At 45.3% G+C, this 143,383-nt stretch overlaps 3 protein-coding genes across 4 annotated transcripts; all 3 read left to right on the top strand.

Annotated features, from left to right (window-relative positions):
• The first annotated feature begins 32,308 nt into the window (after positions 1-32,308).
• On the top strand, positions 32,309-71,911 carry LOC133351930 (leptin receptor-like). Of its 2 annotated transcripts, XR_009756237.1 has the most exons (17): positions 32,309-32,514; positions 34,635-34,896; positions 36,556-36,915; positions 37,803-37,926; positions 40,090-40,310; positions 42,172-42,335; positions 43,884-44,037; positions 44,753-44,835; positions 50,174-50,387; positions 51,811-52,008; positions 52,856-52,957; positions 53,088-53,246; positions 57,655-57,807; positions 59,332-59,431; positions 62,562-62,637; positions 63,207-66,781; positions 71,305-71,911. XR_009756237.1 is itself a non-coding variant. In XM_061567544.1 (16 exons), exons 2-16 carry the CDS (start codon positions 34,851-34,853, stop codon positions 63,429-63,431), a joined length of 2,379 nt encoding a protein of 792 aa, XP_061423528.1. In that variant the 5' UTR covers positions 32,309-32,514; positions 34,635-34,850; the 3' UTR covers positions 63,432-66,788. The 2 variants fall into 2 exon arrangements, 1 of the variants encoding a protein (XP_061423528.1); XM_061567544.1 differs by lacking the exon at positions 71,305-71,911 and having other exon boundaries at positions 63,207-66,788.
• Positions 71,912-74,196: 2,285 nt separating this feature from the next.
• On the top strand, positions 74,197-76,670 carry LOC133351970 (uncharacterized). The gene is made up of 3 exons (XM_061567613.1): positions 74,197-74,335; positions 75,133-75,444; positions 75,968-76,670. Exons 1-3 carry the CDS (start codon positions 74,215-74,217, stop codon positions 76,402-76,404), a joined length of 870 nt encoding a protein of 289 aa, XP_061423597.1. The 5' UTR covers positions 74,197-74,214; the 3' UTR covers positions 76,405-76,670.
• A 14,138-nt stretch (positions 76,671-90,808) lies between these two features.
• On the top strand, positions 90,809-114,802 carry LOC133352045 (beta-1,4-galactosyltransferase 2-like). The gene is made up of 5 exons (XM_061567762.1): positions 90,809-91,083; positions 96,540-96,775; positions 110,469-110,656; positions 113,216-113,338; positions 114,694-114,802. Exons 1-5 carry the CDS (start codon positions 90,849-90,851, stop codon positions 114,800-114,802), a joined length of 891 nt encoding a protein of 296 aa, XP_061423746.1. The 5' UTR covers positions 90,809-90,848.
• Positions 114,803-143,383: the final 28,581 nt, after the last annotated feature.

Below are 143,383 nucleotides of genomic sequence, written 5' to 3'. Positions count from 1 at the left end.
GAGATGATACAGATGTTCAGCGCAAAGAGTAATCATTCTGTCACTCAGACTAACATTTTGGCCGGGTCTTAAATTTATGCCACAAGCTGATCACCAGGCACTCGTCTCAGGGGCGATGGGAGACTTGGCTGTTGCAACGAATCCCCAAACTATCGCCAACCACACCTTGCAAGGGAATTTGGAACACTCGTGCAAGATTGCTAGACCTGCCTAAATTGGTGTTGGGGTCAGGGTCATTGCTTGTTTTGGGTCTACTTTGGGTCTGATTATTTGCTATAGTTAAGTGTCCCAACTTCCACAATGTTAGGATGGCTGCTTTAACCTTTGTTGGAACACAGTCTCGGTTGTAAAAAAAGACTGCTTTTAGACCTCCCCACCAGACACAAAACATATCCTATTTTAAATGTCACAGTTGTGCGTTTGATCATCCAAGTAGCCCCATAATGTGTACCATACTATACGTTTCCAAGCCCTTAACCAAGTTTTCAACTTTCTGATTTTCTTTTGTCGTCAAGAGAGTTAACCCAGGTTTGTACAATGCACGTACAACTTGCATACGATGTATTTCTCCATTACACATTTGACCTATGAAATTTAAAAAAGAGAGTCAAATTATATGACGGTGGGATATGTGTTTTTTGCTTATTTCTAACTGCTATGGATACAACATGAAAATCGTCTACAACCCCTTGATTCACATGAAAATGTAGCCTCTAGCTTGTCTCCCTTTCAGCTACTTGTGAAAGAGAACGTGGAGGTATTTGGCGCGTTTGTCAGCTCGTGGTGAATTCCCATTGCATATTGCCCCCAAAGGGAATGTAAAGTTATTCAAAGCATTCTGTCGCGATATGTTTGTTTAAAGGGATTTAATTGGCATACATATGCCATTAAAAAATCTTAAGACTGCATGCCTGGATGGATGTCACAAAATGTTTCATTTTTGGCGGTTTTTTTTAACAATGTGTAATGATCATCGTTTATATCTATATATATAAAATCGTGAATCTGTCTGTCTGTCTGTGTGTGTGTCTGTGTGTCGCCGGACCATACGCACTTTCATTGGACGGCGGTTGCCCCTGGCAACGGGTAGCGACGCCTTCGCCGCTTTCATTGGACGGCGGTTGCCCCTGGCAACGGGTAGCGACGCCTTCGCCGCGGGGTGGACGCCATTTTTTATTCCCGTTAAAAATAGGCGCACGCATTAACACAAAGTTTCACGTCCTCTTCACTCCCCCCCCACCACAATGTGTGCAATTACTATTATAGGGTCGGTCGATTATTAAATTATAGCGATTAGACAGTATTATTGTAGCGCGGGGGGGGGGGGGGGGGACCGCACCCGTACCCAGCCTCAACCGGGTGGGAAAATCAGGCGAGGCCGGAGGCTCTGCACGGTGCTAGGCCTCGACACCCACCACGCGACTCTGAGGTAAATTCATCAAAGTTACACGTCCTCTTCACTCCCCCGCCACCCCAATGTGTGCAATTACTATTATAGGCTCGGTAAATCATAAAATTATAGCGATTACACAGTATTATTGTATCGCGGGGGATCGGCGCGCATCACTAAAACCCTACAACGGATCGGCGCGCCTCACTAAAACCCTACAACGGATCGGCGCGCCTCACTAAAACCCTACAATGGATCGGCGCGCCTCACTCAAACCCTACAGCGGATCGGCGCGCCTCACACAAATCCTACAACGGAAGCGTAACGCATTGTAGTGTCGTGGTTAGCGCGCCACGCTACGAACCCGGCGACCCGAGTTCCATTCCCGCTCACGGCCACCACCGGTCACGATTATTTGAACCAGTCCTGGGCCTCCCCTAGGTCGACTCAGCCTCAAAACGAGTAACTGGTGTGGCGTATGAACATCGCCACTGGGGAGACAAAGGCGGCCTGGCGTCGTGGATCCAAGACCCGGGCGAAGCCGGGTAGTACAGCTAGTATACGTATAATAGAGGTGACAGTGAGTAGGCAGTTTTCATCCATCTCCCACATCAGTGACGAATGATGCCTGAGGTCATCTGGAGCCCCGTCCCCCACTTCTCCTACTGACGCTGAGCAGCTAGGGATGAAGTATGGCCGAACATCCAAACATGACGACACAGCTTAGAGAAGGCTTCACCCACCATTGCATAGCCCAAAGAATGAAAATATTATTTTCACATTGCCTTTCATTATGTATACATGCTTTCTCTTCCCCCCCCCCCCATTACACATCTCCCCCCCCCCCCCTACATTCTATTATTCTTAGTGATCACAGAAGGATCGGCACGTTAATAATAATTTGCTGGGGTTTTATTAATGTTTGCAAGGCTGCATCATGCGCGGATAGAACGGTATGGCTGTCGGTCTGATCACAGTCTGCACGGTTCTCGTTTAAAAATCCGTGTGGCGGTGGGTTGAACGACACATTTATATTTACGCAATCTACCCTAAAAAAAACCTCGATTATGGGTCATAAACATTTTATGTAGATGCTGTTTCAATCTAATTTTTGTATTGACGCTTTGGCTGGAAAGAGACAGTGAGGGTAAGTCAGATATGCGGGGTGTTCTTCATTGCTTCTTCATCTAAGCTACAGCCATGGCCATGGCTAGAGGGTAGAGGCCACCGGCAGTGTCGGTGGATTCCGGACCCCTGTAATCTCCCTTCTTCCTGTGCCAAGCCTGTGGCCTGGGACCTGCAACAACATTCAGTATCGGCTGGCATACGCGATTGCGACCACACCAAGCGGAACGTTGATGCGGACTATCAGGACTACATTGAGTAAATGCAAACCAGGGGCTATCTCTGGCGGCAAAAACAATCGACGTGTTTAAATTAAACAGTTGTACGTGGTCCCAAAATGAAATGTTGCAGGCCTTTTGCTTATTGGTGCTTATTTACATTTCGTCGTGAACGTCATGTCTGTCGCGTGGCCTCGATGCGAAATGGAATTTTTCTTCGTGCTTTTTTTTCAATTGGTGAGTCACTGCAAGCTATTTGCTTTACCGATGCGTCTTCTAAATGGAATATTCCGTCAAACATTTCACGCTTCCAGTGACCGCCGCTTGTTCATTGTTAATTGCTGAAATTCAAACACTGCCAGTGGCCTGTCATTCATTATTAATTTCTGGAATTTGAACGATGCACCAGCGGCAGGGATGATGGTGTTTGGAGACACTATGTCCCAAGATGAAAAACGAATGAGCGTGTGTCATACAAAAAAAAACGGTTTGTTGTTAAATAAGCATGAATTCCTGCAAGGCTTCATCTGTGACGTCTGTGGCAGCAGTGAGTAAATGACAAGTCAAATGCTATCGGTGGGCGAATAAGACATTGAACAATCACCGACTGTATATTGGTTTCTAAAGTTAGGTTTTATGGCTTAATTGTCTTGGAATATTAGGAGGGACACAAGAACGTATTTTCAAATCAATGTTTTTCCATTGCGTCTTATTTCACGATAGCTGTAGAGTATCATTATTTATGCATACCTCTCAACCCCTTATCAGTGCCTACATTATTACAGACCATATCAGACCTTATTGGTCACCCCTTGCCATTATAAATCTCAACGTTCATTCTACAAAGTCCCATCACAAGGGAGAAATACAAACAAAGAGGCAGAAAATAAAATTCCCGTATTGAAACGGCTGTACGCCGTATGGACCTGAAAACGAAATTTGCCTGTACAAGAATACGGGTAAACTGTATGGGTTGACGGGTATGTGTATGTGCTGCTACTATTGGCATTGCTGTTCGAAGAGGCAACCCTGACACGTGCAGTACCAATTAAAGCTTCAAAGGAGAACAAACATTCGGGGAAAAAACGATGATGTTGCCTAGAAATAGACGTTAATTACACTTAAAATTGCATTTCTACTTCCAGCACTTTGCACGAATGCGTAAGAAATACAAGAGTAGGAATGAGTCCATTTGTTGCGTATGCAGTGCTGTACTTGATTATGTTCACTCGAGGCTTTTGTTATGAAGTCATTACTACAAATTGTACAGGTATAATTTTCTGGTAATGAACATCACACATCTTAATTGCAAGGAGTCATCTATGCATGTGAATAAAACGTGGTTTACTTCCCAAAAAATCACCCAATCTGATCTGACATTACTTATTATATAGGGTTTGTATTGAAAATTGGGCTGTGTCTGCTCTGACTAAGAATTTGAATGGATAATTATCATACGATTGAAAGCCCGATGTTCAACTGAACTGTATAGCCCATTAACTTTACACATATTCTACACAATATATTTAAAGGGTGTTAATAACACGTTACAGTCAGATGTCGCGTAGTAGCAGGTAATGGTGCAGCCCTGCAATTTCTTCCAAATGCCACTGCTCGGAGAAGGGCTTCCAAGAGAGGGAGCACTTAAATAGCCCCATTCATAACGTATTTTGGCCTAATTGAAATAGGTGAGAGTCTGAAATGAGGTAGGAGTTCCCATACTTTAGTGCATCATACGCGACTTTACCGAGTGATTAAATGTGATATTCCGGTTTATACTGCTGGGTGGACAGAGGTTGGAGAAGTTCTGAAAAAATATCCATTATTCAACTGAAGTGCCAGGATATTGAACCCACCGATCTCTTGGGTTGCTAGTGTGCGAGCCATTACACGATGGCAGCATCCTTATACATGTTGCAATTGAATGTTTTCATGTTTTATTTTAAATACGATTACTTATGAGCGTGGAATAATATTGCATCAGCCCTTATCTTGTCATTTCTTCCGTCGCTGTCAAGTTTAATTCCGCAAGCTAAATCACTTATTGTCAATCACAAATGTACATTTTCTGGACAGTCACAATTCTCGATGCTATTAGCGATTATCCCGGGTGTGGCTCGGTGAGGCTGGTAATATTATGTGCTCCATGTGTGACACAATCAATGCTATCATGATGTGTGAAATGAGTTATGGTTTTATCATTGAAATTTTTCGTTTTAGGATTATTTTCGCACAATTAATAATAGGAGTGTTTTCGAATAAAACTGCTGTTCTCACTTTTTCATTAAAATATGTTATCACCTGAGATCTCTGTACCACAGACGTTTTTTTTAATTGTTTTCATCCATGGTCTGTCTTCTAAAGAAACTTTCAATGGACTCTCACCTTGTAAATACATTTACATCCCTACGTTAATATTAATTTAGGTGCATGTGTAAGGTGCCTTCCACTAATGTCTCAACGCGCCTAATATATGCGAATCTCTTTGTATTCACCGCTCTGTGCGTGTTCATCAGTAGGGAATGGGTTGAGCAGAGCTAGTCCATCGGAAGATCCCCGTGTGGTGGGTTAAATAGTGGGTACTCCCGACCCCTTCCAAGACGTCTGACCATTGGTAGTCTGTGCTCCAATTGAGGAACAGCAACACCACACACAGTTTCTCCTCAAGCGCTAACTTGGCTAGCAGACCTCGACATTTAGCTCCTGAACATATTCGCCATAAGCAAAAATCGTGAAGCGTAGAAGAGTAGGCCAATATCCTCTTAGAGTGGCACTCTAGAGCTTCCTCTCGTAAAAAAAGCCCATCTGCCAGCGGTGGCATTGAGCAAGTACTTGCAGGGTTGCACCTTAACCTTTTTACTGTTCGTAGGGAAATAATTTTACACCCTCTGAAATACAGGGTGTTTTAAAAGATTGACCCGATTTGAAATCGCTATATCTCTCTTGTGGGGATACGTCAAAGACCGTGTTTTTGTGCCACCATTAGCGACTAATCTGGATGACCTAAAAAACATAATCACGGCAGCGGTGACTTCAGTGGAAGAAGACACTTTGAGAGGCGTTTGGGACGAATTCAACTATCGTCTCGATGTTGTCCGTACAGAAGGTGGAGGGCACATAGAGCATTTATAAAATGGTTAGTAAAACTTGATAACTCATTAAACCGTTTGTAACTTTTTGTGTAGGTGTAACATGTTGCCATCGTGAAATATACTGCTTTGAAATTGGGTCTATCCTTTGAAAACACCCTGTATGTATCTGGGTGCCCTACTGTTACGCAATCCACCCAGACATCGTCGAGTTTGACCAACCAAAATACATATCGGTACAGTTTTCAAGTTTAAAGTTTGTTTCAATGACCCGGATGATAACGCAAAAGACGAGGATCGTCTAATTTAGTGAGGGCCTCCGTGGTTACCAAGTTGATGAAACCAATAGCATGCAAACAAAGTATAACAAGCGGATAGAAATGAGGACAACTGCAGCTAAAACGTCTGTTTCACGCAGTCAGGTACATATGTGTAAGTAAAGCATGTATTTTGTCAATTAAAGTCAACGTTCTTGACGGGCCTGTTACGTGGAGACAACCTCTCTTGGTTTGTTTGTGTTTTTGCATTTTGCAGGGAAAATATGTTCAAAGTGGACCTTATTGGTTCCACGAAACCACGCAAGAACATTGACTCACGGGATCAATAGCGTTTGGCACTTATCTCTTGTGGCCGCTGCATTTCTCTCTGACTTACACAAAGCAAGCAAGTGCCTCTCTCGTGCAGCTGCAGCTTGAACTGAAATCCGTTACCATGGTTATAAGTTTGCCAAGCCTCGCTGAATGAAGCGCACCTCCGGAAGGGCATCATTGTCTATATCGTCACCTCGCATAGTTGTAATCCATCTTGGGGCCCACGTGCACGATGCCCTGATTTTGTTGTTGCGTTTCTCCTTGGACGTACCGCCGCTCGACCCCCTTTCATATAAACCTGTACACGGGACACAATGCCCCCCCCACCTCAATTTTCTTCCTAGTCAAGGGCTCATCTTGAAACAGAAAAGGCTGCCGCACATGGCGTTAATAATTAATCAGCCCCAAGAGCGAGTGGTTCTGTTGCCATCTCTTGGCTGGTAGAAAAGGTGTGAAGTGTCAGGAAAATTGTGAAACATTTAATTTGCTTCATTGTGAAAATTAAGCAAATTTAAAGTACATTTGTCGACTACTGAGTGTAAAATATCGTTTGTATGCTATTTATGGAGGTGGTACAAATGTTGAAATGTGTTTTCATACACCGGTGAGTTATTCTTGCTTTTGTTGTCGGCTTTTAATTTCCCACTGCTAGACAATTGCCTCCCCAATTTTATTCCATGCAGATATTTTCTTAGTCGCTCCTGCACAGTAGCAGCCTCTGAACGCTTTAATGGCATCTCAATGCCACATCTTCCGCTATCTTCCTCTACTTCTCTTGTCTTCCCTCCGTAGTACGGTAGTTCATGTTGTCTCTCATCTCTCGTCAGTTGTACTCACTAACCCTCCTGCCCATTTACGTGTGATTGCTTTAAGAATCGCATCGGTGACTTCCTGCTCTTTTTGTAAGGTTAAAATTCCCAAGCCTACCTCTTCGACTTGCTCCGAATATACTTCTCTCCAGAGATCACACAGCTGAGTCGCGATGGGAAAATTACAAATGTCAAAGGGCAGGCATACAAGCCATCATTCTTCGTGACTCAATCTTACGGACTCACTCATAGGTGAGATAGATTGTGTATGTTTGCTCATTTGTTGGTGTGGAAAATGTAGAAAACGAATAGAATCGGAAGCTCTAATGCATTTATCTCCAAAGGAACGCTGGTGATTTATTGGAGGTGTTTGTTCAATTTTAGAATATCTGATTATAGCATAGCTGTGGTATTGATTTTTACCATCACTTTTACCATTATATGTGTTATATCCTATATGCTTGAAAGAAATAAAAGGCACGCACAAAAAGACAACGTGTCAATGTTACTGCGCAGGTTTTCATGGTTGTGCTGCATAGCTCTCTATAAAGTAGAATTTAGTTCCCGAAGAAGCTCGCAGCACATGGAGCGAAACATCGGGAATCATGCAGAACAACGTGAAGTGTAAACCATACGATGCATTAATGTTGTAGAAGTGTCAAAGCTAAAATGGTAATGGTCATAAATGAGCCATTGGTGCATATTTCGTTAAAAATGTTGCAGAGGGAGAAAAATATTATTACAGCAACATACCACATGTTAAATTACAACAAATACAAACGATTACAAATTGAAACTCTTTTATCGAATTCGAGTTTTTTAGCCATAGACCTGCTTTGCAAATGACGAAATGTGCAGTGGACACCTTCGGACTATCCGCAGATGGATCGTGATAACGACAATGATGAGATCTGCTTTGCAAATTGTAAAAAATTCCGACAACACATTAATTGGGAAATACAAATAAATAAATAATTCTAATCCAGCAGTGTAATATCCCTGGTAAGAGAGCCATATCATCTTGTTAGTCTGGGGTGGTGACACGGCCGAGCATTGGCACGATCGCTTGTTGTTGCAGAGGTTCACGGTTCAATTTCAGCGGCCTCCCTGATTATTACTGCGGGTGTAATCACCATCATGTGTACCGTCCGCTTCCCAGTGGACATTACAGATCCCCCGATGTCATTAATAAGAGTAAGTCATTGTGTGCTAGCATCAGGGTCCAAATTCGAAAATTACCAGCAAATTACTCAATCGGGATTATATACTGTGGAGCAATCATCACCCCCTACTGGCAGACGAATGCCCACTTACAGGCCAGATGCTGTGTCACCTTGTGCTCACAGGGACAGCTGCCACCGGGGATGCCATGTCAAACGTGTGAGATGAGATGGAAATTACTCTGAGACACCCCAGTGTAGAGGATGGTGCTATGTCAAAAACAAATCATCTTATCCAGAAAAAAACACACACAGGCCATCTTTGCACATAGGCAGAACCTCTTCCGAAACATCTAGCCAGTGTGCAGGAGTTGGCCAAATACTCTATATAGAGGGCTCTCTATAGCTCCCTGTAGGGGAGGGTGGCCCTTCCGCAAATAGTGGCACAAGGAAGCAACTGCAGGGCTTCACCTTTACCTTCACGCCCTCAATGTATTCAAATATATTGCGCATTCACTTCTGCATGTGTAGTGAATGTCACTGTGTGGTGCCGGGCTTGCGAGGCCACGGCGGATAATATGTTGCCATTATGTGCAGCGCGGTTACTGGGCGTAGTACCAGCCCGAGCGGGGCTTGGGTGAGAGCTGGTTAGCGTGGAAGCACCACGTACAGTGTGGGGTGCGGGCTCCCGGTGAGGAAGCGAGAAAGAGTGTCAGCCAGTCAGGGTTACGTTGGGGCATGTTACGCTGGTTGACCTGCCGACACATGACCGGATTATATTGGAGGGGGGCCACCGGTGGACGGGGGCCGCTGGGCGGTCACATGATATAAAGGAGCTCTCGGGAGCCTTCGGGAAAGAGCTCAAGACATCTAGAAGGTGGGCGGGGCGAGGAGCGGAGCCATCCCCAGCCCAGGCCGATATAACGGGGCCCCGTGAGGGTCTCGGGGTTCTTCGGGTTGTTGGTGAAGAAGATCCACGTCGGGTTGAAGAAGCCTCGAACCACGCGGTCCGGGACCCAGCTCGTGGTCCGGACCGGGATAGCGGAACCGTGTCTAGTTCTGCCGTAGCGTGGTTAGATGGGCGTTCAACACCCAAGTGTAGGTTACGTTATGTTGTGTTGAGTTGATGTAATAAATAGTGTTGCTCCCAAGACAACATATGCGACTCAGTTGGACTCACTACACATGCACTCAGCAGACTTGATCTCATAGGCAGTCTCAACGTTTTAACTGAATGGATTATACGATGTTTACATAAAAAATAAATACATCAATCATACCTTGAAACCTGTATCTGCTTCACTAAGAACGCGTGCAAATTAGACCAAGGCTACCCGCGGATAACATTGTAGACTGAGTGGGGGGCACGAACATAAGTATGTTCTTAAAGTGTGCGCATTATACTATATACAATGACGTAGTTGTATAACACGCTATTCAAAGACAACAGTTTGTTCCCCATATTTGTGCTTTTATAGTTTACTGTTATATAGGAATTAAATTGTATAAACTACAGGGCATTTGAAATTTGACCTTGCCTTGCCTTCCTGAAATAAATTTTGCATGCCGAATTTGCATCTCTTCACGGCTGTAAAAGGCCATTTTCACGGTTATTCCCGAAATAGTAAAAATGCTACCAGCCACATTCCCATGATGTGATTTTTTTAAACCAACTCATGCAAATGTGTAAAATTGCTCAGTGAAAACTGAAAACTGTCCTATTTGTGGCTGTAGAAAGTATACCGGGATTTAATGTAATGTTGAAATTGTTAAACGGCTTTTGGGGCTTTAAAATATCGTATATCTATATCAATTTTAACATTGTTATTATTTATGGGGAGAAAAATGTTGAGTTTAAGTGACGTCATGTATTACTTATAGTTCATATTCTTTGGTTTATGACAAATGAGGAGGGGTTAATTTATAATGCATATGATTGTTCCGACCATAAACAGATTTTTTTTACATTTCTGAAATGACAAAACGAAATCTGTGTGTGTATAGAAAAGAATGTGTTCCCTGTTGAGCACAGCTGTGATTTCAAACAATCACAGAATCAGTATCAGACTCTTTATTTAGAATTGAGGAAGCTGATGAGCTATCAAGCGCTTTTTCGCAGATGTTCAGTACATAGGGGCGGGTCTGCAGGTTTACAGCAACAAACAGTACATAAACATTATAGGAGTGCAAACTAGAGAAAGGCTAAGCTAGTCACGATAAAAATACATACACATAATTAAAGTATATAAGCACAAAGAGCATAAGCACATATACATGTGCTTATATACATGTGTTTATGCTATATACATGTGCTTATTTGCAGGTTTTTCAACACAAAATGCAAGCTTGAGAAAGGCAGCAAAAACAACATTCCCAGACCACACCAAGACAACAACAAACATTTACATTTAACTATGGATACACAGGAAAGCATCAAAGTTACAAATCACATTTTCAAATGGCACCGGAGCGTATTATATTCAGCCTGTGGCCTCAGTGGTACAGTAAAGCGGTTCACAATCAGAAAGTTGTGCGTTAAAATGCTGGTGGGGTGGGGAGAGGTTGACTCAGCCCATCATCCTTACAGGGTCGATAAAGAAAGTACCACTTTGTGAAGAAGTCAAAAGTGGTTGCCCTATGGATAAACTCGTCCCCTTCATACGAATGTGTAATTTCCACCGCTCGCTCAGGGGTGTAAGAAGGAGCTGAGCACTGTCTTAATGCTCATTTGAGCAGAGAATCATTTAACTTGTATAAGAAACTAAAATAATGGAATGGAATGTATGCATTTTTCCTCTGAACTAATGTGAGTCGAATTTGTTCGTAGGCTACTCAAAAAATGTTTGCAAACACATTACTTGTTAGCTTCAGAATTGGCACAAAGAGCATACATTAATCAATACATTATGTTTTTACTAACCGTGGTACGTCGATAAAGGGACAGTGCCATATTTGAGGCAACTACCGTGAGCGCTTCAATATTCAGCATGAAGGGTTTTGGGTGGTTTACATTTTTTGTTCAAACAGCCCGAATCATTCCACGCTGACTGTAGCCGCATCAGGATGAACAACAGTGACCCCTTGTGGCTGTTGGGAGCACTGACAGCATGACGAGAACTGGAGGGGCCAAGTGCTGTTAGCGAGCACCTCCGAAGGCTGCCAAGGCACGGCACACGAAGGGGTCGGTGGCCAGCACCGCCCTCGTAGGGGCAAACTTGACACACCGCACTAGGTACTCATTTGAGGCTGAGTCTACCTAGAGGAGACCCAGGACCGGTTCAGATAATCGTACCGCTCCAATCACCCGCTCACGTAAACACGTGTGTGCAGGCATGTGAGGCGCGCACAGGTACCGCCACACGTACCCATGGACCGTACATACGGCACAATACAACAAAAATAGAATATGAGATCAGCTGATTGCCTGGCAAGTCTTATTTGCTTCGCTTCATGGCGATAACTGCCGATCAATTTTCCCGAGCGAATTCCAAACACGTGAGAAATAATTAATTAACCTGCAATCGACCTCGGGGAGGCCCAGGACCGGTTCAGATAATCGTCATTGATGTTGGCCGTGAGCAGGAATCGAACTTGCGTCGCCGTGTTCGTTGCGCAGGGCGGTAACACGCTTCACGACCGCTCCCCATGACGATGGGTACACACTTGGGCTGAACGATTAATTGATTATAAATCGAAATTTGAAACAATGCGATTAACAAATCGCAAAGGCTGCGATTTTTTGCGATTTGAAAAGTCCTATTACTTTCTTATTGGAATAGTTTAATTTGTTATTGTTATTATAACTTTATTTATTTAACTTAACAATTGTTCTATGTTTGATTGTTCTATTTCAATAAAATTTTTAAATAAATACATGTTGGAAGCAATTCATATCTTTTAAGTTCTCATCCTTGCGTTAGAATATATAGAGCAGTTCATATATTTGATGGTATCATGTGGTAATGCTCCATCGCATGTTTTAAATCTATTACACAGTGAATATTGAACTGAAGCTTGATTTTAAAAATTAATCTCAAATAAAATCGAAATATCTGTCAGAAAAATCGCAATTAAATATTTTCCCCAAATCGTTCAGCCCGAGTACACACACACCCACCCCACGTGTGTATTCCTCATGCTCCGTCAAGGTGCATTGATGGTTTCATTCCGGAAAAAACAGTCCACACTCATCGATAGATGCGTGCTTGCAATGTGTGTGGACCAAATTCTTATAAGGGATTGCATTGGCGGTAGTGATAAACGTAGAACTGTACGTATGTATGTTGAACTTAGGTCGCACTGTACGTAGTAGTCAACCGTACCAAATGGAGATGCGGGGGAATGACAGTATTAAAACTCTAATAACAACAAAATCATTATATTTATGGTACTTTTTAATAACAACATTGGAAATATATTATGTCGTGGTTTTAGTAATGGTATCTCCTCAGCCAATTACTAAATTACTCGTAATGGGCCCAATCTCGTAAAATCGTGGAAGGTAACCTGGTTTGAGCCTGGATGCCTCGGCCACTCAATCTTCCATCTCATCGCAACCACTTGAATGGGGACCTCCTCAGTGGAATATGTATTATGTAAGCGCACTAATCGGAGGTTCTTGTGCAGAACACGGTGACTCAGCACGTGGCCTGTGTTTGGGCATTATTCTGCTCGTAGTCAGCGATAATTGCTATGTGGAATCCCAATTCAGTAACTTGCAGGTCATTTTTTAAATGTATTTGGCAGATGTGGACCATCACGCAGACACACGATGGCATCACTGAATCTTATATATCCATTGCCAAGCGAACAGCGGCAAATCTTATGGTTAATAAAGTCCAGTATTAAGCAGAACAGCCTGCCAGGTTTTAACTACGAACACTCTGCAATGAGCGGCAAGCATGCTAGCTCTACGGCAGTGTATGTGTTTCGTACAGCACCTTATGACCTCCGGGTGAAAGGCGCTTTAGGAGTGTAAATTATTATTATAGACAATATAGCAACGGGAGTTAATATTCGGTGTTACAAAAAGAGCAAGTTGACAATAAGTCTCCTTCGAATACTTATTTTTCCACATAAAAAAACTAAAATATTTTTCTGCATAGCCATTTGGCCATGCGGAATTCTAGAAATGCCGGGGTTTTTTCAGCGTTTTGGGCCAGTACAAGCAAACTCCGAATCAAATTCAACATTCGCTATCTAATCAGCAGTCAGACTTGTTTAAAACTGCAACAATGCTCCTGGAAACAAAATACTTAAGTTGTTTTGTTATGTGGAAAGACAAATATGGGAAGAAGGCGGTACTGTATTGTCTTAAATGATATGTTGTGTAATAGCAATAACGAGCAGTAGAGGGCAGTGCAGCAATTTCCTTTGGTCTGCCATCCCCCCACCTTTACCAATCAGCACTGACCAATCGTGAAGGACAGGCGCGTCTCGCTTAACGAGCGAGGTACGTTCCGCAAAAAATTCTCGTTAAGCGAAAATCCGTAAGACGATCATCGTTTTTCCATTGACTCCTCTCGTGATAAAAGCTGAGTTGTTTCAGCCTCAACACTTTTCACTCTAGAACACATTTTTTTAATTGATAAATACAAATGATCATTTTAAAATAAAGTATTAAAACATCAAATGTAACACTTACCACACACACATACGAAGAACCACAGTGCTTGCAGATGCCTGTCTTCACCGTCTACAATTAATTAGCCCCCCTCCCTTCCCCCACCCATTACAGAGCAACCACGATCCCCCCTCCCCCACACGGCGAATCACGTGCACGTACGCGGCACAGCACAGATGGTAAACAAACAGCCGTGGGTCGCAGTGCGCCCCCTGCCGCCATGGAACGCATTCGATTGACCAGTCTCCTGCTCGTTACGCGAACATTTGCTCGTTTTGCGAACCAATTGGTCTAAATTCAAATTGCTTGTGATAGCGAATTCTCGTAGAAAGAGCACTTGTTAGGCGACACACGCCTGTGTTGTCAAATATCACACGGAGCCTGTAAGACATGGGAAGCCCCACATGGACTAACAAAACAGACTTTATTTGTCCACGTTTTCAGAGAGGTGAACCAACCAATACCTTTACATTCAGCAGAGGGCACAATATAGAAGAGGTATTTATGTCGTGACAATTCAACTAGATGTGATTGTGCATTGGCATTTGCTGTTCCCGTCCAAGTATTCCGTCCTCTCGCTAATCATTGCGAACATCAGAGCATGACTTTTAATCTCGTCCACAGCACATTTACATTTGGCTCATTGCCCCAATCACCGAATCTATGAAGAGCCCTTGACGCGTCACTGTGCAACTGACAGTGTGGTTGGGTCTAGAGATGAACCACTGTTTTTTTAAACCTTAGCAATAACCCTATCAAGAATGGTCTTTATATCCAGATTATAGGGCAACGTCGGAAAGTAAGATGCACCTCTCTCTCACACGTGTGTGCCCGATGTAAAGTTATACGAAACTGGTCTCACGCGCACACATAACTACTCGATTCTAAGACGCAACCCCAACTTTTTCTTTACAATACAGCAAAAAGAGCGTGTCATTATCCAGATAAAACCCAATGCTACAATGTAAACTAAAACGACTGCTACTCGTGGACAACATACTGGCACATTCGCTTTACTGTAACTTGATATTTGCTTGATATTTCGCATTTTGGTAGCAGTGGGAGCTGAGCTTGTTTAGATTCTGTGCCAGCAGACCACCAGATGTGTGACTGTGTCATCAGGCCCAGCATGCTGGCAGTGCACAAATTCCCTCTCCGTGGCTCATACTCGGGCATTTGTTCAGCATTGCCATCAGAGGTGGCGCTAGACATAAGCAAAACAACAACATGCAGCTCCAGTGACCACAGATTTACAAAAATAATATCGGGGTGCATTAATTATGAGGTCAAATTCAAATTATAATTAACGTAACAAGCTAATTAACAGAAGACATCTCTGTCTACATTTCTCTCATCTGACTGAGTATACATCTCTTGTCTATATCTACGGTATTGTCATCGGAAATAGTCGCTTTATAAATTGATAGGGCGGAGCGTCCCAAAAAAACTCATCCATTTAGAGCCCCCAATTTTTATTTATTTATCGAATGCTATTTCACGCAATGTCCCACAGTCAAAAGACCAGATACATTTGTAATGACTACTTGACACACTTTATTGAAGACACGTTCATTTGATACAGGCAGAGACCCCACTGCAACAGCCCTGAGTCTCCCGCGCATCTCCGTTATATACCAACCGAGGCCACGCCCCCCTTCTCGAACCTTTCGCTGACTCCACCGTCTTCTTACGTCACCTGACCACGCTCCCTTCTTGATCATTCCTGAAGCCACCAGTCCCTTCGTACTCACAACTGACTCCCCTGTCATTACCTCCCGTGGCCAATAGTTCACTCACACCGTATGTAGACTCTACTGTCATTACACATTTACAATATATATAGAAAAATAAATGATATTTGAGTGGACGTCAGCCCACATCGCCACAGATCCACTTTGCAGCCTCTTCCTCCGGCACGTGCAGGGCAACCAGTCCGCTCGGTGTGCCCTGACGCATGTTATAGCCGAATACTATGTGCGCCATGGTCTCCTACTTTCTGCATTCACATAGTGGGCTGTCACGTAGGCCCCATCGATGTTCAGAAGCAGCAACACATTCACAAAAGGTGAGCATCACCACTGTACGTCAAACACACTCGGGCAGCACCCAAAAATAAAACACAGCAAGAACCACTGAAGGCATCGTCTCAGCAGAAGTTAATCTTCAAATACGCAACAGCTTTGGGTCTGTGTCGTTTCCCAGTCTCAGGAAACTCCTGGAAATCCCCTCTCGGGATGAGCTGTCAGACAGCAGCAGCAGTGGCATGGCAGTGTCCTCCACCTCTCCACACCACTGGCTACCGAGTTCCAACGGTGCAAATTCATAGTACACGACCCACATGAGGCATGGCTTATTTGGGCAGCGCAAGATCCGTCGTGATATGCCATGGATTTCCTCATCACGCCTGTTACATCCAATTACATTTAAATATGCAGGATAATGTGGGCATAGCAAAATGCATTGAATGCAACATGAACATTGACGACGAATATATGTAGCAAAAACGGAAAAGTTCACAAACAAGCGTGAAGAGATGCGTGCTGGGAATTGTGTGGTGCCGTGGGAGGCGTCGCCGATCAACAGGCACCCGGCCCGACGACATCACCTCGGGACTGTGACATCCACCCAGCAAAACCCCCACCTCTCCCACCCTTTTTCCATTATCCAATTGTGGCACACTAGGAATGGACCGACCACTCTTTTAATTATTTGCTCGTGCAGCAAGGAAGTAAAGTGTGGTTTTGTGAAAGTCCTTATGTGCTGTGCAGTACATCAATGCACGTGTGTACACCAGCATGCGATAACCGAGTTGGGCCTGTGGGTGGCTGGCAGGGTTATTGATTAACCGGACTTGTATACCAGTCACGTGGTTAATGGCGACTCGGTTGAGGATTGCTGTGTGTGACACATGTGCTGTTGCATTTTACAGACCGACCACAATAAATGTGTTTGCCCTCGATTTGAAGCACCTGCCCACGTCCTTCATTTCGAGTGTGCAACATATTATGGCGAGCCTGGCAGGAGAGTTTCCCAGAGTTCACTGACGGGGATCAACTCTTCCAACGAGATGGACCAAGCAAGTGTACAGGCAGCATATGTAAAGACAGTCGTGGAAGGATCTGAACGGTCTTCACATCATGGCACTGGAACAGCTGCAGAACAAGGCCAATACTGCTTAGAATCAGCTGCAGAGAGCCCAGCTCATGGAAAGATGCAGATATTTGAAGTGTTTCCATGATGATGAGACTGGTGAAGATAAATGCAGATGGGCTTTGATTCGTATGGGAGAAAGAGTACATGATGGAGTTGAAGACCAAGAAGAAGATGATGAGGCCTGTGCATATGTTGAAAACCTGCTGTCTTTCATTGAAACAATACAGCAGAAAGACAAAGACAGCCAGGGAACAGGTCAAACACTGCCACCATCAAAACTATCTCAAGATATGGATGTTGAAATGCAAGCGTCACATGAAGAATACAGAAAAACCTTTGAGGAAAAGAAAACCTCAAGTGAAGGTGGAACAAAAACCACAGCAGCATTGGATCCCGTACGAATGGCCAGACTAAGAAATGTGTTGGAAGTCACAATACGGAGAGAATTCAGGATCTGTGGGCAGATTGGTGAAAGAGGACAGAAAGACAAAATATCGTACACCAATCTGATGCACCAGATCGACACAGGAGCCCATAAGGGCCATGCTGAGTCTGACATCATTGAGGCAATAGTCAGAGCAATCAGCCCTGGTTTAAATTTAAGGGACATGCTAGAAATAGAATCTGATTTGACTATTTATGAGTTAAAACCCATTGTGAAGGGACACTAGAGAGAAGAAAGCACATCTGATCTCTATCAGAAGTTCATGCACATCTCTCAGGAGCCAAAATAAACTGAACAAAACTTTTTGTTCTGAGCTATCGAATTAAAGGACAGACTAGTATTTGCATCTAAAGAAAAAGGAGCTGATGACCAGTACAATCCAGATTTGGTACGCAGGAAGTTCCTGAGTTCCATTGTCACAGGATTGCTCAGTGACCCTATTAAATTACGAATAAAACCCTATCTGGATGACATCATTGTCACTGATGAGATGCTGATTGAAAAAGTCAATGAAGCAGCCAGCCTGGAACTTGAGAGACAAAACAAGCTCAAACATAACTTTGCTCCCAAAATAACTCGGATGACTGAACTGCAAGCTGATTTGAAGGGTAGTAGGGAAGGCTGTCAGCAGGACTCACATGGACCATTTAAGGTGGTTCCATCACCAAATCAACCATCCAACAACGGAAATGCCAGGACCAAAACAGAATCAGCAACTGAAAGGTCATCTCGAGATGGGATTTAAAAAATGGTAAGCGAGTTAAGGGCTGAAGTTGCAGAGATCAGGAGGAGGTGCCAGGATGATGTCACCCCAGCCACCAAGCGAGGACACTGGAAAAAAAACAGCCCAAGACAGAGCAATGCGACCAAGAGGCTGTAGGATAGACCAAAAGAGTGGAGTAGGTGGTACATGTAACCATTGCGGCCAGCCGGGACACCTGACCCATGGATGTCGAGCCTCTCGACAGCAGCAGGGAAACTGGCGAGGGTTGCTGCAAGGGGACCAGCAGTAACCTACACGCCAAAGTCCCAAGGGTGTCAGTACTGTTTGTGTGAAGAGAATGATGTTGAAAGACTGCAGAAGTGCCAGGGTTATCATGCAGTACAGTACTGCTCGAATACCTGCCAAAACAACACTGGCAAGAACACAAGGTACTCTGCAGAGCAATCTGTAATGGTTTGACAGAGGTGCACACACTCATATGGAGGCAACACTATTTATTTAACACAACTGCAATGCAAATGGAACACACACTATATATATAAGGTGGTGACCACCATCCTAATCTCGCTACACTCGAAAACTCGGGTACTACTCAACGTGGCCAAACCAGGAGGGCTTCTGCTTGGCCACGACGACTTCAGTCTTCATGAGGAGTCTTCATCCCGGACACGAACTGCCCCGCTCTGCGTGCGGAGCCCGCTTATATTCGCCTCGGCGTGGCCGGCCACACCCAGGCCACGCCCACTTTCTCGAACCCCCAAGAAGGCTCTGCTCCCCGACCACGTGACTCCCAAGGTCCCCTTGGGGCCCCTGGCCACCACCTTGATCCAGTCACGTATCCGGTCGGGTTCACTCAGAGTGCCACGGCCAGACACGACCCGCGTGGCACTCATCAACAGCCTCCACACTGCCCGACCTTGCAGTGACGTCATTTGTACCGACCCGACATAGCAGTGACATCATGCGAACAGACCTGACATAGCAGTGAGGTCATGTATGTGTAGTGGGTTCAAATTAGGTGCACACACACGCAGCTTGGAGGCAACACTATTTATTAAACGGTAATTAATATAACACGGTACATGAGGTGGTGACCACCTTCCTCAACTCACTAACACTCTGGAATGTGACACAGACTGGACCAGGCAGGCAACAGCCTGCCTGGCCCAGGACGACGACTCGGGACTTGACGACCGATGGTGTCTTCACTCTTCGGAGTACAGTACAACAGCCCTGCTCTGCGTTCACACCACGCTTATATCTCGTCTCTGGCGTGGCCGGCTCCGCCCAGGCCACGCCTCCCTTCCCAGGCCACGCCTCACTTCCCAGGCCACGCCTCCCTTCCCCCACCTCTGGGAAGGTCCGGATCCTTCCACCACGTGACCCCCCAGGCACCCCCTTTGGGGCCCCCAGCCCTCGTACGGGCCGACACAGTAGTGACCGTTCTATGTCACTACATCACCCCCCCCCTGTATAAACACACAGCCGTCCCCGGCTGTAACACAACTGTGAAACATCGAAAAGGTGTGCCTCCGAACCAGCAACATCAATAAATGACCGGCGACCGATAAGAAATACAATCACGTAATATATACAGAATCGACGAGGGTTAAAGGGAACCGCATAGAAAACGGGGAATTAACAACAAATATACAGGAAAACTGGCTAACCCACTTACGCTCCAGCACAGCCCCCCCCCCCCCCGTTAGAATCACGCATGCAATGACAGTCACCCGTTAGCACCCCCCCGCCTTTCCGACGTGGCGTCACAACCAGTAGCACGCGTCGGCCATATCGGGGGGGGAATTTCCATGTTACCACCCCACCGCCTTTCCGACGCGGCGTCACAACCAGTAGCACACGTCGGCCATATCGGGGGGGGGAATTTCCATGTTACCACCCCACCGCCTTTCCGACGCGGCGTCACAACCAGTAGCACGCGTCGGCCATATCGGGGGGGAATTCCCATGTTACCACCCCACCGCCTTTCCGACGCGGCATCACAACCAGTAGCACACGTCGGCCATATCGGGGGGGGAATTTCCATGTTACCACCCCACCGCCTTTCCGACGTGGCGTCACAACCAGTAGCACACGTCGGCCATATCGGGGGGGGAATTTCCATGTTACCACCCCACCGCCTTTCCGACACGGCATCACAACCAGTAGCACGCGTCGGCCATATCGGGGGGGGAATTTCCATGTTACCACCCCACCGCCTTTCCGACGCGGCATCACAACCAGCAGCACACGTCGGCCATATCGGTGGGATTTTAACCCAGTCTCTCTCCAAGACTCGCATCGCAGCATATAGCTGTACCGACCGAGCTGAGACGACCCATCGTTCACTCACTGCACAACATGCACCCTAACAACTGAGGGAAACAGTCTCAACGTAACAGGACAACTCCACCTGAACCTTACGAATCTCCAGCCCACTGTTTCAACGCGCCTCAGAGGGTCTCAACCTCCGAGCCGTCAGGTCAAGCTGTCAGCCATAGCATGACGGGACCACCCTCCCTGAGCCATGTGAGCGCACAGCCCACAAGGCTAGACAAGCCACAGAGTGTCTCGATCTCCGGGCTGTCAGGTCAAGCCGTCAGACACAGCATGACGGGACCACACTCCCTGAGCCATGTGAGCGCACAGCCCACAAGGCTAGACAAGCCACAGAGTGTCTCGATCTCCGGGCTGTCAGGTCAAGCCGTCAGCCATTGCATGACGGGACCACACTCTCCGAGCCATGTGAGCACACAGCCCACTAGGCTAGACAAGCCACGGAGTGTCTCGATCTCCGGGCTGTCAGGTCAAGCCGTCAGCCATTGCATGACGGGACCACACTCTCCGAGCCATGTGAGCACACAGCCCACTAGGCTAGACATGCCACGGAGTGTTCCAATCTCCGGGCTGTCAGGTCAAGCCGTCAGCCATTCCATGACGGGACCACAACGTTCATGTTAGACACGCAACACTCACTGGGCCATCCTGGTCAGGATCTGCGCCCCAAGATAAGTGACAGCCAGCACCACAATTCCAAATCCCTGGCAGCATGTCACCATCGCAATTTAACACCATCACAACACATACAATTTGAATTATGATCCCCCACAGAACTGATCCAATGCCGAACAGGTACGCACAATTTGTGACGATCCAGAATATTCAATGGTCACAACAATACACCTCACATCCCGTATCCGTACACATCATCTCCGAGACTCGCATTGCAGCATGCAGCTGTACCAACCGAGTGGAGAGAGCAACGCAATTTGACGGCAATTAACGGAAACGCACCCCCGATCCATGTAGAACACAAGGAGCATTCCTGCACAAAAGACATCATCTCTGCAACAACGGACAGGAACCAACCAGTGAGTTTGAAACAAACCGAACCTGTCATTTCAAAATCCCCTTCAACATTAACCATGGGACTCAGGGCATTCGAATTTTTGAGCACAAAAAAAACTATACACAAACCCCAAGAATCGCCGAATTGATTAATACAGTATATGCAGTATACGAAGTTCGTACAGTCAATCATTTGGCGCAATGTTCCATCCAGTCCCCACATGGCAACACACACAATCAATACTCCAGACAATCCGTACATAGTAATAATCACAAGCAAGTACCCAACATTCCATACACTGTTAACAATTCCAAGCAAAGCTCCATACGGTCTGTACCTTGGCAACAATGACGATCAAAGTTTCTTACAGTTACACGTGACAATCACGAGCGAAACTCCATACAGTATACACAATAACAATGGCGATTTCGCAACACAACGATGTAACAACACGAGTCATTAACACGGCAACCTACAGGATATCAAAGGAGCTCGGGACACCCAACAACGAATTAATCATTAACTACACCCTGAAGATAACGATCTCGACGCCGTAATTAACAACAACCATTGTTACAAGCAGACACCCTGCAAGGACGCCGCGTCAATTTATCACGCACACAACCGGACGAACACGCTCCGCAACCCAGCGAGTTAAAAAAAACACACACGATCGCAACCCGGCACACGCAAGATGGGTGAAGATTATTATTATTTTTCTTGGGGCCGGGTGCTTGTCATGTCACGACTCGCCTTGAAAACTGTGCATAGCGGAGGGCGGCAAGGTGGAGCACTGGGACGGCCCGAAGAATCTTTCATGGTGAACACGGCCTGCTCTTGCGAACCCATCCACCTCTCGCGCTCGAGCAGAAGGCTGGAACTCCCCCTCTGCAGGCGTTGATGTCGGCGGGAGCGGCATTTCGGCAGCAGGAGCGGCGTTTTGGCGGGAACAGCGCACCGACCCGCCGCCGAAATGGCGGGAACGGCGTTTTGGCGGGAACAGCACCCCGACCAGCCGCCGAAATGGCGGGAACGGCGTTTTGGCGGGAACAGCGCCCCGACCAGCCGCCGAAATGGCGGGAACGGCGTTTTGGCGGGAACAGCGCCCCGACCAGCCGCCGAAATGGCGGGAACGGCGTTTTGGCGGGAACAGCGCCCCGACCAGCCGTCGAAATGGCGGAAACGGCGTTTTGGCGGGAACAGCGCCCCGACCAGCCGCCGAAATGGCTGGCCCACCGCGTGGCCCGCATGCCCGGGCCTCCCCCGCCAGCCCCCGCAGCGACGATGGTGTCCTCTCGCCGCGGCTCCGTCGCTCCGTTCCTGATAGCGGCGAAACAGCAGTGTGATGCAAGTCCCGCTGCTCCGCGTGCAGCGCCATCTCTCTCTCTCTCTGTCACCGGGGCTGCCATCCCCGGGGCTGTCCGAAGGACGGTCGTACGAAGACGTCCAGATGAGTTTTGTATTTGTTTTTCGTGTGCCCATTTTACTTCCCTAGGATAACACCTAGCAATATTTATTTTTCCACAACTTCTGACGCCAAATGTAGTGGGTTCAAATTAGGTGCACACACACGCAGCTTGGAGGCAACACTATTTATTAAACGGTAATTAATATAACACGGTACAAGAGGTGGTGACCACCTTCCTCAACTCACTAACACTCTGGAACGTGACACAGACTGGACCAGGCAGGCAACAGCCTGCCTGGCCCAGGACGACGACTCGGGACTTGACGACCGATGGTGTCTTCACTCTTCGGAGAACAGTACAACAGCCCTGCTCTGCGTTCACACCACGCTTATATCTCGTCTCTGGCGTGGCCGGCTCTGCCCAGGCCACGCCTCCCTTCCCAGGCCACGCCTCACTTCCCAGGCCAAGCCTCCCTTCCCCCACCTCTGGGAAGGTCCGGATCCTTCCACCACGTGACCCCCAGGCACCCCCTTTGGGGCCCCCAGCCCTCGTACGGGCCGACACAGTAGTGACCGTTCTATGTCACTACATATGTACAGACTCAACACGGCAGTGACGTCATATGTCACTACAAATCAACACATTACAGAAGGAAATAGAATGTGAAAAGACACCAGAGTGGAGGAACCCAAACATCGGCAAGGTTATCTTTCGGGGGCCTAAATGCAACAGCAGACTGTTAAAGTTAATTGGGAAAAGATGCATGGTGAAGTGTTTATTGGACCCCACGTATTAACATCTGCCCTTTCGGGACACAGGAGCTCAAGACAGTGTTATAAATTAAGCATGGCGAAATGAGCATCTACCTAAGTCAAGAGTGAGACCAGTTGGAGAGCTCTTGGCGACTGGTACAATTACTGAAATGGCAGTTAACCAAACAGAACTACCATTCACAGGCTAGATAGAGGTGGCATTCAGATTGAACAGTAATATGGGGACCAGTCAGTGCTTTCTCATTCCAATACTGGTGTAATGCTCAGACCAACACGACAGCTTCTTGTCTTTCCTCGGTTCTTTATTTAATTATATAGTTTCACATTTCTCCCGTCAACACCGCTCAATGTTCCTCCGTAAACTCCAACCCACAACTCTCTGTCAACATCACTCAATGTTCCTCCGCTCGCTGCACTCCTCCGTCGACTCTCCTCTCCGTTCTCTCTCTCCAGCTCGGCTGCTCTTTATTAACTCCGTCGTCTAACTCCGTCGTAACTCTCCGTCATCTCACTCCGCCGTAACTCTCCGTCGTCTCTCTCTCCACTGATGCTTCCGTTACTCCGCTGCTACCCTACGCTGTACTCACTCTACCAACTGCTACCCTATGCTGTACTCTGTCTATCCACTGTTACCCTATGCTGTACTCACTCTATCCACTGCTCCGTCTCTCCATCCGTTTGGCTCTTGTCCCAGGCACCAACTCCCGTTTCACTCCACCATCTCACCCTTTATCCCCGAACCAATTACCCCTAATTAATTAGGTCATCCCCCACGACGCCACTCGCCCCCAGCCCCCAGCCCCCGGTGCCACGTGGCGTTGTTATTCCAGACACGCCGGCGCCAATCTCAGACAACAGTCCCTCTCGTCCAATCAATGCCCTGCTTCCTCAATTACCCCCGGCCACCTGCGGCCCCCTTAACTATCACGCTACCTTAATTTGTACAACAACAACAGCTAGCCAATCAGCGCCCTGTGTCCTCGTTCGCCCTCACTGTCCGCCACGTGCGCGCATATCGACCCAGCACGTGACGCTTGTCTCAAGCACTACATCGGTATCCAGGGACCCCAAGGTTGCAGAAGATTGCATTATTGTTTTTAATGTCATCGAGGAAGTCATCAATGGGTTGGTGGAAGGAGGAGAGCCAATTGTGGACCCCATTAAAGTGGGGGTTGTGGCTGCGGCTTTCTCCATCACTCCGGGAGACACAAACGTCCTCTTCCACCTGTTGTCTTCTGGCAACCGGGACAGTGATGGTGGGGCAGTCAAGATAGGCAAACAGAGTGGTGCTACCACCAGCTCAAGCCACAATAATTCGAAGTCGTCCTCATTTGGAACAGCTGGAGGGAGATTAAGTGATGTTGTTTGTCCCTGAAGAGAAGCCCCAATGGCCAAAGGGTTTACACATCATTGAGGTCCTGGTGACACTGAGTAGAGACAACGCATCCTGCATACCAATCTCAGTGATCAACACAACCATACACAGCATCATACTTGATCACCCTAGGACACTTACAGCCGGTTAAATCTGTGTATCCAGCAGCAGGTGATGAAAATCACACGAATATTTCGGTATAAAAAAAATGTCAGCATTGAAGTGGCGTGTTTTTCAACAACACAGTTCAACGCTGATGTACAGCTCCGATTCTTTAACAATGGGTGATGGAGGGGAACATGAGAGGTGGTGGTGGCTGCTTGGGGTTAGTCCTTCAATCTGGGAGTGTATTGACTATGGCTGACGATGATGATCGATTTGAACTCCTTGCAACAGAGGCGAATTCATAAATTTCCAGAGTTGGGGTGGGGGGAACAGTCCTGAAATTTCAAGTTTTTCAAACAGGGTCCTTCCTTGATGATTAAAAAAACAATGTACAGTCAGTTCTGTCAATTGGATATAACGCAATGAATATATTAAAGAAGACGTTTTTATTTTTTTACAACGCGGATGCCAATTGGATGTAACGCGACTGAGTGAATGGAACTACGTCGCGCGAGTAGGAATAAGCGGTCGTACGGCTGCCTCGACGTAGCGTCACACGAGGCATTGGGATGCTGCTGGATACTCCTAGATGCTCTACCCACCACGCGCCTCGGTCTTTGTTCAGCCTCCATACGCATCTCGCGTGTCATCGCGGACTTTGCTTTACCCTATATTATAACGCAATTTTTCCTTAACGCGGTGTTCTTTGGCAACGCAACTACTGCGTTATAGGAGAACGGACTGTAAATATAATAAAAATGTCGGGTGGGTGAGTGGGGGGGCATTGTGTGGGGGTCGCTAGCCCCCGAGATCCCTCCCTCGATAATGCTAACGGCCGGGCTAACATCATCAATCGCCCCCCCCGCTGCTAAGCGAACCGCTGCTAGGTTCCCCACCCATGGTGTGGGAGCCGTCGCCCGAGGATTCCCCTCCACCGCGGGTCCGCGTAGCAGGCATGGTTAATTACATACGCGCACACCCACACACAGCTCTGCACGGCACTCACCCAACACTGACCACTCACGTTAGGGTCGCGCACCTGTATTACACACGTCGTGGACGTGCGCGCACACACATACAGCTCCACACGCGATACCCACTCTTGCGCCGCTCTGCGCCGCGCTGGCCGCTCACGTTACGATCGCGCACCTGGGGTACGCCGATTACGCACGCCGAGAGCTTACGCACGCCGAGAGCTTACGCATACACCGTACCACACGCGTTCACACTTATAACACGAGATCACACGAGGCCACGATCAGCTATTAATCATTTATTATCCGCTACCTGGAACTAGATGTTAAATCAGTGAGTCGACGAGGCTGGCCTACGCTGATACCTCTATACCTATTCCCGATTTATCTGCTATTATCCTACTTCACCTCCCCACTCACTGTTTGGTGCCCGCGGAGGTTCGCTGCTCTCTGCGCTAACAGCGTACCTCGATGCGTCGCACGGACGTTCGGGTTGCTGGCTGGAGCTGCTGCTGGTCCGCTGGCCTGGAGAGAAGAGAGCTATTTCCCCTCTGCGCCCCTCTATTTATCCTCCCTACCTCAAAAGGGATGCTGCGCTAAACAATGGGCTCGCGATCCTCTGGCACGCGCACGGCGGTTCTGGGCGCTGTTGATATGCTAATCAGTGTGCTGCGTGCAAGGCGTAAATCCTAATTAATCCCTTACCCTCCCTAACAATGGGGCCTGCGCGCTCAAGCGCAATTATCCCAACCCTCCATGACTATGCGCAACAGCCCCTGTGGTCCCGCTATTCATGCTGTCCCGTGCCTCCCCTGCTTGCCCCGTCGACTCGTGGGGGTGTGTGTGGGGGGAAATGCGCCTCAACCGCGGTGGCCGAATGCCCCACGCCGCGACCACACCATATTAAGGCCGGCCGCAGCGCCGCGGTGCCAGGTAGTACGGGGGAGGTCATCCAATTCCCTGATCGCCGGAAACCGTGAGAATTAATCCCGATAAGGGTCTCTCGGATAAAAACCGGTCGGCCAGGCGACCTCCCCTCGGAGCTCTATGGGGGGGGGGAAATGAGTGCGGGTGTGTTCATGTGAGGTGAGGGGGACGCGGGGTCGGCTCCGTTGCTTGGTGGTGGCGAGGTCGGGGATTTGGTGCCTGCCGAACGGCTTCGCGGCGGCGGCATCACATAGCCCCCCGAGGTGCCAGTCCCCGTCCCGGGTTGACTGGAGCACCTCGCTTGGGCCGCGCCCACGAGGAAACGTTGCGGGGTCCGGGGGATCCCTCCGGACCTGGTGGCTGGCCTCGGGGCGGGTGGTTCCGTCCTCTGTAGCTCCTGCGGCGGTCTCCTCCTCCACTCCAGCAGCTCTCCCCGTCCTCCGGCACCTGTGGGCTGGGGCACAAACTCAGCAGCGGAAGGGTTTAGCGGCCGTCGTCCGTTTGAGTTTCCCCTCTAAGGTCTGATTCATGCGCTCCACCATACCGTTCGCCTGGGGGTGGTACGCTGTGGTTCGGTCCTTCTGGATTCCGAACTCTCGGCACAGTGCCTGGAACAACTCGGCCTCGAACTCGCTACCCTGGTCGGTGAGGACTCGTTCTGGGATCCCGTGCTTAAGTACGTAGTGTTCCACAAATGCCCGGGCCACCACCAAGGCCGTTTTATCAGGGATGGCCACTGCCACGGGGTAGCGGGTGAAATACTCTACTGCGACTAGGATATATCGGTTGCCTCGATGGGATCGCGGGAATGGCCCCTGTAGGTCGATCCCGACCAGCTGATTCGTGCGGCTGACGCGGAACGGCCTTAGGGGTACCTGGTATCGTGCCGGTTTCGGCCCGCACTGCTGACAGGCACGGCAGCCCTGTACCCAGGCCGCCACGTCTTGTGCCAATTTGGGCCAGAGATACTGGCGACGCAGGGTCTCTCGAGTACGTCGTTCCCCATCGTGGCCCCCGAGTGGGTGGTCATGCACCAGCCGTAGCAGCTGGGGTCGCACCTGGGCAGGAACACAGATGCACCCCGGCTGGCCGGCCTCGGTTAACTCCCGTACCACTCCGTTCTGCACACACAACCGGGCATACAAACCGCTCCAGGGTCCTGGTAGGGCGCTCTTTTCCTCCCGCAGTGCCGCCTCCACTGCCGCCAGATCCGGATCTCGCTGCTGGGTCTGTCTCAGCTGCTCGTCGTTTAGGCCCAGGAAGGCGCAGCCGACGTCCTCCTGGATCCGTCCGATCAGGTCCCGAGCCGCGGGTCCCGCGCTTGCCGGGCGGTCGACGGGATCCTCAGTGCCACCTGTGAGGGTCTCTGTGGCGCACACTGCACTCTCTCTCGCTGGGGGGGGGTCAGTGGCCGCAGCCTCTCGGGGGTCCGTTGCCTGCCGGCAGCGTCCCCCCGTGAAACACGGGCAGGCCTCCTCCACCCTCGTCTCGGCGTACACCGTGGGTCGCCTCGACAAGGCGTCCGCGTTTGCATGCGTCCGGCCAGCCCGATACTCGATTTGCAGGTTGTACTCCTGCAACTGCGCCAACCAACGGGCCATCTGCCCCCGCGGCTCCTTGAATTTAAGAAGGAACTGAAGAGCATAATGGTCAGTGCATACGCGACATCTCCGGCCGTACAAATACGGCCGGAACTGTTTACATGCGAAAATCACAGCGTACAACTCTTGGCGGGTCACGCAATAGTTCAGCTCGGCCCCACTCAAGGTCCGGCTGGCGTACGCGATGACTCGTTCCGTCCCATCCTGTACCTGTGACAACACCGCGCCCAGCCCGCTGCTGCTGGCGTCGGTGTCCAAAATAAAATTGGTGGTAAAATCGGGGAAAGCGAGGGTGGGGGCGTGGGTGAGGTGATCTTTGAGAGTGGTGAAGGCCGTCTGGCAGGCCCCCGTCCACTGGTAGGGGTGCTTAGGGGAGGTGAGTTGGGTGAGGGGGCGTGCAATCTCGCTGAATCCCTTTACAAATCGACGATAATAGGTGGCGAGCCCAAAAATGATCTGATCTCCGTCAGATTCCTTGGCCGTGGCCACTCCACTACGGCGCGTACCTTCTCCGGATCGGTGCGCACGCCTGCCTCGCTGACGCGATGCCCGAGGTACCCCACCTCGCGTTGTGCGATGTAACACTTACGTGGCTTGAGCTTGAGATGAGCCGCTCGCAGTCGCTGGAACACCTCTCGTAGCCTGGACCAATGCTCAGACAAAGATCTACTGAACACGATCACATCGTCCAAGTAAATCAGGCACTGTTCCCATTGCAAACCCCGCATCACCAACTCCATCAGCCGCTGGAACGTCGCGGGTGCATTGGTGAGTCCGAACGGGAGTACTCGAAACTCGAATAGTCCCATCGGGGTCGTGAATGCGGTTTTCGGCCGATCCTCCTCCGCCATCTCCACCTGCCAGTACCCGGACGCGAGATCGAGGGTAGAAAAATATCGCGCTCCGGCGAGGCTGTCAAAAGTGTCGTCGATGCGGGGTATGGGGAAGGCGTCGCCGAGCGTGACTGCGTTCAGTTTACGATAATCGACGCAGAACCGGGTTGACCCATCCTTTTTCGTTACTAGTACCACCGGGGCTGACCAGGGGCTCGCCGAGGGCTGAATTATGTTATCAAGAAGCATGTCCCCAACCGCCTCTTTGATCTGGGTGCGTTCGGGTGCGCCCACTCGGTATGCAGGGAGTTTGATGGGTCGGGCTGCACCGGTGTCAATTTGGTGCTTAACAAGGTCGGTCCGACCCACGTCCGAGTCGTGTTCGTTGAACACGTCGGCATACTCCTGCAGTAACTCGCGCAGCCGATCGGCCTCTCCCTTAGGTAAGTCCGCCCATGGTACATGTAACGCGTCGAGCAGGGGAACGACCTCGGCTCGGGGAGTCGGGCCGACTCGCCAGGCCAGGACCTGCTCACCCTCAGGACGACCGGGGTCCTCAGCCCAGAGTGCGAACACCGAGTCGTTAGAGTGGCGTGCGTGCAGGGGGTGTACGGTGGCTATCGGGGTGCGCCGTCGCAGTATCGCTGGGGTTTTGTGGGGGTTAAACATCCGCATAAACAATCGGTCCCCATCTGCGTTTACCAACGTGGCGGATCCCACTATCCCATACCGTTTTGCCAACTCCGGGTGAGGAGTTAGCATTACCTCTCCTGATGGTCGGAGCGCGGGGTCGGTGGGGGATGTTGCCACCGGCACCAGCATCTCGGTGAGCGGGCCGATGGTGACTGCCGTCGCCAGGATAGCGGCCACAGGTGCGAAGCGGGGGCGCGTCGGTTCTCGTCCCAGGAACGGTATCCGCTCGCCGTTGCTCTCCATGGTGGCGCATCGCTGGCGGGGTTGCACGTTGAGTCCCAGCCGTTCTAAGAGGTCGGTACCTGCGATACACTCGTGACACAACGCACTCGACACGTAGAACTCCTGCGCCCCTCTATTTATCTTCCCTACCTCAAAAGGGATGCTGTGCTAAACAATGGGCTCGCGATCCTCTGGCACGCGCACGGCGGTTCTGGGCGCTGTTGATATGCTAATCAGTGTGTTGCGTGCAAGGCGTAAATCCTAATTAATCCCTTACCCTCCCTAACAATAGGGCCTGCGCGCTCAAGCGCAATTATCCCAACCCTCCATGACTATGCGCAACAGCCCCTGTGGTCCCGCTATTCATGCTGTCCCGTGCCTCCCCTGCTTGCCCCGTCGACTCGTGGGGGTGTGTGTGGGGGGAAATGCGCCTCAACCGCGGTGGCCGAATGCCCCACGCCGCGACCATACCATATTAAGGCCGGCCGCAGCGCCGCGGTGCCACGTAGCACGGGGGAGGTCATCCAATTCCCTGATCGCCGGAAACCGTGAGAATTAATCCCGATAAGGGTCTCTCGGATAAAAACCGGTCGGCCAGGCGACCTCCCCTCGGAGCTCTATGGGGGGGGGGAAATGAGTGCGGGTGTGTTCATGTGAGGTGAGGGGGACGCGGGGTCGGCTCCGTTGCTTGGTGGTGGCGAGGTCGGGGATTTGGTGCCTGCCGAACGGCTTCGCGGCGGCGGCATCACAATTGCCCTGTTCTTCTTCTATAAAAAGGCACAGTTACATTCAGCTCCTCGTTTGAAAAATCTGCTATAAAATCATGCCAACTCAGCCAATGTCTGCTTCGGCAACACTAGAAGTTTTACTTACTGTGAACCTTCTCATTGTCTATGCTGTTTAGTCGCTGTTGACGAACGTGTTGAGTCTTTGCTATCTGCGGCTTGTGTACAAACAGCAAAATATAATGGCTTATCGTCGTACTTAATTTCATATTATTATTTTGTTGTTGTCATTCTGCTGATGATAGTCACCCTTGAAAGTGAAACTCGTCGTTGTCTCTATGAGTTTCCACCTCTGATTATTTTCCTGAATCAAAATAAACTTGAAACGTGAAACCACTGCCAAAGCAATATGATAACTTCGTCTGCGCTCTTAAGACTGAGGCGTTGGACGAGTGGTTCCTGAGACATTGGCCCATCACGTTTGACACGACAAAGATCTCCCGTATAGCCTTAACAGACTGTTAGGGGAAGTGCAGTTAGGCCGGAACAGCTCACGGGGGGTGGATGGCCAGCACCACGCCGGGCCGCCTTTGTCCCCAGTGGCGATATTTTTAAGCATCGCACCAGTTACTCATTTGAGGCTGAGTCGACGTAGGGGACCGGTTCCGATAATTGTCACTGGTGTTGGGCGTGAGCGGGAATCGAACTCGGGTCGCTGGTTTCTTAGTACAGCGCGCTGACCACTACACTACCGCTCGGTGTGCCTCGCACACAGACACACACAGCCATACATGCAAAGTGCATACTTAGTGCAGTAGTTTTGGGTAGGCACACAGTCACCAAATTGACAATTTGTCGCGATCTACTGCTGATGTTATTTCTCATCTTAGCCCTAACACTCTCCCCCACACATTGCTTCTTCCCTTATCTGTATCATCATCTCACCCCATCCCATAATCTCCCAACCCCCCCCACCACAACATGTTTGTTTGCAGATCTGCGCTCATTACTGTCGCACACTTCGTTTGGATGTTATTACGCCAGCCCAACTGCGCCCATCGCGCATAGTGTCTCTCGACTCCTCTACACACGCACGCCTCCCAAGAAGTCAACGTATGTCACCTTACGCGCGGCGCGTGTGGCACGTGCCGTTACTGGGGCTTTCGGGCGGATGCAGAAACGTCGGACATTCGCCTTCGCAGGTGAGCCATTGCAACCCTTGCTGCTCACTTTCCCCATTTGTTACGCGTGTACGTTGAGCTTTTTTCCCACCGTGCATAGCCAACCGTGCTAATCAGAGGGGCAAATGCCTCCACGTATTCGAAGCCCCCTCTCAATCGTCTCTTTTGCCAAGTGTTTTGTAGTCATGCTCGATTCACAAAACGCATTAAGTCCTATACATGTTTACCACTTCAATGAGTGCCGCTTGTTGCTGGCCGTTGAGGGCATTTTGGACCTTTGGGTCTGTGCTCAGCAACAATGGTTCCTGTATGCCTAGCACAGTGGTTCTTATCCTTTCCTGCAGCCTGCACCCCTTTGGTTCTGAATTGTAAAAAAAGTGTTAATAAATACATAGAGGTTTGATGAAACAAGGTAGTTGTACTTACGTGCCCATGCTTAATTTGTGTGTTCGATGATTTACCTTCTAAAAAAAAAATCTGCCCATGTCTCGCACCCCAGGTTAAGAACCACTGATCTAGAATTATGACTTCTGCATTAGAAGCGTTGTTATCAACTGCATTGTCACCTATGGTGGATCACCAACTTCTTATGGTGGTGTCTCTCAATATTGTATGAAAAAAAGAGGTTTCACATTTAAGGAGGCTTTCCAGATAAGCATATTTCATTACGCCGACAGAGTATGATTACAAATGTCCGTGCAATGTTTGCGATGTTTTTGTTATCTTTCAATCGATTATCATGTTTGCGTCATAAATATTAACAAATGTGTGTGTACTGAAAGGTTGTATTACTTCAGATGCAGAGATGTTCACGTTTAAGTTCATACTGTGGGATTTAAAATGAAATGGCGATGTAGTGTAGGGCATTATATTAATCATTCTCAACTATCACCCTGGTTACACTTGGTGAAAAGGCAAATGTCGAAAAAGATCGTGTGGTTTTGTTCAAGGTGATCACAGGTGTGGAATCATGCCCACTATTCTGTCATTATCGTGAACGCAATATGTTGCTTTGCCGATGGCAGTATTACAGGTTGTCGATTTAAACGATGCTTCCATTGTCAAAACAAGTCTGTCTGCACACGCGCGTACACATACGATGTACCATTGACTTATTTGAGTAAGTGGGTAAATTAATCAGTTTAAACAAATTTTTATACGTCCAAAATTGGATTTTGGCTCAATCTTCCTTAGAAATCAGCTGCTAATTTACGTGGAATAAGTGGCAACGTCGGACATTGAAACAGATCTCTGGCGTTTCCATTATTCAAATGGTAGAGAAGGGTTTCTATGTGGAATTATGTAGTTTTTTCCCCACTCACTTGTATCCTGATTGTGCTATCAGCGTCAATTACCTGAGATGGATTATCCATTCGAATTGCCCACGGAAGTAGACAACACAGAGCTGCCACTGAGATCCATTCAAGTGACCTCTGGTCCACACATCAGGTGGCAGCACTTTTGTGCTCGCTCTGCATACGTGAGCCACGCTCGTTGCATGACAGACGAAATGAAGTGCAGAAACAAATGTTAATGTGATGGGGTTTCTTGATGCAGTGGTGACCGGGCTGAGACCCCCTTCCCCCATCAACTCATTACACTTGAGAACCTGGTTTAATCACAGATGGCTGCCTGGATTTAAACCCAGGATCCGATTCATGTGAGCAGAATCATGTTGTTTTTTTACATAAAGCAGACCGTTGTGATCACGGATAACGAGGAACGCAGCCAAACGAGGGCAAGCAGGCCTTGCTCAATCAAAGTTTCGACACACGCTCCCCTTCTTGAGCAACACACTTGTGCACACACGGGGGGGTCAGTCCTGAACTGGAGTGCATGCCCGCGCATTGTATCGTGTGCCAAATATGTGATCATTCTGCCTCTCCTTCACGCTATCTGACCGTTTCACTTGGTAAACGTTAAAGAGATAGAAAACAACAACAACAACAATGTTGCGAGCACGTGATAGAGAAGCCGTAACATGGCAAACACCACCGCTGACAATAACACGAGTCACAAATGACGTCGATCAGCCTTGAGCATGATGGTAATGGCATTATTTTTCGTTGCCTTGTTTTGCCAAATCATGCCCAACCCTTCACCAAAAAAACCTCTGCATTCTTCCCCGCTCGCCGACGTAGGCAGAGGAAACCCACGTTCAAGCGTAGCAAGCTGAGACGACAAGAAGGGAGCTGCCGATTAGCACGGTTGGCTACGTACGGTCGCGAAAAGAAGCTCAACGGACACATATACAGACGCCGCCTACCAGGCGGAGACGCGACTGATGTGACCTGGTGATCATCTCCGTTTCTGGTCAATCTTGCGTCGTCTGAGGCGCGGCGAAGGACATCTGCGACATGGAGTTCATGTGGAGGGTGATGGCCGTGGCGTGCTTGGTGTTCGGTGAGTTGCGACTCACAACCAGTGGCAAAGCCACCGCCGGGTGCTGTGGGTGTCCGGACAACCCCAACGTGTTTAGATCCGGCTAAGAAATACCCACAACAATCGTTTTTTTGAGTCTGCGTTTTGATCCCTTCAACAAGGTGACGTAAATGCTGTTATGCTGATGATGGAACCTTTAAACACACAGCGGCACACGCACAGTTTGCTGCAGTACTGAGTCAGTAGCAATTAGTTTTGTAGATTTAGTATCATTTAGTGCAGTAGAATTCCTGCGATCCGTGGGGGTGGGGGGTGGTCGAACTTCGTGGGCTACCATCTGTAATCTACCCAGTGACCACTGGGAACCGTTCACTGTGGGCCACCCCCTGACTTGGGGAACCACAGTGGCGAGATGTTAACTCCCTCGCCTGCTATACAGGAGGTCGTGAGTTAGATCCTGATCCTGAAACCTGCTCTATATTTGGAGTTTACATGTTCTCCCCCTGGTCACGTGGATTATTCTCTGGGTCATCCGGTGTTTCCCTCCACATTTAGAATCAACGTGCATTTTGGCTGCTATAAAATTATGTATAAGCCGCTTTATTGAGCTATCATTTGTGGTCAGGTCGTTTATGAAAAAGAGCTATATAGCTCAGTGGGCCTTACCTGGTAAAATGAAAAGTAAAGTTTTCATTTTAATTGATTTGGTTAATTTTTAACCTATCTTCCAATGGATGTTTTCCATCAGTCTCTTTTCAGCAAAGCTGATGCATTTAACATCAACAACTTCCACCATATATTTTTGATAACTTAAATAAGATGTTCAGAGCATGAAATAAATCAACATTTGACCAAGCATTTTGTTAACTTTTCACTCATACCCAATCAGGCTTTAGGAAGGAACCTTCAACTTGTGCTCTTGTTAATATGGTGGCTCATCTCCCAGAAGCTCTAGATGAGAGGTGTAGAATTAACAATATTCAATGTAACACGTAGGCTTTCGCGACCAATATTATCCATAATAAAAGTGTTTTTTTGACAAATTGACTGATGACGCTGGTTGTAATCGCCAGTGAAACGTCGTACTCAAATTGTAAATGTTGTGCGTTTACAATCATCATTGACGAACGTATCATCCCACCCTGATGAGAAACCTGAAAGTGCTACGATTTATAGTTTTCAACCCCAGGAATGGATACATGACTACCTGAGGGATAAATCCGAATGTGTCCAGTGGGGTGGAACCATTCGTAATATGGGATGTGTTGAAAGTGGTGTGCCTCAGGGATTTGTATTGGGCCCTCCCCTCTTTTTAAACATCTTTGTTAATAACTTAAGTTGCGGTCGTCCAGTCTTACAAATTTCATTCATATGCGGATGGCACGGTGTTATATAATTGTGGTCCAAACTTAACAGGGTGTAAGGGATGCCTTCAGAGTGACTTTTCTCTCCCCCTGCACAGCTCCCACTGAAACGGCGCTCACTCTTGTCCATGTGGCCCACGCATGTGGTACCGCTGAACCCCAACCTGCGCGTCCAGCCCGACAGTGACCTTCCCGACAACGTCCCTCTCACCCGTGACCCTTTATTTCCCATTACGAGGCATGTCACAAACGAAAGACGTCGTCGTCGTCATCGTCACTGCTGCTTCTGCTGCTGCTCTTTTCTGAACTCCAATAGAAGCGCGTGGCGGCGACGTCGACTGGGTGGCGTCGATCGACCCCAACGAGGTGCGGGTGCCCGTGGGCTCCGACGTGATGGTGCGCTGCACCCTCCTCCCCGCCGCCCCGCCCGGGATGACGGCGCACGACATAGTCTGGGTGTACGGCGCCCGCGAGCTGCCGCAGAGCCACGTGACGGTGCTCAACAACAGGACGTCGGTGGTCACTCTGCACGACCTCCAGCCGACCGAGCGTAGCAGCGCGGGGTCCCCTGGGGGCGAGCCGCTAATGGGTGGGCAGACGCTCATGTGCTTGCGACGCAAAGCGCCCGGCGACGAGAAGCACAAACTCCTGCGCAGCGCGGACATCACCGTCGGATGTGAGTGCCGATGCGGCTCTTCTTCCCGGACTGTGACATGCGGAGCCAGTTCGGTTTCACGGGCCGAGGGCATTTGAGAGGGATGCAGACATCGCCTTCCGCTCACTTTGACTCTCACCTTCCCCACGAGCCTCATCCACACGCATTCGCCGCACTGCGCAGCGACACGACACCACTGCAGTGCGCGTCTTTGGAGAATCTCAAAATCCGAGGCATCATTCTGAAGCCTCAGGAAGTGGGTTGCAACGACTAGCGTTTGAAGTCAGCTGACCAGGAGAGAATAATGTAAATATGTTTATGGCTTCAAACAGCTACCTTTGAGATACACTACCAGCCCTGCTGGTGACGGGGACTACAATCTGTAATCGAAATATGCGTCCTGTTAAACAACACGCCAGTTTGTGTGTTTTGTGTGTTTAAACCTGCCATGCAGGCTGCCCTGTGTGTATCTGTCTCTATTACATTACCCCTGATTCTTCACTATGGGGTATTCAGATGCTGCGTTGTGAACAAGCGCGTGATGCTTCCAGCGGGAGTGTAGCGATTAGCGCCCTGCGCTACGAACCCGGCGACCCGAGTTCGATTCCCTCTCACGGCCAATGCCAGTGACGAATATTTGAACTGATCCTGGGCCTCCCCTAGGTCGACTCAGCCTCAGATGAGTACCTGGTGCGGTGTGTAAACTTCGCCACTCGGGAGACAATGGTTCCCGGTCGTGGTGCTGGTCACCCACCCCCTCGTGTGCCGTGCCAGCCTTCATATGTGCTCGCTAACAGCACTCACTCCCAACAATATGTTAAGGCTATACGGGGATCTTTGTCTTCTTTGATGCTTCTAGACGGGAGTCTCTTGTCATATTGTGCCATTCGGCTATACTCTTCCTCCAGGGAAGCCCTGCCCGCCTTCCGACTTCACGTGCTACATGTTGGATCAGACCATCGTCAATTGCTCCTGGCTGCCTGGTGAATGCAGGGGAAGCCACAGGAGCAAGTACAGACTCAAGTACACAGTGTGAGTAAGGCCTGCGTGGAACCAACGGTCAAGGTGAACGTGAGAGTCCCTGCAATTGCTTTCTCACGCCACTGCTGGCAAACGGCGGACTCCACGAGCGGGGTGCTCCATTGAGCCCCGCGAGAGTGTATTTTTTGGCGTATTCTTGAACACTGGCCAGATGCCTTGGAAGAGCTGGGTGTACTCATACTTCACCCCAGCACCCAGCCATTTAGACGGCTGGGTGGACAGAGGCGTGGGGGATTTAAGAGACTTTGTTTTCTACTGCCATGCAAGGAGGTCAAACTGGCGACCCCTAGATTGCATATGCAGTGCGCTGATCATTACACCACAGCATCGTCGTGAATTTATTCAATGGAAAAATAAATAAAATATGTAAAAAATTTGTGTAGATATAAATTTAAAAAAGAATGATTGCATTACATATCGAAGCATTTGCTTAGGGGGCGGCGGTAAGTGTACGGAGAGGTGGAATGTTGTCAATTGCTGCTTCGAGTGTGAATACAATGGTGATAATATTAATGACGTTGAGTATAATAGGTATTATAAAAAACTCAACACGTTTGTCAATACGACTGTGGCCTTGAAAGCAAAAATATATAACAGGTGACACTTTGTGCAACGGCCCTTCTGCATTGTACATTGCCAAAATGTCAACTATTATATTTTTACCTTTTAAGGTGTTAAATTTTGTTGTTATTTGTGTTTGTGCATCATTACCAACGCAGTATTGCCAAATAAGTTTTTCACGTACGTGAAAGAAAAGCTTAATAAACATGAGATATACATTTGAAGGTGATACAATTGTTAGCATGCTGCACTATGAACCTGTCGACGTGAGTTCAATTCATGGCCAAGGATGAGAGTGAATTAACTTATCCAAAACCTCACCCTTTCACCAACCCACACGGACGAGCATGGGAAATGCACGATCAAACAGCCTCTCTGACTGATACAGCATGGGGAGGCCTTCATCCAGCAGTGGCTAGACAACGTACCGTGATTTATACATTTTAATTATGCTATGTGGGGGTAACTCCCATCTCTTCCAAGACAGTCTGGCCAGCCTGTATTTATAAGACCAAGCAATGACAGGACTGCACCTTTACCTCTTGCCAAGTGAACCTCCCTCAGGAATGGAATGCCAGGCCAGCAATATGCCCACGCACGTTGGGCGCAGCGCCTCGTGCTCGCGCGTGGCACGAGGATAACATACCAAACAAAACACACAAATTGGGAAAGGAAATAAGTGCAAATATGAATATATGTTTCGATGTAAAGCTTTCGTGACTGCAGGGATTCATCTTCTTGGTTTCCATTCTACGTGACTTTACCGAAAGAACCAAGAAGATGAATATATGTGTCTTTCATTGGGTAACTTCAGCTGCTCTGTGTAATGGCTGCTGCACTTGTGTACCGAAGCTTGCACAAGGCTCATAAAGCAGCGGGCGGTGTGGAAGTTGCCCGTGACCCATGGTCACACCACGCTTCCAGTTTAGTCGCAACTCTCGTAAATTGGTTCTCAGGTCAAGTTTCCCCCCACCCCTCCCATCTCAGTAATTCCCACTTTGTTTACGTATGTGAGGCGATTTGGCTAAAGCGCGTTTATTCATAGGTTTTGCAATTTACGACTAGTGAATTTCTTACTCCAGTTTTATTCACCCCATTGGCAGTGTTTGTGCCTGCCCGAACATGGATTAGGGAACATATACACGCAAGTCAGAGGCACCGTATGGACTGTTAAGAAATTGTGAGTGGGCACCGGGCATTGGGCACGACACTTCACCAGAAGGGACGATGGGTTGCCGGTGGTCGATACTAACAACGGGGTGGCAGTCAAAGGAGGGAACGTGCCCGAAAGGATGCCCAGAGCGTCGATGCAGGGATGAAATCATCTCGTGGGCAGGCACGAGAGCAAGCGTTCTTCGCTAATTTCCATAGGGGGGCCACTATCGCCAATAAGACATCATCAGTGTGAGGGCCGCCACACATTTGAAACCATTGGAGGTTTGACAGCACGATGGGGGTGTTTTCACATGTTGTGTATTGTCGGGGGCCGCACGTCAGGCGCCACACTAAAGACCACCAAGGGCCGCCAGTGGTCAGCATCAAACTCTTAAGCCGAAGTCGTTGTGCTGTGCGCTTTGCCTTTTTTGCTCGCAGCGTGAACAGATTGTGCAACGTTTCAGTGCCGTGGGAAAACCTGGCTCGGGACAACGTGAAGACGGCCGATTGCTTGCAGACCGGCGGCTCCGGCGTGTACCACTGCCAGTTCGACCAGCCTCGCGTGTCGCATGCCAACAACTACTGGATGTGGGTGGAAAGCTCCAGCGAGCTGGGCTCATCCAGCAGCAAGATGCGTTGCATGCACCTCTGGGACATCGGTGGGTGCACGTCGGTATAATACGTCGCAGCGCGCCGGGATTCGGCCCCATCGGTTAAAATGAGTAAAGATGCAGCCCTGCGATTGCTTGCCCACACGCCACTGATGGCGGAATTGTCCTCCGCGCTTTAAAGAGCTTAAACCATCATGCAAATTCTGGCCATCCTCACAGCGGCTTTTGGTTAGCCGTCGAACAAAAGCGGTCACTGCATCGCTCACTTTCAGATGCTCTTCTGCGACCGTCTGGAACGCACTTCCTTCTAATATTAGGAAGCCAATGGAGCTATGCACTTTTAAATGTAGATTGAAAACTGATTTCTTTAGAACTGCTTACCGTGTTTAGTTTGTTGTCCTTCCTCCGCACCTCTGGTTAGCACGGTTGGCTACATAGAGCGTGAAATAAGTTCAACATATTGTACATACATAGAGGGCGCTCTACTTCACTCCTTGAGGGGGTATTTATTTTGGCCCGCTCTTCCATGCTGGCCAGAGAGCACCCACGCTTTACCCCACCGCACGTGACCTGTCAATTGACAAACTTCGGTGCACCGATTTATACTGCTGGGTGAGCAGAGACGGTGGAGGGAGGTTTAAGAAACATTCACTGCATCTATCAATGTTTATTTGCTACACGGAAAATCGGGTTCAGTCAGTTGCCCCACGAGTTTACAAGGGAAATCCGCGTTGCATCATCACAGAACAAGAACAACATAAAAGCGATCCTTACAGAGGAAGAAGCAACAGTGGGACAGAACGTATCAGAGGTGCAGAAAAAATAGTGCTTAAAGAATACAAATGCACAAAAGAACACAATAATAGTTAATCATAATAATCACAGCTTCATAACTGACATGATCTGTGAAGGTGACATCTATGAAACATAGCTTCATAGGTCGTTGGATTTCTCCAGAATCAATAGAGAATCTGATACATGCATAGCACATAGCTGTGCTATGAAGATGCGTCATTGACCGACATATCACCTATTGTATACTTTTACAATATACTAGCTGTACTACCCGGCTTCGCCCGGGACTTGGATCCACCACGCTCGGCCGCCTTTGTCTCCCCAGTGGCGATGTTATACGCCACACCAGTTACTCGTTTTGAGGCTGAGTCCCTCCCTCACCACTCTCCCTCCCTCACCACTCTCCCTCCCTCACCACTCTCCCTCCCTCACCACTCTCTAGAGGACGTGAAACTTTGATGATTTTATATATATAGATTGCATTATTTGAATGCAGTGTTGTTGAGCAATGTGTTGAGATTTTGTGCCTCTTATTTGTCCTCGTGCACCACTGCCAACGCAGCATCACGAAATAATTTAAGCGTAGGAATCATCGCGTAAGCTTTCACGAACTGCTGCACGTGTTTCGCTCGTGTTTCATGGCATTAGAAAGGGGAAGGACATCTGGATTAGGCACGTCACAGCAGTGAGAGGGGAACAGCTTATTTTATGGGGTGGAGGGGGGATGTGAGAAGATTATTTGGGAAGAGAGAAAGGAAGAGAACAGCGATGCTCGATATTCAGCCAGGAAGGATGTACAGACAGATGAAGCGAGCAGCAGAAGTCCAAGGAGCATGGCGGAGAGAATGGTGCCTTGGACCGGCGTACGGACAGGACACCCGCAACAAAATTAATCACAGCATACATCACGATTTGGTATTTCAACACTAAAAGTGCCAAAGCAACTTTGTATCGGTTTTGCGCGTGTTTTTGACCTACGTGGCCACCGAGTTGCGCAATGTGCACGACACTTCTAGTTGTTTTTGCATCGCTATGGGAACGTGCGTGCGTGTGCGTTTTTTTGAAACAGCACACACATTGCACAGCGCGGTACGATGTTTTCGTGTCGTTGCAGTGAAGCCGAGCCCGCCAGAGAATGTGTTCTTCAGCGTTGGTCAAGCTCCTTCATTTGGGCTAAGCCTGATATGGCAGCCACCAGCAGCACTGCCCCACAACATCTACACCATGCAGTACGAGGTGGAATTCACGGCCAGCGACACCTCAAGTCCGCAAACTGAGGTGCATAAAGCTGTGCGAGCTACAGCGTAATGCTGATGATGGACACCTGCCACGGGGTCGGGTAGGGAATTTTTTTCACACAGTCCCGTAGTTTTGTTGAAATGAATTTCAAATGCCAGGGGTTAAACTGATGGTAGAACACATCAGCCTCATTCACCTGACCCCCTGCAACCACTAAATTTTCGTCTCCATCACCTAGTTTGAGTATCTTCAGCAACGTGAGGCTGATTCAAGCTTCCCCTGACTAGGTCATCTGGTTTAAGATTAATTATATCTCAAACAGCAATTGCGGATGGGATTGCGAGGTTGCATGAGAATAGTTTACAGGGACTCCTCTACTTACGAACAAGTTAGGTTCCAAAGGTCTGTTCATAAGTAAATTTGTCCTTAAGTACAACTTTACTCCTGTGGGTTCCAAATATGTTATATGGCATGTACACCACACTTTAGAGGTTGTATAATCTCCTGCAGATGTAGATGCCACCACCACCATCTATTGCGTGGCGGTTGAACGTATGACTCGTGGTCCGAACAGGCAACTGGACATACAAACAGGTTTGTTTGTATCTCTGAAAGTTTGTAAGTTGAATGTTCGTAAGTAGAGCAGTATTTGTATACGTAATTAAGCCCTGCCATCTTTGATATCTGGCCAGCGGGTGTTAAAGCCACAATACAGACGCAGAGCACTGTTTGTTTCCATGTGCACAAGTGGGTGGTGACGTAGGCGAGCGGTAGCACGTTTGCCTCTCATTGCCAAAGTTCGAGCCAACTGGCCACCCTGGTTAATCCTAAATAGTGCATGCTGTCTGCTTCGCAATGAACGTGAAAGATGTTATGTTTTTTGAGAAAATTGTAGTCCATTGTGTCGAATTTGATAAATTACACGCGAGGTTTGAAAATTGGGCAAAGCCACACGCCAACAGTGCCCCCTACATGAAGACTCATGCTCATTTTGCATCCCAGTGATTCGTAGACCTTGTGCCACAGATTCAATTTGAGGTTCCCCTTGACTAGACTGCTGAGGGGCATTGGAATGGTTAAGATGAGATGTGATCTCGGGCACTTTGAATTTGTGAAGCATTTCGCACCTCCAATTAGCACGGTTGGCTCGGTACGGTGCGCGAAAGAAGCTCAACAATCATACATACATGCAAATCTTGACTTAAAGCTTTTGTGACTGCAGGAATTCATATTCTTTGGGTCTTTCAGTAAAGTTACGTAGATAGGTTAAAAGAAAATAACAAGAAATCGCTCTGTAAATGCAAATCATTATCCTTTTTGTCGGTTTTCTCTGGGTACTCCAGTTTCCTCCCACATGTATAAACACTCACTTCATGGAGATAGCAAAACATTCTGAATCTAGGACCACACCAAACCATCGGCAATCGTTGGCCCCAGTTGTGGCTGCCTTCCCCCACTTGTCTGTGCTTCCACCCCCCCCGCCCCTGCGTGAAAACAAATTCTACGAATGTGTTTTTGAGACACGATATGCGTGAATGATGCGATGTCAATAATAATAATTATTGCAATTATCCTCGTTGTTTACAGGTGGTAGCAGTGGGCAACGACATGTGGTACAGGATTGACGGCGTGGAGGAGTGCTCCGTGTACACAGCGCGCGTGCGGGGACACGGATACCAGCGCGAGGGCTTCTGGAGCGAGTGGAGCTCGCCGGTGTTGCACGCGGTCGGAGAGCTGAACCGTACGTGAAGCAACAAAAAAGCGTTGAGATCATTGGGTGGCTCGGCGGTTCAGATCACCGAGTCAATTGTCAGATTGCGAGATGTTAACTACCGTCGCCTGGTATACAGAAGGTCGTGGGTTCGATCCCGACCGTGACGCCTGTTGGGCATTCGGAGTTTGCATCTTGTCCCCATGGTCAAGTGGATTTTTTTCCGGGTCCTCCGGTTTTTTTCCCTCCACTTTTAGAAACATTCGTGTAGAGTATCTGGCTGCTATAAATTTCTACATGATAAGCCACGTCGTTGAGCTATAATATGTGGCCATATATACATTCTAGTGAGCAGTGGTCATAGTCATACCACAAACAATCTTCTTGCTAAAGGTTCAAAAACAAAAATTTCAAAAAATCTCCCATGTAGCCTTTAACAGACTGATGGGTTAAATGTTGTTCATGAGCACCTAATGAAGGCCAACAGGGTACACGAGGGAGTGGGTGGCCAACACCACAGCCTTTGTCTCCGCAGCGTTGATGTTTACACATTGCACCGGGTGCTCATTTAAGTCGACCTCGGGGAGGCCCAGGACAACTCAAATATTCACCACTGTTATTTTACGAGAGAAAGAATCGAACTCGGGTTGCCAGGTTCGTAGGGCTCAGACACACGCGTTCTGTACTGGGGTGACAAGCCTGCCCATTATACGTCTATCTGATGCCGTGTATGATTTGTCCGCAGCTCCAGCGAAGGGGCCAGATATTTGGCGAGTTCTTGCTGACAACGAGACTGAGGACAACCGAGAAGTCACCGTGCTTTGGGAGGTAAGATATATATAATTATAATAACTATTGAATCAATTACATTTAGTCAGCTAACACATAATGATAACAGGGTACATTGTACATTTGCTATTCTCTTCTAGCGCAAGGCTATCGCAGAATATGATGCTAGCACACAGTGGTCTTTTGTTTCAAATAACGTCAAAGGATCTAGAGCGTCCATTGTGAATAAGACAGTGTGTCTGATACAGTCAACACGCCTGCAGCGATAACCACGGTGGCCTGCTGACTTCAAACCGCGAACCTCTGAAAGTGGCAGCGAATGGTATATTGATTGGCTATGTCACCACCTCACTGACATGACTCCCCACCACAAATACGAATGAAGGCGAGAGATGGAAGCAAGTCTGGACTGCGGCCAATATAAATAATAAAAAATAAACATCTCATACAGGATCCTACCATCGAACCTCCTGATTGCAACCTTCCACGCCGCCAATGGTCGACCATCATCCCAATCAGGACCAGGCATGGCCGATGCGGCCCGTGCGGCCACCTGATGCACAAATGTCGCATTAAAGATTACATCATAAACACCTGCAGGTGTTTACAATGAACAGACAATTGAGTGAATAACACATCTAAAATTACATATCTAATCTGCTGCTATTAATCCATACGAAAGAAAAAGTGACATGGCTTCATATAAGAAAAACATGAACTGCTTATTATTTATTTGAGTCATAATTTATAAATAACTGCCCGATAAGTGAAAAAACTGCATCACCAAACACTGAGTGATGGTGCTTCTTTACAATGGTAGTTTATGACATTTTTCGTTAATTAAGCAGTGTTTGGTCAATAAGCCACTTAGTGAGTTTGGTTTTAATGCTGCCATCATTGCAACGCAAAAGGATGCCTGTAGCATTGTGTTTTCTGCTTGTACATTCTTAAGGTTTGTTAACATCATAGGATAAATTCAAGTTACTCTGTTCTCGCTTAGTACACTGGAATATCAAATTTTACATGGTAAAACATATTTCACGGGCAAGAATTAAACAGCAAAGTTACAACCAAGCACATGCATGGCAAAACAGAAAGTATAAAGATTACGAAACGAAACTTCTTAATCTTCAAACTGATTTTGCCATGACCAATGAATGCACCAGTTTACCGATAAACTTCAATAAATCTCGATCAAACACCTTTATTTTTTACAGTGTAATTCATATCAGTAAAGGTATCTCAAATCCCTGGACATAAAATGTCATCTAAACTAATGCCCAGCACTTAAAATATATAATAAAATAAAATACATTTGGTTTAAAATTACCAAGCAATGTATCCTATGCAATATCATTTAAAGCTTATAAGTGTGACTTCAGACCGTTGCTGAAATCAAGGCGTTACACGTTCGAAGCACCTTCGATTAGCACGGTTGACTACGTATGGTGCAAAATAAGTTCAAGATTCGTACAAACAAGCAGATATGCGGATCGCTTCGATTAGATTAGAATTACACGTCGCAACATCCCCCCGCCCCCAACTCTAAAACTTGGCAGGACCCTCCTGAAAAAGATTTGAGACTCAGTGAAGCTTTACTGCATAAGCAAGCGTAGTAATAATCATATGAATACTCTATTATAGATGCACTCAAGAAGTGGTTTATTATTGTTTACATTTATCGCAACTATCAGCTTCTCCTTCTTGGTTCTTTCGGTAAAGTCACGTAGAAGGGAAGTAATAAAATAATAAAAATTAAACATAATAAAATAATTCTCACGACGTTTCGGCCACAGCGCAAGCAGCCGTCCTCAGGTGAAGAAACAGGTCTGTCGAAAAGACAGCGTCTGAAGGACACACCCCAGGCATATTTATGGGAAATGCAGATATGGGATTAGAACTACTTGTGAAGTGCGTAGGAGGTGGGAAGGGGGTTTAAAGTCATTATACCCGTGCATTATGCAGGATTAGCAGAATCAAAGGGAGGGGGTAGGAGTAGCATTAATGAAGTGAAGGAATGTTAATAGTATGTAGCTGCAGTAACTCAACCACCACGTAAACAACTAAAGTATAAACTACATAGTATCATCAGTATACTAAATATACTCTCCAATACGCTGATCTACTAACAGTAAGTTATACATTATAATTCTATGTCGCAAAATTATAATATACTTTCAGCTTAACTTTATTCTCTTACATCACACGGGTCTACCCCCTGCTATATACTGCCATAGACAAACCCAACATTAAATTATATACTGTATTACTATACACCACCACGATACTATATATTACTTTATACATTGTATTAAACATTACAATGTTATACTATTTATTATTATACAATCCGCTATACACTATACCATTGACCGTCGCGTGAAAGATACTAAGAGGAAGCAACGAAATGGTATAGTGTATAGCGGATTGTATAATAATAAATAGTATAACATTGTAATGTTTAATACAATGTATGAAGTAATATATAGTATCGTAATTGTATAGTGAATATACAGCAGTGTGATATACAGTACGGTGGGTAGAATAATACATAGTGTAATATTACAATGTATAAGGTGGTATATAGTAATACAGTATATAATTGAATGTTGGGTTTGTCTATGGCAGTATATAGCAGGGGGTAGACCCGTGTGATGTAAGAGAATAAAGTTTAGCTGAAAGCATATTATAATTTTGCGACGTATAATTATAATGTATTACTTACTGTTAGTAGATCAGCTTATTGGAGAGTATACAGTATTTAGTATACTGATGATACTATGTAGTTTATACTTTAGTTGTTTACGTGGTGGTTGAGTTAATACAGGTACATACTATTAATATTCCTTCACTTCATTAATGCTACTCATACCCCCTCCCTTTGATTCTGCTAATCCTGCATAATGCACGGGCATAATGACTTTAAACCCCCTTCCAACCTCCTACGCACTTCACAAGTAGTACTAATCCCATATCTGCATTTCCCATAAATATGCTAAATTCATATTGATATGCAAATTATTTTGTTAAGGCGCACCTTCCCGCTCCAACCTAGCTTAAATAGACACTCCAAGCCTGGGGCGTGTCATTCAGATGCTGTCTTCTCGACACACCTGTTTCTTCACCTGAGGACGGCTGCTTGTGTTGTGACCGAAACGTCGTGAGAATTATTTTATTATGTTTTATTTTTATTATTTTATTACTTCCCTTCTACGTGACTTTACCGAAAGAACCAAGAAAATGAATCCCTGCAGTCACGAAAGCTTTAAATCGAAATTTATCAGCTTCTCTTAAAATATATGTTTAACCTGTTTCACCACTATCCAGAGCCAACCTGTGCTAATCGGCTGTGCAGGGGAGAAACAACAAACAGAGCGTAAAAAAGCAGCTCTAAAGAAAGACAAAAATCTATTTCATTTTATCTGATGTTTGTGAGATGATGGTTCCATACCAGTGAAGCCGGATAGCTATAAATGACCACCCACGCCAAAGTCATGCATGGACTGGCGGTGGGTCCCGAGGACAGCCTTCACAAAAAGCTGGCCACGAGAGATTAATGCGAAAATGTTTAGCGGTGAAACAGCCACATCTGAGATAAAGCATCAACGAACGTTTTTTTGTTGAAGTGGCTGTGGTTGCTCCACACCAAATCAGAGCTCCCATCAGTTGCTACACTCCCATTACACCACGATCGCTGGTTTATTTTCACAGAACTCTTGTTATCTGTTATCTATGTTTAAAAGCATATTTTTTGTGTTTTTTTTTGCTCCTATAAACCAGCCTGTTTAATGTTCTTATTGACATTGTTTTGCACCTCCGACTAGCGCGGTTGGCTATGTACAGGGCAAAAAAAGTTCAACGTACATAGGTACGATTCTGTTGGTTTTGGCGGTTGTGCTGAATAGCTCTGATGTTTATTGTGTTGTGCCGCGAGTTGTTGGACACGTGTTCGCGAGTCGAATAAAATTCCTGGTCACGGTTAACATCAGGAGCGAGTGATGTCTGAACTGGTTCTAAGCCTATCGCTATACCAACCCACACTAGGGCAACCCACACATTCACACAGCCCCCCGAGATTGTTGCGGCATTGAAAGGCCTTCATTCAGCAGTGGATTGACAATGGGCAGTCAATTATTTTAATCGTTGCTGCTGTAAATTAATTGTTTTGCCCACAACTTTGATAAGTACTTTGAATGTAAAAATATATATACGTGAGGAAATGGAATGGCAAAGGTGTACAAATACAAACTCAAGAAAACACACTCTACTTTTGTCATTAACATGACCTTAAAACAGAAAAAAACACAATACTTGGCTATGATTTTAGCATGGATCTACTTTGTACAGGGCCATGCCAAAAACTATTCACTGTTATTGTTTTTATTTTACACGTGGAAGGAAAACTGCTGTACTGTTCAACAACTCATGCATATGAGAAACTAACCACTCCAAACTCCACAGAGATGTCAGCATTACCACTGCCTTAGGTATTTGCGGTTGTACTGTACAGCTTTCCAATGTGCTGCTGTAATTCAGTCGCACGGCGTATTGTTCGGCATGATGGCCGACGTTTCACTCCACGTGCTGTGAGCTCCTTTAGGAAACTGAATACAGTCTCTGCTCAGTTTGAAGAAGCTCCGGCACATGCACGCAACAAAACGTTGGAAATCATGCCGAACAATAAGCGTTACCGTATTTCTCCACGTTACACACGACGCTCCAGAAAGTAAGACACACCCCAAGCTTGTCCTCGGAGTCAAGAACGTCACACAGATCTGGTCATAATCCAGAGAATATGGTGCAACATGGATAAAACTAAACAAATTTTTCAAATTTTACTTGGTAAGGCCCACTGAGATATGTAATCTTTTTCAGAAGCGACCTGGCCACAAGTGATAGCTCAATGAAGTGGTTTATTGCGTGGAAATTTGTAGCAGTCAAATACTCTAAAAGCACGTTGATTCTAAATGTGGAGGGAAAAACCGGAGGGAGAAAAATCCACACGACCACGGGTAGGGAGAGACATGCAAACTTCAAATATACAGGCGAGGGAATTGACCGCGGCTGTTGTGTGGGGGGTCACCATAACAGTGAGATATTGCTAAGGAAAGTGAACTAGGGTGCACCAAAAGGGACATTTCGTGGTGGAGGGCCCACCCGAGCACACCTCGAGAGCTGACCCTGGGAACAACTCTGATTAGTACGGTAGGCTACGTACGGTGCAAAAGAAGTTCAACGTACATACACACGTACAAAAAAAACACCGCAGAGCTAGATGTCAGCAAACTTGTGGGGCATTTATTGAGATTTCCTCCCCCTCGCTTTCCACATTAAAGCTTTGCTCGTCTCCCCGTGCTCTTCCCCCCCTGACCAACAGCCCTTGTCCTGTGAAAATGGCCGCTGCTGCGTTCAAGAGTATATCCTGTCGATCAACACGAGTGGCAGGGTCAGCGAAATCTTCGTCGGCAACGTCTCGTCGTATCGACTTTCCCTGGGGCCATCGCAGCACCGTGTCACCGTGGCCGCTCGCAATTCCATCGGACGATCCAAACGGAACATGCTGCTCGTAATCCCAGCACGTTCCTACCAAGGTGCGTGTTATATGAGCATCTGTGCTGAGGAAATTCTCCCAATCGGAGATTTAGTTGCGAAATGTTAATAATAATTAAATACGTTTGGTATTTATGCCATTATTGTAGTGCTGCGCTGTGTGTCACAGACTGATATAGTAGGGAGCGATGTTGTGATGTGTTATCCAAATTGAGTAATTTGCAAGTAATTTTTCAGCATTGGTATTTTTGGCTGGTCAACAATTACTTTTTATATGATTTTTTTTTGCGATGGGGAAAAACTGTAGAACCTGGAGGAAATCCATCCAGAACAAGGAAAGAACATACAGACTCCATAATAGAGTTGGGTTAGATCGTGTAAATATATAAATGTGTCATTAAACCCGCCACCACCTGACACACATAAACAGAACATGCCAATTCGTTACTAGTACAGCACACCGATGTGTTGCAAGAGCAAAGCCACAACATTTACAATCTGAGTACGACGTTTCGCCAGTAATTGCAATTAGCTCCATCAGGTGACAGCCAGATTTGTGGAGAAATCCTCCGGAGTCAGAAATCGAACCCAGGTCCTTTTTGCTGTGAGGCCCAAATGTTACACTGTGCCATCCTGCCACCCAGATGCAATTTTCAATTGTGTCTGTATGCAACTGGCAAATATTGTTGAATAGACTTGTCTTAGCCAATGAGTGCATTCGGAGTTCCTCCAGTCTTCTACAACAAGGATTATGCCATGGTGTCATGGTTAGCACGCTGGACCTGCAATCCAGAGGTGATAAAAAAAATAATGGTACAATTTTATTCAATCTGGGTTCGGTCTACAGTGGAATCGGTGGCAACCCTGTTCCAGACGCCTCTCTGCAGACAGATGTGTGAATTAGCATTTTCTATAAGTTGACATGGGAATTGTGACACGCGATCTGGGTTAGATCGCATAAATATAATTGTGTCGTTAACCCACCACCACCCGACACAGACAATTAGTAAGGTTTGTCACGTGCCAATTAGTTACTTCTTTAGCACACCGGTGTGTTAGAAAGTAAACATTTCGAATTTGAATACGACGTTTTGCTGGTGATTACAACCAGCTTCATCGGGCCATTTGCCATAATTATGAAAAAAGGTTCCAGTTTCTTGTCTTAAATAAAATAAGGTGATGTCATCGCTATGAGCCTATCAGGTGCGAAACACATGTGGGGGGCGTTACTGTAATCATATAAATTACAATGGATTATGTTCATCTGAAAATATGCAGTACATATTACCGGTTGGGTTAGTCACGGTTAATCAATATACAATGGATTATGTTCACCCGAGATGAACATACCGTACCTGTGAGCAACGTGCTCGATTATGTTCACCTGAGATCTGAGATGAACATAATCCATTGTATCGTCTGACATGAACGTAATGAGTTATCTGTTTGAATACTTTATGACAGGGCCGGCACCCTCCCAGGTGTCGGTGCGTCCGGATGCATCGAGGTCCCTGCTGGTCACCTGGGCGGTGCCCGTGCTCACGGGGCGGCGCTTGCCCCCCCAGGGTTACCTGGTCGAGTGGGCCAACGTGTCGGCTCTGGACCTCGGCCGCATCAGGTGGCGCCGTGTGAGCTCCATCAACACGAGCGCGTTGCTCACAGGTGCGGTGCAACCCACAACAACAAACAAAAACAAGAAATCGATGTGGAAATAAATTCGAGCGAACATTGAGATGCCGAGCAGAAAGAGCGGGTATTTCTACGTTCTCGAAAGAGAGGCAGAGGAAGACGATGGTTACCTGCACCCAGCTTTCATGTTAAGTGCCTGGCACAACTGATGCTGCCACCACCACCACCACCACGGTGGACCGGACGCTGGTAAAACGGCCCCTCGGTTGGAACAACAACCGAAGGAGCTGTCAAATGAATTTCTTCGAGGCCCCATGAGAAGGCCAAAAAACAAAAAGCCCAGCATTCTGTATGCGCCACCTAAATATGGGAGGCCTCTCGCGCGGCAAAAGAAATAGTTGTGCCCAGGCTCCTGATGCCATCACGACACTGAGGTGCTGGATGCGTCCAGAAAAAAAAAAACTCACCTCAAGGATAGCGAGCATCACTGGAAGGGGTGATAGACGGTGGACAATACTGGTGGTGAATGGCATCCGAAGGCGGGAACATACCCAAGAGGACTACTGCCCCAGAGATGGGGCAATGAGAGATCAGCCCGCGGTACAGCAGTGGGGTCGATTATTGTATCGCGAGGCCACGAGCGATGGTGTCGACATGGGTAGGCTTTCATGCAGTAGCGGAGAAATCATGGTTGCTGATGACTACATGAAGAGCTTTTATGTATGACAGTACCAAATTAGATTTTTTTTCTCATGTTAGACGCAATAAAAACACACTCCCCTATAAGAGAAATGAAAATAGGATGCTACCATTTCGGGCAATTGTCCTTCCTCAGATGAAGACGTTGGTATGGGTCACATGACTTAAATTCTCTCAACAGATAACTTCCAGGACTACGTGCGGTACAAGGTCTCTGTGTACGCAAGCTACCAGCAAGGAGAGGGGAATTGCAGCAGCACCTACACCTACATGAAGCAAGGAGGTGAGACACTCTCCCACAAAAAATAGAAAACCTCTTCCATGATTAATGCCGTAGATCTGTGCGCTTCTCGCGAGAGCAAAGCATCGCGACGATGAATACCGATCAAAAAACGCTCGCTTCTGCTCGTCAGCTCCAGTGGTGGCGCCGAGGAACGTGCTGACACACAGCTGCTCCGCGAGCGTGTGCGACGTCCGCTGGGACCCCCTGGGCATCGACCACCTGCACGGCTTTCTCACCCACTACGCCATCTACTACCGACCGTCGTTTGGCGACGGACAAGCAAAACGAGGTGCGGAGTATGCATGCTCAGACTGCAGTTAAGCCTTCATTACTCTCACCACCGTCATCAATGTCGTCGCTGTCGTGATCTTCAGATGAAAATAGATAGAATGTCTAGGCTTACGTGATTGCTGAAGTGTTGATGGTCACGAGCCATGTGCAGTTCGACACCACACCTTGCGTCCTCGTCACTACGATCATCAATATCGCTCACAGCGCAGCGGCAGATGCCAACATCTGCAGAAGATTGTTTTCTTTAATCAGTAACACGGTAGTGTTTAATGTGCAATAAACACCTTATTACAATCAGAATCTCTCCTTATCTTGGAGGAATCCGAAGAGCAATGAAGCTCATTCTCACATATATCATATCAATACTTATTTTCGTCGATTTTTGTGGCAAACAAACTTCAATGTGCCTATGACTGTGGAGCAAATCACCAATGTGTGTTGGCCGCTTTGTCAAGAATGTGAACACATTGCTCCGGCGTGCATTTTGGCTGCACCGCGCGTTGTTCGGTACGATGTCCGTGGTGTTTCGCTCCGCGCGCTGGGAGCTTCGGCTGCTGGAGAGTGAAATACGTCGCGATGTTGTGTCGAACGATCGTGCGTGGCACAATCCCGAACACGCCATTGGCGAGCAATATGGCACGAGTGCAAAAGCCCACGCGGTAACGATTGAACAGGGCCTCGAGTATTTCGCTTCGGAGCATGAATACAGCCGTGGACGTTTTGCAATTTCTCTCACGTCTAAATAACACCACGAGGGACTTTGAAGGAAAACAAATGAATGAAAGCAGGCTGAATATCATTCGCTATCCTAGTTTTGAGGCTGTTTTTAGCCTAGAGTGCATATACGGATTGCAGTGATGGAGATACCCATTACAAAGGAGGTGCCTGAAGCAAATGACAAAATTAAATATCTAACCTTTGAGTGATGCACAAAATAGTATTGTGTATCCAAAACAGGCATGGTATAACAATGTGTATGAGCTGCATTGAAAAAATTCCATTTAAAATGACTGAAGATGGAGAATTATGTTTCTATATAAATTTAAATAACCAATATTTTCTAGCGTTATGATGTTATACAGTATGAGAGATGTTACTCAATTGCGTTTGCATAATAAAAGATACGACCACACCAGTACAAAATTATTCATAGATTATTTTCGTGATTTAGCCAGAAGAATTGCTATATTTCTCAGAAGTGAATTGCATTTGCACAATACAGTACAGTATTTGTATGAGCTGAAATGTTCAAGGACCAAAGTGTTTATAGCATTACGCACAAATGTTAGTCCTTCCCATAAATATGCATTGTTTGAACTGCAGTGCACTTACAATAGCGTATGTATAGTCCAAGACATGTTGGAATGCAAGCTAAATGGAATATTACTCTCCCTGATCATCTATTTGAACATGCAAAAACAATTCTGCAACACCAGAATTCTAACTTGTTTTAATTAAAATCTGTAAATTACAAGAGAAATCTATCATAACAATTAAAAGCACACAAGCACATATATATAATGCAAAAACCAACCAAACTAAATGGACCCCAGAGTGTCAGAGTGGAAACTCCATGTATATATTGTGAGCATTGGTGACTATATAACAAAGAAACCAGTCCACAGTAGTGCTACAGAGATAGATATCTCTGTAGCACTACTGCCATCAGTCAGTCACATTTTCTGAAAGAAACGTTTATGATGACCCTAAAACAAGAGGACCACAATGCACTTCTTCAGAAACGGTTGATGGGTTTTGCATAGTGCGCAGATGCGGTGTGCTTTTCACTTGTTTACATATACTGTATTGGGTGAAAATATTTACCATAATTATCATTAGTCCACAACAGTTGTAAAATATTTCAAACATGTGCTTCTACACCACTGCCAATGCAGCCCCCTGCATTTGTTGTTCAACTTTAACGTTATTTAAATTGGTTGGCTGTAACCAAGGCAATTACATCCAGAACACTTCATGACTCACTGAAGCCTGTAAATCGGCGATGCACAAACAGAACACTCCATCAGACCATTACACAAATTATAGGGAGCAATCTATCTTCTAAACGCAGACGACAAGATCCTCACTGAAGCTATCACAATTAAATTAGAGAAGCATCCTGCCATTAAATTAAAACAAGACAGGATTTTTTAAAGAGCACAATACCAGAACAGTAATATTGTCATAGGTATTGCGCAACAATATCAATCCATCGCATATGCTATCACTTTAGAAGCCAGAAAAGTATCAGAAATAGTTCCAAAAAATGTCAAAACATTTGTCAATAATGGCAGCTTGAAAGGAAAAGTCCATAATGGGCGACATTCCGGGCAATTGCCCTTCTTCGCAGCACAGAGAGAGGCCTGAGAGGTAGAGTGGATCAGAGTTTGAGACAGAAAACCCCAAATAATGTGGTTTTCTCCTTGAGAAATGTTGGTTTGTCCGCCAATTCATACAAACGTGTGAGTTACGCTATACCACCCACAAGCCTCAGTTACCACTAATGGCTTAGCATCTTATAATAATTAATCACAATAATTTAGTATATTCGGTATTCATGCCATCCTCACCGTTCAAATCCAGCAATGAATCCTGCGGGTGTATTAACCGTTTTAAAAAATACCTGCCATCTGCTTCACGGAGGACGTTTAAACATCCCGTGAGATATCTTTCGCCAAAGAATAGGCCACTCTGTGACGACTTCATGGTCCAAATTTGCTCAATTTGGACATGTAAATTAAAATGACTCCACTGGGTGTATACAGAGCAATGACCCCCCCCCACCTCCTGGCACACCAAAGAGCTTGAGTAATAATCGGCAGTGTCCGTTTCTGGCTGCCTTCCAGCCTGTTCGTGGCTTCCTGCCCCAATGAGCTAAATGGACCAAAATGGCAAAATTCCCCGTCAGCACAAGCTTACCTGGACATTAGGAACACAATAAACAAATGTGAAAAAGGCCATCTGCCACACACGACGACGTTTCTTCATACAGTGGCTGCATGAGCCAAGCCCAGAATGAGCCCATGAAACCCAGTAGAGAAACCCTCTGCAACGGAATTAGCCCAGGGGCGGTTTCTTCATTAGGGCGATTGGGCGACGCACCACCAATGTCATTCAACCACAGAGTCACGCTAGCCGTCACTGTGCCTCTGGATATAGTCCAATCAGCGTCATGCTACGTTCTGTGGAGTACCGCCTCTTTTTGGGCGATTTCACTCCGGCTGAGAATCGCCCCGAGTGGCCCCATAGACTTACATTCAAAGATGTTTTTTTTCGAACGGCGGGCGCTCCAATGCATTCTCTATGGCTTCCGGGAGGGCTCGCCCTAACGTACTTACGTCATCATACTTAAGCACGTTTCATCCAACAATATAATTTGTCGCCACTGAGTGGAATCTTTAATAAAAGAAACTTGAGTGGATTCTATTAATAGTGAGTATAGAAACAAACAAGGAGATGTATTGTAAGAGTCACTTTATTTTCATTAATATTAAAGAAGTGAAGTTGCCTTTACATGCTTAAGCTGTTAATGTATCCATTGCATGGGTTGACCTTATCCTTATCAATCATCCAGACATTTGCCCCCCCTGAGAGATTTTGCAGGAGCCGACACTGAATTAGCCCAACCCTTTTTCAGAATGTTCAACTACCGAGATAAAAATTCCTGCCTTGCACCTGTCGAGCAACGTCAGAGCACCCCATTCGTGAGAGAAGCATCGACATATGAAGGCTATTGACCAAATATATCCCCCATTTACGACAAACCCCTAACTAAACTGAAAATCAACACCAATGACAATAGCACACCCCACCCTCCACGCCCACCTCCCACCCCTTCGTAATTTCCCCTTGCCAGCCCCTGCCACCTTAGCTTTTTACTAATTGAGAATTGAAAGTTACTTTGTGTATTCAATGAATATGGAGGATAGACAAAAACGGCGGATACACAATATGATGGATAAGAGTCTAGTGTTTTCTGCATATGTGTGTGTTTATGTATTTTCCTGCACGTGTCTCTGTGTCTGTCTCTGTGTCTCTGCATGCGTGTGTGTATCTATGTCTGTGTGTGTGTCTATGTGTGTCTCGTTCTGCATGTAACTCTTTGTATCTGTCTGTCTCCCTGTATCTGTCTGCATCTGTTTTCATGTCTTTTTATAAGTGTGTGTGTGTGCTTATCTATATGTCTCTGTGTTTATGTCAGTATTCAAATAATCCTTTCTGTAGCAATTCCCATCCGCCGTGCCTCCTCCGCTCCACCTCAATCAGAATCTGTATTTATCCTGGATAAATCCGATTGGCTACGAAGCTATTTTTCAAAAATGTCCAACCATCATTGACTACCTCCCAAAACACTTCGCCTGCCCCCCACCCCTAAAATGATTTTGTTCCACTGCCTCTGTTTTCAGTGCTGGTGCCCTGCACATCACCAGTGGAGGGCACATGCATAAGCAGCCACCGCCTAGAAGGGCTGGAGCCCAACACGGAGTACGAGCTTCAGGTGGCGGCTGTGACTTCAGCCGGAGAGGGTCCACGCAGCCTCACAAGCAAGGCCGTCACAGGTAAGTGAGCACGACAGTGTTCCGGCATTGCAGGGCAGTGACCTGGGTAGTGCCCTCAGGGTATCATTTCAACAAGGGCTTTCTCTGTGACTAATTTACAGAAAATATTTAACTTTCCACCATCGGGGAGGATGACCGAGGTGCAGACGGGGTGCGGGGAGGTTTTTTGGTTGGCATTTAGAGTGCCTTGAGAATTTAAACATTGAGTGCACTCAACATCATCATCGTGATCAGTACTGTTAACCGTGAGGTCATGAGGGCCCTGAGTGGAATTGTAGGGGCACCAGTCATGCTTTTTGCAATAAACTCTATCCATCTCTTGTACTTTTTCGCGATCTGCACAATTTTGCCACTGACCTCACCGTCCTAAGTCGCTACATTCATTGTTCAGCTGCTTTGTGGCCGACCTCCATTGCTCGTCCCGTTGGCTGGACCCTGCAGGATGGTGATGGAAAGTGCCCTCTAGCCCACGACACGGCCAGCTCTCACCTTGTTCCTCTTTGCTATCGCCAACAGTGATTCCTGTCTGTACCCCAGTTATTTCAGTTACATCTGCAACTCCAGAACAGTTTGCTAGCATTGAGCTTTGCAACCATCTGGTAATTCCCATTAGACATCGACCAAAGGAAATGATGCATGAAAGTCAATGGATTTTGCTGAACAACCAAATATGGAGTTCTGCCAAACAACCAAATATAAGTCAACAGAGCTTGGGAAATTGTTGGCACCAGTTCTAGCCTCCTCCCCGCTTGATTGTGGTTCCTTCGCCTCAAAATCATTATCTCCCTCTATATATGAACACAAACTGTGTGCATTACAAATTGTTTATTTCTCACTGTCTTGTGTAAAACTGACGTGAAATAGTTTCCTCAGTGCTGAGACCTGTGTGTGACTTGTGCAGATGAATTTGGTGGTCGAATTTGTGGTTATAGCAATGATGACAATGGTGATACTTAATTATGTGATGATGTAGAATATATGTGATTGTGTGCTGTCATAGCACAGATGACGAATAACTGAGAAAAAGCATTTACATTTAATTTCACTAGTAGTAGGTCCTACATTTCTTGATGTAATCATTAAATTCTGGTCAAAGTGCCTTGAGACTCACTGTGAGTGAAGACAACATTTTTTGTAAAATGTAAAGTTACGTAGGATGCTGCCATGATGTAACATGTTTGCAATGAACTTGCAATCCAGAGGTTGCCAGTTCGATGTGCAACCACAGTGAATTGTCAGGTCGTGTGTGGTGGTGCAAAGTGTAGATAATACCACCTCTTCCAAGACATTTGATTCGCACGGTTGACTACGTATGGTGCAAAAGAAGTTCAACGTACATACATACCTTTGCCCAGCATAGAAGCGTTCTCTACAGCTCACTCTAATAGAAGCCCTTCTGTTAGCAGTGAGATGAGCAAGCAATTGTAGTGCTGCTCCTCTACCTTTAAAAGCATATCATTCTGATGATCACAGGAGTGCATTTTCACGCGCGATTTTTGCCTGTGTGTTTGTTCTATTGGGCAGGTTTCCGTGAATTCGTTTTCATCATGATGCTCATTGCCGGTCTATTGCTTCTGTCCGGTGGGATCATCACATGCATCTGCATCGTCATCGTCCCAGCCAGGTAACTCGCCAGAGCATTGGATGCGTGTGGGGTTGCCACCATTCCTGGTTTTCCGAGGAAGTCCCCTCTTTCAAAGGAAGCTTTTCTGGGAAATCTGTAAGTCTTGCCGGGACATTCATAATAATAGTTCAATTTGTAACGCGCGCAAATTTGCAGACGTAGTGGCCGCAAATAATTTGTATTTGTCGATTATGTATTGATACACCACTCCAGACAATGCATTTACACGTAGTTCTCCCCTCTTCTGGTATTGCAAGATACTCGTTTTCCCATGAAATGCCCCAATTCGTTTTACCTCGGAGGTGGCAACTCGACTCTTAGTAGTTCTTACGAAAAAAATTGCAAGAGCATGTGGCAAAGCAGAACCATTTAATGGAGTGAGTGGAAATAGGAGTTAAATTCAAGATATAAAAAATTTAATTTAGACGGCATACCCAAACCTGGCATATTTATATCACATTGTTGAGATATGCGGTTGGAACATGTCCCGAGATGCAAACACTCCTTCCACAGTGTTTATGAATTCCAGTTTAACACGTAGGCTTTCACAACCAATATCATCCATAATAGAGGTTTTTGGGTGAGATCGCGTAAATATATAAATGTGTCGTTAAAACCGGCCACCACCCGACACAGCCAACTAGTAAGGGTTGTCACGTAAACAGAACATGCCAATTCATCACTAGTACAGCACACCGGTGTGTTGGAGAGCCAAGCCACAACATTTACAATCTGAGTACGACGTTTCGCCAGTAATTACAATTAGCTTCATCTGCGCTCTTGCACAATGTGGGTGGGGGGGGGGTTACTGAGGCAACGTACATTATAACTGAAGTACTACCGTTGGTAGGGCTATTTTAATAAACACAATAGACTTGAAGGACAAGTTCAAAGAGCTCGCATAATGCACATGCATAATGTACGTTGCCTCAGTAACCCCCCCCCCCCCCACATTGTGCAAGAGCGCAGAAGGGTGGTCAACAGATTTACGCCTCTATATAAGGAACGAAACAGTTAGACTTCTCCACAAATCTGTCTGTGCCTGATTAAGCTGTGTCGGGTGGTGGCGGGTTTTAACGACACATTTATATATTTACGCGATCTCACCCAAAAACCTCTATTATTTATTAATTCCATTGGTCTCTTTGATGATTATCGGCCGTTATTAATCAACATATTTCCCATGATCCCGCTACCCTGTTGTGGGTACATTGGTCTCTTAGAGGCTCGTTTGATGTCGATAAGCACGGTTAGCTACGTACAATTGTCTACGTAAGGTGCAAAAGAAGTTCAACACGTATAGCTCATTTTACACCAGGGGTCCCACACCACTAAGCCAGAGACAGCTACCTGAGTCATTATTTCCAGAAAGACCACCTCATTATGTAGGTATATGAAAGGCTTCAGCTCACACCGTGTTCCGCAAAGGGTCACTTCATTAGATGACCCACAGTTAACATCCCCGGTCATACCGCAGGAAACACGCCACGCTTCAGCGCTCCGCACCCCAAACTCCCTTCTCTTATCTCGCTCTCAATTAGTCAATTCTTGCCCAGGGCTTTGCCCCCAAAGATGACTCACTGGCCAAGCATCTCTGAGTCGAATGCTAATATCTGCCTAGGGCTTTTGCCTAAGGTGATGATTTACTGGCCAGGCACCGCCGAGTCCCCAACACACGTATGTATGTCGAACTTAATTCTCGCTGTATGTAGCAAATCGTGCTGATTGGTGGTGCAAGGAAGGACAACAAACTCAACACAAAAAGCAGTCCTAAAGAAATTAGTTTTAAATCTAGATTTAAAAGTTTTAAATCTAGATTTATAAGAGATAGCTCCAGTGGCTTCCTAGTATCGGAAGGAAGAGCGTTCCAGACGGCCGCAGAAGCGCATCTGAAAGTGGCCAGAAGCGGCTGCGAGGATGACTTGAGTTTAAATGATGGTTTATGCTCCGTGTTGTTGTATCTCCCACGATGATAACAGAGGGTTGAAATTGCAAGAAACGAATACAATTTTTTCGCAATGAAATGAAAATTAGAGACATCACATTGTCTGTAGTGGTTCGATGTTGTCTCCCTTGACTCGTAAGCAGGATTCTATCCCCACATTGACTCGTGTATATTTGTAGTCCGCGTGTTTTCTCCCTGTGGTGGTCTTGTGGATTTTCCTCCAGTTTTTCCTCTGCAATTAAAAACATACATTTAGATTACATATTTGGCTGCCACTATAAACTCCCACGTATGATAGATAATAAGCGACTTCGATTAGCTTTCACGTGTCGCCAGATCACCTCTAAAAATAGCTATCGCACAGTGGGCTTACCCGGTAAAATAGAAAGTTTCTTGTAAATAAATGAAATAAAGTCAGTGGGTTTGGGCAGGACATTCTGCGAGAAGAAATATCGAGCAATGACTGAGCACAACGAATGAATGGCAGTCAAAGGAGAGAACATCGCCCAAGAGGAATGCCCATCTCAAAGATAGAGCGATGATGAATGCAGCTCATGCAGAGGAGATAGATGGATGATTGCATTGCAAGACTGTGGGAGATGATGACGGCTTATGGAGGCGTTCATCCAGCAGTGGATATATCACGATGGATGATGATGATAATGATGGATAATTCTCTTTCTGAAGTTCTATTTTTTTCTTCACATTTTTATCTCACAGGCATGCAATGGAATATAACTGCGTGTGGTTACTTTTTAGTATTGTTTTATGGGACAAAAATAATCCATTCCGAACTTTTTCTGGCTAGCAGTGCACCACATTGTTTTATAAAACGACCCGACACGATTCAAGTCACAGGCCAATTTCTGATGTCCCTTCGGCAGGCCTTTGCATTCACACAATAGCAGCACATATGGTTCCGTTATTGCATCATCATTATCTACGCCTCGCCTCGAATGCAGTACAACAAATGGTGTATTTTAGATAATAGCAAATTCATCACTCAGATCAATAATTGCAGAGAAAATACATTGTGGAAGAGCTCGACATTACACCAAGACGTGATAATATTACCCAAGGACAAAACAAGAGACTGATAAAGATTTTACATGGTTATTTTTGGTCACCATTTGAAAGTAAACGTTGCCTCGTTTGCCCGTGGATTTCTCATTTGTGTTTTCACAGAATGAAGCATGTATTTTTTCACAAAGTTCCGGATCCCAAAAACTGCAGCTGGGCAAGGGACATTGACTTCAGCAAGGTACTGTATTGCACAGTTCAAATTAAACGAATACAGCGCAGTTGGGTATTCTCTCAGTTTTTATAGCATGAGGCGTACATTGGCCAAGCCGCTGTGCGTCATGTTGCTATAGTTCATGCGCCGTTCCAAATGTGGGGGTTGGTCCTATACAGGCACCTGTTTGGCAAAAGTTCTCATGTGTTTGACGTTTCTTTCTAATGCTTTCCAACTAATATGGAAAGTGTCCATGCATTAGATGAGCTCTCCCTATCCATCTGCTATGGGGATCGTGGCAGGGGGGACACTTTAACTCTCGTAATATGATCCAATATGGACACATGTTTAGTATAACGTTGAGTTCCAGACCAGGAAAGTCAACAGCGGTTGTCTTATGGATATACGCACGCCTACTAGAGGAATATAGAATTTCCACCACTGGCTTCACGGCAGAGTGCTCCGAGTACTGCATCACCAATCAGCCAATGTAGTTATCATATGTATAGATAATGTGTTGACGATGTCATTATTGCATGAACAGTGTATTGTGTTGTTGTCCACCCGTTAATGTTCATCATTATTTATGCTCCCAGCCCGAGAGCCTGCAAGGATTCCTGAGAATCACTCTATCGTCATCGCCGGACGTCCGCGAGACGGAGACGTTTTCAGAAATCACGGTGGATTGCGGCTGGAAACTGCAAGGGCATTTGCTGGAGAAAGCGCTGGATTTCGACGGCGGTTACACAACCACCGTTCCCGCACATCTGCCCACAAGCCACGGGCTTGGCACCAAGGCGGAGGCGAGACGACCAAAGTGATTCCAGAGGCGCCCTTGCCTTCCCGCGCACTGCCTCTCCCTGCCAAGCTGTTGGCTCTGGAGCAGCTACGCGCATCCGCCGCCAGCGTCGCATCAACACGCACCCAACTGCCGAGCTGGGCACAGTATTCGCAGCACGATGCGATGTCTAACATCGGCGGGGTGCCGGGACCACCGGGAGGCGTGAGACTCCCGGCCTCCGCACCGCTCACTGGGGCCTGGAGACGCACGTCTACGAGAACAGCGATATCAAGGCTGCGATCAATCCCACCCAGGCCTCGAGTGGCGGTGGCGGCGACGGCGGCGGTGGCCTCGCAAGCTCACTGCCCACCAGTGCACACCCCTTCAGTCTACAGCGGAATAACAACTCGAACACGTTGCCACAGGGCCGCCCTGCGCTCGACGTTGATGACAGCGGCGGCGCGGGAGTGATGGACGGTGGCGTGAGCGGTGGTGGCCTGGAGGTGCCGGCCACCGTTTGGACTGGACGTCGTGAAACTTTGCTGCCCTGCAACGTTTTTAGTTATCAGCCACAAGACCCTGCCTATCACCTGCCCCTGAATGGCATTTACACCAACGGGCTACCTTGAGCGACGTTTTGGGGCAAAAAAACTCTGCTCGACCATGATTTGATTTTTATAACCCCTTGGACAATGCCAAAAGGGACGGCAGCATCTGGAACAATTCTGTCACCTTACTATTTTAAAAATAGATAAGACAAACTAAACGATAGCAGCTTATGGTCGTTTTTTTTACCTTCATTGACTGACCAGGTGTCTGTGTGGTCTGATGGCAGTTTCGTCTGATTTATGCGAGCAATGTTACGTTCAGGTTTCATAGTGAGCGATGTGTAAGTTGTGAAAACTGTAAATATGGATTTGAGTGCAGGACTGTCGAGTGTAAGTTCAATCACTGGGGACACTGTAATAATGTTAATATAAGTGCTCACCTTTACTCATTTCCAGCACAATTTTCTCTTTTAATAAGAGTATCAGAATTCTATACATATATGCTGTATAAAAGAGACTAGTTAATAAACAATAGTACAATTGTATATATTGTCCAAACACTTGTTGATTGCACATACTTCGAAACATCACACATACAACATAATTTGTAAATAATATTTTTGTTACTTACCTTAAGAGTTGCAGACACGATGATATGAAAAGCCAAATATGAATTATCTTTGAAATGAAGGTGCAAGTTGAAGCTTGCACCGAGTGTTGTTTTTATATATATTGTTTGAGATAATTTGTGTAATGTTTTGAGCAGAGTGGAAACATGATGCGTACATAACTACCTTGTAAATATCATTGTTTATTGTGCATTCTTGTGAGTGTGAAACTGGACTATTTAGTTACATTGTGATTCGTTTCATATCCACATATCTGTATTATTCAATTTTGCGTCCTGTACCTTCTCTTCCATTTTGGCTCGGATATAATTCGTAATATTTTAACATGTGGTCCATAAATAATTCAGACTGCTCTTATTGAACAGTTCAATCAAAATGGCAAACAGAACAAAGAAGAGCTGATGGTTAATCGGAGAACAACAATGGACATGTGCAAACATTTGTACGAACAATAGCAGAGGGGCAGTTATTTAATCTCTTGAATTGTCTGCGCCTGTCCATTTTATTCTCAAATGTTCAACTCAGTGCTTCCCCACGTGGGTTGCAACCTGTCCCTGCTTTTCCCATTGGTTCGGAACAGATGTCACATTTGTTGGTACCACCTGAGGTGGCATTACTTTAACTGGTTCAGTAAATCGTGTGATAATCGTTCGGAGCAACTGAGTTATCAAGTACGTGATTCACTTGTATTAGCCATGAAGACACATCGGTACGAGGAAAATTGTGCCACCTTTGGTGGTACCGATTTCTGCTCTGGCTCATGGAAAATATTGCTCATCCTCTTTTTGAAATGGATTTTTTTGAACACAGTTGCTGAGCCCAAAGGCCCAAAATGCGCAGCAGTCATCAACGAAAAAAAAAACAAAGCTGTTTGGGATAATAACACTCAACTAGTAATAGCACTCAACTCACACGTAGTTTTCCCATCCTCTGGAATCATGATATGTACTTCTTCCCATGATATTTTCCGTTGTGTACCTCATAGGTGGTAAGCCTACTTCCCACACACATAAATATCTTCACACCACATCTGATTATATTTATTTTACAACCCTTATGCATCAGCTTATGCTTTGTGTTAAGAGAGGGATTTTGAACGGTCTTATGTGATTACACATCACTGTTCATAACATCGTTTTGTCGGGGTTAAATCCGGTAAATAAAAATGTGTCGTTAAACCCTCCACCACCCGACACAGCCAATTAGTAAAGGTTGTCACGTAAGCAGAATATATGCCAATTCGTTACTAGTACAGGAACGAATTGTTGAAGAGCAAATCCACAATTTTTACAAGTACTCGGATTGTAAATGTTCCAAGATATCTGATCAGTGTCGAAGAGTCGGCCAAAATAAGCACGAAAGAGTTTTTTTTCTAGAATTCCCTCCAGCAAAGGCCCTTCTACCAGGAGTGGCGTGACCAAATAATTGCAAGTGCTGCACCTTTGCCCTTCTAAATTCAATTGATATACTTTTTCCGAGACAAATCACATGAAATAATCTCACAATATAAACAAGTATATTCACTACTTGCACAAATACCATTGGCTTAGAACATGAAACCATATATATAATAAGCTGTCCTTTTGTAAAATGGTTCTTTTTGTGAACAGAGAGAACAAACGTGACCAATTGACTTTCACAATGCAAATTTGGGACATTTAAAAAACAAAACATTACAGTTAAACAGTTTTTAATTGACAGGTTGAAGTGTTTTCCATTTGGAGAGGATTAGTATTAAATAAGCTCTTTTAAAATAATATGCATTGTTATATACTGTTTTAATGAACGCATTTACGTTTCAAATAAAATAACCAAAGGTCATTCAAAAGATTCAATCATGGGAAGTGTCGTACTGCCAGAGAGAACATAATTAGGTGAAATGTATGTTCTGCATTAATCCATACCCAATGTTATAATTTCAGTAAACGTAACACATCCATCGATAACACTAACCCTAAAAGGAAAACATAATAATGACCATTCTTGCCCTTTGAATGGCCATTGCCTGAAATGTCCCTGATCATAGATTTTCTTTCCATTTTTTCTGTTTGTCCTTTGCACCACTACCAACACAGTTTCTAAAAAAAAAATAGTTCTGCCATTACGGAATCCCTCACAGTCACGTGTATAATGATCTAATACATTTAAAGATGTTGGTAAGATAGCACTGCTCTCATACATTATTGTATAATGTACGCTAATGTATTCCAAATGTAATGCGGGCGTAAATGGGCGGGGCGGATATGACGATCCAAGAGGGAGGAGTCAGGGTGACGTGGGGGAGAAGTTATAGCGGGGAGACAGGAAGCTATCTGGGTCAGTCGGGGGAGTGAAGGGTGGTGAACACGTTGGGTGGTCGCCGTGCCTCAGCCTGGTGGCTGAGGGGCTCATGACGGCGCCAGCCAGCGGGGTGGAAGAGAGAGTGGAGGATTGAGGTAGGAAGTAGCGAGATAGCCACAGAGGCCACGAAGGGCTGAGGTAGGAAATGGCGAGATAGCCACAGAGGCCACGAAGGGCTGAGGTAGGAAATGGCGAGATAGCCATAGAGGCCACGAAGGGCTGACATTGGGAGGTGGCGAGATCGCCACGCACGGAGGAACAGGGAGCAGCGATGGAGCTGCTGGGGGAGCAGCCAGAGGGCTGTACCAAGAGCCTGCAGCGGAGCTGCAGGAGCGTGGAAGGCCACGGGAGCGAAGGCAGATGTGGGGCTGCCAGGGAGAGAGTCTCAGGAGGAGTGCCGTGTGGGAAGGAGAACGCGAACCCCAAATAAAGGACACGGAGTCAGAGAGAAGTGTCTGAGTCCTTTTATTACACTGGTGTCAGAAGTGAAACGGCATCTCAAAACAACTGAGAGAAAGAAAAAAGAATATTCCTGCGCCATCATCTGCTACATCATCCGACGACGACGACCTTCCTCAGACGGTGGACCTGCCTGCGATGGAAGAGGAGATCCGCTCTGGAACGAGTACGGGTCCGGGTGAGCAAGGTGTCGCCGCGTCGGTGGACCTGTCTGTGCCGGAGGACGCCAACTTACGATGGAGACAGATGACGATGCAGATGGGGACCTTGAAAATCGTGCTGGCGCGACTGTGTGAGTTCACCACGCCGAGGACGACGACGGGGAGGCCCGGTGGTGATCCGCAGGCCTCTGCCTTTCCTGCGCTGCCAGCGCCATTGCCACGTGGCACGAAGACGCCATCTTGGGCGTGGCAGGGGAGAAACGGCGGGAAGCCGCCATCTTGTCTTCACCGCGGCGGGAGGACGCCGCCATCTTCAACATCGCGGCGGAGAGGCAGCCTTGCGCTGCCATCTGGAGGTGCCGCGGGGTGAGCAGCCTGCTGTGAGCTGCTGTTTTTCGAGGGGGTGCTGCGAGGAGAAGACGCCGATGCTGCAGCTGCTGGGGCGGGAGCTTCCCGTCCTGGCTCGGGTGCGTGACAACGGAGCCGTCAAGTCGCCGAACGAGTTCTGCGAGGCGTCTCAAGTTGCCACCCTGCCGTCCTCTTCTTGCTGCAGCCCAGGGCGAGTCATAACGATACGCACCCGGCCTTAACACACACCTCACTCATCTTTCGAGGGCCGGGGGGCTATTTTGGTTTTCTCTTATGACTCGATTGTGCGGAGCGCGGTTCGGACTGTGTGTATGTGTGTGTAATAACGATGAACGCGCTATCTGCTTGTTGCTTGGTGTCAATGTAAGTGTGTGCGTGTGTTGAGAATGGACGGAGAGTCTGCTGTATTTGCTGAGTGTCAAATTGTGTGTGTGCGCTGCTGCGTGGAGTTGTTATCTTGATGGTGAAGTTAATTATTAACTTGGGAGCGTCGGGTATCTTGCGCTGTATTATTTGTGGGTTACCTTGTGCGATGGGCTTAATTGGGAAAAAAATATATATTTTTTTGGTGTATTGTGCTGCGAGGTGCTGTGTGCGATGCGATTGTTGCAAGAGAGAGAATAATTGTGTTGTTGCTGCAAAGTTACGACAGGATTAATGTTGTGTTGGTTGCCTGCAGATCTGCTTGCTATTGTGCTTAAATGTGCGCGTGTGATCGCGATATGCTGATTGCATGTGCTGTTATACCGTTCTGTATGGTTATGGGGTGCGATGCAGTGGTTGATTATTGGAATTGGGATTGTTATTATATTGTGCGTACCTGTTGGAAATTGGTAACAAATTCGAGGGGGACCCAAATAATTGGTTGTATGGTTGTTGTGCACACGAGATTGCGTGTATATTATAGAGGGGGACCCTAAAATTCGGTTGTATTGGTGTTGTGCACACGAGATTGCGTGTATATTATAGAGGGGGACCCTAAAATTCGGTTGTATTGGTGTTGTGCACACGAGATTTTGTGTATATTATGGGTAATTGCGCTTTTTGAGAGAGCGCGCTTTGAGGGTGCGTGATGACGCCGTTGTGGGTGTCTCAAAGGTTAATGCTAATGGGACCGTAAATTGGCGCCAAGTGGCGTCGCGTATTCGGTTGATCGCATGCAGCCACGAGTTGCTTGGCGAGTTGGGTTGTGTAACTAATGTGGTTGGTAAAATATTGGTTAAAAATTCCACGATATGACAGCTGTGCGCAGCAAGCTGGGGCTGTGCGTCTATCGTTGGTGGGGTTGTTATAATGTGACGGGAGATGCGTCTTGTGACCCCCAGCTAAGGGAAGCTGGGGTGCACGAATGGAGAAAACTGGCCACGTGTTCGCACGTTGGGCCGCCATTTTGCGCGCACGCGGGGTATGGTGACGATGCGCTTTGCGGAAAGGGCCGCCATTTTGAGTGCGCGCGAGAGATTGCGCGAACGCGCTGGGCGAAGGGGGACGCCATTTTGAGCGCGCGGGAAAAACCGGGGTGGGGCAAATATTCCATCTGTTATGCCTGCCATTGTTGATTGGGTGATGCACGAGTTGTGGTCACATCGGGCTATGGCTGATGGCTGACCTGACAGCCCGGAGGCGAAACCTCCGTGGTATGTCTTAAACTAATGGGCCATGTGCTCATATGGCTCGGGGAGTCGTGGTTCAGTTGTGCGGTGGCAGACTGAACCTGGTGTGCCGGGGGCTCACGGGATCTGGGTTAGGGTGTTATTGTCTCTATAAGAGAACATTGCCCCGTGGGGGGAGTACAGGGGGTCTGGCATTCCTGGGGGATGAACCTTCCCTGGGCTATAAAGCATCGGACTATACGAGGCTGGTGTGTGTCCATCTCTGATGGGATAGTAAGGGAGGAGCGTGGCCGAGTTGCTGCTCATCCCCGAAATTGCACTAGCTGAGAGTATGGTCAGTGGATGTTGCTGTGGGTTGACGACCACGGTGGGGGTTAGGGCGAGTTAAACATTACCGCTGGGGAGCGTGGCTCTCTCCACGCGAGGGTGTGCGATTAGGCGTTTTGTTGGGTTGCTGAGAGTGACCGTGGGTACATGCTGTGTACGTGCGATGTCTGTGCTGGTCCTCAAGGGAGGACTGCTGGTGGGTAAGAGCAGAAAATGTTGTTGTTGTTGTCACGTGTAAATAATATTGTTGTTAAAATGTAAATACTGGGGCATCCATTGCGTTATTTTGGGTATTTATGGGGAGTTTTTTTTTAAGCGGGCTGGATTTTAATCATCTCCACTACCCTGAGGCCGGGTGGCTGTCGTGTACGACATGCGGATGTGCGTTGTTGTGCTGTGCCTCAGGGGATTGGATTCTCCTTCTCGTCACAGATTCTTCAGCTCTCGTCGCACTGGGTGTTACCTGGTGTGCTAGCTGGATGAGGACTTGAAGGAGCAATTGAGCGCCGTTCGTCGTTCTGCTCTACCACTTGCTCTTTGACGTTGAACTTGAGCCGAGCGGATGGAACTGCAACATGGACACGCACTAAAACATCACATTTCTGGGTTGTGCGCGTTGGCCGTTCTTGCGTGTCAGTTGCCGTTTTTGTTCATTGTGCCATTCTTATTCTTGTTGATGTTGCGCGGAGGACAGGCCGGTGTTCTGTTCCAGTTCCTGATACCTCCCCTTTCGTTGCTTGTGTTGTTGTTGTTATAATCTCCGTTGTATCTGGGGGACTCCTGATTGTGATGCCTTCGCCCGCATTATTTTGTTCTGTTTCAGCCGAGGACGGCTGGGATTTTCTCTACGGGGGAGGGTAGTGTAATGCGGGCGTAAATGGGCGGGGCGGATATGACGATCCAAGAGGGAGGAGTCAGGGTGACGTGGGGGAGAAGTTATAGCGGGGAGACAGGAAGCTATCTGGGTCAGTCGGGGGAGTGAAGGGTGGTGAACACGTTGGGTGGTCGCCGTGCCTCAGCCTGGTGGCTGAGGGGCTCATGACGGCGCCAGCCAGCGGGGTGGAAGAGAGAGTGGAGGATTGAGGTAGGAAGTGGCGAGATAGCCACAGAGGCCACGAAGGGCTGAGGTAGGAAATGGCGAGATAGCCACAGAGGCCACGAAGGGCTGAGGTAGGAAATGGCGAGATAGCCATAGAGGCCACGAAGGGCTGACATTGGGAGGTGGCGAGATCGCCACGCACGGAGGAACAGGGAGCAGCGATGGAGCTGCTGGGGGAGCAGCCAGAGGGCTGTACCAAGAGCCTGCAGCGGAGCTGCAGGAGCGTGGAAGGCCACGGGAGCGAAGGCAGATGTGGGGCTGCCAGGGAGAGAGTCTCAGGAGGAGTGCCGTGTGGGAAGGAGAACGCGAACCCCAAATAAAGGACACGGAGTCAGAGAGAAGTGTCTGAGTCCTTTTATTACACAAAGAAGAGTTCAAAGGCTTGACATCTCGGGCACAAAAACGAGGACATATCATGGGAATAAAAGTCTCGCAGAGAGGAGAACTACATGCCAACGCATTGCCTTGAGTGGTGTGTTATTATTCAGCTGACAAAAAACCTGGAATTTAAGTGTACCGGGAAGACTTACAGATTTTACAAGGATACTGTTGCCTCAACAAGAGCATGATCCTGTGGAAATAAAGACGTCACAATCCTATGTTTACCACATAGAAAATATCTTATCAGGCAGTCATGTTGATTCTTTTAAAAGGATGGTGGGCGGAACATATCGCTGAAAGGGATGGAGGCCGATGGTCCAGAAGAGTGACGAGCAGCCAAGGAATGTAACTCCTTTGAGAGGGTGTCCACTGAAGACATGGCACGATGAAATCCGCTTGTGTGCAGGTGCTGGATGGATGTTTATGCTGGAGGAGAAGGTGGCGGTTTGAGGAGGCCTTCAACCAACGAATGACCATGGCAGATGATGATGAGGCCGATACTGCTTTTCATCTCCCGACCCATGAAGGGAATCATAACTTGGTTCCAGCACATGGCTTACATCTATTTGACACACAGACACACACGCGCGTGTATCTAGGTTTCTGCACTCTGTCCTGACCCATCGGAGCAGTTGCTCCCAATTCGAGTTCCTCGGAGGTGGTGGTGGGGGAGTGCGGTGTTCTCATCGATATAACAGCAGGTTCATCGTCATCGCCAGCAGTTCGGACTGGGAAGAGAGCTGGCCTTGTGGTTCGTATGTGCGAGGGACCCCACAAAGGCTGGAGCCGCAGAGGCCGTTACGCGCTGCGTAGAAGTATCACCCCCCCCCCCCCCTATTTCTGATCTCTGATCTGGACTCCGCCTCCTCCTTGCTGTTCGGCTTAATATGCCACCAGATGATGGGTGTTATCTCACACGACTTACAAATGGAGAATTGAGGAATTCAGCAGCACGAGTACGGGACGTGTGCCAAGTTGAATACAGCATTGGCTGAGACTCTAAAAACGAAACTATTTCTATTTTATCAGGTAAGACCCACTGAGCTACAGTATATATCTCTTTTTCAGAAACGACCTGGCCACATATTGTAGCTCAACGAAGTGGCTTATCATGTGGAAATTTCTAGCAGCCAAATACTCTAAACGCATGTTTCTAAATGCAGAGGGGAAAAAAACGCAGGACCCGGAGAGAACATGCAAACTCCAAATATACAGCAGGCGTCAGGGTCAGGTGATCGAACCCACAACCTCCTGTATACCAGGCGAGATAGTTAACATCTCGCCAACATGACTCAAGGTACGAGCAATGTCACAATGCGACCCAGTCTATCATCGCCAAAACCAACGAGATTATCTGGCCGAGTGTGGCTCGTGTGGTTATGAAAAAAGCAACGAAATGTTAAATTGCATTCGCACACAGCCCTTAACCTAAACCACAAACGTATTATATAGCTACGATGCGTACAATATCTTTACGAGTGAATAAGATAAATCTATTTTGTAACATTGAGCGTGCGTTTATAGCTGCGGGGAAAAGGGTGGGTTGTTGAATTACCGACGTGCGATTGATTTAACAGCCCGACGGTAGCTGGCACTTGCGAGTTAAAATCCGGGTTGCAGGTTGATTCAGCACCATTATCCCTCCAGGGTCGATAATATAGGTACCACTTTGTGTGTGGGGGTGGAGTAAACATTGGTTGTGCCTCCCCTCCATCCTCCATAGGAATGTGGAATTTCCACCACTGCCTGAAGGCTGTGAACAGGAGATGCATGAGCGTTGCCTCAACGGGACGTTTGAGCGGGAAATGACCCAACATGTTTAATTGATTTACACCTACGGTGACTTGGAGTGCTGATGAACCTCATGAGACGGGCTCGGAGGGGATCTCTAGTGCAATGTGATGCTGTTAAGAGTGATAAGACATCCGTATGTAGCTGATCGGTGTCACCGCGCTGTGTTAGAAAGGGACTCAACAATATATCGCGTGGAGTTTGACATTCTTACACGATTTAACACATTTGTATATGTATTTTAAGGACTAAAAATACATCATATACAGTATTCTGCAGTCCTTAATTAAAGGTTGTTTATTACACTCTGCGTAAACGTATTATCCATGTTTTTTTTTCCATTTGTGTGTGGCAGTAATATACATACCTGTCCACCACTTATCAGTGCCTACCTTATTACATACCAATTCAGACATTATTGGTCACCCCGTGCCCTTATAAATCTCAACGTACATCCTACAAAGTCCCATCACAAGGGAGAAACACAAACAAATCGAAACAAATGTGGATTGTATTGAAACGGCTGGACACCGTATATAGTCCTGAAAACTCAGTTTCCCTGTACAATAATACGGGGTAAACCCGTATGAGTTGACAGGTATGAATATACCATGTGGCGTGTGCGGCGTTCACAAGTGACCATACAGTACTGATAATACCAATCCCACCAATTATATAGGAATTCCACTCTTGAGTCTCAATGCTACTTTGCACTGGAGCCCTGGAGCATCGTTCAATCCGACGAGGTTTAAATGTCTCTCCGGGCCGTGTTGTTCGATGCTTGCTTGGCCACACAGAGTTGTGTTGCCGAGGCGGGGGTGGTGGGGTGGTGGCGTGGAGGGCTGACCCGGTTAGAGATATAATACATAGTGTTATCACTCCCCATTCGTGGTATGCGTGGCCGGAAAGCAGACTCGACTTTTGTCGTCGGTACAATGTCAAACAATGCACGTGCCGCTGCACATAATATATTTCAATTCCACGATTATCTTTGAATTGTTAAAACAATAACACGCACCGACTAGTTCATCCAGTGTGGCTACTACTCCAGTACATCAGGACCGAACCCCCCGCCCACCACAACTGGCCTCGCATGAGCGAGCAATATGAATGTATATCATCATCTACTGTGCCCGGGCACACATTCACAGATGGCAAAGACGCTGCTGAAAATGTACGCAGTGAGCTGTGTCCGTCTCTGGGCTGCCTTGTGTCTCCTACATACAGGTAAGCCGTCTCTTTTTTCTGTATTACTCCTGCTGTCCAGGTTTTTACCGTTGTGCTGTATAGCTCTGACGTGTGTTGGGAGCTTCTTAAGGAAGCTGAATTTTCTATAAACTAAACTGTAAACTATATGTATTTTATTAGGTAGCTCTCTTTCACAAGCTACCTGGGCATAAATGATAGCTCAAAAAAGTGGCTTATCACGTGGCATGTTTCTAAATATGGGGGGGAAACAACCAGAGGACCTGGATAAAAATGCAAGCAACAACAGGGAGAACATGCAAATTCAAAATATACTGGCATCAGGGTTGGGTTCGAACCCACGACCATTCTGTTTACCAGACGAGGTAGTTAACATCTCGCCACCACGGCGCCCATTCAAGGAGCTTCTGTGCCGCAAGTTGTTCGACATGATGTCCGACTGTTTTGCTCCACATGCCGAACAAATACGTGGAAGTACAACCCGACAAGGCAGCGAAGTGTTATGGTTTTTCTATCATCACACATTTAGTCGGGTTTTTCAAAAGTCACTCTCAGACGTATTGGTAGAGTTGTCGCAACATTATATTTCGATATTACATTTCATGATATGACAATTATCGAAATATCAGTTTCCCTCACAATTGTGCCATTTCAACTGACCAGTTCAACCTTCGGTCTAATTACAGATATGTAAATAATGATTTCTATCTTTGTGGACTCCCTGTACAGCAATGTATGTATCGCATATGTACGCACGTCCACCTTCTTTCGCACTCTAAGCTGTATGCGCTGCGCACACTGCCCACACACGCACACAGGTCCATCCCACCATACCGGGGCTTGCGCGGTGCACCCTGGCTTTCAGTCGGTGGAGGTCGGGGACAACGCGACGTTCACGAGCACCTTTCAGGATGACTCGTCGAGTGGCGACCACCTCGAGCCACTGCCACTATTCTGGAAATTCTCTGTGTCTGGCATCCAAAACAGGACCTGGCAGCGGAGATTCGAGAATGGCACCGTCGTTTCTGGGGTCACCTTGGTCAACGTGCAGCCGCCGTGCCAACAGTACATCGGAATCATACTCTTTAAAAATGGCGAAATGTGTCCAGTTGCCACTCTCAACGTAACAGGTCCTGAGTTTTTGTAATGCACCTCTCTCAAAATGATATTCACGCCTTTGTCAATGCACTGGCAAATGAAGGCACCTCTCCAGATTATAGTGGTTTGCATGACTATACTTCACCGCTTTGGTCAGTGCATCTTGTTGAAAGGATGAGAGGCCAAGACAGGTTCATTATTTGATCGTCGCTCGCATTAGCTCGGAAAAAATCGACCTTGGTTCGTATCGTAACAAAATAAATACGCAAACGATATTTCACCTTCACATATCGGTCTCTCCCCTGCTGCTGAAATTAAGTGCTCCTAAAAGGCGGTGGGGCCAGTGGGTTGTGAGTAAAAATACATTTGTTTGTCTTACGTCGAAAGACAGATATATCAACGATACATTATTGTCCGATTTTCTATTTTCGATGGATAATGGTTGGCAATCAATGACTGCAATGGATGTTCACAAATGGCACAATGCGGTCTGACGCAGTTGTTAACATTCCTGTGATGATGATGCTGACACCGTACAACTCGTGTATCTCCTAGGCACTGTTAAGATTAATAATGACGGCAAAGGCGAGGTCTTTCCCAAGGAGAAAAGCGTCCGGCAAGGAGACTCCGCAACCTTCAAGTGCAGAATACCTGCGGATAAATGCCAAACGCTGAACTTAACCTGGAAGATATTAGCCACGGGCCAGGTGATGTGGCATCAATCGACCGAGTTGCAACGGGGAGAGGGTTTTATATTTTCCTCGGTCACTTTCAAGAATGTGCATAGTCCGACCCTCGCCACCAGCTTCATCCGAGTCAACTGCTACTTGCATCGGGCACAAAATACGTCCACTTTTGTGGATACGGCTTTGCTTAAATTTGTGGATCTTAGTGCAAAAGGTGAACTCGCGTTTTACTTGTGCGCACTCGATGCATGGCATTTAGCTGACCGTTGTTGTAAAAGGAACGTCGGTGCAATGTTTGCAAATTAAAATATCCTCTTAAGCGTAGGCAACAGAACATTTGCACTTACCACATTACTGGTAACTTTGAAATTGTGCAAACTTGTCATACAAGTTGAATTGACAAACATCAATATTCAAACGTCCTTTAAAGGGGTAATTAACCTGAATATCGGTGGTACGTTAACTTAATACACAGCGTGCTGTATGTGGAATTGGACTGCCAAAAACTGTACTTCAGTTGTCTGAAAATACAATGTGGGATTATGAGTGGATTGTTTTAATTGTACAAAACGTATGGGGATATCCACGTGAGTTGTCTATAAATCCAGTGCCGGATTAAGCTACTGCGGGGCCTGTGGCATATGTTATAAAGGGGCCCTAAAAAATATATTAAAACACACATTTTTTTAAATTCTAGATTTGAAGCTTTCGTGACGGCAAGGATTAATATTCTTAGGTTTTTTCGGTAAAGTAACGTGACTTTACCGAATAAACCTAAGAACACATTTTTTACTTGCACAGTAAAGTAATTGTATTATTTCATTTTCTACACAGCCAGATAATACGACAAATCGCTAACCTTAAACACTCAGTCGTTCATAAAAGTTGTAGGAGGTATAGTACTATAGTAATAGAGCAAGTACAGAATCACTGAACCGGAATTGATAGCTTCAAAGCATTTAGCGCGGGGCCCTTGAGAGTGCGGGGCCCGTAGCATATGCTACTTTTGCTACTAGGATAATCCGGCACTGTGTAAACCTATTACTAACGTTGTTCAATTAAAAAAAGTAAACAATGTAGACCTGTATCCTGACCACAACGTGTGCAGTTTATCATAGCAGCTGTAACATTGATTGTATGATGCACTGTGAAATTCAACTGCTATTCTCTGCTAAACTCATCGTGTGAAAAACATTGGCTTTCCTCTTGCTCGTCGCAGTGGAGTGAATATGCTTACTCAGCCATCAAAAGCCATTGCATCCAAAAAGACCATCTAATGATTAATTAGCAAAACATACACTTCCTAGTAAACAAGCATTAATTTAGAAGCAACTTGATTTGAAGTTTTCGTTATTGTAGGAATTCATACTCTTTGGTTCTTTCGGTAAAGTCATGTAGGTAGAAAAATATATAATAAATTACGTTTCGATCGCAACATAAGTAACCATCATCAGGTAGAAAGATACAGCCGTAGAACTGCTCCACGCTCCCTTATGTCTCCCTTTGGCTCGGCCACGCTCCCTTTCCCGAACTCTCTTCTGTCGGATATTTTTATAGCCTCACTAACACCTCGTCGGTTCCACCCTCCCCCCGTGGTGACTCCTCACCTAGTTACCTCACTTGACCCTGTCTGTCCTCATCGCTGCAATCATTATTTGCGGCCACTAGGCCACGTGCTGTTCTTACATATGCATTGTCTTTAAAAGTGATTGGCCAATCTGTCTAATTAACGTGAATGAATCGACCATATACACTCCCGAGTTCGCTCTAGTGCTAGCAGCGGTGTGACCAAGCAGTTCCTAGGCCGTACTTTCATTTTTTTCATACAATGTACAGCCCTTTGTAAATTCATTGGTAGATCGTCTCCCATACTTCACCAAGGTCGCAAACTTAGGTATCTGGGATTCATAGCACAGTGTGCGAACGACTTCATATGAGGGTACATTTTGTGGCATGTGTGCGGCAGAGTATGTTTACCTAGGACAGCTATTGAGAACAGACCGAAGTCAATCTGATCTGAATTTTAAAGTAACATACCAATGGCAATATGAATAAACGTTTTGCTCATGCACGTGTAGTGTAGCACAAGTCAGAGACGAGGTAGTTGCAAGAGGCACCTTCTTAATGAACACTCTTTAGGTTCAACAGGTTCGCCTCGTTCCTTCACGGATGTCGTACAGCCCAGCCTAGACACAACCCTAACCGCGTTACACTGACGCATCGACCGAGACAGCAAACAACTATCCGGCCGCACAATTATCGAGTGAAGGCGGCAGCGACGAAGGCGGCGAAGACGACAGCCACGACGAGACGAGTCCACTCCCAGAACGGGCAGCCCGGAGCTCTCGCTCTCCACTGCTTTTATCCTACTCGGCGCGGCCTGGCTCTGCCCTGGCTCCGCCCTGGCCACGCCTGCCTTCTCGAACCCACTCGCGGGTTCCAGGGGCTTCCCGATGACGTCTTCTGTGACCCTTGCCCCAGTTCCTCCGCACTGCCGGCACACACAGCCATGTAGATGCTCAACGGGGTGTGCACTAACTGTCCACTGCAGTTGCCGCTACTGGACAGCAGTCGGCGTTATGTCACTACACGTGCATGTCACCTGCTATGATATAGCAAAGAAACAACAAGGTTTCTGTGCTACATATCGTGCTGGGAATTACTTTGAGAGAAAAATGAGCATGTGTATTAGCGGAGATATGCAGGTTCATGACATCCATCATTCAACCTGTTAAGAAAAGTGCATGGGTTTGGCCCAGACACGTCGCTAGAAGGGATGATGCCAGATGGTCAAGAATAATACTACTGAAGGGGGGCAGCCAAGGAATGTAATGCATTTGGGATGATGACTACCAAGCAAATTTGGCAATAAATTATTTCATGTACATGTGGTAGATTGATTACAACATTGCACGTTCCTAGCAGTTGATTCGCCGATCGATGATGATGATGTTGAATAATAATATTTTGCATTTCTGCAGAACATAATTGGAAGGAAGCTGTCATCACTTTGTCATGCTGCTTGGTGCTTGGCGTCTTCATCTACATAATTCTCATCAAATATAGGCAAATGCTCCTTTATAAATGCATATTAATACGTTGGCATACATATACACATTTATAATTATTTTCACAAGATAGCTTATTGTTAGGACTTTGATTTTGCATTGGTAATCTTGAATAACATTCACAGATTTTTACAATGTCTTTCAGATTTTATTCAAATTCACGATTTACATGATCACTGTGACCTCCATGACAAGATTTTAGCCATACCTACTGTTATTACTGTAATAATGCCATGTTAATATGATTGACACTGTCGCTTGTGTTTCAATTTTCAGATTCGTTTGGCCAGATATCCCAGACCCTAAAAACTGCAGTTGGGCCAAAGGTATTGATTTTAGCAAGGTATGACTTTGTTTTCCTTTCAAACATTGGTCGAAGAACATTCTTCACAAAATGTACCATTTTGTTCTGACACAGATATACGCAAGGACATTGTTTGAAAATGATGAAGTGATGCCGAAGGATACCTCAATTATTGATTTTATCTTTACCAGATAGAGTCACTTTCTCATTGTCTGTGGAATATTCTCAGGGGTAGAATGTGCATATATATACGTACATACATACAGTATACTGTATTGGCATATGCGTATAAAGGTCGACTCAGCCTTAAATGAGAACCTGGTGCGGTGTGTAAACCATCAACATTTGGCTGTCCACCCACCGCCTCGTGTACCGCGCCAGCATAAATAGGTGCTCGCGAACGGTTCTTGCCCCAACAGTCATTTAAAGATCATATGGGGGGATCTTTGTGTTTGGTTATACTGTATTGTAAAAGACAAAACCCTGCAGAAACAAAAGAGGGTGGAGGAAAGACACAAGAACAATAACACACCTCTGGAACAGTTTGGATCCTAGGTGGTGCAATAAGCCAGTCATCTCGATCAGTCAACACATACCCCCCTCACTTAGGGGGATGGCTGATGTTGTCATATTGTGCAATAGTTAGATTGTTAGAGTTTTGAGGACTATACACTGTTGAAGCAAGACTAATGTGGAAGGGAAAATTGTGGACACATGTTTCATCCATGTTTTTAACCCACAGGCCAAGTGATAACAAATCCGTGTGTTTCATTTACAGCCTGGTAACTCAAAGGATTGGTGGAAGTTCCACCAACTGCCTGCAACGAAACCAGAGTCATTTGTGCCAATAACAGAGGCATATTATACATCGGTGCACAACATTGAAATTCATGTCGATGGAGACGTGAGTTGTATTACTCAATATAGGGATGTAGCAGATAACACCACGCATGCAGCATTGCCGCAGAGTGTTATCTATACGCTCGTGGTCTCTTCCAATGGTTCTTTGCTCAGCGAAGATGAGCCAGAATTGTTGGGCAATGAACTGTGTAAAACTGGCAGCGAAGTTATTGATGCACCGGCGTGTAGCAACTTTATAATCCCAAGCTACCTGAAGCAGAATTTGAATGAAATAATAACATGAATGAAAAGCATTGTGAATACTTTGATTCATAGTTAATGTATTTCTAAACAGCAGCATGGCTGTCCTCATGATGCCATGGGGATCGACTTAAAGGCCTGATGATGCTGGCCGTAATTTCCAGCGAAACATCACGTAAACATTGTCAAGTCAATGCTTGCTTTTGAAAATTCCTAACTCTGATTTGCTGATAACCTGATTTGATTGGCTCTGTCGGGTGGTGGACGGTAAGAGTTTTAAATTGTACTCAAGCAATCTAGCCCAAAGGAAACCAATTCTGAATCATAATATTGATCATTATAGCATTCGGATAAAAATTATTTGAATACAAAGTGAGGGTGATGTGGAATCGTATGTAGTGCTATCCTGTAACAAAAGGCTGGCAAACACACAGACAGCATGTATAACGTGACATCTCCTATGATTGTGTAGCCCTTACTAAAAATGAAATAAACATTTTACAGCCCTTTGTCAATGAATCCAATATTGGAAAAAGGCCCGAATGCCGTGTCTGGCATGATGGATGTTTCGCCATACTTTGCCATACTGGTTGGTGTGCATTGATGAAGATGGGAAGCCCAGGAATGATTTAAATATCACTCTCCGCTAATGTGAATCATCACCAGAAATCAAACTCCTGTCGCGGGGTTCGTACAACAGTGTGTTAATACACATTTACCGAAGCGATGGGTCGGGTGCCCGTGGGTCGCCTGCAAAGCGGGTTAGGTTCTGGTCGTTATGCAGCCACTGTTTTTTTTATTTGCGGTTTCGGGTCACGTTCGCCACGTGGGTGACCCACGATTAGAACTTTCTGTATATTGGTCAGTGGCCAGAGCCCACAACTGCTCAGCACCTGCTCAGAGTCAAGGTGAACGTGCAGTCGAGTGAGAAGTCGAGGAGGGGACTAGGACTGTATTTCGAATTAGCCTTAACTTTTTTGTTACATAAAATGTGTATATTTTTTAATGACATCAAAGACATGGCAGAGATGGGGATTTACATCGTGTGAAGGACAATGGTGCAAAAGGTAAAATTGAAATTTGACAAAAACAACAAAATGTTTCGCTCATTGCTACATAACAGCCACTGTGTAGAATGTAGTAATAAGCAGAGTAAACAATGTGTGACTTGCATAGGTAAATGTTGAGCAGAATTCGAATTTAGAAGCAGAGTCATTTTAGATGTAATGTAAGTTAGTGCTTTAACACAACGTGAACCAAATAGAATCCAAACAAATAGGGATATTATTGAAGAAAAATAATAATATGAGGGACTGGGTTGCGGGTGTAGATCACTAGACCCGCACAGTTCTTCTATACCCATTAGTCCTCGGACCACAGGTTAGGAAGCACTCTTAATTCGAGTTAAATATCCATAATATATGTTTTTAGGTTAAATCGCGTAAATATAAATGTGTTGTTAAACCCGCCACCACTCGACACAGTCAATTAATAAGGTTTGTCACGTAACCAGAACGTGCCAATTCGTTACTGGTACAGCACATCGGTGTGTTGGAGAGCAAATCCACAACATTTACAATCTGAGTACGACGTTTCGCCAGTAATTACAACTAGCTTCATCAGGAGACAGCCAGATTTGTGGAGAAATCCTCCTATTTTGAGTAAAATATGTCAGTCTTTTTAATACGTAGGTTTTTGCAACCAATATTTTTGATGTATATGTCAGTCTTCTTCTTTCGTATGGCGGATGTAAATGCACAGTAACAATTTCACATTCAAGTTGGTCAAGTCAGATAACTGTGTCAGAAGCAGCAGAACGTATCTTCGCTGTGATGTCTCCTACGTATTTTGTGAATCGGGGCATTGCGTCGTTATACATTGTACGGTCTGTTCTGGATAACCACAGTCGCACACTGCTGAAGAGCTTCGTGGAAGATCAAACCAAAGGAGATCTTCTTGCTTTGGGTTATTTTAAACTCCATCCATTTAGCTCTCCCAGTTTCAACGGGATAATGGGTCATTAGGTGGCGCTCTGAGAGTGTCTTGAACTGTGGTGGGAGAGAGACGCCGGTCGGGGAAAGGTGTACAGCGCCCTCATGCGGACTCGGGCGATTGTGTCATTGTACAATTCACATGACACAGTACATAACACAGCGATCATGGATTATAATTCACCCGGTTTCCAACATTATCTGGCGGTCCCGGGCCGATCCGGCGAAACCGGAAAAACCGCTCCAAAGGCGATCAGTACCATGTAGCGTGACAAAAACAAGCAGCTACGCTTGATTACACTGCCCAATTAAATGCACAAGTAGCATATGCTACGGCCCCGCACTTTCAAGGGCCTCGCGTTAAATGCTTTCAAGCTATCAATTTCGGTTCAGTGATTCTGCACTTGCTCTATTACTATAGTACTATACTGCCTTCAACTTTTACGAACGACTGGTGTTTTACGTTAGCGATTTGTCGTATTATCTGGCTGTATAGCAAATGAAAAAATACAATTACTTTACTATGCAAGTAAAAAATTTGTGTTTTCATTTTATTTAGGGCCCCTTTATAACATATGCTACAGGCCATGCACTAGCTTAATCCGGCACTGCCCCCCAGCACCCCATGCAGAGTCTTCGAGATTGGCGTGTTAAGTACGGACACAGTGAATACGGTAACGTTTTACAGTGGGGTATACAGTACATTTTTTGTCTATTTGTGTGTTTATTTATGCCAATTTCACATAGTAAACATTTAAAACGCTAAAAATAACTATACACAACACCTAAAAACACAAAAAAAATGTTGATTATCCGGCGTTTTTTTTGTAATCCGGTGCCCCCTCCCATCCCCCAAAGCCGCCGGATAATCGATGATCTACCGAATGCTGTGACTCAATCTTAACCAGGGAGTTGCAGGGGATGCAATGAGGTTGATGGTGATGATGATGGTGGTGTGATAATGGGCAATTGGTCGTATCGGGAGATGACAAGGGTATGCTGTTCCGCAAACCAAGCATACAATAATAATGTTTTTGACATATGTGTGAGCATTTATGCCATGATATGTGTTGCTATGCTTGATTATATGTTTGATTTATATCAATATATTCCGTAAATACGCCTGTAATTTAGCCTCAATTACCGACATGTTAGCCTCAATTACCGACATGTTAAATAATGTCTTGTGTTGTCTTCAATTGACGATGTAAATACTGTATTGAAATGCGGCATGTTTGTATAAAGTATGTTTGTTAATCGAACGTCTTTAATAACCGTTAACTTTTAACTTCTTCTACGCTGGTCAGAGATCTTATCAATAGGTACCCTCGCTTTAACCCACCACATACGACCTTCCGCAAGCATGCCGTATACCCATGTACAGGGTTTTTATTTCAGAGCGAATGATTTTCCCTTTGGGCAAGATGTCTTTGCAATGTTATTTCTTCACAGTCCTGATTACATTTCTAACAAAGGCAGGTAATTTGAGACCTAAGGTGTGCCTATTCAATGCAGTCCTGTATTGTGTACATAAACAAAATATACTTCAATGGTAGGTGTAAACCAAATTATATTTGTAATTAAAAAGCTGTCGGCCTACACAAACAAAACCACATTGAGAAAACAATTTTGTCTTGACTCTCACATATCAAAAGAGTGATGCACATCAGTGATGTATTATAATAATATTTATTTGTACTTGCTGACTAGGTTTGTGTTCGCAGATGCATTGCACATTTTACTTGTCACGGCAGGTTATGATGCCAGTCACACTCCTCCATCACTCTGTGATCAGTTGCTCGCTCCCAGTGACAGAACCAGTTTCTCCAGGTTGTTACCCCGTGTTCTACAGCCAGTCTCTCGAGCGCATATCTATCTGTATTTGGTCGAAAATCGCGTGGTCTTCTGCCGGATGGATTCCACTTGTATATTAACTTTGCCAGTCTATGTGCCGTCCTTAATACACTGCTAAGCCCACGTCATGCTTCTCTTCCTGATGACATTCCTCATCTGTGGTTGCTTACTTAGACTCAGTTGCCTGATGTTAGTGTGTGCATCTGTATTAGAATACAGTTTGTAATATTCACCGCAGCTGTTTGTTTTCACACGAATCCAATAATGTTTCAATGGTTGTCCATGATTCACGGCCTTATATTGTATTATTTTCTTGCGTATGGTAATATATTCAGGAGCTAAATACCAATGTCAACGTCTGCTAGCTACAATGAGAGGGTTTCAGGAGAGATTTGGTGTAGGTGTGTTATTTGCTCCTGCTATGACTCCTCCGTTGGCCATGATTGCAAGACTGTGTCTTGTCTTTAATTTTCCATTTTGAAGGAGATGTGGAAAGCAGCCTACAAAAGTGTCTTCGAGGAGGAAAGTGAAATCCAAGAGGAAAGCCATGTTTGGGTCTCAAATGAGATGTGTATTCTGGACGTATTCAGAGTTTTATGTCTAGGTTCACATCATGTTGCTTTAAAAATGTATCCCAAAATTATATTTCAAAACTACACTTGATTACAAATGTACAATTTGTGTAAATCCACAACATTTACAATTTGTGGATTTACTCTCCAACACACCGGTGGGCTGAATTTGTAACTAATTGGCGCGTTGTTTAAGTGACAAACCCTACTGGCTGTGTCGGGTGGTGGAGGGTTATGACGCATTCATACTGACGCGATCTAACCCAAAAACCTTTATCATTCATGTCGTTGATATAAATACCTGATCATTTCCCCCATTATTCTGTTGGATAAAGAAGATAGGATGAAATCGAGTCTAAAACCTGTTAGGATTGTGAAACATTCCAATTAATTGTATGTATGTTCACTATTTTACGTATCATCTGTTATTTTGCCATTTGTACGTTTCTGGTGGCAATGTGATCTGTCATGTTATCTTCTTGCGTGGTTGTATCTGTTTTTCTGGTTTTGTTAAGATGTGTTTGTTTGGTGTGGTTCATATCCGTGTAATAGTTACCTTTTATATAAGTTAAGATTCCTACTTGTTCAATGTATGCACCGTCCCGCCATAGTGAATTCCTTGTCTGTGCAAACTTACATGGCGATTACAACCGTTTCTGATTCTGATTCTGAAATGTATTATGTACAGACCGTATCAGTTTTAAACGTGGTTTCATTACACTATATAGAGATGTTGTGTTAATAGTTCAGCATGCTTTTTAACTATAATTAATATTATCTGCAATTAAAACGTGTTTTTCAAGTGTGGATTTCTTTCCTGGGTATGGTGTAAAATATAATTTTGCCGTAGCATCACATGAAGACACAATGGTTAAGGTAACAGGATGGAGGCATGGGATCGGGTGGGATAGAAGAAGATTAAGTCAAAGATGTGCTCGAGAGCAGAAATTTCATGAAGAAATAATAAGGGGAATTTAGCTACGTGTAACCATTTTTAAATCTGAGGCTATTAATCAAAAAAGCATAGGACCAAATTAACCAGATTCTAGAGGCTAAACTAAAAGTGCTTGGATGGGCATCCACCATGCATAACAGGTGTTGTACGTGGTGGGGCTAGCATGGTGAAGTATTGTTAAATATCCCACACAACTTGGGGAGATCCACATCCAGCAATGGATTGACCAAAGCGCTTTGCATGTGCAATCAGGAATACTACTATAAAAGTGCATACCTTTATGCACACCAACAGCAGTAGGCTGTAAAAAAAATTATAGCATTTGTAAAATTAAAAATTTTCAACTTGTATAAATGAAAAAAGGGACAATTTTAATATGTAAAAAAAAAAGTCCTACCATTTTATGTTTTTATTTATGTATTGTTTGGTCTACAGAACAGTGCGACCCTGTGAGTCCCAATATTGGCAGAAATAGCCTTACATTTGCCTTTTTATATTTACACATCAGGGAGTGCACTTTACCGCACATTGGTATGAAGTGTAGCATATATATTATGTAGTGTTTAAAGCCAATATTTAAAATGCTGGATTTTAGCCAGATCTAGTGAAAAAATACATTTTATGATAGGGTTTTTTGCGCAGTCATGAGATCATTAACTTGCTAAACCAGATAGTAGAGTTCTTTTACAGGTGGCTGATATCTGGTTTAGAGTCCAAGGTCTCAACATGCAAACCGTGCCATTGCTCATTACTTGATAATCAATGTCTAAACCACGCACACACTTGTTAATAGTGGTTACAGTAGTTAGATGGTGATGTGGATCTCTTGGATCACAGACTGGATCAGTTTAGGAACGAAGAGACGAAGATGATGTCAAAAATGGTACCCATCTCAGACAAGATCAAAGTCTGACTCCGATGCCTAGGACACCATAAGCAAAAAGGTAAACCACATAGATGAAAAAGGTCATGAATATGGAAGCACCGGGACAAAAACCGAGAGGCAGGCCCGGAGAAAGAGGCAGTTTGAAGGTAATTCCATCTGGTCTGTTTGGGCTGCAGGGGTGACACTTCCTTTAATAAATAAATAAATACATTTTATGGACATTTTATACATACCTCAGTGGTCAGCTTGAACTTTTCATGGGTCGGTGAGGTAATTATTAAAGAATATTGCAGTAGTGAGGCTATCCATAAAGATAATGAAGGTGGTGATGCTGAAGATGGGTATGAGTAGACTTTTGAAGATGGACATTTGATGTCTGGTGGTGACGGTGGGTGGTGAGATGATTAATATTTTAATTAAGATGGTTTAGTTAATTATCGAGTAAGTAGTGGTGTGTAAACATCGCGACTGGGGAAACAAAGGCGGCCGGGCGTGGTGTTGGCCATCTACCTCCTCGTGTGCCATGCCGGCCTTCATAAGTGCTCGCTAACAGCACTTGTCTTAACAGTCTGTTAAGGCTATAGGGCGATCTTTGTATTTGATGTTAATTATACCATTGATGCTGTTGATAATGTCAATGGTTGAGGTTTGTTGTGATGAGGGTGATTTGGACGTTTATTAAGGATGTTGATGTGATTATTGTTGAAATTTGACCCACAGGAATTATGATTTAATATGTCCAATACTATATAGAGAAGCTATTAGAAATTCAGCTCCAAGTGATTTAGCCATTTGTTTTGTCGGAGTGTTGGCGGTGAATTGCAGATACACCCACTCACCCAGGGATAAGATACACGTCAAACAAAAACCATCTTCTTCCATAAGGGCGTTCATAAATGTATAACATTTTCATGTCCCTTTGATCACTATGTGTCTTAAGCACGTCTCTAATCGTATTGAAAAGAGAATTGGGAATGTAAAGTGGAAAACCGCATGTTTTCATTTACCTGCCAACAGCAGTTTTCGCCTTTTTTGCAACATTTTATAATTCTACGTGTAATATAAAAATGAGTTTCTAATACAGTTTTGCTTTTTAAAGGATTTGTCTGATACTCAAATGTTCTTGCTGTGGATTTCACACCTGATGATGATTGCTTGTGTTGCAGTCGAAACGTCGTGAGAATTTTATTGTTTAATATTTTTATTATTTTATTGTTTCCCTTCTACGTGACTTTACCGAAAGAACCAAGAACATTCATACTCCAGTTTAAACACATCATCGGGAAACATGTTTTACATTTTATTCTATTCATACCCCATGGTGCATAGTGCAGTCTCCGGCTCGAATACACTATATCTCCGGCCTGTCATGCATGAAGAAAGGATCATTGCCAGAAACGTCGCTTATTGTATATAATGTTCTATTTTAAGGTAAGTGCTATTGACGATTATTGACGTGTTTGAGCTGTGGGTGAGATATAGTGCCCCATGGTTCGTAAACCTGGTTTTCCCCGTTTTAGGGGCCGTCCATAAATTATGTCACGCACCTTGGGGGTGGAGGGGGGTCAGACATTTGTGACGATGTGTGACGAGGGGGGGGGGGTGAGAAATGTGACATCACATCAAAATGCGCAACTTTAAATAAATATAGACAACACGTTCTACTTTATTAATTAGACTTTTTAACAAATGTTTTCTCCTACAACATCAGAGTGCAGCGCCACATTAAATACGCACTACAATGACAATAGTTTAAAGCGATTTGAAGCATATTTTATTTTCAAAATGGAAATATGTTTTTTTTTTGGGGGGGGGGGGGGAGAGCTTTGTGACGTCATATTAGAGGGGGGGGTCAAACATCGTCCAAAATCGCGTGACGTCATTTATGGACGGCCCCTTAAGCCACACACACACGCACGCACATGTAAATGCCCTCCACGTCCCCTTGTAATTATCGCTCAAAAAGAAAGCCCAACCAATTCGAATCGGCCCCATGTCAATCCGCCTTCCCACGTCACGCTGGGCCGGCCCAAGCTACAACTTCCTCCCATCACCCCCTCCCCCCCCCAACCACCCCCGTAGTCAATTAACGTGGTGGTCGAGTCCAAGCAGTAAAGCGTGCAAAGCTAACTGGGACGCTTCCAACTGGCCAGGTCGTAGGGGGGTGTGTATGAATGGTTTACGTGTATTGTGTCAACGGAGTATTGTGGGCGTACATCGACGGCTGTTATTTATTTAGCTTCAGTTACAACATTGTTTGGTGTCTGGGCGTGTGTTTGTGTTGGTTCGCGCTGGTTATATAATGAGACGCTCCCCACGTACTGCGACGTTTTGGTCTCTCCGTGCAACGTTAAAAACGCGCTCTTATTTGCCTCGTGGTGTTCATTTCTCATAATCCTTCTATTATCTCGTCACCAACGCGTCCAGCTTTTTTACTTCATAAGACATTTCAAAAAGGTGTATTTTTTTTTATTAAATCCAACGTTTTTTGTTAGGGGGTGGGGGGGCTTGCAAGTAACGGTATGCAGTCTTATCGGTCATTGGTCAAAAATCTTTATTTATTTAATTTTTTATTTTAGGATAAATTAACGGGCATCGTCTTGCGCTGGGCTGGGGCCTACCGGACAGGCTTGCCAGTTCGTTATTATTATAACAACAACCTCTTATTAAAATTAAAGATACTTGTAGCCAGCGTCGATTTGTGTAAATTGTTATCGCGCAGCTTGACGTGTGAATATTGCGTAACGTAAAAAATGCGCTCTTGAATTCTTTATATATATACGATGTTTATTTCTACACCCGTCTTCATTGTGTAGCTACATACCACTATGTTTAAGGTTTTATACGTAAGTACAATGTCGAAAACGTAACATTGTTTTACGTGATTCTCAGTACAGTACGTGGTATACAGTGTATTATTCATAGTAAAGTGAGCCATTGTGCACTCTCGAATTTCTAGCGTTAATCGGGTTTTTTGGGTCTTAAAATACATAATCTAGCAACTATATAACATTAACGAAGCTTATTTACATTGTAACTAGTGTATGGACATAGCGTTGCCTCTGTTTTTTATTATATCTGTGGGTTTTAAACGGGATCGATATTTTGTACAGCAACCGCGCTTTGTACTGTATGTGTGCTAGGTTATAGATTGTGTACAGTCGCATCTATAATGCGTGTTGGAAGCTGTCGTTTTGAACGAAGCTCTATGTATATATTTGTGCCAATAGATTGTCAGGAGTTTAAGAATCGTAACTACTAACAGCAGCCGTGTTGGTAATCGTTTGCGTGGCAGTGGAGAGACTCGTGTTAAGAGTAGCCCCGAGAGAGTGACGTTCGCCTTGTCTAAGTGTTGCTTGTTCAAGTATATTAATGATTAGTCCTGGGATTTATATAGTTCCGAGTACTAGTAGGTTAAAGTTAAGCGTCTATGCAAGAATAGTGTCTGGGTTACCAACATCTACTAACATTGTGTTGGTAACGGAATACTATTGACAAATAAGACTCTTAATCCGAGATTTGTACTAAGTGGGGTTGTATTTAAACTGTACCGTTTCGTAATGTAACGCATATTGTATGTATATAATTCAGCAGTGTAGGTTCATGGTTGTATGAAGGTTAGTAACCACTCCCAATGAGCTTCGTAGATCTTAATACAACTTGTTAAAGGTAGGTAGGCAGAAACTATAGATAGTAATTCCATTGGTCTTTAGTTAAAGGTATTGCAAATCCAACGTTTGGCATCAGCAGTTTGACTTTAATGTTAAGCAGCTTGCAATACGTACAGTGTTACAAGTTACACACCATCAGGAATCATTGGTAGGCAACCCGTGAACAGTTACGAAAATTACACAGTAGCCATAAAACCCTTTTTGTCGACACATTGACTGTAAGACGAATAGGCGACACACACATTGTTACATGCGATCAAGATGTGGAGTCCCAACATGTCGCTGGGAAGGGCCCTGGAGTTGGCCAGTAAGCTGGTCGTGGCGCTGTGCGCCTTGCACTTCTTCATCATGCTGGCGCTCTACCTGGACGTACACACTCACACCATGCACGCCCTGCGGCGAGCCGGCGTGGCCAACGTTCCGGTCGCTGGGGCTGCCGCATGGGCGCCCAGGAGTGGCGGTGGCCGGGAGACCCTGGCCTCGAACGGCAGCGTGGGGACCTCTTTCTCAGAGGGAGCTGCTGGACACATGGGCGCTGGCAAGACACCTTTGGACCCATGTCCTGACTCGCCCAAGGGCCTCTGTGAGTACTCTGCTTTCTTTAATGCTCTGTCCCGTGCGGCCCCATGGGTTTGGTACCTGTCACCCTAACGTTTGTAACGAGTCTTGGCTTGGTAAGACCCAGACGATCGAAACCAGTCCAGAAATGTTTTGCTCAAATATGCTGCTGGATAATATTGGTCTGGCTTTATCGACTAAAATATTTGGTATTTTTATGAGGAGATACAGAACGAGGTTCTGCTTATATTTCCATTTGCCAAACTTTGGTACAGAGGGGGAGTGGGAGGGGAAGCCATGTGATGTGCCACGTCATTAGCCGTTTTGTTCATGTATGCATTGCCCCATTTGTGAATTTACTCATGGATAAGGATTTCCTCACACCCTGTGAGTCATGGGTGTTATTTTACAAGACCAGACCACGTTAGTGATTACGGATTTGCTAAAGGGAAGTGTCATAGATGTGAGATCGCAAAAGTACAGTACATCACATCAATTGATTTTGCTGCATTGCTGCCCGTTGCCCACACGGGTAAGCCCCCTGCAGATCTATGTTTTAACCTGGTTGTACATGGTGGTCGCCCGTCAAAGCACTCTCTTTGCTCAAGTTCTGGTTAGCTCTTGAGATCTAGCACATTCTGCAATTAGCCCTTTTAGGCCCCAAAACTACTTGACATTCGACCTCCCCCCTTGTCTGCTTTGACATGAGCTCCCATGGTGCCTAGGCCTACCACCCCACCACAAAATTATTCCCATGCCTCTGTTTTACCCAGATCTTTTAACAGAATTCATAATATCCGTTTGTTTACTCATGGAGTGTCGACTCGGTTTACAAGAGGGACCCGCTTGGAATGAAAGCACATCACGAATGTGCTCATTGTTTGATCTCTGCCTTGAGACGCTTCTCTTACGTGTTCGTATAAAACTTAATGAAGACACTATGATAGCAAATGTGTGTAGCACTGTATTTTTACGTGTGTGGTAAAAAAAAACATTGCACTGGAAGAAAATATTGCATAGGGAGGCATAAATCGTACATGGAAAGCATCATTTCTGAATTTTGTTATTTTTACATTTAATCCTAATAACACTTTATGCTAATTATTTTAGTCTTCAGGGAATATTAGATTGTATTCCACATTTTGTGTGCGAAAATATAAAAAGACAATTAGTGGAAGAAGACTTCTATATCCTGCATGATAGTAGAACACAGCCCATTAGGGAATACATCATGGGCCATGGCATGACACTCAAGGTTTCCTCCTGACACAGTTTGTAGACTACTACACTCTTAAAAGTGCAGATGAGTGGTTCACATTGCTCTTGGTATTGGGAGATAATTTGTAGATGTGCTATATTTAGGTGAGCAAGGATGTGGACATGCAGCCACACATCATTATGTCTCCTGCAAGTATGGTCAAATCCTCGACTTACGACCTGGTTCCGTTCTCATTCCCGTTCGTAAGTCGAAACACGATAATGTACTGTATTTAAATGCCAATACAGTTAGTTTTACGATTCAACAAAAAAGGGAAGGATTGTTAAACTCATAAATAATAAACATTGTACATTTGCATGTAATACTGTAATAAATACTGGTTAGTAAATAAAACATAAAATAAAGTAATATGAATAGAAAAAAAATTGTTTTTTAAAGTAATATGAATAGAAAAAAATAGGTTTTATTTTCACTTACCTTGAGTCCTAATGCTGGCTTGTTTGTCGGAAGGGCGTAATGAGTCCCCACAATTGCGTGCACACACACGGAGCCACGCACACACACAAGACAAATATCCCCTGTATAGGCTTAATAGACTGTTGGGGCAAGTGATGTTAGCGAGTACCTATGAAGCCGGCACAGCACACGATGCGGTGGGTGGTCAGAACTATGGCTGGCTGGCTGCCTGTGTCTTCCCAGTGGTGATGTTTACACACTGCACCAGGTACTTATTTGAGGCCGAATCGACCTAGGGGAGACCCAGAACCCATTCAGATAATCATCACTGGTGTTGGTCATGAGCGGACATGGTACTCGGTTTGCTGGATTTGTAGCGCAACACGCGAACCGTTACATTACCACACCCCACATAACCACTCCCAGCGGGCTGCTGTGAGTGATTACTTTGCGAAGGATAGCCTGTTGAACGAAATAGTTATGCAGTTCAGTGTTAAAAGTACGAGTTTGAAAATCGATATCTCATGGAAGCTGGTTTGTAAGTGCGGGTGTTCGTAAGTCGGGTGTTCATAAGTTGAGGACTGCCTGTACCCAGCTATGTCTGGAGAAACCAAAACTCCAGCTAGCTGGCCGAATCATCATGATCCTGGCCAACACATGACAACATTTACACCTTTGCCAAAAGCCTCATGTTTCAGGGCGATGGAGCCAGCACTCCGTGTTCTTCAGCCCAATCTGAAAGGACTATCTTGCGGCTAAATGTTGATGTATGTCATGAATTACCCAGTTCACACAATATCGACAATCTACAGGATATCAATATTTTTTATTACCAGGAAGGGCTTTTCCAAATACCTGGACATGGATATATCTTTTATTCACTTCACTCAAAATATGGTCGTGCAATGTATGTGAAATATGACCTGGTTGGCGTTGAACCGCTGCCACCCTCTGTTGTCTTCGATGCTGTACGCATCAGCGTTTCTACAGTCTGCAGTGTATACAAACCACAAAATTACTCGTGAGGTGTACCAGACAGCCGACCCAACATTCACCATCCAGCAATGTATGGCGGACATTTTGATAGCTACCATACAGAGAACCTTGTGGCGTGGGCATCACAGTGTGATATTAACCTGGTGCACCACTCCAAACAGTGAGGCACCTTTCCGCTTAGCCAGGTAGAATCGGGAATATTCACTGAACCTCTGCTGGGTCAGTGCAGCTCGTGGCAATCAAATGCCAGCGTCATGCACTGTTATGAACAACTTCCCCCGAAATCGGCACTGCCCATCACTACTCGACATCGGACTTGCCCATCATCACGAGCACCTTAAAACCATGCAACTTTCACAAGACGCAGTGGACAGACGACACTTAAGCGATTGAGTGTGGCATTGTCTTTATCCTGAGAACCACTTCTCAAAAATCGCTGCTTCCAAGTGTACATGAACAACAAGGTCAGCTGCAAAAGAATGGACTGTCTCGGGGTTCTGTTTTTGCTCCAACACTTTTCAACATTTACATCAACGACAATTTGTCTGCACTGATGATAACAGCATCACAACCAAATCCTGTGACTTTAGCAGCCTGGAAAACACCATGAACATTGACCTAGCCATGGTAGCAGATAACTGCAGCACATGGCGATTCTAGCCAAGCACTAGCAAGACAGTTTGCAATGTGTTTCATCTGCACAATGTCAGAGCGCCCTACAAACTCAAAGTGCACCTAAATGGCCAGTTTGTAAAACGTGTGAAAACTATTGGAGATCTGAAAGGTGCTTTATAATGCTTTGGATTCCTCCAGTATAAAGAAATATTCAAATTCTAATCCAAAGCCAGTGTTCTTTGGAGTGACATTGGACGGGAGTCTGACGTAGGGTCCACACCTGGAGAAGACAGCAGGCTCACGGAACTGTCTGTTGGCCCGACCTGCTGGCTTAATGTGGGGGGCTGGTGCCCGGTCGCAACGTGTACTACTCTGTAGCAGAATACTGTACACTCGCATTAACTCACACGAAATTGGTGGACATTCAGCTGAATGTCACCATGAGAATCCTCTCTGGTGCAATCAGGACAACCCTACTACCGTGGCTGGCAGTGCTTTGCAACATCCCCCCACCAAAATATACCACCAAAATATACCACCAAACTGCAGTGGCCAAGATGCTGGACAAGGTACATGCGGCACTAGAGGTGCCCCTTCACGTTGATATCTTCAAGCCTCCACCCGTGCGACCTGAGGTCCTCGCACCCAGTGTGGGTATTACCACAGCCCAAAGACTTGGATATGCGGGATACCCGCACTGCCTGGGGCGAGGAATGGGGATTCATGGATGTGATAAAACAAGGACCTCATCAGTGATCCATCTATCTAGATACCTGGTTTCGACTTCCTAAGGCACCAATGGCTTCATTTGAACCACTTTTGGTGTGACCACGGGGTGTGTGCCACCTCCAAACATCGATTGCATACGGGACAGCCCGCTGTGCTAATGCGAGAAGTAGGCCTTATGGTGCACATCGCCGGGCATGTCATACGGACTGGTTGCCATGCACATAATGGAGGAGGAGGCTGTCACCTAGCTACGTAGCTGTGTGGGCTGAAGTCCAATCACAGAACATTGACATATATGTATTTAATTACCTATATTTTGGTGTATCTGGTGCTCTGTGTGAAAGTCACGTGTAAAAGCATTTGCTTAATAAATGTTAGCGTTTCGTCTTGGGTAATTCCTAGAGGACCTGGACACAATCATTTTCGTCATTGTGGAGCATTATAAATGAAAAAAAATATTAGCATGTCCACATACAAATAATACATGATTTCTTATACAACCTTATCGGTGCTTTGCCATTCTGAACATGCATAATTTCAACAGCATTGATTCGGTATAATCAAATTCTGGACCAGCTTTGACATTAATAATGTCTCATCAACAGTCAGGCTTGCTAGATACACTATATGCAAATTATTTTGTCAAGGCACTCTTCTTCCCCCCTCCAACCCAGCTTAAATATACGCTCCAAGCTTGGTGGTGTTTCATTCTTCACCTGAGGATGGCTGCTTGCGTTGTGGCCGAAACGTCATGAGAATTATTTTATTATGTTTTATTTTTATTATTTTATTACTTCCCTTCTACGTGACTTTACCGAAAGAACCAAGAAGATGATTCCCTGCAGTCACGAAAGCTTTAAATCGAAAAAAGTAACTTATTTAGATTTTATAAATTTATATTTTATGAATAAGTTACTTTTTACGATTTTATACAAAGTTCGCCAAGTAAACAAACCTTAAATTAGCGTTTTTTAGCATCTTTAATCGCAATTTGTCTCCGCATTTTAAGAAATAACCTAGTTAAATTGCATATCATTGAAAAGCTTATTCTCTGGAGCAGATGTCTAGCTTAGTGATATATGGCTATTTACTTTGCTCTCAAATTTCATTGCTACTAGCATCACAATGCCACAATTGGCATTGCGATTTTCTCAAAATGACATTTTGAATTCCGAGTTTGACAACTCATGTTTCATATTTATGATATTAAACTCATTTTTATTTTAGCGCTTCCAATTGCTTAGGTCGGTCATCATGTAAATGAGTTTTCGCATTATGATTGGATAACCCTAAGGTGTGTGTTTACATGTAACCTGCCATAAGGTACGTTCAAAGCTTAACCGCTCTCGGTATGGAAAAAAAGTTCCCCACCCCTGAACTCGACAGTCAAACAGCAAATGTGTTGTAAACTCTTAGTTGCTTAATATTTGATTTTAAGTACTCTGTCTGTGGCGCTGTCTTGACAGTGGGTCCGTTAAAGGTGGATTTCACAAAGACTCCAACTCTGGAGGAGGTGCAGAAGTCGAACCCGAATGTGGAGCTGGGTGGCCGGTTCCGCCCCAAGGATTGTCTGTCCAGCCAGAAGGTGGCCATCATCATCCCGTTCCGGCACCGGGATGAACACCTCAAGCACTGGCTCTACTACCTGCACCCTGTGCTTCAGCGACAACGCATAGAGTACGGGGTCTACGTCCTTAACCAGGTTATGTGCAACACAGTTCACCAGGTCAGCCAGAGCATGCATGTCAAATGCAGTCATCAGATGCCACCCTAAGAGTAGTTTTACATCTGATTGCTTTACACATACAACTTAACTTAATTGCCACTTGAACATCACCTAAGTGATGTCACAGGGATGTAAAATTTTACATGTGTGTTCACACAGCTTCGGTTGTAGAAAGCCTTTGATCAAATCGCACCTCCGATTAGCACGGTTGGCTTTGTACGGTGTAAAATAATTTGAACATCCATACACATCACCCAGAATGGGCCTGAACGTGACAAATCTCGGACACTAAGTAGGGTTTTGAATGGGCGACCACCATGCATAACACGTTTTATAAAATGCTGTGGGGTCATCTCATGGGTAGCAGAGGCTCGCGCTATAATAGTCAGTGCTGTACTACTTTGCTCCCCAGATTAACCAACCAGCGCCCGCCAGCCGTGTTGAAATTTGATCAATTAACTCCAGTGACCCGCACGACTTTGGAGGCCTTCATGACTTTGGAGGCCTTCATATCGGAGTGTTGACAAAGGGTTTGTACATGTATACATAACCTTTAGAACTTAAAAGTAAATATGTGAATCGGCAGCCAGTGAAGGGAATAAGTGGAGCCAAGGGCTCTGAAGGTTTTAAAATAGAAATCGCGTGATGATTAGTTATTAGTTGGCATATGCCAGGTGAACTTAACTTAAATGTTAGGTCGGTTCATTTGTGTGATGTGAACACGTTTCATATCATGTTAAACAAGTGCTGTCTTAACATAGGTCACATATCCTTGTGAACCTACTGTAAACCATGATTACAATTCAGCTTTTATTGTATCGAATTACAGAAATGTATTCTTGACATTTTGGGTCGACACAGCATTTAACTTCAAGAGCATTTTGTTTAAAAACAAATAATTGCACATCTAATATTCACAGTCCTACGCACAAATGTTTAATAGTTCACTGGAAACCTTAAGCACATGTCATTTAAAGTTCCTGAAGATCTGTTGCTTAGCTTGTAGAATGGCTTTAAATATTTCTTTCAGTCCCCTGGGAATATTTGCAAAGCTAAATGAAAAAAATAAACGCCACTGCCATTATACCACAATGTTTAATTGAGTATTTAAGCTGATGACCCATGTACACAGCAAATATGTCCACATTTTACGTGAACTATAAATCACATTTCAAAATAAGATATTTTTCTTTCGTTTTAGATGGGGGGGGGAGTTGAGAATTAATGGGTAAAGTAGTTGGCGTGTGAAAGATGCTTGAACAAAAAAAAACAGAAAATGTTTACATATGCCCAGCAAGGTTGCTGACACTACATATAATTCATTTCCTCAGCTGACACATTTCCTGCATTCTGCTCTCTTCCTGCGTGATAGCAAAGTGGAAAAATAGTCTAGTGGGGAAGTGAAAAAGTCGGCACACTACGTAATGAACCTGGTGACCTGAGTTTGATTCCCAGCCACAGCTAAACTCGGCGGGCGAGTGATGTCTGCGAACCGTTTTTGAGTTCCCCCGTTCACCAGCCTGTCTTAGGGTACCACCGTTACCTCACCCCCTACCCCCACTACAGTGCTGTAATGTATTTCCCTAAATGCATTTATTACAATTTCCACATGTTTAACACTATTCACAATATAATACATTCTAGTGCATTTCTGTTTTATATTAGGTAATGTATTCTAAAGTATAAATTATGTAAATTCTTCTGTTAGCTTAAAAATTTCATTTTATTAAGAATTATATTCCTTAGATGACTTGGTGCAGCTAAATGCGAAGTATGGCGAGCTGGAGTTTTACTGTATTTTGAAAGTCTGGTAGTTGGAATGCTCGCCACAGCCAAATTACAATGATTGAGTCAGCAATTTGATTACTGCAGCAACCCAGCCATATCTACTATGATTTAGCAAATATTAAAATTTACCAGGTACTAAATAACTGTGGCACTAAATAAAGATGATTAATTCACTATCCACGTATTGCCATGTTTTTGCCAAATTTGTTTACAACTTAACTACCTCGCCTGGTATACAGGAGATCGTGGGTTCAATCCCGACCCTGACGCCCGTATATTTGTAGTTTGCATGTTCTCTCCGTAGTCGTGTGGATTTTTCTCCCGGGTCCTCCGGTTTTCCCCTCCACATTTAGGAACATGCGTTTAAGAGTATTTAGCGGCTATAAATTTGCACGTGATAAGCCACTTCATTGAGCTATCATTTGTGGCCAGGTCGCTTCTGAAAAATAGCTATATATCCACCGCATATTTGATTGGAGCAGTGGTTTAGTGTTTAGCTCACTGTGCTATGAACCCAACAGCCAACTCCTGGCCATGCCTAGCTTCAGTGGCGAGCAATATCTTTACTGGTCCTGGGCCCTCCTTCCCCCTTTATCAATCCGCACAGGGCAGTATGGAGAAGTATAGCTTAATAACTTGATGATATGGGGATGGGGGAGACCTTCATCCAGCAGTGGAATGACAAAGGGCTGAGTAAAATTATATAATAGGTAATCAATGCATACCGGTGCAATTTGATTTGCCCCCCCAGTCATATCTTCTCTGAAAACCCATTGCTGTGTCCCTTATGACATTTGTATTAAAGACCCTGGAAACATAATTCAATATTTCACTTGAGTATAGACCCTTGTGTGACAAAAATAGGCAACTGTTCCATTGTTATTATGCGTATTCAGTCTTTCTTGGGTGAACTAATGCAATAATAATATTTACTCGTTTGTTTTATTCATGTACAATTAGCACTTGGCATGTAAGCAAAACAATGTAAGTACAGTATGTATTCCACACATGAGGCTTTTTTTGCTTTGGGCAAAAACTATTCACTTGACTATTATTTATTCAGAAGACATCCACTGAAAAGTGCTGCACAGTCTTGTGAATAGTGTTTCTTCTCTCCAGCCCAGAAGAGATTAATTATTCTGTCGTTTCTTTCTATCTACTATATGTACTGGTTGGAACTAGATATTTTCCATAAATATTATGTTTTACAAGGGCGTGACATGGTACAGTCTGTACGAGTGTATATGTGCATGCAAATACAGTATATACGACAAAATACTTAATCTCTTCTGTTCAGATTTGTGTTTTTTTTATTCCTTTTTTATTACTTGCTGGCTGTTTTGTCGTTTGTCTAAAGAAACCTTGCCCATGGCCAAATCACCTGAAATGTACCCGATTTCATCAGATCTCGAGCTAAGGATAGATTGAGGGTGGATAGCAATTGCATTGGCAACCACCATGCATCATGTAACCGGTTGTTATAGGCTTCTGTGGGGCTGCGATGTGTGCAGCAAAAACTGCTATGTTTCCATATCTATGCTCCTCTCCGTCAGCAATCCACACGATGACCAATGGTGAATTATGGCCAAATAACTGACGACCCACATGACGTGGCGAGGCCCTCATCCAGCAGTGGATTGACAAAAGGGCTTTACATGTAAAAAAACACACAACCCTTACAAAATACTGTATTACTACTGTATACTTTATATACAACGAACAAACAGTATCATTTTATTTGGATTGCTAGTGTGGCATTTTAAGAAAATAATGTTACGTAACTGACTTGCCTTTAATGTTATGTAACTGACTTTCCTTGAACACTATCTGATATTACTTGAAGCAAAAGACAATACATTCCACAGTGGATAAGATTCTGAGGGCTGATGAGGATATGTCACTTGTCTGTGACTAATACAAAAATGTCCTTTCTTGATTTGAAGCTTCCGTGACTGCAAGAATCCATACTCTTCGGTTCTTTCGGTAAAGTCACGTAGATAGAACATTTTAATAGATCACGACGTTTCCATGCAACACAAGTGACCGTCTTCAGGTGAGAGAGAGAGAAATCTACTGAAACAAGGTCTTATGTAGGCTTGATATGAGTGCAGCCTCGGGTAAGAGGGCGGGGCTTACCCTGAGGCTGCACCCATCTCAAGATTACATAAGGCCTTGTTTCAGTAGCTTTATCTCTCTCACCTGAAGACGGTTGCTTGTGTTGTGATGTAAACGTCGTGATCTATTAATAATTTTCTATCTACATGACTTTACCGAAAAATGTCCTTGTTTGAATGTTCCCACCCATTACAATCTGTATTGTGTAACATGTTTTTGTAAGAACATGTAAAAATTCTGCTTGTTTTTCAACATTCCAGTTTTATTTAAAAAAAACTGATCAACTGGCACATTTGCTCACGTGACAGCTTAATTTGATGGGCTGTATAGGGTCGTGGAATGTATAGGCAAATTTGTATTGTATAACCAAAAATAAACTGAATTGTGTTATTTTAGTTTGAATAGGTACGAACATGTCGTAAGATATTTTGTCCATTTGACATTTTTCACTCCAGTGTTAAATCAGTTTTGAGAAACGTTAGTGTTTGATATTTTACAAGCCTTCACCGATTATTATCAAGTGTTTGTTATTTTGATGCTGCTTTTTTCGTGAGACATCTTGTATTTTAATATTTCCCTAACTCTGGTCTTGCGTCACGTTACAATGTTGCTGTTTCCATAATGTTGATGCATGGTAATACTCCCCTCTTAATTGTAAATACGTTGAACACTGGCATTTAACCATGAACGTATAAGCCAGTTGACCAGATTCTAACTTATCTTTATTGCATTGTTACATATAATTAATATTTTAACCTTATGGCAGTACCCTGGGGTACCTTAGTACTTCGGCTCTCACGTAATGTCCGTGATGCAGTCGTTTTTAGTCTGTTGATGGTCGGCGATGCGCAATCGACTCATCTCGACGAGCTGTACACGATGTACCACTACGGTGCGTACGAGCATTCAGGGTTTCAGCGCAATCGTCCTCGCTGTGTTTCGACATCACGGAGTAGCACTGATTTCGGATTGATTGGTACCCCAGTCGCGGAGTTAAGTACACCCCTGGAAAAAAGTGTCCCATAAATAAAATATTTAATTGCCTCGGCCATTTTGTATTATTTGGAACCCCGGGGTACCGCCATAAGGATCGTTTGGTCATTTATTCATTCTCCATTTATCAATCTCTTCTTCAACGTCCAATTTGAGGTTTCATATATAAAAGATCATAAAGAATGATAATATAAATCTGAAAACACAGCATGTTTATTGAATGTCATACCCAGCAATGGGAGCATACAAACAGGAAAAGAAAGCTCATGATTGGTACTGACAGTCCTGGCTATGAGTCCTGTATCAATTCCCATGGGTCTGGTGTCAAATACCAATGGCTCCTTCATCTTTGATATGAGAATCATAGGTTCCTGGTATCAGCATCCTCACCTGCACTCCTGGATATTCAGTAAAATAGATTGTTCATGTGCCTGTAAATAGTTGTTGGAAATCCATAGAATGGCAGAGTTTTCCAAAATGTTGAGTTCTTAAGCACGGACTATGGGCTTGTTCTTGCAACTCATGGTTCATTTGAAGTTCACGAGGATTCTGAGATATGGTCCTTCTAGACTGGATCTTGAGAAACTGAAGGATGAAAAGGTATCCAATAAAATTGCTGTGGCAGCCTCAACCCAGTTTAAGGAGTTCAGTTTTCTGAAAGATCTTGGGCGACCATGTTGGTGGTTGCTCAAAGCTAATTGGGAATCGGGAACAGGGCAAGAAAGACCTGGGTTCCGAGGAGACAGTTCAGAGGAGTTGTGCAGCCAGGTTGGACAACAACAAAATATGGCCTGCACAGGAAAGCTGCGTCATCGGGTCAAATTCTCTGAGGAGGGACAAAGTGTGTTGGGTACAGGATACTGTATATTGTTGGTGAGGTTGTGAGCCACTGTTCATCGAATGACCCTCCCTGCTTTTCAAGCCCTCAGAGTCCTCCAACGCCCATACCGCAGGGAACTTTTAGTACGGCAGCTCATGGTAAAGTTCTCAAGCATAGAGAGTTGATGATGGGTCTAAGCCTGGCCACCAATGACTGTATAGAAAAATCATTACATTACATGTAGTTTCACTCTTAATTTGACTTTCAGCTCTGAGAATAAAATATATAAATTTGACTGTCATTTGACAAACATATTGCGCTCACGATAAAGCCGATGGGAGAGTTCTGCCCTCTACTGTGTAGACCGGGTCAATCAAAAGGAATCTCAGAGGTAGCTCCGTAATACCTGCTTTCTTTGAATTCAATAACATGAACGGTTGCACCGCTGTGCGAGAGATTTCAACGGATACCTTGTGTTACGCCATGACACTAATTGCAAATTTGAGATACAATTTTAAACTATTTCGTAGTCTGCAACTACATGTTTGGAGTGGGTTTTTATTTAAATGGGTTTTTGTTTTTTTTATTATGAAAATGTCAAGGGTGTAACCTCATTTCCGCGCGAATCTGGCATGATCCTCCCATTCTTTTATTCATTATAGGCCCTTACGGTCAACTCTCCTAACTAATGTGGCTTTTGTCAAAGGAATGTCTCAAAAGTGATGTGTACAATATCAGCACTGTCATTTTTTTGGAGGGTAATTTTTATTGGAGGATGCTGTACAAAGGTGGGTTTGCTCTTTAAAGGAATTTGTACAAAGGGCTCTGTTTTATAGCATTGTAAAGTGGTCCTGTTACATTAGGGCAGATAATATGACACTAACTGCAGTGTGTGAAAAGTTTTGTGCTTCGTAATCTTCGTCCCAACATATTGTCTTTGAGCAGGGGTTTAGTGGACATACTGTTGCTGAATTGCTTTCAACCATAAAAAGCAACCCAACAATGCACATTAATTAGAATTATCACATTTTTTAAACCACCGCCTTTTACATAACCCACTGCTTTTGGCTGATTTTGGGAACTGCTGATGTAACTCTTTGCATGCCTTTCTCTCTGTCTGAAACAATAATGTCCCTGGGATTATCTATTTAATGGGGTGGTGGTGCTCACCTGTAATCCAACACTTTCGAAGTTAAGGTTGGTAGACCACAATTATTGTCTTTCTCCAATCCCGTGGGGCATCGAGGAGATGCCAAACCCCGGCTGACCAGAAGGCGATACAGCAAATGTGGACTCCGCCTGTTCCATATTCATGGGATAGTGCAGGGGTCGGAAACTTAAATAACAAGAGCCATTTTTACTGAATATTTCAAGAGCTTCAATTCACATGAATAATATCATGAAGCAGTCCTTAAAGAGCCGCAAGCGGCTCTGGAGCTGCAGGTTGCCGACCCCTGGGATGGGTGTTACCCCCCCCCCCCCTCGCATGCGTAGGTTTTCCCCCGGGTGCTGCAGTTTCCTCCCACATTTAAACACTCAGTCGTTGACTGATAACACCTGAATATATAGAGGACGGCAGAGCTTGGAGAGGAATTTGGTGCCGGTGCACTGTGCGGCAAAATAAAAGATAACAAAAGACTGCACCAGAGCATGCAGAAAATTTGAAAGTGAATTAGAAATGTATGTATTTGCAATGAGAGTAGTTTTTACAGTGTGAAATTGTTAGTATTGTTGTTAGAAATGTTTGAATAGGGGGGACTTTTATCCATTTTTCTGCAGTTATTCTAGACAAATGAAATGCCACAGTTTTAGAGCTCTGTTAAATATAAGAAACCACATGCTCTGTGTGAGCGTGCAACAGCCCTACACTGGATTTAAACCACATTTCAAATTAGGAGAGATGTCATGCTCAAAGGCTAAACACAAGCTTGTCTCTCGTAGAAAGGCTTCGACTATTGTTACTTCCAGATATTATGCTATGGATAAATACTTCATAATATACAGATAAAATACGTCACTGCCAAAGGAAATGGTGGAAAAAATATAAGCCATGTAAAAGCATATTGCACTAAGGATGTTACATTTGAAGAGACACGAGGTTAAATAAACATACAGATCTAAGCACGAATGTACATTTGAGACCTCGCAATCTGTTCATGAAAAGCACAAAGGCTTGGGTTACCAGGAATACAAATAAATTACATTACAGAATGAAAACATTCGAGACAACACTGCATGTGGTTGGTGATGATGTGGAGATGGTTGAGCCAGATATTTGTATCGGGAATCATGGAGTGTATCACTGTGATTGCCTTCTTCGTATTTGTGAATTGGGCATTTAGTCGTTTTCTGTTCCATCGTCTGTTCTGGGTGACCACAGTCGCATACTAGAGAGATGTTCATCTTCCATGCGTGCATCAAGTATTTGCATCTGCCATGGTTTACACGAATGCAGTTTAGGGGATTTTCTGTGCCGGGTCTTTCACGAGGTGTTTGTCATTTCTCATGAACTCGATTCGGCTATCCAAGCGTCATCAGGGTTGGAGTTGCATTTTTTTAAGGTAAATAATTGATCATTATCGTTCAAAACAAGACACGAGTCACATTAAAAATTTGCTCCCATTTCAGAGTTGTCTATTGTTAGTAGTAATGAATGACCAAACAAATATTATATAGCTTTGTTTTTATGAAACATGGACATTCATTGTTTTTTTGTTATTTGAGAAGTGTCACCCCAAAGGTACAGTTTACTCTTGATATACTAAGCTCATTTAGGAGTGGGGTCCCCTGTCTTTTTATTTTTTTATTCCATTATTTCCATGAAGACCAAATTTTGCCCATTTACAACTTATAATGAAATTTCTATTGCTATTTATATAATACAGAAATAAATACCTATATGAAAGAAATGTTTATAAAAAAAAACACTGGAATTCACGAGCCAATTCTGAAACACTAACGAGCGTAACAGTAATAACTGTACTAGACTGGAACTGTTGGTAATGTGACATTTCCATGCAACCATGGAGACTAATACACCATCGTTGGTTTACACACCGTTCTATTTCTGAGCTTCAGGTGTGCAATTAATTACATCTCCCAATTTTTTTTTCAAAATGTATTAGGTCTCCCAAACAACCCCATTTCTTATGGAGCATAGATCCTCTCATTATTTTTAGGACACTATTTTGCACGATCGGGCACTGCACCTGTGATCTATGGATCGTAAAAACTGCCTTTGCAGTCTTCCGTTCAAAAATGTTCTCTTATCAAGGTGGAGAATCAAGAAATTAATGAAGTCAGGACAATCAATAAAAATCCACCAGTTGTTGCAAGTGCTTGGGCATAAAGGGGCATTCCTGTTGTTAAACGTAGAATGCTTTCTGCAGCTGATGTTTTTATTCAGTAGAAATGGTCATGACATGTCACGTTAGATTGTTTTGTCTGGAAAGAAGGGCTCTTCATTTGATTACATCTTGGATGTGTTCGGTATAAGCCAAGTTTGGCAATATCCGCAAAACGCAGCCATCTGCTAAGTTTTATAAAAACATTAACATGATGCCGGCATCGCTATTGGCAACCGACAGAACACGAGCTTTGGCATAAAGCAGGGGAATCCAGCTTTTCTGCTCTGCCAGATTTTCTACAATGCTAGGAGCCACAGGCAAAATAATGGTCAACTAACAACCTATGAAATGTATATGCCATTGCCTTTGTTAAGAAAAGGCGTAGCACTAGAACATTTCACAACCATGCATGGCACACCTGCTAATGTAAAGCAAGGACCAAGAGATGTGAAATGAGAGAAGATGACAGGTGACAGAGGTGTAGTGAGGCGAGAAAGAAAAGAGGATGGAGATGTGTCGTGAGTTGTGAAAAAAAAACCCTGAAGCAGATAAAGTTGTATTAAGACGAGAGAAGACCTGTCGATAAGAGATCCAGATGTAGTGAAACATTGAAGTGATTGAATAGAGTTATCGTGAAGTGAGATAAGAGAAGGGCATTTAAGGCGGCGTTATTGACGAATGTGAGTGGTTATTTATCATTTTGCACCACTGACAACACAGTATCCATGTCACCAATTAGTTTGTTTAATTTTACAGAGATGCATATGAGGGAGATGTAAGATGAGAATTTTGGAAGAAATAGACAAATAGAGTACAGTGCAGTGAGGTGAACACTTCATAGATTTATTCTGGCAAGACAGAAATCATATTTGGTTTTGCAGGCAGTAGTTTGGTCAGCTGTGGCATAGAGTGTGGTCTGAAAATAAAGGTTCATGCCAGTTTCATAATTATACCATTGCCTCATGGCAGAAAAAAATCTATGGTAAGTCTTTCCATTACGTTGCCTGCCTGGAGTCCCCACACTCTCGCCTTAGGCAAAAAAATTTTGCCAGGACTTTAGCAAGGCTCGCTGAAATAAAATGCAGTTGATTGCCATTCTAAAAGACATTTAGTTTTGTTTTCTACATTCTTATTTAGGTGGTGACATGGCCTACACCATTTAGTTTAAAATTGTCATCGTATTTACTATCATGCATTAAAACTTCAACCATTGGCTTTTCTATTTACATTAATCTTATTTAAGTGGAAATGTTAAATCATATAGTGTCTGAATCTTAAGAATAATACTACTGTACTTGACTCATTTTCAGGATAACGTTAAACAACCAGGGTATTGGGTCGTAATTATCAGATCTACATCCTTTTTTTACCAGATGGGAGCCTATTCCGTTTCATTACTAATTTTGTATGGGAGTCCCAAATACCCTTTGCATATGGATAATATTTTCCAAAAAAAATAACAAAACTCCACCGAGCGCTTATCAAATGATCGAAACGTGATGCTGGGCGTATAATTTTTACACAGAACCATATCGTTCCGATGGAACTATGCCAACTGTACGTCATATTTAAACTGGAAAGCCCAGAAATTATCTCTGCCCTCCAAGAAAATCTCGAGTTACAAGTTGCCATGTTACACAACCATCATTAATTGAACCGACATGCTTTGTAAACTGATCTTCTTAATGTAACATATAATTTGATCTTCATTATTATGTCGTGCATATGTGTTCTTGCATGATTATGTGCAGTATGTTTTAAATATCACAGTGAACCTCAATGAGGTTTGTCAGATCGTGTGAAAGAAACGGCGCTAGGTTTCAATGGAACATAGACAAAAAAAATCAAGTCTTCCTGAAAGTGGAAAAACATAACAACTGTGCCATTGTTGATAATTGGTTCTTTACCCTTCCATCTGGCAACAAAACTGACACCTTTTTGCAAGGAGTCATGTTTGCATAGACCGCAATACCTGCAGTCATAATACAAATAAAAGAACATTACTCTGATAATGTGCACTGTCCTTGAAGTTGATTGGTCCACACCCGAGACAGCTTTCCTTCGAGCCTAGTCTCATATGGGTTGGACCAGATGACGCCAAAAGGCGCACAACTCAAGGACAATGCACCATCAGAGTATGAGAGCTCGGGGCAAGCATCTACACTATGGGGACCTCATTTGCCAGTAAAAATATGATAATTGGTTCTTTACCCTTCCATCTGGCAACAAAACTGACACCTTTTTGCAAGGAGTCATGTTTGCATAGACCGCAATACCTGCAGTCATAATACAAACAAAAGAACATAACTCTGATAATGTGCACTGTCCTTGAAGTTGATTGGTCCACACCCGAGACAGCTTTCCTTCGAGCCTAGTCTCATATGGGTTGGACCAGATGACGCCAAAAGGCGCACAACTCAAGGACAATGCACCATCAGAGTATGAGAGCTCGGGGCAAGCATCTACACTATGGGGACCTCATTTGCCAGTAAAAATATGATAATTGGTTCTTTACCCTTCCATCTGGCAACAAAACTGACACCTTTTTGCAAGGAGTCATGTTTGCATAGACCGCAATACCTGCAGTCATAATACAAACAAAAGAACATAACTCTGATAATGTGCACTGTCCTTGAAGTTGATTGGACCAGATGACGCCTTTTGTAAGACTAGGCTCTAATGAAAGTTGTCTCGGGTGTGGACCAATCAACTTCAAGGACAGTGCACATTATCAGAGTTATGTTCTTTTGTTTGTATTATGACTGCAGGTATTGCGGTCTATGCAAACATGACTCCTTGCAAAAAGGATTCAGTTTTGTTGCCAGATGGAAGGGTAAAGAACCAATTATCATATTTTTACTGGCAAATGAGGTCCCCATAGTGTAGATGCTTGCCCCGAGCTCTCATACTCTGATGGTGCATTGTCCTTGAGTTGTGCGCCTTTTGGCGTCATCTGGTCTAACCCATATGAGACTAGGCTCGAAGGAAAGCTGTCTCGGGTGTGGACCAATCAACTTCAAGGACAGTGCACATTATCAGAGTTATGTTCTTTTGTTTGTATTATGACTGCAGGTATTGCGGTCTATGCAAACATGACTCCTTGCAAAAAGGTGTCAGTTTTGTTGCCAGATGGAAGGGTAAAGAACCAATTATCATATTTTTACTGGCAAATGAGGTCCCCATAGTGTAGATGCTTGCCCCGAGCTCTCATACTCTGATGGTGCATTGTCCTTGAGTTGTGCGCCTTTTGGCGTCATCTGGTCCAACCCATATGAGACTAGGCTCGAAGGAAAGCTGTCTCGGGTGTGGACCAATCAACTTCAAGGACAGTGCACATTATCAGAGTTATGTTCTTTTGTTTGTATTATGACTGCAGGTATTGCGGTCTATGCAAACATGACTCCTTGCAAAAAGGTGTCAGTTTTGTTGCCAGATGGAAGGGTAAAGAACCAATTATCATATTTTTACTGGCAAATGAGGTCCCCATAGTGTGCCATTGTTATTTGGCTCATTGCCCTGAAAATGCACTACCTTACACCTGCATGCACTTTGGAGTATATTAAATATGCCATGTAGGCACACTACCATAAATTTCGTAACATGGGCTAAGTTTTGTGGGCAGGAAGGGAGAGTGCAGAAAAATCGATTGTACTGTAATATGCTACCAACCACTGGTCCCTGCCTTCTCCAACCTACACTCACAAGCATGGTCAAGTATGGTCAAACAACTCCCATGACTGGAATGATGTGGACAGGCCCTCCTCAACTAGCTGTACAAGAGCTGTACATGTACATTAATGATATTGTATTATCATTTAGCAAATATATCTTTGGAAAATGTCCAGTAACTTTATTTGCTTGATTAACATGCACCTCCCTCACTGTGTTGAAGGAGAGCCAAACTTAACCTTTCCTTTAGTATCATTAAAAAAATGAGTGCACGTAGAATACAGATAAAGTACAAGTACCCAATACTACGTTTAGTTATTGAGAAACTTTTCCTCATTGTTAAATATCTCCAGGACAACTTTGGTTGCCACCTGTCTAAATTTGAGTTAGCTATTTCTAGAAATTAATCTATAACTCTCCAGATGTCCTGTTTTTTTGTCTTTTGCATAATAATACACCAATGTAGTTTCCCCCTCTTCTAGTCATGTGAAATTATTTTTGTTACGTGATACTTTTTTTTTAATACTTCAGAAGTTTTATTCTTTTATATGGCTGCTGTAGATGTAGAGCAACAACGGCACTTTAACATTCAGGTGTTCAAGCCAGCTAACAGCATCAGGAGTACCGGGATTGTATCGCTGTAATCTTTCATTCGTATTTGTGGATGGGGTGTTGCATCGTTATATGTTATTTGGCCTGTTCTGGATGACTACAGTCGCGCACTGGAGAGTTTTAAATTTTAAATGTGTGAGTCAGGTATCCACATCTGCCAAGGTTTGTGTGGATGCGGTTTAGGGTGGACCATGAGCTTCGTGGAAGATCAAACCCAGGGATCTCTTGCGTTGGGTCTTTCACATCAGAGATGGCAACCCTATATTTGAATTGGAATTTGAAAGTCACACATACTTTGGCTTGTGTGTGTGTGTGGTGGCTGCAGTTTGGAGAGGGCGTGTTCAACCGAGCCAAGCTCATGAACATCGGCTACGTGGAGGCCCTCAAGGATGCCCCCTATGACTGTTTCATCTTCAGCGACGTCGACCTGGTGCCCATGGACGACCGCAACCTCTACCGCTGCTACGACAACCCTCGGCACTTCTCCGTCGCCATGGACAAGTTCAGCTTCCGGTACGGGGTTGTTCGTGCCAGTGTCGAACCAATTTCGAGCCCCTGTGAGGAACGTCTTCTAAGTTTGTCATTATTTTTCTATCTACGTGACTTTACTGAAAGACCCAAAGAGTATGAATTCCTACAGTCACGAAAGCTTTAAGTCAAGATTTAAGTTTGTCATTTAGCTGCATTTATACAAGCATTTATGTACATGCACAGCCCTTTTGTGTGTGTCACGGAGGCCATTGACCATACCAGCACCTTTAATTAGCACGGTTGGCTACGTACCGTGCAAAATAAGTTCAATATGCATAAATACTGCACTCTGTTAGTCAGGTTTTGGAAGGCAGAGAGTTGGTTTTAAGTCGCATTCCTTCAGGTATACAGGCCCCATTGCAGCACGTGACAGATTGTATATGGTTTCCAGCGAAGAGGGTAAAACAAGCCATGATGTGAAACTATTCTGACTTAAAACTTTCGTGACTGCAGGAATTCATATTCTTGGTTCTTTCAGTAAAGTCACGTAGATGGAAATAAAAATAATAAAAGTAAGCCGACTGGCTATCAACAACGATTCGTTCACGAAGCCATCCATATATACAGACACAGACACAATTTCAACCGAGACGTCGGTTATAAACAGCAATCATTGGAAAGATGTCATCAATCACTTAGGGTCATGACTTGATTTATGTTTTCTTGTCGACCTCTGCCGTCAGCAGTGGATGTGTGTAGTGAGGTGCAATGCCCCCCCCCTCTACCCCCCCCCCTCTCTCTCCCCCTATCTCTACCTCTTTCCTCCCCCCATTGTCTACTCCTATATTAGCACTGACTAACTAACTGCCCCGCCTGCCCATGCTATTTACGTCGCACAGCTCTTCTCACAACTCTCGTCCCCCGCCCACTCACTTTGGAAACCCTTATAAGCAGTTGCATTTGGAGGCTTGCCCCCTCTTTTCCCTCCGCCTGATGAAGACCTTTTGTGTTGCGATCGAAACGTCGTGGGTTTTTTGCTTTTATTATTTTTATTTAATTTTATTTTTATTTCTATTTACGTGACTTTACCGAAAGAACCAAGAATATGAATGTGAAACTATTCAACAATAATGGCTGTGACACAAAGAAGCTCGTATTGTTACTCCAGTGTGGCGCTTCATCAATGGGAGTGCGTGTGACTAACCATGTGAACAGCATTTTGTTTGTTCAGCAGTATGTTCAGACACGCTTGTGGTTCCTTTTACCTGAGATTATTTTTTATAATGGTGGTTCTCAAACTTTTCTGGTACCGTCTTGCTGGACCCAATATGTTCCTGAAAAATGAACATCAATATTTTAACAAATTGTCCATTTTGTGAGGTATCCTATTAATTATCCTATTATGAAACTAGTAACTGCAAGCGAAATAAAAAAATCAACGGACACTCTGCACGCGTGACGCAATTTGTTCGCGCTCACTGGTTACTCATGGAAACCATATTGTTTACCATCAATGAGTTTAGAAAGGTCTTTTATATCATTCTAGGTTACTGTATGGATTTAAACATTTTCATAGTTACAGACAATTCTCGGTTTACGCGCATTTGTTGTACGCCATTTTGGAATAACGCGCACTTTGTATTTAGACCTTTCATTGACATACGCGAGGCAATTTTTGGAATAACGTCGTACGCCACCCCTAGCCTGGCACCGTGACCCAATGGCGTTGCCAGCAGCCAGTGACATTGTAATATCGAAATATCGTAAGTCGGACCATCGTAACTCGGGGACTATCTGTATATAGGTGTCTGGTTTACAAGTTCAAAATAGGTATTTGAGGCGTATTTTTATTGACACCCTCATTGCCCTGCAATTAGATAAACTATCGTGATTTTTTGATGTCGCTATGTAAGTCAAGATTCTTTTGTTTTTGGTCTCATTTGTACTCGCCTGTTTGCATTTTGCTGCGTCTGCTTGTATGCTGTGTCACATCCTTTTTGCTTCTGTCAGACTGAAGATGGTATTTGCAGATCAGACTTATATCACACCTTTGTCAGGGATTACAGAGCGCTGTACACAATGATTATAAAATAACACAATGGGCATAAAAACCCTTGGTTATAAAAATATATATATAATAAAAGAAAGCTGAATGATAAAATCAGGTATAGAACAGGAAAGTTTTAAGTCGAGCCTTGATAATCCCAATTGAAGCAGAATCCCTGACGTAAATATAATCTGCATGTATCATGAGTAATCGATTCTCAAATAAGAATTCGATGTGTGTACCACAGTGTAACAATCAACTCTGATCAGGCTTTTATTTGTACGTGTTTGGGTGATTTGTTTCCCTTGTACTTTGCACTACTCTTTGTTGTTTTAACGTTATTACCTGCCCCTACTGGATATCTGTGAAAAAGAGCTTTATAGCTCATCGGATTCCTCCAGTATAAATAAATATTACGATTCTGATTTTCGTAGATAGTTACATGCTTCGTATTTACAATGAATCCAAGAATACTGTTTGGTTTACCACCTGCATCAAGATGATCAAGCGCTTCTGACAATCATTGCCTGTGTTGTTCCATCTCGTTCCACAAGGCTGCCATACAACTCGTACTTTGGTGGAGTGTCAGGCCTCTCCAAGGCACAGTACCTGAAGATAAATGGATTTCCCAATGAATACTGGGGCTGGGGTGGTGAGGACGATGACATTTACAACAGGTACGGCACAGTGATTGCTCATACATATGCATTACTGTTCTTTTCATTGTATTTTGTTTGTTATGTATCTTAAACCACATTTTTTTTAGAATTAGTTATCGTTAGAGGAAATTATGTTTTAAATTAAATGACAGACAACTTTGAGACAATTGTCTAAGTATAATGATATACTAAATACGTTGCGTGCCATATGAATGATTACCTGTAAACAAAAAATTGCAGCTGATTTACACCTATAAAATGTTTAAATCTAAACAAAAGGTTGCAGCAGGGATTATATTGCCTCTTGCTTCATCTATAAAACCAACATGTCAAAGTACCAACATTTATCACAAAAACGTTAAAGGAATTGCTTTTCACCTTTACTGTACACTATTGATTTTGAAGTTCACTGATGCTGAAACAGTTACTCGTGTCATGATATTAAGCGGTGTGCTATTTAAATTCCTTTTACACTGTTAAGTATGACTAGCAGGTCATGCGCAAGTTTACTATTTTCCCTTGGTATGTTGTGACAATTATCACAACCGTTCCAACAGGTCTCCATAAAATGGCGTACGTACATTTAATTTCAGTTTTTGAATAAAACATTTGTAAACGTATTTGAAGACCTATGTAGTTTTTTGTAACCAGTGAAATGCCTCGCAAGCATTAAGGATTTAAAGTTGCAGAAATCTAGTGATGGTAGGTCGCAGTGCCCTTTTAATCTGACTCGGGGACATTTGGTAATCCCTCCTGGTCAACTCGTCCATATGGCGTCACATCTGATATTCAATTTACTGAAATGCAGAACATAATACATTCAAGTAAAATAACTTCGAAACAATCTTTAAAAATAGTAGTATTCATGCGCAGCCCTTTGTAAATCCTCTACTGAATGAGAGCCTCTCAACACTCAGTCATGGGGGTTGTTTGGTCATGCCTCAACGGCACTCAATGAAGAGTGGCCCTGGATCAGTTCATACATCACTAGCCACGTGTTAGCCAAGGCCAAGAATAGAACTCAGGTTGCCGAGTCCAAAGTGCAGTGTGCCCACTGTGCTATCTTCCCAACCATTTATTTGGAAACTGAGTGAACACTCATGAGCCTAAATTGTTGTACAAGAGTCCTGGGGGGAGTAAAAAAAACTGCGATGGCAGAGAACAATTGCCAGACATTCTGATAGGTTTTTTTTTTTTAATCTACATTTGTTCTAATCAAAGATTATTAAAAGAAAAAAATATGATTGAAATGGGGCTATTTTAACTGACACATTTTTTTAACTGTTACATGCAGACACTTTTTTGCTGTATTCTGCAGAGGTGTAGTTCTTAAGCTTGCATTAGCTTTGGCTAATGGATAGATTTATTTGCAGGGTTGTTGTTCAGGGAATGAGGCTGTCTCGACCCGACGGAAGTCTGGGACGCTACAGAATGGTAAAGCATGCAAGAGATGCCAAAAATGAACCCAATCCCAAGCGGTAAGTCACTAGGTTGGGCACCCATATTTTAACAAATTTTGTTTATGTAAATCTTTTTCCTTTTCCAGCTGGATTCATAACCCACACAGCATAAGCATTATTTTCCTATACCTGCGCACACACCATGTGATGGCATCTAAGATCTAAGAGGGTGTAGGGCTCATCACACCCCTCTTAGATCTTAGTGTTCACAACATTCAAGTATTTACACACTGTATTACTTATGAGTATATCACCTACGCAAAGCCTAGCATGCGTGAAGCCTGACTGGCACGCAGGCATGACAAGAAACGAGATGTTAAAATAGCCGATTAAACCTTAAATCCTTTATTATATACACTCTTGTTCGTGTTTTAATTCAACACTGGGCATGCGTGGCCCACATTATGTTGCGACCAACCGCGTCATCGCGCGTGTGGTCGGTATTTTTCCATAAATTGGCATGACAAGATGTTCCTGTAGGTCTACAGCAAGCGATTGACAGGATCAGAGTAAGGGAGGAGTGGAAGAAGTTTATCTAGCCTCGTCCTCGGCTGCCATGTGACGGCTGACGGAAAATTAGCAAAGAAGTTTTTCTTGCATAATCTGGTCTGCGGACCGGAGAGCTAGTGGCAGCCGCTGGATTCGAACCATGAACCTCGGCAACAAGTAGCGAATACACTACCGCTAGGCCACGTCACCACCCTCTCGTCAGATCTCACCTGGTAAACAAATGTAACGCTACGTATTTTCCTCATACGTAACTTTACGTATATACCTCATACCCTTAGCCTTGATGACAAAATAACTGGGGTGGGAGGGGGGTACTTGGAATGCCAGGACTTTTACTGCAAAACCTTTTGGACACAGACAATGCAGTCGCTTCACCAACAAGTGACTCCTGGCCCCACCAGGACTCACCAGGGCAAGGTGTTCGTCACTGGAAAATGGTCATGCCACTCTCCTCATTGGCCTTAAAGATACTTCATCTGCTAGGCACAGTGGAGGCATTCCCTTGGGCGAGAGACCACATTTCTTCCCCTCCATTCGAACCTCACCTCGCATTGGTTTATGTCCTCCCAAGATGACAACGCCCTATTTCGTTTGCGGACCACAGCCTGCCACCTGTCATGGTGGCTGCTGGGACAACCTTCTCTAGGGCTCTCTCTTTGGGTTTGTTGATCCACAATTTTCGTTTACTGCCATTTCATCATTGAAACGATGGGGCAGAGAGTGCAGAGTGGCAGTGCAGGGCCTCCGAACCAAAGAGGAGAGACTAAATTTGATCAGTTAGCTCGAGCTGAGGAAGGTCCATCTTGTCCTCCAGGCTCTACCAATCAGTCGTGTGCAGTCTTGGTTAAATAAAACTGATCGGATAAATTCCAATGGGTAAATAAAATCTAGTTTTGTAAAAATAAATATTTTACATTCAAGAAATATAATTCTTTTTTCAATAATGATATATATATACAAACTAACGAGCTATTTTAACATCTCCTCTGTAATGTACACTTGCCAGTGAAAAAACCTGTATTGTGGAGCCTTCCTATATGTTGACGTCTGTCGATAAAATTACGTTCAGGGGTTGTGTAGCGCCCTCGACAAATGTTGACACAGATGTTTTCCATAATGAAGGAAGAGATAATTAAAACAAAACATCTTGCAAGGAAAATCATTGTAAAAAAGATATGTATTCAAAACAGTAAAGTTACAATGTGACAACATAAAAAATTTCAGTTTCATTAATTCATTCTATTTATTTTTTGAGTAAAAACTCGCCCCCACTAAAGAGGACATCGCAATACTTTACCATATAAAATGTTGTAGAGCTTAATTTTAAAATCCGAATTAGATTTGGTTAGCAAAGTACAAAAAAAGAGTTTTGAACTCTTGAAGGAAATTTGCGATGAACAGCATGCACATGCTTTCAAATGAATGCACTTGTTAGGTAAACATGCCGTGCCCTGCCCGTGGGCACATAATTGCAATCGGACACACATCCTATTGGTTTACAGCTTAATGTAATTCACTTGTGATCAAGTCCAAAATCATTTGTGCCATGTTTTCCTGTAAAACTTGAGTTCTGGGCACTAACGTTGGTGAGCTCCGGCATCATGTTCGTTGTGCGTTTGCATACAGGTTCACGCAGATCAAGAACACCAGACATAACATGGGAAGGGATGGCATCAACACCCTCAAGTACAGACACGTGGAGACAGTGAGGCAACCTCTCTACACCAATGTCACCGTGGACGTTGGCAAAATGCCTGCACGACATGTGTAGCTTAAAGTGGCTATAGCTGTGGAAGTATGAATTTGAAGAACGAATCGCATTGCCTGCTGTTCGTCGCGGTTCAGTCATTACTTTGAATGACTGGCTTGTGCTGGTGTCGCAAACGGGAGTTACACAAAGTGTGGCATCGCCGAAAGAAGAAAAGAACATTGGTGGAAAGAACGTTGACTATTTTGGAAGTAAACACCTATTAAAGTAAATAGCGTGTTAGGGCTGGCTTCCCAAAGTGTGAAAGGGTGAGGGGAGAGTAATGTCCCGTGGACAGTTATGACTGAGAATGGTGTGCGTTGCATTGTTGCAAGCCATGCACGTTGTTTTGGCAAACAGGCAAAATATCTGGCTGATGTTTGTTTTTTCACTCGGACGCTTGTTGTTTTGTTATGTTATGTATTGATGTTGACGTGCTTTATTTCGATATTTTAATTTTTGATTTGATAATATGTATGTGAAGATCAGTTATTTTGGGCATATTTTTTTATATTGTGCATGTACATTGGCTCCATTTTGCATACTGTTATCATTCATGCTTTCATTCAAAATAGTATTTGCAGTTTGTAGACTATTTTACAGTTTTAATGTTTTAATTTGTACTTAATGACACTTTAAACATGTTCTTTAGGTTGCTTATTTTCAGCAACCAGGCAATAATTGTAAAGCTAATAATGTGGGTGACATAGCCCTACATTACGTCAGGTTTGTTTTTGCACAGTGAATCTATAATACAAGCGTAGATGTCGAATCTTTGCTCTCGGAGTAAAGCATATACTATACCGTCTATCAATTATAGCTAGCTCACACTTAATGGGCCAGTGCTTGCATTAGTACTGTTTAAAGTTTTATTGACACAAATTATAAACACCTGCCTTGTGGCTGAAACATGACTGCGATGTGTCGTGTCAATATATTACACCATTACGATTGGCTTTTTCATACACGTGTAACAATCGACTATTTATTAACCTTAGCGCTTTGAACAAAGTACAATGCTGTGTTATCATTAAACCAGATAAAGTACCGCTTTTCATTAAACGATGTTCAGAAATACTGTACAAATGTCACATTTGCATGTATGTAAAAAACACAATCGGGATAAATAATTATCAGAGATTACACTCGTAAGCCTAAGAGTATTATATTTTGAGGATAATTCAGAAAGTAGCGTGTGACGGATTGCCTTTTTAGTGTGCACTGGTCATGTCCAAGCGCGGTAGGCCAATGCTGCATTTCACACTGTGTACTCTTGATTTCACTTCTTGGTTTTAACTAATTAAACAACATTAACATTTCATGCTTGGGTTTCCGTGTGTCATTTTGTTTTCACCAAGGCACAACTGATCTTCCCCGTGTATGTTCTTATCACGGGTTACATATATATTTCCCCCAAACACATTTCACTCCCAGTATTTCACTTGAAACTTTGCAAGTGCTGCCTGATCTGTTATACGATTGCTATTGCAGCTTTTTCAGCCTCTGATATTTGTAGTCTGTGCCTACGCATAACCTCTATAACATGGAACAATTCAGGAACTAAGTGCTTTCACCTGTGAAGCCACAGTCTTTTGACATGACAGGAATGTTTTTTTGTACGGAGGCTACCAGTCTCCTTAAGAGGGGAGGTGTGAAGTGTGTCTGTAAGAGTAACAATAATGGCACAACATGCTGAGTGAAGGTTAAGATGAAGTTGGCAAAACACCACTGAGGTATTGTATTATGTATGATTGTGGGGAGTAGCGGTTGGCAAATTGTGATTTTTTTTTTTATCCATAAACCTGAATTCAACTCCTGGTCATGACTGATATCTGAGTGAGTGATACCCGATTCGGTCCTGTATACCCCCTTCAACCCACACTGGGCAGCATGGTGAAGTATGGTCAAACAGCCTTCATGATTGGAAAGGTGTGGGAGAGGCCTTCATCCAGCAGTGGATTTACAAAGGGCTGTACATTTATTATCGTTTGAATATAATCCCCCACACAACTGTACGCACCTAAGAAAATAGGACTCCACCAATGTATACAATAACTGTAAAATAGAAACGTGAATGCAACCGCATGCAAAGTCCCCACAGCAACTCTGGTAAGCTGTGACTTGAATGGGAAAAAAGGCTGACTTACAGAATGAAATGGTGTGTTTGGACAGGCAGTTCAACGAATTTCGGCTTACGTTTCAGACGCTTCAAAGATGTTTAATTTTCACTGAAAGCATTACGCGGGCTTAGTATGTCAACCAAATGTCATGGAATTCAACAATGTAGAAATAATGTGTTCACCTTGATGAGGGAACATGTCAATGCCATGGTGCCGGACGTATTCGGACAAAATTTATTTCATCCATGCTGAATTGCATTCATTTTTACATCAAACTATTGACTTATTCCATAAATACGCTGATGGTGATTACTTTCAAAATGATACCTCCATATAATATTAGTATACATTTTGACTGAAGTTGCCTCATTTGTAGAACTGCCTGATGACAATGTTCGATTTATATTAATTAGCCAAGTACTAAGTATATAAAGTTAATTAACCACCACACATTTTAAAGCGGGTTGCAAGCATAAGGCAATTTTAATAAATGATTACAAAAAATGGCATGGTTTGATGTCTCCTTTTAGTTTAAACCCACTGAGATTCACTCAACTCAAAGCTAAACTTGAATAATAATTTGCAATGGCACACTTATTTCATAATGATACTTCATTTTTATCAGATTATTTCTCATCAATGTTGATTATGGCATTAACACACTGGTTATTTATTCATAGTGGTTACGAGACGCTCCAGTTATGCATATTTACAACATCCCCAGTGCCCAGCACTTGGGGTCCTTGGCTAATGCATAACATTTGTAAATGAAAAATAAAAATCGGCTTTACCCTTTCTGGCAGTAAAACAGGTGTTCAGATGTTCAAACACCAAATAGATCCCTATTGCAAGGAATCAAGCCTGCAATAACCACACCTACTTGTGGTGAACATGCAAACAAACATGCTCTGATAAAATATGCATTGTGTTTGAAACTGATTGGTCCACAACAGACGGCCTTCTTTATGGCCTCGACTCATAACATTTGCATGATATACAGTGCCGGATTAAGCCAGTGCGGGGCCTGTAGCATATTAATAAAGGGGCCCTAATAAAAACATATTAAAACAAATATTTAACTTGCATAGTAAAGTAATTGTATTTTATAATTTGCTATACATCCAGATAATACGGCAAGTCGCTAACCTTAAACACCCAGTCGTTCATAAAATTTGAAGGCAGTATAGTACTATAGTAATAGAGCAAGTGCAGAATCACTGAACCGGAATTGGTAGCTTAAAACATTTGGCATATGTAGCTACTTTTGCTACTAGGATAATCCGGCACTGATGACATATACAGTATTTAATGATTTATTCATGGCAATGACGTCCCGTGTCCCATTGCTCGGTGTTAAAATGTTTACTGCTCAGGGGGCTACGGGAATTTTTGTTGTCGGATTGCCTGGAAAGCTGCTAGCTAGCGAGTAGTCCACGATTTAACGGGATAGTTGTACAAATTGAGCAAGTGTGTGATGAAGACACGAGGAGTATAGGAAGAAGAAAAAAAACTTTGTAACAGTCAGGGAAACGTTTCTCAGCGGCAATGTATTATTATCGGAGGGTGGGAAATCGCCGTTTATTTCACGAATTAAGGTGGGGGGAGTAGTTTGAATCCCCGATTAATTAGGCACTTTAAACATGTAGGCTTCCGCGACCATTTACAATTTGAGTAACAACGTTTCGCTGGTGATGACAACCAGCTCCGTCACAATTCTGGCAAATCACCTGACGAAGCCTGTCGTAATCGCCAGCAAAACGTCGTTGCTAAAGTTATGCGCGTTTATTCTCCAACACACCGGTGTGCCAAAGTCATCACTAATTGGCACGTTTTGCTTACGTGACAACCCTCACCAATTGGCTGTGTCAGATGGGTTTGTGTGTTAACGACACGTGAATATTTACGCGATCCAATCTCGCAAAAACAACCCCTTTTATGTTCATAATTAAGCACAACTGTCGGTGCGGGAGTCGATTACTTAATGAACACAGGCACGCATGGTGCGGAGAGTTTCTAAGAGTTTTGGCGACTGAAAACCGTGATCCACGTCGACGACAGCTGCGCATGTAGAAGGGGATCGATCCTGAGGTTCCAGCGGCGCTTTTAAAGCAGTCCACGGGTGGAAAAAGAGCAACGGAGTAGACCCCTCGTCCCCCAGGTGGACAGTCCCGGTATGACAGGAGCATCAGTGGAAGGGGTCTGTGACTCTCAGCGGCGTTCGTGGTGGTGGTGGGTGAACAACTCTGTCAGCCGGTGGTTCTCACCCAAGTGGAGTGTACGTAAGGTGATTTATAAATGTGAAATTATATCACACGTGAGAGTCCTTGGTGAATAATCACGTATGAATCTGTCCAATATAAAATAACCACGATTACATTTAAATCCATATGTAACCTAGAACTCATTGATCGTAGAACAATGTTGTTTCCAAGAGTAACCAGCGAGAACGAATAAATTATGTCACGCATGCAGTGTCCGTTGATTTATTTTTAACGAGCTAGTTAGGACAATCTTGATTTGGAGCTTTCGTGATTGCAGGAATCCACTCTGGTTCTTTCGGTAAAGTCACGTTGGTAAAAAAAATATATTATTTTGGTTTTATTTTATTTTTCTACCTACGTGACTTTGCCGAAAGAACCAAAGAGGATAGTTAGGACACCTCAAAATTGACATTTGGTAAAAATATTGATGTTCATTATTCGTACATTTATTTTTCAACTATTATGTTGGGTCAGGCAAAGGTGGTGGGGTGGGTGTGGATACTATGTTGAAACTAAATAATTAAACAAGTGGTTATAGTGCAGTGGACAAACAAAGGTTGAGAAGCACCGCTGTAAAAGGGCCCACGATGACCTCCACCGGGGCCAAGCCGGCCACTCCCCTGCGTGCAACTGGAGCCACCCAAAGCAAAGCTCGCCTGCCTCATCCGAGTCAACGCCACGGTTACAGTTACGTGGCGTTGACAGGCGGTGTATGTTTCTGAGTTAAGAAAAGGGAGAAGAAGACGAATAATACAAAAAAGTTGGGTATTTTGTTGTGTTACTCCCCGGTGTCCGGTTTATTTGTTTTCTGACTCACCTCCGATTTGCGGCTTTTGTTCGTCGCTAAGGAAATGGATGTGGGGTGACGACACGAGTGGGGCTCCATCCCATGGGCCCGAGGGTGAAGGGCGAGCGGGGTGGGGGAGAACTCCCCTCTCCACACGCTGCCTGTAAAAGTACTAATTAAATGTACGGTATATATTTTAAAAAATGCTAATTTAATGCATTAGCTGAGTTCCCCCAAGTGCTGGACGTTTCAATTGTGCTGTAATTATATGATCTGAGGGTGTCAATGGCCACTTATGAAAACCAGATTTAACATGATTACAGTATTACAATTTATGAGAATAGGTTTCCCCTCCTTTTATCTGGAAACAAAACAGGGGTTAAGTTGTTCAAACACCAAACTGAAACCTTTTACAAGGAATCATGTCTGCATTAACCACAATACTTGTGGTCATAATGCAAACAAAACATACTCTGATAATATATGCATTGTCTTTGAAACTGATTGGTCCACACCAGAGGCAGCTTTCTTTTGAGCCTCGACTCAAACGGTGTTAGACCAGAGGACGCCAAAAGGCGTACATCACAAAAACAATGCACTATCAGAGTAATGTAGATGCCATTTTTTTTTCACCTGATGACGATTGCTTGTGTTGCGATCAAAACGTCGTCATACTTTTATTATTTTTCTATCTACGTGGCTTTACCGAAAGACCCAAAGAATATTAATTTCTGCAGTGACGAAAGTTTTAAGTCAAGATTCAGTATGTTTTTTGTTTGCATTTTGACCACAAGAATTGTGGTTAATGCAGACATGATTCCTTGTAAAAGGTTTCAGTTTGATGTTTGAACAACTTAACACCTATTTTGCCAGATAAAATGGGAAAAATATATTCTCATATTTTGGTACTGGCAAAGAAGGTCCCGTGATATTACAATTTAGTTTTACATTTCTGGGGGGTCACCCTGGGGTTATTAGGATGCAAATGACAGCATATGGATAATACGCTGCCACGATGATAATGACGCTCATGATATGTTTTTAAGTTACAGCAGATGGTTCACTGTTTTTTTCTTACATACTTTCCTGGATAGAATTTGTACCGTGGACTTTGTGAAAACCTGCCCAATGGTGAACTTTTGTTGATCTTTTCAAAATTATTTTGCACCGGGCTGGAAAAATCACTCCCGATCTTGTAGACCCTACTGAATGGATGTACATCTTTGTCTGGTATGACCAAGGATATCCGTGTTTGTGTGCAATTGACGATATTCAATCTGCACTGTCCCCACTACGATCTGGTTGGCTGAAGAGCAATAATTCAAGTGTTCTGGATGCGCAATATCGATGTAAATTCCAACATTCACACGCTCAGCGATTTGATATGGAGGTCAAACCCGTTATTACTCGTACGGTGAAGGCTCATTTAATGGTGTGAGCGTAATTCACAGAATTCTATCGTTGGAAAACATTGTGTATTATCATGTATTCAGCCTGCTTACCCTTTGCTGTCCGAGAGTTGGTTACTGTGCACCAGTCCAATTAACCTGACCGTTATTAATGTTGCAATAAGTAGACCCAGTAGCGATGAGGATGTGTTGAGTGATTTGCAATACGTTAACATATTATACAGTACACCTTCCATTTAGTATCAGCTGGGATTTGCAAAGAGTGTGTGTGGGGGGTCCCATTGTTGAGAGTATTTGTTTGTGGTCAATTATTCACAGGCATAAAGACGTCAGGCATTGTCAACAATAATACGAATTACTTGACATTTAAATGAAAGCACGCTCGTGTCCAAGCAGTAGTGCATTGTATACACTTTTTTTTTACAAATTCTGCTTTGTTGTTGAAATGCCAAGTACTTATAATTGAGGGTGAAAGATAGCCTCCACCAATAAAACGGGTATCCAACTCAGTTCTGTAATTATACATAGTACCGCCACCAACGAGATACCACAATTATATTCAGCTCTTACTTGCCAGAGGCAGTGACCCCAAAGGAGGAATGAAATCTGCAATGACTTTGTTTTAATATGTTTCAATTGACCTCATATAAGTTTTTTTTTCACTTAGACTACTTGGCGTTTGGGAGTGAACACGTGTTTTACCACCTGGAAGAGCATGTGTATAAATCTTTTATGATGGGGCTTTATTGATATTTGTCCACTACAAATAACGCGAGGTGTCGGGAAGATGAATCACTTGTGCTTTGTTATCACAACCCTAGAGACGTACAGGTTTGTGCATAGAGTGTAAAAATCTGTTAAAACTGTGAAGTTCTTCTTACATTTGTGTCGGGCTTTAGAATTACTTGTGTAACCCACCCATGACGTAACCTTACAACCTGGTGTGTATTTTTAAATGAATGCTGGAATAATCTGTTTCCTCACCTGTTGTATGTATATGTAAATGTCTCTATTCAAATCAGGTACTGGTTGACATTGCCATCTTAGATAGGTAAAATCTCTGAAGCTGTATGGCTTTGGGTTGCTGGCATTCATGTGTTTCACCGCAATTTGCATGCCTTCAACCGATCCACACTGGATCAAGTGTCCAAATTAGTTACAGTACATGCAACTGAATCGCTTACATGTGGATGCCTTTGAAACCAGTTGCAATGAGTTGCACAACCAGTTTCTCGAAGTACATTAGTCTACTTTGAGTATACTTTAAAGCAATCTCCTCACTGATTTGTTTCAAAGTTTTCCATCATGTGAGCATTGGCGAACTGTGCTTGGTTAAAATCCTGAATGTCCTGTTTAACTTTACACGCTGCGAAACTTCTCACTCGGATGTGGATAAAGCAGCTGCGAGCCGATTTAGTTTCGCAGATGATCACCGAGGTGTGGACGCGGCTTGGTGCTCACACCAGAGCCAATTCACACGTGGCACAATTTACGAAGTTCCTAGCAGCGCGTCTTAACACGTGTGGGCATATTTAATAGTCTTAGGAGGCTTTGTCATCCACTGTGGGAATGTGCCCGTTGCCATAAGCGATGTAGTGCTAAACATTCAAAAACGTAGAGTGGCGAGGAAAGACGCACACCCAAGAGCTTAAACCACTTTTGCGTGTGTGGCCCATTTCCAATGCAAATCTTAAACGAAATTTAACTGAAAAAATGTCTTGATTTGAAGCTGTCGTGACTGCAGGAATCCATACTCTTTGGTTCTTTCGGTAAAGTCATGTAGGTATTATTTTTATGTTGTTAAATTTTTCTACCTCCGTGACTTTACCGAAAGAACTAAAGAGTATGAAAGAAAATGTGTTTAGCGATTGGGTATTTGACCATGCACAGTCTGCACGGGCGCCCAGACGCGTATAGATTCGGTTCTGTTCTTCAGTAAAAACTCAAAGAGGGGCGGAGGGGGAGTTGTAATGGTCTGGGTCCAATTGTCACCTTTACAAAATACGAGTAATTCGTTAAAGCTGATTAGGTACAATCTATGATACGGCCCTAATTGATGCAGAGTTGTGCGTTTATTTTTATTTTTTGTAAAGCGTAGAGCACCCGCAAGCGGTTGGCGATGTTCACTGCACAAAAGGTCGGGTTACATAGTGGTGGGTTCATTGTGCATGTATTATTCATGCACAAATTGCAGGACGCACACTCGAGCTTGGCGCCTTCGTTTCGGCAGTCACAGGGTCAGGAAATCAAGACTTTGACGCATTGCAGGCTCCATTCCGCAAACGCATTCGCAGCGATATTCCACCACGCAGTTTTTTTTTAGTTTGCGAGATTCTGCACAGGGTTGGCCGAGTTCAAACCCTAATTCACGCATGGGGTGAGAACAAGAAATCGCTCCCACCGGCGCCCGTCGCGATCAATTTGCGGTCACAGTACATAAGGTTGGCCAGAAGCGCCCCACATCGGTTAGATAAAAAAAAACGTTTCGTCATTTATTTTCGGGGGGGGGGGGCTCTCGTAGCTTGGCGGTCTCTGTAAAGTTGTACAGTACCCCCCCCAACCCCCTTCTCGTAAGACCTGGATTACCACCCGAGTTGGCAAACGTTTAGCAGTACCGATTTCTTTAGACCTCCAGTGGTTTTCTTTGCACGGTTATAGCCCTTCAAAACCAACGACAAAGCTTTTCCACCTCGTTTAAGTACGACCCGGAGACCTTTGTCGTGCTCCAATGAAGCCCTGTCCAGCTTCGCAACCCCGACGCAAATTTCCACACATCCATTGTCCCTCCTCTCTCTGAAAGCGGTGGCTACAAGTCATGTTTCACCTCCTGGTCTATCAGCAACCTGGAAAATATTCAATGAAAAATGAATCTTGAGTAAGAAGAGTATTCGACTCCAGAGAGTTTTACTTCGAAACTGGGTCAACTGTCCTGTCATGTGCCGCCACACTGCCGTACGGTCTCAACCAAGCAGTGCCTTGTGTGTCAACAGTATTTTTACACTGGGGCAAGTGTTTTTTTTCCATAGTACAATAAAATTACAGCTGTGTTACAATATTCACCGCGGCAACTGTCTGTGTCATTTAAATGATGCACGCAGATAACGTATCATTCATTTCGAAATAAATGCACCTTTGTGTGGTTATTCCAGGTTTTTTTCTTTAATTATATTATTATTCACGTGTGACGATAGTAGTTGGCCGTACATTTTCATATATTCACTTGCACCATTTAGTTGAGTCATAGGTAACCTATGGCTTGCGGTGCGTTTAATTTCGTATGGTGCACGGCCACATGAGATCTCCCACTCCTGAACGGCCCCCAAACCAAATACAGAAAAAGCTCTGTTATCCCGACATTTCAACATCCGGAATGCTTAACCGGCATCTCTCTTCAGGCGGCAGTAAAATCTCCCTTCACGTATCCGGACTAAAATCCGTGCGCATATCACAGATCTGTTGTTGACACGATCATTCAGTATTCTGCCGAGCGGTGGCGCTAGTGGAAGTCTGTACATACTCTAAACGGGCACCATTGTGCAAAGCCTGCGAGCCGAAAGGCTAATCCGTGAGACTTTACAGGCAGAGAGTATGTATTCACGACCAGGGGTGTGCACAGCACAAACCCGCCGAGAAGGATATTTGCATGACTACTCTTTCCACTTTTCATTCATTGCTCCCACGCAGAATGGTGACTTTTAAACTTCAGGCACCCTATTCATGTAAATCACAAACCGAAGGAAACAGGAGATTTAGTTACCCAAAACGCAGATCCTTTCACGATCAGTCATCATTGACATGAATACAGCTGCTGGTGGGGGGTGGCAAAAACCTGGCCACTTTAACAAATAAAAACCCAGTCAACAATGACATGACGCAAGACTGACAATTCCACATGTCCATCTATCACCGTTAACCATGCCATTGTTATCCATGGTGAAACAATGAATGTGCAATCTCATCTGACCTGTCACGGAATGGCTATATTACTACTTTGAGGATGACGACATCAACGAAACGTGGGCTTTCAATTAAATGCCAAAGCTTCAACTCCGAACAATTATGACTACTGTTGTGAATCTGGAGTGGAGCATCGGGTACATACCTCACCGCACTGGATAACATTCAACGTTAATCAGTCAGGGAAATTTCTGGCCAAGCGCTCACCGATTCAGTAGAGCCACGCTGACCGGATGCCCGTCGCCACCTCATCACTTCTCTTGCGACACCCACGGCTCCTGGCTCGTTAACTTTCACTAATTTCATGACTCATCCACCGCGCCGACCGCTTCATTCTCATATGTACTGCGCTCAACCCACCAGCCACAATTGCGAGTCAAACAGCTTCTCGTTTCGGCTTCTAACCCCTCGCGCTGACTGGCTCGCCTGGAATTCCTTCCCCCTCGTCTCCAATTCGCAAGCTGTTGTTTCACTTCGCTCAGTCCAAGAAGCGTGTCAGCTCAACTTTGACAGCGCTGCTTGTTGCTGGTCGCTTGACGCTTTGAGCCTGTGCTCAGGAAATGTTATTAAAAGAACAACAAATATTCGGGATAGTATATATATACAATAATGACGCGAGCGCAGGGCTCTTATGACGCACATTCAGTGTGCGGTGACTCCGGTGGTGATAGAAAAAGGAATTGAATTCGTAACCTGTATCATTTTGTTCGGTGTATTATTTGGAATAATTTTTGCACGTGAAGCTGTAGACCTTGAGGTGGGCCATCAATTCAGTGCTGCACACATGTATCCGATGTTGGGGCCTAAAGGCATCGGTTCGGGTGATCAGACATACACAAGCAGCATCGTCTGCGTCACGCTAAAATAAACAAACGGCCTAGTCACGTGGCCACATTCGCCATTCGAGTTGACTTTGTGCCAGTGATTGATATTTTCCGCTGTCGTCCGCTGTGCCTTGCTTCATCTGCGGCAACGCATCGCTTGGCAACATTTCCTATGGGCTACGCTAGAGTCGTTTATATCATACATTTACAGACAATATAGATCTCACGACAGTTCATTGTACATGGACAATGCATCAATTTTATAGATTGATGATCTTACGCTCATGCTACACTGCACAAATGTGTGGTGCGTGGGTGACCATTTACACGTGTAGTGACATCGGGGATGTCACTGTATGGTGACAAGAGGGCCGTGGCGTGCGATGTCCCTACATCGCGGACAGCACCGGGCCGGTTGTTGTGTGAGGCCGGCTCGAGCACAGCACGGCGTGCTATGCACCGTCATCGCGTACACCCTATAGGCGGGTGTAGTTCCAGCCCTGGCGGAGCTTGGTGAGCATTGGGATAGCGCGGGTACCACGCATAGCGTGTAGTGCGGGCTCCCACAAGCGGGAGTGGGAGAGTGTCAGCCCAGGGTTGCCCTGGGCCATGGCACTCTGGTTGACCTCCTAGGCACGTGATCTGGAGTGTCCACAGAGAGGGTCCCAGGTGGGGGGGGGTGGCGGCTAGGGGGCGAGCACGTGTCCAGGGAGAGCGCTCGAGAGGGATCGAGAGGGAGCTAGAACGCTCGAGAAGGCGGGCGGGGCCGAGGGCGGAGCCGGCCCCGACCCGGGAAGATATAAGGTGGGTCCCTGAGAGGGACCGGGGTCGCTTCGTTCTACTGCTGGAAGCTCCACGTCTACAAGCTGGAAGTTTTACGTCCTACGAGGCATCAACACGTGGTCTGGGACCCGAGTGAGGGTCTGACCCTTCGTAGCTGTAACTGCTACGTATAGAGTAGTTAGCTGGGTGGTCACCACCCTAGGCTGTATCTGGTGAAGGGGCAGTTACCCCTTTGGGTTAACGGGTTGATGTTACAATAAAAGTGTTGCTTCTAAAGAACAACGTCTGCGACACAGTTGGACTCACTACACAAGGATTGCAAATTATGAGCAAATGATATGCAAATATGACATCTAGGCTAACGAATTCAAAACAGAACAAACACGTGAGAAGCAATACAAACAAGACATTGCAAACGAGACAAACAATGCACTGTTTCAATGGAATCGCAAGCCGATTTGTCACAATTGAATTTCTATGGAATTAACACAAGTACAGCAGGAGAATCGTTGTGGACAATGTGGAATAAATAAAAGCTGGAGATGTAACAAGTTAAGTTGTGACTATTATATTGTTTTACGTTGTATTTTCTCCAATTGAATCAGGATCGTGCTGACGGCATCATGTCAGTTTAAAAGCCCTTTGTGTTAGAGAATGGTCCTTGGAAGCGGATATCACGGATATACTTCTGAGATCTCTGCTCGGGACTGGGTCCGCACCGTTGAGGTGATCACTTTCCCTCCCAACCAGCCACATGAGAGTAAAACAAATATTTTTTTGTTATTCTCAGAGCTGGAATTTGGGAAAACTAAGTGCCATCCCAGTGTCTTTTTTGCCTAATTGTGATTGTGCTATCGGTAACGTATGATGATATAAAAAACACTCAGATTGTTTTTTCACCAAATGACATGACATCAATGATGGAGTATTTTATTTGTCTGCAGTCATAAACTCACGACGCTCAATTGAACCTTATGGCGGGACCCCGGGGTCCCATAAGGCCCCGGCGCTCGCATAAACTGCGTTGCGACGTAATTTTATGTCTGTTGAAGGCGAACAATAAGGCAATCTTCCATCGACGAACTCTACACGATGCGCAACGACGGGTGCTTGGTGAAGAGCCAGAGGATTAATAACAGGTGGCTGAAAATGATACCCAGGATCTCGGAGATACCAGCTCAGCACTCTGACCATGTAACCACGCTTCCGCTTCTAGCAATGATTCTTATCCGAGTAATGTGGTGGCAGGGGCTGTGTAACCCAGCACTTTGGAGAAACGTTTGCCATGTCATGTGCAGATGTGTTCAGTAAATGATGGTGGATATTTTTGAGTATTAACTTAACATGCAAGTTTACACATCTAACATTATTCTGTGGTTTTGGGAGATAGACAGATAAACCTGTTCCATTACCCAAACATCAACAATTAACAGCAAGCAGCTATTTTGCTGGATGTTAATGGGAAGGCGAGGGCTTTCCCGCACTTCCAATTAGTACGGTTGGCTACGTATGGTACGAAATAAGTTCAACATACAGTACATAGCGCTTGTATTTCGCAGACGTCTTTCTTCAAACAATTCCTGCTCCCTGTAGAGAATGCTGGTGAATTACAATTATAGAGCACTACACACTTTTGGTAATGCTGCCATAGGGTATAATGTTTGGCACACTGGTTGGCACACTAGACTTTCAATCCAGAGGCTCCCAGTTCGATTCTATTAGATCTCCCAGAAAGGCAGTTGAAACGATGGTAGAAGTTCCTTAACCCCCCCACCACCACTATCCACCCTATCCCTTCCAAAGGTCATTGTAGAAGAGTAAGCCAAAATACCCTCTCATAGGAGACCTCTAGAGTTTCCTTCTGGTGGAGGCCCTTCCACAAGCAATGGTGTGAGCAAGACATTGCGGAGCCGCACCTTTGTGGTGGGGGGAGGGGGGGGTTATTCCGTTGTAATGTGCACTCATGCCCACTTTATTGAGGGCGATATCGACACAGAAAATAAAGATTGGTTGATTACGTAATAATGTGAGGCTGCTACACAGTGTGGCGGAGCTGCTGTTAGAAGTTCTGTGGGTTTTTTTCTCTCTAAGGATATTTACTGTAGGTGTGCTGTGTCATGATTGCATCACATATAACGTACGATCCGTTTCTAAAAGAAGCAGTGGCTTTCTTTATCTTCGTGATGACAATGTGCAACTGACGCAAACTTTAAAACACTGTCAATAGTAACTTCAATAATGTAGTTGCCACACAGCTGGTAGATTTCACTTTACAGCTGATATACTTGACATTACAGCTTATTAGAGAAATCCGAAATGTAAATAGAAGGATTATGGTGACAATGCGATATAATGCGCATTACCAACATATACTTTTGGACTTAGGGAGTTTTAAACTTTTCTTTTGTGGGTGCAAACACGTTTTAGTAATCTTATTATATTCGATACGAAATTTACAATACTTTTTGAGAATTATACACTGGAACATCAAACAGTAGAAATACATGTGTAGTTACATAAATGGGGTCTCTATGGCGGTTAGCGCCGGCTACCGTCACAAGAGTGGAACTATGGGGACCTCAAAAAGGTGTCAGTTTTGTTGCCAGATAGAAGGGTAAAGAACCAATTATCAAGAGTGGAACTGTTGGTCTTGGGCCTCTTTCGGGCACCCGAGTGGGAATGCCATGGAAGCGGGCCCTAGAGGGCTTAGTTCTGGTGATATTGAGAGAGAGATCGAATGAGGACATGACAGTCTGGGTGACCCTGAGAGGGCACGTGACCGGTTGAGGTGGCAAGAGGGGCCCAAAAGGGGGAGAGAGGGACACGTGATGTAGGGGCCAGAGTCTTCGGGAAGGATCTGGAAGGGTGCGTGGCTAAGGGCGGAGCCCGGCCACGCCACGGCCGATAAAGGCCGGGTCCCGAGCCCCGATCAGGGCTGTTCTCTGGAATCAACCCTCAGCGTTACGTCTCTCCCATCTTCGATCTTCGCTGGGCATCGTGAGTCAGTCAGAATGTTACTGACTGAACCGATGATGTAGTTGCCCCGTTGTGGCTTAGTTAATACTTCAAGTGGCTATCACCTATGTTGTTATTCCATACGTTTATGTTGTTACCCGGTTGGGGTGTTGAAATAAACGTGTTGCCTCCAAGTCAAGTGTGTGCCTCCGTGAATAACACTACACATGGGCTAGATATATATGCTAGTTTCTTTGCAGAGAAAATAATATTACTCCTTGACTTAATCTATATTTACACGTTCTCAGTTTTGTCTGTTATGGTTCATTTGTATACATATTTTAAAATCTTTAAATCGCTCACTCTTCAGGAGGGTCTGAGCAGACAATACACCTCCTTTAAATATTCCTCTCTCCGCGTATAAAAATCAAGTGCAGTCTATTTTTGTTACACTTCCCATCAGGCACACGACCGCCTGGTATCATTTTTTTAGGCAGCATTGGCTTAATCCAAGCAAACGCTGGAACTGTTCCAACATTGTCTCATTCGGCTTGCTTAAACCAATGTTGGTAAACTACCAGATGTTTATAAGCCATCACCGTCTCCAGTGTTTGCCATTGCAAACATGCTCTACGTGACTAAAATAAGTCTTATCAATCGGTGAAGCTTTGCTGGACGTGGGACATTATAAATAGAAAGGGCATGCTATATTTATTATTGCATGAGAGTGGCCAAGATGTTCAATGCACAGTGCATGCACCTTTTGGAACTGATGTCATCTTTGCGTTAAGATCAAACCAGGTGTAATGCGAGCAAGGATTGAGGGGGGGTGGAGTCTGGGTCACGTGGGGAGTGGGTGGAGTTAGGGTCACGTGGGGGAGAGGATTTTGGGAGAGAACCGGAAGGGGAAAGGAGAGTTGAGACGGAGTGAAATACGAGAAAGCCACGCTGGGCAAGACGGAGAGTGTGGCGCGGTTGCCACGTGGTGGGAGACGTCGACACCGACGGCCATCGGTGTCAGACGAAGAGAGCTAACGGGGCAGTGAGAGGCTAGCTGTGAAAGGGGCAGCAGTGACGCTAGATAGCGGGGCAGCGGTGTGGCTGCAAGGATCGCCTGACGGGGCAGCAGTGAGACTGCATATTGGAACAGCAGGGAGCCTGCACAATGGAGCAGCCGAGGGCTGTGGAGAGGTCGTCGAGCGGGACGCGGGCCTCAGCGAGACGCCGTGGTACGGAGATTCTACGAACCCAATAAAGGACAACAGAGATCGACATCTGAGAGAGAGTCCTTTATTACATTGGTGTCAGAAGTGAAACGGCATGTCAAAACAGCTCAGGAAGAAGACCGTCCCTGCACCATCTTCGGCAACATCTTCCGACGACGATCTCCCTCCAGCGGTGGCGCTGCCCACGATGGAGGAAGACAGCGGAGCGGGGATGAGCGGGGTTCCAGCCGTGCAGGACGTGGCCGCCTCGGTGGGCCCACCCGCGCGACTGGACGCTGACGACGGATGGCGACAGGTGGCGGCGCAACTGGAGGCGCTGAAGACGGTACTGGCGCAATTGTGCGTTCTCGTCACGCCGGCGACGACTTCGGGAAGGCCCGGCGAGGAACAACGGGCCGGGGCCTTGCCGTCGCCGTCAGCCCTCTCGACCACGCGGCACAAAGACGCCATCTTGGGCGTGGCCGAGGAAGAACGGCGGTAAGCCGCCATCTTGCGCCCTCCGCCGCGGGAAGCCGCCATCTTGCACACGTTGCGGAGCGACGCCATCTTGTCGCTGCCGCGCGTGTCACCATCGGAGGAGGAGGGAGGAGCAAGAACCCGCAGCCGTCATTTGACAACGGTCAAAGAATTCTCAATCGGCGGCGATTGGAGCGCATTCGCCTGCCGCTTTCAAGCGGTCGTACGCTCCGCCATGTGGACGGACGCGGAGGCCCTGGAAGTCTTACCAACACTTCTCGACAACGAGTCCGTCCGGTTCTTCCGCTCCATCAAGGCCGACAAGAAGAAGACGCTGCAGGGTGTCTTCGAGGAGATGGCGGATGCGTACGAGCCTCCGGACGACGCTCATCGGAGATTTGTTCAGCGCCAGCGGGCGCCTGATGAATTGCCGGTGGCCTACAGAGGCACAGTTCTAGAACTGGCGATGGCGTCATACCCCGAGATGGAGCCCGATTTGTTGGAGCCCCTCGTGTTGGGCAAGATGCTCGAATTATCTAGAAACCTTGGGATCCCCATGCCGGTGTGCAGCCATGATAAATTGACAGTCCCGTGCTGTGGCTAAGTGCTTGGACGCTCAATTTAATCTCCAACGCTGGAAGCAGGTGTCGGCTTGGATGGGGGGGCCCATCGTTGAAGGCGGTGCTACGGGGTGGGTTTCTACGAAGGCGATCTACGTTCCTGACGACAAGGGACCGCAGGAGTTGACGGCCGCCTCCGCCCAGTGGCCTGCACGGGGGGGGGGACGGGGCCGAGGTCCGCGCCGCTGGCGCGGGATCGTCGGGACAGGGGGGGTGCTGCGGAGTCGGGCTGTGAAGGGAGCGGGGAAATTGCTGTCCGGTGGGACGCCGGGGGCCGCTCTCCAGGATGGGTTGCTCATGTGGAGAGAGGGATTGCATGACCGCTGGCATCTGGTGGTTCCGTCGTCGCTACGGTACGAGTTGATTTGGACTCTGCACGGCGACACTTTGTTACATCTCGGGGTGCAGAAGACTTTGTTAACATTACAGCGTGACTACTTCTGGCACGGCATGACGACGGATGTCGTCGGACACATTCGGGCGTGTCCCGAGTGTGCCCGACGGAAGCCACCTAAAAACCTTCACGTGCCGCCGGTGCAGTCTATACAAGTGTCTCGAATCAACGAGTTGGTGGCGCTGGATATTTTGGGACCTTTCCCACCGTCCGCTAGGGGTAATAAATATTTGCTGGTCGGGGTAGAATATCTTTCACGCTGGCCGATGGCTTGGCCCTTACCCGACCAGTCGGCGGCGTCTATCACGAACGCCTTCCTATTTGGATAGGTGATGGACAAGGGGGCGCCGGAGAGGCTACTCACGGATCAGGGGCGAAATTTTTCTTCCAAATTGTTGGCGGAAGTGTGCGCTGCTCTGGAAACCAAGAAGGTTCGTACGTCTCCATACCACCCGCAGACGGATGGCATGGTGGAACGCCTTAATCAGACGCTGTCGGCTATGCTATGTCACACGGTTGACGAGAAACAAGCTGATTGGGACTTGCATATACCTGGGGTACTCTCCGCGTATCGGATGACGCTTCATGCGTCCACTGGGTATTCTCCATTTTTTCTCATGTACGGCCGCGAGAATGTGCCGCCGGTGGAAGTACAGCCGAGTACGGGGGCGAAGGGTCCTGTTAAACCTCTCCCCGAATATATTCAGGACACGGTTCGACGCGTCGCTGAGGCACAGGAGGGGGCCCGGTTGGCTACTGCCAAGGCTCAGGCGCGAAACGAGCGTTGCGCCCGACGCTCGACCGGTACATGCCCCTGGCGAGTGGGGGCCATGGCATGGCTGCACTGCCCACAGGTGCGGCTGGGGACCTCCCCTAAGCTTCACAAACCATGGCAGGGACCGGTTAAGCTTATTGAAGTCCCTAACCCGCAATCCGCACAGGTTCGGTTCGGATCGCGGCGCTGGTATGTTCATACGTCTAGGCTGAAGCCCTACGTGGCCCCGCGGACAGATGCGTCATCCCCTGATGTTGCCTTGCCGGTGTCTGTTGCGCCCGACGCACCTCTGCCCTTGCCTGTTGACTCTGCAAGCGCGCCTGTCGTGCCTTCTACAGACAAACCAGCCGTGACGCAGGCGGATGTGGCGAATCCTGCTCTGGGTGGGCCTACCACGGCGACGGGGCCACTTGGCCCCGCTGCCCTTCCAACCCCACCACAGACACGGTTGCCGGAGACCCCGGACTTGGGTCTCCCTGGGGGACGGGACCTTGGCGTTGACGGGCCTCCAACAGCGGCGGGCCGTTCTACTCCCGTCGATCTTAAGACCCCGTCGCGTTCTCGGTCCGTGGGTGTACCGCCGCCCCTTCGGGACGGGCCGGCAACCCGCACGCGTTCCAAATCCCTTTCCTTTCGTTGATTGTTATTGTTCTTGTTATCGTTTTATACTCTCGGTTGTCCAGTGATGCCAGATGGTTCCAATATTGCTCGCATTATTTTTTTTTGTAATTGTTGAAGCCGGGGACGGCTGGGTTTTCATTAGGGGGGGGGTCGTATAATGCGAGCAAGGATTGAGGGGGGTGGAGTCTGGGTCACGTGGGGAGTGGGTGGAGTTAGGGTCACGTGGGGGAGAGGATTTAGGGAGAGAACCGGAAGGGGAAAGGGGAGTTGAGACGGAGTGAAATACGAGGAGGCCACGCTGGGCAAGACGGAGAGTGTGGCGCGATTGCCACGCGGTGGGAGACGTCGACACCGACGGCCATCAGTGTCAGACGAAGAGAGCTAACGGGGCAGTAAGAGGCTAGCTGTGAAAGGGGCAGCAGTGATGCTAGATAGCAGGGCAGCGGTGTGGCTGCAAGGATCACCTGACGGGGCAGCAGTGAGACTGCATATTGGAACAGCAGGGAGCCTGCACAATGGAACAGCCGAGGGCTGTGGAGAGGTCGTCGAGCGGGACGCGGGCCTGAGCGAGACGCCGTGGTACGGAGATTCTACGAACCCAATAAAGGACAACGGAGATCGACATCTGAGAGAGTCCTTTATTACACAGGCAAGCCACCGGAGTGAAGATCCACCACGCACTCCGAGCACTGCAGTTTTACAATCGCTACCGCAGCTCCGTTCGTACCAAAGAACCGAGCACCCACAAATCGCGTCATTTGCTCTGAGAATTTCCAAATGCAGTACAAAGTTAAATACCAGACCGTCACGTATACGCCTTGACTGGAGGACCCGGAAAAAAAATCCACGCGACCACGGGGAGAGCATAAAAACTTCAAATATACAGGAGGCGTCAGCGTCGGGATCGAAATCACCACCTACATACCAAGCGAAGTAGTTAACGTCTCGCCACCGTGGCGCAGAATCAATAATTTCCCCGTGTTTAAACAAGTTTCTTGCTTTAGTTGTGTCCGTTAACCTATTTGTACATAATCATAATCTTTGAAATGCGTTCACAACTACGGCCATTTTGCCTGTTTATATCTCTGTCTCCAGCGAGTCTGACATGCAATATTGTACTGCATAGTCTGTAATGCGACGATGCATTCCTAGATGACCTTCTGGGCTTAAAGGTTCGGTGTTGAAATGATAAAACCGGTCTCAAATATAAACGATATGTTGTACAACCAGATCGCTCTCCACATCGCGCGACTCAGTCACCACCTGAGGCTGCTTTCTCCACACATCTGAGAGAGTTACTGCACAATGGGAAATGAAACGGCGCGTTCAGAATTGTAACATTTAATTGTAGGTTACAAAGCGCACGCGATGAAAGGAAATCAAACTACTTCGCTGTCTCTCTGGTCTGTAAGTAACCGGTCCCACAACTGCTGGCAACTGATTGCAGCGACGTCCACAAATAGAGAAAATTAGTTGATTGCAAGCAAAGGTGTGCCACTGATTGGTGTGGACCTGGGTTAATTGACCAACCAACTGTTGCGAACACGCGGATTAAATGCAAAGCACATTTCGAATCACAAATCTGTATATGCCCCAAAGACATCTCGTACTATTGGGCACCAGTTGCCAAATAATTCCCTGTGATTCCCATTTCTTTAATATTTAACTCAGCAGTTTATTTAATGTTATTGGCAATGATCAATCCACTGCTGGATGAAGGTTTTTCCAGTGATTGCCATCTCGCACCTGAACACGAGCTTATTTTCGTGGCAGAAAGTGCTTATAGTCCATGTGCCTTACATTGGATGAGTCTGGGACAGAATTTGGAAATATTATGATTATATTTGGTGCTATGACCAATATACACTATGAACAAATTAAACTGTGTTGGTAAATGTGTAATGACATGATAACACCTGCTGGCTGGGAAAGGAAAGCACTGGTATGGGCACCACTAAGACGATATCCAATCTGAAAGGGAGAGGTATCTGGGGAAAAGGTAATAGGCGGGGTTGGCCGAGATGCTCCGGGAACCTGCTCGAAGGTTCCACAATAGGGCATGGCCGGAGGTGGAGCCTAGCCGCGCCTAGGAAGATATAAGCGCGGGTGGACCGGGGCTCGGGGTTCGTGTGTGGATTCTTGGGTCCGGACTGCATCGCTGCTCGCCGTCATCTCTCTCCGTTGTCCGGCCACGTGTAAGATCTCCTGTGGGGTTTCCATCGCCATCCTCGTCACGCCGTCAACCAGCGGCGTAGGCGAGTGAAGGCGGTAGGACTACGCCGAGTGATCGGCTGTGTGTCGCTAGTAGAGACGTTAATATCTAAGTGTTGTACTTAGAGTAAGACGGATAAGGTGGTGTTGTATACTAACCCTTCTTCCAAAATTGAGATTAATAATATTTGATGATTTTTATATATTATCTTTTTACTTGTTTTTTTTTAAACACACCAAAGCGCAGCAAACTGCAAAACACCAGGTGTTGTTAAGTAATGAACTGGAGGAGGGATAGGATGGCAGAATTTGCAACCTTGCTTCAAGGAAAGATAAGGCCTGATGAACGGGCACATGTCACCCGTGCAGGCGGCAGAGACAGTGGGAGTGTCAGCCAGACATAGTTAAGGCAAAAAGCCCAACCATCCTGCATGGTTTTAAAGTAACGTCAAAATTCGAAATTCAACAACAGAGGAGGCTAAAGTATCGATCCTCGCGCTCGCTCAAATTGGAGACCAGGCTGCGAGCTACATCAATGAACCATTGCCATTTGCTAATCCAATACTGAATGTTAATATTACTGAAGTCAAAACGAATTCTATGACCTCAGCACATGGGCAAATAATAGGGCAGTGTCGACTCAAAGGCAATGGAAGAAAGCAGAGGCGCCTTTGTCTAAATCACAACCACAGAAAGCCAGGAATCATCACTGATTGTGTGTTTAGGGATTCCGAGCTAGTTAGAACACGTGCACACAGGGGGGAGGTAGAAGTACGCCTTGTCCTCCTGCAGCTGAGGGAACGAAAATAAGTGGGTCAGCTCAAGGCTGTGTGCACAGGGGAGGGAGCTGATTTAAACAACCCTGCACGTCTGAACGTGAGGGGGCCTTTGACCTGAAATTAAGAATAACACTCCCAGAGCAGAAGGTTGGATGGCCACAGTGAGGAGAATAAGAGTGTTGTATATCTCTCAAGGAGGCAGACCCAGCTGAACAACAAGGCTGCGGGGGTCACCAGAAGTTCGCGTTCGCCTAGTTAAGACAAAAAGCTCAATTATTCTGTATTGCTATTAAAGTAACGTTAAAGTCGGAATTTAACAACAGGGTAGGCTAAAGTTATTGATATTCACACCCACTCCAATTAAACCAGGCCACAAGTTACGCCTACTGAACCATCACCATCATTAAGTCAATATGAAATGTTATTTCCATACTTTAATACTTTCTATACAACTCGACCCGAAGCATATGACAATCAGAACCTTCCTAAGTTAAAATTGAATCACACCCAGACAGGAGCGAATAGTCGATATAAGGTTGAAGAGGGAAGGAAATTAAGAGCACGGCGAACTGCAAACGTAAGCAAAAAGCCGGGAACGACCAGCCCAGCAACAGCGAGTCGGGCTTCGACAGGCCATAAAAGTAGGAATAATAACTCCCGGGGTCAGGGGACACAAGAAGAAGAAGGCCAGACAAGAGATAATATTGCACCCAGACAGAGAGACGTCTTCGAGGCAATTTGTAACATCTGATTGTTTGCTCGTGGGTTTTATGGAGGGAGGGTGACAACGGAATATACCGTGAGTGATGCACACAAGGACATACGGACGTACGGACACACACATGGACACACCTGCCTACGGACAGATCCTGACACAGCAAAAATCGAAAGAAGCCCCGCCTTGTGGGCGGGATCCAGGGGGATTTTTCGGCATAAAGGAAAGGATCCTGAGCATTGGAAATTGGTGCGACCAGCGGGTCGGCTCACGTGGGGGGTGCGACCAGCGGGTCAGCTCAGGAGCGAGCTCGACCGGGAGGGTCGGCTCAGGAGCGAGTGCGACCAGCGGGTCGGCTCGACTCATCTTCAGCTCGTCTGGGACTCAGCCGAGTTCGATCGGCTTACCAAAGCCGGCTCTCGGGGCTCGACTCAAGCGGCTCCCCATCTCCTCTGCAGGCGGGCAAGACCCGCTTGACAGCTCAACTCGGCCTGCGTGGGTCAACCTCTGCCGAGTCGGAGGTCTCTGCTGCCGCCGGAGTGGTGAGGGTCGCGGTTTGGCGACGAGGCTCCGTGCACACCCTAGTCGACGACAACACTGCACGCTGCGAGCGAGTTGTGGGCGCCACCTACCGACCGGGTTCCGAACTGCGACAGCGTATCAACGGGCATCCGAACCAGTTCACCACGGTGACAGGGGAGCGACTGATACGTATGACGCGCACCGCCCCCTCACCACACGACCACCAGGCGTCTGTTTGACATTAAAGAATCGACTCCGAACACTGACTATTCAAGACAACTCTTACCACTCAAACACACTCGAACCCATAAGCCATCTGTGGCTGGGAAGGCATCACAACGAGACCGAGTGATGGCCATCCGTCGTTTATAAAAGTATTCGTAATTTTTATCTTTAATATTTAGTGGGCTGTACTCTTAATCGCATAAATTCCCAACAGATCCATCAATACGAACTGATTCTTGGCACCTCCTTCCGCCGAGCCACGCTCACGTGGGGAGTGGTGGCCCACCGGATCCTTATCAGGTGATCTGGTCCCCAATTAGTAAACTTGGTATAAGATAACGATCTTCGGAAAAGGAGCACCGTCGCAGGCCCTTACTCCGAGCCGTTCTGTTGTCAGATAACCTGCCGATGTATCTGTTGAGATTGGTGCCTTTAAGAATAATAACTGTTTTTGATTGTGTTTTTTTTATCGCCGTATAATCTTTCAAGTATCTTTCAGTCATAATCACCGCACGTACTCGCATCCTCTACAGAATATTCAACTGTCCCGTGACCCAAGGTGCTAACAACGTGATAAGGGTTGCGTATGATCAATAAGGAGTGCGGTACTGCGTGAACAATGTTGAGTATGATCATTCATTAACGTTAAGGTTTTCTTAGCATAGTATTTGCATATTTTAACGACCCTCTCTCTCACTAACAACCATCGCGTTATGCGGGATCCATGTGCCGTTGTCAAAGTGAAATCAGACAATCGTTGATGATACTGTATTGATGCCGTGTTGACGTTCCGGGATTGAGAGTTCGCATACTATATCATAGTTAAGGTTGAATTAGTAATAAATTGATCAATACAGAAGTGGTTGTGTGATTCTTTCCTGAAATCTATGCATAAGATCTGCTTCTGCGTTGAGATCTGAACTTGGTGACCTTAATAAACACACTAATACATACTCAGTAAATGTTAAAGCGATAACGGGGTGAACCGGGGACCTAAAATATAACCACGAATACACACTCTGGGAATGTTAAAGCGAGAATGAGACGAACCTAGACAACGATGCCGAGTTAATCTAAGTTAATCTTGCATACTTACACCACACCTGCATAACTGCATACGATTAATTGCCTTATTCCGATCGATAACCCACCCTCGTCACCGAGGCGGGGTCTGGTTATCATAACGACTTGCATTATCATAATTACACCCACTCGCATAATTAATACGATTACCTCTCGAATTGGCATAATTAAAATGTGCATAATTACATAAATTAACATATTTCCGGATAATTACACATTTGGCCAAATTTCATTTAATTATTATTATTTTCACTGAATATTCATAACCCACATATACAACATAATAATTTCACCCACGCACGCATACAACATAACAAATTTTGATAACCAACATATACAACAGTGGCCTGTGTTATGCCCGTGTGAGAAATAAAAGATGTACCCTCTACATGACGTGTCACGGAAGTCGCTCATTACATTGGAGTAAGAAGTGGTTGGAAAAAAAAATTACTTGTGTTAAACAGCGAAGAAAACAATAAGTTCAAACATAAGAAGAAACGGAACCCACCTGTGGCGTCTTCCGATGACAATGAAAATGCGACCCAAGACCTCCTGCCGACCCCGGGAACCATGGTCCCAGTTATTGAAGCCACGGCGGTGGAGTTGGCTGCGCCGGAGGCGGTGGATCCAGATGCAGCATCTCTGCACCAGCAGCCCAAAGACGGCTGGAAGAAGGTGTCGGAGCAGCTAGACCTGTTGCGGGCGGTTGTCATTCAGCCAGTATCACTCGTCACGGAGACTATGGTGGCGGGGCGCTCAGCGCTGACATCGCTGGGGAGGAACGACCAGGAGTCCGGAGTTGACATCCTGGCGAGAGCGTCCACAAGCGCGACGGCCACAATTACACGTGGAGCGGAGGATGTGCAGCCGGATGCCGCCATTTCGGGCGGCACGGGAGAGGCACGGACGGAGTCCGCCATTTTACGAAGCAAGCGTGATTCGCAGGATGTGGCACCCGCTACTAGGAACGTGGAGAGTGGAACCGATCGTACTCGCAGATTACCATCAGTACATTGGACGGAAGAGGAGGCGCTGATCGCTCTGCCGACTGTTTTGGACGACGATGCTCTTGCTGTCTTCAGAGCTATTCCTACTGCTAAAAAAGCAAAAAGGTGCTTCTGCTGAGATGGCAGACGTGTACTGAGCCGCCTTCCAACACGTGCAGGAAATTTCTTCAGCGTAGGCGAGAGGAGGCCGAGACTGCCTATCGCAGCGCGCTGTTGGCGTTGGCGGGAGTAGCTTACCCTGGGGTGAATCTGGAGGCCCTCGACTCGCTCATCATGGAAAGAATGTTGGGACTGGCTAGAGAAATTGGTGTGGTCTTCCCTGTGTGTGATGAAGATATACAGACATCCCGGTGGGCTGCCAGGTGTCTTCAGGCCCACGAGAATCTGCAGCCATCAACTCAAATGGCGGCGTGGACAGGGGACCCCGGCCGAGATGGGGAGCCGAAGGGGTGGTCGCCACGGAAAGTCGTGGTGATTCTGCCTGATGATGCGACTTCGGAGGAGGATGTCGCTGCTGTGCTCCCGGCATGGAACCAGAGAAGAGGGGACACTGCGAGGCGTCAGTGGAGCTGGAGACCGCATCAGCAGGAAGATTGGGTGCGGTCAACCGGGGCAC

This window comes from Lethenteron reissneri, chromosome 39, assembly GCF_015708825.2.
Source record: "Lethenteron reissneri isolate LAM-NWPU_2019-01 chromosome 39, ASM1570882v1, whole genome shotgun sequence".
Taxonomy (NCBI): Eukaryota; Metazoa; Chordata; class Hyperoartia; order Petromyzontiformes; family Petromyzontidae; genus Lethenteron; species Lethenteron reissneri.
This window is presented reverse-complemented; position numbering and strand designations above follow the sequence as displayed.

Coding starts and splice junctions, on each gene's coding strand:
- LOC133351930 (XM_061567544.1), top strand. CDS start 34,851: ATGGAGTTCATGTGGAGGGTGATGGCCGTGGCGTGCTTGGTGTTCG. Junction 42,336..43,883: donor CCTCAAGTCCGCAAACTGAG/GTGCATAAAGCT, acceptor CGTTGTTTACAG/GTGGTAGCAGTGGGCAACGA. Junction 50,388..51,810: donor CCCAGCACGTTCCTACCAAG/GTGCGTGTTATA, acceptor ACTTTATGACAG/GGCCGGCACCCTCCCAGGTG.
- LOC133351970 (XM_061567613.1), top strand. CDS start 74,215: ATGAATGTATATCATCATCTACTGTGCCCGGGCACACATTCACAGATG. Junction 74,336..75,132: donor CTTGTGTCTCCTACATACAG/GTAAGCCGTCTC, acceptor ACACGCACACAG/GTCCATCCCACCATACCGGG. Junction 75,445..75,967: donor TGCCACTCTCAACGTAACAG/GTCCTGAGTTTT, acceptor TGTATCTCCTAG/GCACTGTTAAGATTAATAAT.
- LOC133352045 (XM_061567762.1), top strand. CDS start 90,849: ATGCTGGCGCTCTACCTGGACGTACACACTCACACCATGCACGCCCTG. Junction 96,776..110,468: donor GGGTCTACGTCCTTAACCAG/GTTATGTGCAAC, acceptor TGGTGGCTGCAG/TTTGGAGAGGGCGTGTTCAA. Junction 113,339..114,693: donor GACGATGACATTTACAACAG/GTACGGCACAGT, acceptor ATTTATTTGCAG/GGTTGTTGTTCAGGGAATGA.